The sequence below is a fragment of the Solea senegalensis genome, linkage group LG3, assembly GCF_019176455.1.
Source record: "Solea senegalensis isolate Sse05_10M linkage group LG3, IFAPA_SoseM_1, whole genome shotgun sequence".
NCBI lineage: Eukaryota > Metazoa > Chordata > Actinopteri > Pleuronectiformes > Soleidae > Solea > Solea senegalensis.
The window spans coordinates 32,657,397-32,779,292 of record NC_058023.1 but is presented as its reverse complement, the minus strand read 5'-3'; the positions used below and the strand labels follow the sequence as shown (position 1 = coordinate 32,779,292).

Below are 121,896 nucleotides of genomic sequence, written 5' to 3'. Positions count from 1 at the left end.
AAAGGTTAACAGTGAGGTTGTTGGGTCACTGCACCGTCTGAACACATTCGTCCACACTTCCTGCACACATGTCCCCCACGTCCTCGCGCCACAGCTGCATTTCACTCTCATTTTCTATACATTGATGGTGCTGACCTTCATTGACCTCTTCCATTCACTGCCCAATCGCTTCCTTCATGACACATTTTCAGTTTAAATCCACTGTCTGAAGCTGCTTTAAACTCAGATCACAGAGCAGTTTGACCTCGAAATGGCGACAGGTTTCCACATCGTTAACTTTCTCATTACTTTTGCAATTTCAAGCTAAAAACGTCAATTTTTTTCATCCGCGTTGTCTTTTTTTCTTTTATTGCATATTAACAGGGTATACTGTAGTTGGTGTAGTTGGAGTATGTTCACGTTTGTAAAGCACTCACTCTCCCACACCAAACCCCATAGAGAAAATCAGTGATTTTAACATCACAGCACACAGGAGCTGTTGATCCACTGCTGCCTCCATCACTAAGTTCAAATGTCTTATTTTGAGAATTCGGCTTTACAAATCCTTTGTTTAGGTTTACCTCAGTGACATAAAGTGACCACACGAGGCAGCAGTAGACCAGTAGCTACTGTGTCTCCGTGAGCTAAAATCACTGATTTTCTCTATGGGGTTTGGTGTGGGTTCTTTGGAGTGAAGAAATGCAGATTTTAGCCACTTAACAGAAGACTAAAATGCAAATCTACGTCACTTTAGATATCTTAGATATCTTAAGATAAGATCCTTAATACCCTATTTACTAATGGGCTACTTATATTGTTCATCCACTGTATATAAACCAGACAGAGTGGAAAATGACTAATGTTGGCTTTAATGTTAATGTACATGCTGTAACTTTGTATATAAAGACACATTTTAATGATTAAACCACTAATCTGATCAAAACCACTTATTATCTGATTAAACCACTTATTATCTTATGATCGTGATCAACAACAAAATCAAACAAAACATCCCACAAGTGTTCATTTTCAAGACCAAAACAACTCAAAGTTCTGAAGTCTCTGAGCAAAGTCTCTGATTTTCGTCTCTCTTTAGCTTTAGCAATTCTGTTATCTCTTAACGTTTCTATAACCCTGATTTAAGAAACCAAATATTGGCATGTTCTCTAAATTCAGCTTTGCTCTTTTCTGCATCAGAAATAATGGCGTTCGATTACTCACAGCTTCAGTTCTCTGCATTGTCCCTTTAAGTGTCTTCATGTGCTCTGATCCTCTGTCACACAAACCTTCACTGGTAACATCTTCACTGCGTGATGATCGTCTTTATCAGCAGTGTTAAAGTATGGAAACATGGTGTGTGTGAAAGTGTGTGTGTGTGTGTGTATGAGTGTGTTAGTATCAGGATCAGAGAAGGACAGTTGTCCTCTGTCCCAGTCCAGACTCACTCTGATCTTCTGGATCTTCCTCCTTAGCTGGAGAACAGAGTTTTTACCTGGTGACGATTCAGAGTATTTATCTTCATAGAACCTTATCCTCCATGATCCAGACAGCATGTCTTTCCCTTTCCTCTGGTCAGACTCTGAAACTCCCACTGTCCACTGTTTATTGTCTCCAACCTGGACGTCCCAGCTGTGAGTCCCTGAGTTCAAGCCCTCAGAGCCCAGGACACTGCAATAATAATCAAACCTCTCTGGATTATCAGGAACCTTCTGTCTGGCTCCTCGTCTCACACTGGTCAGATCTTCAGACAGGAATAGTCTTGGATGAGCAGTGTTTGGGTCCAGAACCACAGGGCTGTAGGAGACCACGTCCTTCATCTTGTACCAGATGTTGTAGGCCAGGTTGCCCAGGTGAGTGGCCTCGTCGATCAGAGCTCCTGAGTGCAGTTGTGGAGGCTCCAGCAGGGGGCGCTGCTGCTCTCTGTAGTTGAGCAGGAAGGCGACGTCTTCAGTGCTCAGCTCGTCCTCTGTGGCTCTGATTGTATCTGATATTGCTTTTGTCTTTCTGCTCAGAACCGCCATCTTCTCCTTCATCATGTGACTCTTCTGCTGCTCTTCCTCCCTCAGTTCAGCCATCCTGGTCTCCTCTTCCTCTTCTAGAAACTGATGAAGCTTCTTAAACTGCTCCTTCATCCGTGTCTCTGTGCGTCGGGCCTGGACTTTAATGTGTTCTGCTGTTTGATCAAACTTCACCTGAACTTCTTCCAGACTCTCTAAGTTCTTCTTGAAGGTCTCCAGAGTTTCCTGAAGTTGCTCCTTGTGTTCTTGTGCAGCTTCATCGATGGGTCTGAACTTGTGGCCGATGTGTTTTTCTGAATCTCTGCAGACCAGACACAATGGCTGCTGATGGTCCAGACAGAAGAGTCTGAGTTTCTCAGAGTGCTGACTGCAGAGAACCTCTGAAGACCTCGGACCTTGCTCCTGTAAGAAGGTCTCACACGTGTTCTTTAAAACCAGGTTACACGGTGGGTCCGTTGGAGACCTTTTCTTACAAACAGGACAGTCAGGTGTTGGTCTGTCTCTCCACCATGTCTTCACACAGTCTTTACAGAAGCTGTGGCTACAGGGCAGAAGGACAGGATCTCTGAAGACTTCATGACAGATGGGACAGCAGAGATCCTCCTCTAATCTAGAGGCCATTTTGTCTGTGAGAGAAGCTGAAAACAGAGCAGACATAGAGAGGTCAGTCACATGCAGGACTGGACTACCGGCCCACCGTGATGTAAGACCTTCTACGACTCACTAGTGGCATCAGCCATCTTTTTTTTATGGAGTGGTATCTCATCTGAGGACAGCTCTGTCCTTGGATGTCCCCGTCCCAGCTGTTACGCTGTACAGCTAACACTTAACCAGGCTCCTCCCTCCTCCCTCCCAAGTGCAATATACTATATTTGTTTAATTTCCCATGTTCAACCTTTGTTTATTTATACTGTAAATATCAATTCCATACTGTGTATATTCTGCAAACTACTCTATAATGTACATTCTACACTCTAATTTTAACTATTTTTTTATAATCTTAGTGTTAATATCTTTATATATATTGTATTGGAAGGTTTGGCGGATTCAAAACGGCGCGGCCACGGCAACCCTCGCCATTTTTGGCTACAAAACAGGAAGTGCCCGATGACTTAGGCATACACTTACTTCCACAGAATTTCCTGAAACTTGGTGGGAAGATGTTTTAGACCAAGACAAACAAAAAAGTCGACCGCAACCGTGGCCTCAACTCGACCTTTTACCAATGCTTGCGTTCATTTTGCTCGTTTGCACCCGACGTAAACGAGTTACACACATCAGAGGCGGAAACGTGTCCAAAGGTTTTACGGATTCAAAAGTGAGTTCAGGGAACGGCTGCACTCCCTGACTTGTGTGGGGACGCTTGCATCTGGTGCGAGGGCCCTGTCCTAGTTATCTTTATCTTTACTGTCTCTGCTGCTGTAACATTGTACCTTTCCCCACTGCGGGACAAATAAAGGACTATCTTATGGCAAGCTAAAATTACACTGGACACCAAGTCTACTCATAGCATTATTTGAAACACACACACACACACAGAGCTTTCATTGGATTAGTCCAATGTCTTTCAAGAAAATCTACCAATGTGCCTGTCTCGTGTCTCAAATCCCATCGTGGTCGATAAAAATAATAATTTATAATATGCGGCCCAAAAATGTGATGGCCAGTCCATGTCTGGTCACATGGTCAGTCACATGGTCAGTCGGGACTCCCTCGTCCTCTGACTGTACTGAAGTTCATTTGAGTGCAGGTTTCTGTCAAACTCACCTTCAGTGTGTGGACGCGTGTCTTCTGCAGCTGGACTCAGTCAGAGGACAGAGTCTGGTCTTGGGTCTGCGTCTCTTCACTCACTGACGGCGACTGACTGTTTTCCTGGTCCATGTCGAGTGAGTCAAGTGAAGGGGGCGGAGCCTGGGACACAGGTTGGGTTTTATTCCAAAAGTTTTGATTCATCATCAGAAATGTTGATGGAATCCGATTGTGTGTGTGTGTGTGCGTACACTTTGTCCCACAGGAAGTGGACAAAGTACACACATGCTCATATAAATCTTATGGCGTCAAAGTCCAGGTGTAGGTGTGTGTGTGTGTGTTAGGGGTGGAACGGTTCATAAAATCCTCGGTTCGTTTCATTTCGTGGTTTTGGGTCACGGTTTGTGGTTTGGTTGTTTTTTTTTCTATTTTTTTACACTCATACAAACCATGTATCAGATCTGTAGCCTAATAATTCAAATTTTTTTTTATCAGATATTCTTAAGGACGATAAACTGAAATAATGAAGCATCTTGATCAGGGGTTAAACACGTCATTGTAACAATCCAGAGATTTAGAAACAAGAGAGTAACAGGAATTACTGGTCTACAGCTGCCTAAATAAGACATGTGAACTGAGTGATGGAGGCAGCAGTGGATCAACAACTCGTGTGTGTGCGTGTGTGATGTTAACATCACTGATTTTCTCTATGAGGTTTGGTGTTCGAGAGTGAGTGCTTTACAAACTTCAGTTTCCTGTTTGAAAAGTCTAACAGTGAGTCAATAAATGTTCACTTAACAGATATTAATCATCTTCTCGTGTGTGTGTGTCCTTCATTCATTGGGACTCATGAGGGTGTAATTTGAGATGAAATTAATCAGAGTGAGCGGACGACAGACTGTGGGAGTTTGTGTTATTAACACGGTGACAGTTGAGTTTACGGAGGCGGGAGATGACGAGCGAGAAGAACCGCGACAAAACACTGGAAAGGAACAGGTTCACGCTGCAGCACCAGCAGCAGCAGCAGCATCAGCACCAGCACCAGCAGCACCAGCAGCAGCTTCAGCAGTAGCAGCAGCTTCAGCAGCTTCAGCAGCTTCAGCAGCTTCAGCAGCAGCAGCATCAGCACCAGCACCAGCACCAGCAGCAGCAGCAGCAGCTTCAGCAGCAGCTTACGTTTCATTTGAACGGACAACCCACCGTTTACAAGTCCACTTCCTGTCCTCTTGTCCACGGGTTGTCCTCATGTTCACCTCAGTATATTCAAGCCTAAATCCTAAATTTCCCGGTTTTCCACAGAAACTTAAAGGAGAGCTCTTTGTGCTGTTGTCTCTCTCCTGTTGTGTTTTTGAATGTGTGTGGTGGTTTTTGTGCGTTTCAGAGTCCGTCTGTGTCTCGTGCTTGTTGTTTTTGTCAATCGTGAATTATGATTGTGTTTTTCTGCTTCTTCTGCTTCTTGTTCTCCTGAACCAGGAGGATTCCTGACCCTGGAGGTCAAGGACCATCAGGAACCGCGAGGAACCATCTGGACCTGGAGCTTCTTCAGTCATCCGTCATGACAGAGACGTGATTTAACACCTGTGTCTGGTTTGTGTTTCATCTCTTTCATTCTTTTTTGTTGTTTCAGCTCTTTATGGCTTTTTTTCCCCTACATTTGTGTCATTTTTCTCTTGACTTCTCAGTCGTTGTTTCACGTCTTCTGTGTAATCTGAGCCTGTGATAAATGTCGTGAATCTGTGAGATCAGTGAAGTTCCCGGGAAACTCAGAGACTGTGACGCTGTGTTTATGTCTTAAAACGTTTTAAAACTCACTCCTCACGGTGAGGACGAGGTGTTTTTCCTCTGCTGCGTCCGTGTGCTGAGACTCAGGGTTCGAGGGTCACAGCGGGGTCACGTCCTGTTCTTCAGAGGTCAGACTCCTCTCAGCGTAAATCTGTCACACTCTGATTCACTTTGACCTTTTCACCAGCTGATCCTGCCCGTTTACACACACACACACAAGGGGAAAGTGGTTTAAAGATGGAGGACGCAGTTGTCTCGCTTTCCTTTTTGTACGACACAGACGACATGACGTTTTTTTAAGCCAGATTATTTGATATTTACTTATTATTTTGTATAAGACTCATTCATTTCTATATGAGCATTGTTTCAATCGATTTTATGTGCACACGACACAGAATCAGAATCGTGTGTGTGTCAGTTCTCTCTCTGCTCTCTGTGTTTGTTTGAGTGGAGCTGTGATAATCTGTGATAATCTGTCACAGCTCAGGTTTGTTTGATGAGTCACATAAACAAACACAACACTGTTATCACCTCACGACAGAGAGAAACTGCTCCACATTTAGCTGATCTTCACCTGAAAAACTGTCTGTAGTCGTGTTGAGTCTCTGTCCAGTTGTTTTGTGTCTCTGTGCAGTTTTGTGTCTCTTTGTGTCTCTGTGCAGTTGTTTTGTGTCTCTTTGTGTCTCTGTGCAGTTGTTTGTGTCTCTGTTTGTGTCTCTTGTGTCAGTTGTTTTGCTCTGTGCAGTTGTTTTGTGTCTCTTTGTGTCTCTGTGCAGTTGTTTTGTCTGTGCAGTTGTTTTGTCTCTTTGTGTCTCTGTGCAGTTGTTTTGTGTCTCTTTGTGTCTCTGTGCAGTTGTTTTGTGTCTCTTTCTCTGTGCAGTTGTTTTGTGTTGTGTCTCTGTGCAGTTGTTTTGTGTCTCTGTGCAGTTGTTTTGTGTCTCTTTGGGTCTCTGTGCAGTTGTTTTGTGTCTGTGTGTGTGGAAATGGAAACTAACACACACACGCGTGTAACAAAAACCTCACGTTAACTCACAGCTGTTACAGTTTTTCTTGAAGGTCAAAGGTGAAACTTGTGCTGGATGACAAACACATTCACTCACTGTGACAGTGTGAACACATGATTCTCCTGCTGCTCTCTCCTGATTGGCTGACGCTCCAGTGTCGTTACCAAGGGCAACCGTAGAGTTTGAAACGTACATTTATAATAAAGATGAAGGAACGGTTAATTCATCAGTGACTGTTGTAATTTTCTGGTGAGATGAATGAGTGAATGAATGAGTGAATGATCTCCTCCCTCTCACTCTGTTTCCTGCTGACTTTAACGATCGTTTACGCTGATCTCGTTCATCCATTAACGTAATGATGTGTTTACTTTCCTTCATTATCGTCTCAGTCGCTAATGACTGACATCATTTATTCTTCTCCACTCATTAATGCTGCGTCACGTCGTCTTCACCACACACACTCACTGTGACTTGTGTGTTGTGTGTCTCTGCAGTTGTTTTGTGTCTCTGTGCCTGTTGTTTTGTGTCTCTTTGCAGTTGTTTTGTGTCTCTCTACAGTTGGTTTGTCTCTCTTTACATTGTTTTGTGTCTCTGCAGTTGTTTTGTGTCTCTACGGTTGTTTTGTGTCTTTCTGGTTGTTTTGTGTCTCTGCAGTTGTTTTGTGTCTCTCTGCAGTTGTTTTGTGTCTCTTTGCAGTTGTTTTGTGTCTCTCTGCAGTTGTTTTGTGTCTCTGCAGTTGTTTGTGTCTCTGTGCAGTTGTTTTGTGTCTCTGTGCAGTTGTTTGTGCCTCTTTACAGTTGTTTTGTGTCTCTACCAGTTGTTTTGTGTCTCTGCAGTTGTTTTGTTGTCTCTCTGAAGTTGTTTTGTGTCTCTTTGCAGTTGTTTGTGTCTCTCTGCAGTTGTTTTGTGTGTCTTTGCAGTTGTTTGTCTCTGTAATTGTTTTGTGTCTCTTTGTTGTTTTGTGTCTCTGCAGTTGTTTTGTGTGTCTTTGCAGTTGTTTGTGTGTCTGTAATTGTTTTGTGTCTCTTTGCAGTTGTTTTGTGTCTCTCTACAGTTGTTTTGTGTCTCTACAGTTGTTTTGTGTCTCTGCAGTTGTTTTGTCTCTGAAGTTGTTTGTGTCTCTTTGCAGTTGTTTTGTGTCTCTCTGCAGTTGTTTTGTGTGTCTTTACGTTGTTTTGTGTCTCTGTAATTGTTTTGTGTCTCTTCTGGTTGTTTGTGTCTCTCTGCAGTTGTTTTGTGTGTCTTGCAGGTTGTTTGTCTGTAATTGTTTTGTGTCTCTTTGCAGTTGTTTTGTGTCTCTCTGCAGTTGTTTTGTGTCTCTTTGCAGTTGTTTTGTGTCTCTCTGCAGTTGTTTTGTGTGTCTTTGCAGTTGTTTTGTGTCTCTGTAGTTTTGTGTCTCTCTGCAGTTTCCATGATCACCAGTAGGAGGCAGCGTCTCCATCTCTGGTTGTTTTGGACCGTGTTAAAGTGTCTTTTCCTGCCTGGAGGCCTCAGCGTCTCAGCGTCAGAGCTGTTAGAGCCTCTGTAATAAAACAGGGATCAGACGCTGATCACTTCAGATCAGATAATCTGTCTACTCAGAGCTGCTGACAATCCATCAGTGTAATCCTGCACTTCCTGCAGAGAGGACATTAAACACTTCATCATCGTCAACACACACACACACGCTCTCCCTGTGTGTGTGTGTGTATGTGTGTGTGTGTGTGTGTGTGTGTGTTATGTGACGTTGTAACGTTTCACCAGAAACAGAGAAGATGTAAACATTAAAGATATTATTATAATAATAATAATAATAATAATAAGGGAAAACAATCAGTAAACGAGGTCAGAAATAAACATTTCACACCTGACTGACGTCAACTTTGCATGAATATTTATAAGGTGACATCGAATGCTTGTATCGCACATAAATGTGAGTTATGGAGGTCTACTTACATATATTAACTTGTTTTCACGGTCACATATATATGTTAGTTATGGAGGTCTACTTACATATATTAACTTGTTTTCATGGTCACATATATATATTGGATTGGAGGATTTACCCACATATATTAACTTGTTTTCATGGTCACATATATGTTATGATCTACTTACATATAATAACTTGTTTTCATGGTCACGTATATGTTAGTTATGGAGGTCTACTTACATATATTAACTTGTTTTCATGGTCACATATATGTTAGTTATGGAGGTCTACTTACATATATTAACTTGTTTTCATGCTCACATATATATGTTAGTTATGGAGGTCTACTTACATATATTAAATTGTTTTCACGGTCACACATATATGTGAGTTTGGAGGTCTACTTACATATATTAACTTGTTTTCATGGTCACATATATGTTAGTTATGGAGGTCTACTTACATATATTAACTTGTTTTCATGGTCACATATATATGTTAGTTATGAGGTCTACTTACATATATTAACTTGTTTTCATGGTCACATATATGTTAGTTATGGAGGTCTACTTACATATATTAACTTGTTTTCACGGTCACATATATGTTAGTTATGGAGGTCTACTTACATATATTAACTTGTTTTCATGGTCACATATATATGTTAGTTATGGTCTACTTACATATATTGACTTGTTTTCATGGTCACATTATGTTAGTTACGGTCTACTTACATATATTACTTGTTTTCATGGTCACATATATGTTAGTTATGGAGGTCTACTTACATATATTAACTTGTTTTCATGGTCACATATATGTTAGTTATGGAGGTCTACTTACATATATTAACTTGTTTTCATGGTCACACATATATGTTAGTTATGGAGGTCTACTTACATATATTAACTTGTTTTCATGGTCACATATATGTTAGTTATGGAGGTCTACTTACATATATTAACTTGTTTTCACGGTCACACATATATTTATTTTTTATGCTATTTGTGAGTCTTTCGGTTATTTTGTGCCTTGTTGCAGTAGTTTTGCATCTTTCTGTGGTCATTTTGAGTCTATTCCTGGTCTGTTTCTGTCTCTTTGTGGTTATTTAGAGTCTTTTCAGTCACATTTCTCATCTCTTTTTGATCATTTTCTGTCTCTTTGTGGTTGCCGGTCACTCAGAGACTCAGACACACACACACCCACACACACAGGCGTGTGTATCACAGTAAATCGTGTCTTGGTTGAATTCTCCTATAACTCGTAGCAGACAGAGTTTTGTACTGTGTGTGTGTGAGAGTTAGTGGGAACATCCCTGTTAAAGCTCACATGTAATTTTAAAGAATGAAGTCACAGCAGTCTAATTTCTCTGTTTACACGTCTTTCATTCTTGCCCATTTATGGATGTGATGGACGTGGAGGTCAGCAGCAGGAATGTCTCCTCATCTTCTCGCCTTCAGCTGCTGCTGAATATACAGAATGTGTAGATTCAGCTGCTTTATTAACAACAGCTTTACACTCAAATTACTCTTGATCCTCCTGAACTTGAGCCAGGACAAGAACCTGGACACGAGCCAGGACAAGAACCTGAACTCGAGCCAGGACAAGAACCAAGACACGAACCTGAAGACAAGCCAAGACAAGAACCTGGTCTGGGTTTTTGGTTGGTTAGTTAGTTCACTGTTGCTGGTTGTTTAAATGTTGGTTGGTAGCTTAACTGTTTCTGTTTGATTCATTTTACAGTGGTTAGTTTGTTGGTGTTTTTTGTATTTTTTTGATTGGTTGAGTCATTGTTGCTGGTTGGTTGGTTGAATCACTGTTGTTGGTCGGTTGAGTCACTGTTGTTGGTTTTGGTTGAGTCACGGTTGGTTGGTTGAATCACTGTTGTTGGTTGGTTGAGTCACTGTTGTTGGTTATGGTTGTTGGTTGGTTGGTTGGTTGAGTCTCTGTTCTTGGATTTGGTTGGTTGAGTCACGGTTGGTTGAGTCTCTGTTGTTGATTGATTGGTTGGTTGGTTGAGTCACTGTTGTTGATTGGTTGGTTGGTTGAGTCGCTGTTGTTGGTTGGTTGGAGTCTCTGTTGTTGGTTGATTGGTTTGGTTGGTTGAGTCACTGTTGTTGATTGGTTTGGTTGGTTGATCGCTATTTGTTGGTTGGTTGAGTCTCTGTTGTTGGTTGATTGGTTGGTTGGTTGAGTCACTGTTGTTGATTGGTTGGTTGAGTCACTGTTGTTGGTTGGTTGATGGTTGAATTAAAGAAACCAGGATTAAAGATCTGATTCAGATTAAATTTTAAATTAAGCTTTTCTTAGTTTAGCTTAGCACAAACACAATCAAATAAAATGTACAATCGTCTTTAATTTGTTCCTCATATTTAATTTGTTTAAAAAACAACAGCTGAAAATCACAGTTTTCACGAAGGACAGAGAATTGATAGGAATATAATGAAATATTAATGTTAATATTTAAGGATTTAACCTTCAGCAGCAGCAGAAGCAGCTTCTTCTCTGGCTTCAGTCCCAGCTCTGATCTCAAACATGAGCTTTATTTAATGTCATAAATGTGGAGCTTTCCGAGCTCACGGGTGAATTACGGTGATGATTCTGGTTCTAAAGTTTCAGTGAAAACAGGTTTGAACAGTGATGAATAAACGACGGTGGCTCTGAGCTGTTTGTGCTGTAGCATCATTATGACACAAACACCTGCATGAGGTCGTTTCATTCTCTGAGAAATAACAAAGAAATTCTTCTTCTTCTCTGTCCTTGACGTCTTTCTCTCTGTGAATCTCAGCAGCTCAGACTTCCTTTAAAATCTTACTGAACGTATTTCAAGTCATGAAAGTTTTTCAAAGAGATACAGTAATGAGTGGGCTGAGGTCAAAGGTCATGGACGGGGACTGTGGAGGAGGACTCTTTTTTTGTCTCCTTGTCCTTTTGAATGTCTTTGTAGTCACTTTAGTTCCGTTTGTTCTCGTTTCTGTCTTGTTGTCATCCCCCTGGTTCTCTTTGTAGTTATTGTGCGTGCGTCATTATGTTGTTACCCTCCCTGAAAATGATGCAGAATTAACACAAAACAGTGTGTGTTCACGTTTCAGCCACAAACGGCGAGAAAAGTCTCTCCGTGAAACTGTGACACCAAGGACAAGCTGAAAATGTGAAGAATCTCACTGAGAGTTCTGTGCTGATGACGATGATGTCATGATGTCATCAGGAAGTGTCCGTCACTCTGAATGAGCTAAACTGGTGTTGACATTTATTTGCAAATCAAATAATCGCAAATTAAATCTAATTTCCTCCTCATCACAATCATTGATTTCTCCTCGACATTTTTATCGTAAATTTATGAATCTGCTCCCCCCCCCCGTCTCCCATAGCAACCACATACAGTAGGCGGAGGGGGACATCATGTCCTCCTCAAAGACTGGAGGTCCAAACAGAGTCCAGATCTCAGGAACCAACGAGCGGAAGCAATTAAGCAAATCTGTGTCCATGAACACGTTAATGTACCGTGACCGACACGTTACATACGTGTCCTGACCTGATAGCATCAGCTGCTCTGTTTTTCTCAGGCTGTGGATACGCGACGTCATCTTCAACGGGAGGAAAAAACAAAATGGGATTTTGTTTACAGTCACCATGGAGACCAATAAACACCACGTTTAAATCAAGATTTAAATATTCTTTATTCTGTACTGACACAAAACAACCACAGGGAAGCGCTGGAGGTGTCACAAACTCACCTGTTTCAGTTTAAAATGACGGTAGTTCAACGTAAAGGTTGTGGGTTTGATTCCCGGCTCCGCTCGTCTATGTGCCGAGGTGTCATAACACAGTGAGTGAATGAATGAATGAATGGGTGAAAACTGCGGTGTAAAGCAGCTTTGAGAGGTCATCAAGACAAGAAACATTAACCTCATGGGCTCCCATGGGTCCTTGACAAACCTTGAAAGTTTGGGAGAAACACTTAATATAATATAATATAATAATAATAATAACATAATAATTTGACCAAACAACGCAGTCGTCATTCACTTATGTAGTTATTTCAGGGTTCCCACAGGTGCCTTGAAATCCTTGAAAGTTTGTGAATTTGGAAAAAAATTCAAGGCCCTTGAAAGTTTTTCAAAATGGCCCCAAATAGACAGGGGTAATTGAAAGTGCTTGAATTTTTTGCAAGAAAGAGGTGAAGTTGATATTTAGGTAAATGTCTCCCGCTGCAGATGCACCATTCAGGGTTTCCATAGGTCCTTGAAATCCTTGAAAGTTTGTGAATTTGATTTTTTTTCCAAGGCCCTTGAAAGTTTTTCCCAAGGGTCCTTGATAGTTTGTGAATTTGATTTTTTTTTCGAGCCCTTAAAATATTTTCCCAGGGGTCCTTGAAGTCCTTGAAAGTTTGTGAATTCGATAAAAAATATTTTCAAGGCCCTTGAAAGTTTTGAAAATAGCCCTAAATAATGGCCCCTTGAACTCTGCTGATGAACTTAGTGTGTGAGCAGAGGAGCTCTGCTGCCACCTGGTGGCCACAAAACAGCCTCAATCACTACAGACATCAGATTATCATCAAATCAATACGGAGGAGGATTGGGACACATGAAAAAAAATATATTAAAACAGCCTGAATTCTGGGGGAAATCTGGATTATAGTCATAATTTTGAGGGGCAAAATCTAGATTATAGTCATAATTTTTAGGGGGAAAATCTAGATTATAGTCATAATTTTGAGGGGCAAAATCTAGATTATAGTCATAACTCTGAGGGGGAAATCTAGATTGAAGTCATAATTCTGAGGGGGAAATCTAGATTAAAGTCATAAATCATAATTTTGCCCCTTTAAAAAAAAAAAGGTGTCCCTAATCCCATTCAGATTATCATCTGCTACGGTTGATCATCTGTAAATTTCCCTTATTTGAATCAAAATAAGTCCTTTGTCCTTTTTCTGTTTATTTCTTGAGTTTCTCGAGTTGAGCTCGATCTGTGACGTGGTGAATAATCCAGCAGGTGGAGACAAATATTCACTCATACATAAACAGTGTATATGTTTAATAATCTGTGTGTTTGTGTGTGTGAGTGAACCTTCATGTTTGTTTCTGTTAAACTGCAAAATAACAACTAATCAATCATAAATGTAATCATTTATTATTCAAATTTAAATGTTTAAACATTTCAGAATAAAATCTCACAAACGTTAAACATTAGATTCATTTAAATGCTGCATAATCCAGATAATTAAGTGGACAAATATAAGCTGACTAAGAATAAATAAGAAAATAATAAATTCTGTTAAAACTCAATCAATAAATCGATTAATCGTCATGTCGTCATGTATAGTAACAGATTGTTGATCTCACAGATTCATTCATTCACTCACTCACTCACTGGTCACAGCTGCTGTCAATCACGTCCGCCTTTATTTCCGCCCCTCCCGCGCGGACACACCCATTTTCAGACCGGCTTCCTCTCGCGTTTTTTTTTTCTCTTCAATGAATTATTTTAAATTTCCTGCTGATTACGTCCACGCGCACGGAAGCTACTCCGCGTGCACGCGCGTCTGCACCTGTGAGAGGTGTCGGCAGGGTGACTGTGTGTGTGTGTGAGTGAGCTGTACCTAGTGGGCGTGGCCCACTGCTCCCTCCCTGCAGACCGGTGCACGTGCACGCGCTGCTGCTGCAGCACGAGATAATTGTGCTTTTTTTTCTTTCGTTTTTTAAAAAAAATAATCTGCTGATTTTTTTTAATTGACTCTTTTTTCATGATGATGATGATGATGATGATGTCATGTGATGCAGCAGAAGCAGCAACGGTCACGAGTGGGTAATTTCTCACTGAGTGTGTGTGTGAGGGAGAGAGAGAGTTTGTGTGTGTGTGTGTGTGAGAGAGAGAGAGCCTCCTCCTCCTCTTCTTCATCCTCAGTGTGGACTCAGTGATGAAGGCGCGCGGCTGCTGCTGCAGTGTGTGTGTGAGTGTGTGTGAGTGTGAGTGAGAGCAGCATGTTCTTACCGGTGTGGGTGAAGCTTTGGGCGGCGCGCGCGGACGGAAGTGATTAATTATCTGCAGGTGTCTTATTTTTAATTTTTAATTTTTTGTACCTGTGTGCGTGTGCGCGCGCGCGCGCGTCACCTGCGACATGAACAACATGAACAACTCGAACAAGAGCAAGAAGGACAAAGAAATCCTGGCGGAGTATGAGAGTCAGGTGAAAGGTAAGCGTGCGTGCGTGCGTGTGTGTGTGTGTGTGCGCGCGCGCGTGCGTGCTGACACCTCACCATCAGACGTCAGGATGATCCGGGTTCATCGTGAGTGCTGCATGACGCCTGAGGAAGAGGAGGAGGAGGAGGAAGGGGAGTGCATGTGTGTTGTGTGTGTGTGTGTGTGTGTGTGATCCTAATCATCTATGTCCATCTATCTGTGTGTTTGTGTGTGCGTGCGCGCGCTTATAAATGTGTGTGTGCTGACCTTGTCAGTACTAGTAGAGTCCTCATGAAGACCAAAACCTGGTCCCAGAAGCTCATATCTGCAGCTCCACATACCTGTGTGTGTGTCTGAGTGAGAGAGAGAGTCTTGATTGTCCATTTCTCATCTGTGTGTGTGTGTGTGTCAGGTGTGTACATACGTGCCTTTTTAGAACCAGCTAGAATCCTCATGGAGACGAGAAAACCTGGTCCTAGTGAGGCTGAACCTCATTTGTGCTGCTCCACATACCTCACTGCATGTGTGTGTGTGAAAGAGAGAGGGAGAGTCTTGATCTTCCATTACTCAAGTGTGTGTGTGTTTTACACACACCTGAGGTGTGTACGTGTTCCTGTTTTTGATGCCTCTTCGGGACCAGCGTAGTCCTCCTGGAGACAAGAAACCTCAGTGCAGAGTCCTCACAATTACAGATGTACTAACCTTTGTGTGTATTTCACACTCAGATTGGAGTATTGATATTATTGTGTGTGTGTGTGTGTGTGTGTGTGTGTATGTGTTCCATTGGCATTCCTCTAAGGCTGTGACTGCAGGTGTGTGTGTGTACCTGACCTGCTGTTAGGGACATGTTCAGGTGTCAATGATGATGATGATGATGATGATAATCAGTCCTGAAATAGTGGTGGTTGCCATGACGGTGGGACAGCCCCAGTCTCTCTCTCTCCCTCCTCTTCCTCGTATCCATGGTAACACTGTGGCGTGCGATGGATCAAGTCAAATGACCTTTTCTCAAACTCTGACGCTCCGATCCAGAACAGACACCATTTTAAAATGTCCACCCTCAGACGCTCGTCGTCGTCAGTACTCAGATTCATCAGATTAATCAGATTAATCAATCCTGATCCATAACCCCGAGTTATCACACTGACGCTGATCTCAGACGCATTCATGTTCCTGACGTGTGGTTACAAAATATTTTGTTCCAAACCTTTAACTGATGTTAAAGAACATCAAATATTGTAATGTCACAGGTGTTACTTATTTCAAAAAAGTTGCCTAAAATAATGTTAAAAAAAATTATGAGCAAAAAACATTTTACAAAATTTAGCTTGATGTAAAAAAAACATGTTAGTGATTTTACAAAATACTTGGATGTAACAAAAGAGAAACACAATTGTAATGTCACAGAAATATGCTCTCAATGTAAAAATCCTGAAAAACTACAAAATATTTGCCAAAAATGTTCCTGATATTTAAAAAAAAAACAATATACAAACAAAATATTGTGATGAAAATAACGTATGTAACTAAATTACAAACATGTTACTGATGTTACGAACTAAAAATGATGTCGCATTATTTGCTCTTGATGTAAAACATCCTGACTTATTATCACAAGAAATGACAAAATATTTGAATGTTGTAAAACTTTACGATTTTTACCAAAAAAATATGCATAGAAAATATTCTGATGAAGAAAATAACGCACGTTCAAACGCTTATGTTATCAAAGTCAATGTTTTAAAACTAATGTTACGAAACATAATTGACATCATTGAAAAAGTATATGTAATAATGTCATAATGTAACGTTATAAAACGTGAAGTCATGACATAAAAAAATCACGTTATGTAAAATGTTACGAAAAAAACATTTCACAAAAAAGAGTTCACAAAAAAATTCTAAAAACATGGAAACATTTTAACACGTTTTTGAACTTTTTACAAGAATATTTGACGTATGTTGCAAAAGAGTACAGACAGAAAGCTCCGCCCACTTTTCTAAACATTCTAACACATGTATGTCAGAGGATTTTTTTGTTCCGTATCACAAAGAAAAAACTGTATCACACTTATTCTACTCTGGATTATCGTGTGTGTGTGTGTTCTTGTATGTGTTACCTCTCTAGGACCTTGTCAGGACCAGTAGTCCTCATGGAGACCAAAACCTGGTTGTAGTGAGACAGAACCTTTTTTGTGGAACTGGTTAAGATTTGAAGTGTGGTTATGGTTAAGGTTAGTGATAATAAGGATTGATGCAGAGTCCTCACAAGTACAGCTGTACAAAGACAGGGATGTCCTGCCCTCTCTCTCTCTTTCTGTCTCTCTCTCTCTCTCTCTCTCCCTCCCTCCCTCTCTCCCTCTCTGTCTCTCTGTCTCTCTCTCCCTCTCTCCCCCCTCTCTAATGTATAGATGTATAGATCTGCTCCTGTAACCATGTGCTCTCCAAGTCTGCCTCCTGTTCTGGCTCCTGATTGGTTGACACAGGAATGTACACACGCACACACACACACATAGAGTCCCTCTCTCTCTCAGGAGGAGGCGGGGCCTGCTCGCTCGCCCGCTGAGGTCAGGTGATCTTGTAGAAAGGTAGAGCTGTGGGTTCATATGTTTGATGATGATGATGAAGCTGTGGTTTAAAGTGCAGTGGTGTCTCCACGTCATGTGACGACGGTCTTAATGAGAATATGCAAATGAGGAGGAGGAGGAGGAGCTCTGCAGGGAGCTGAGAGCGGGAGGAAGATGTTCCTGAGTGTTTCTGCGTGTGTGAGCACACAGGTGATTAGTGACCTCACATCTGTCCACCTACAGGACACACACACAGAGGGACAGACAGACACAGAGAGGAGGGAGGGAGTGACTCTTCACTGAGTCAGTGTTCTGCGATGATCTCGTGAACGCGTGTGTGTGTGTGTGTGTGTGTGTTCTCTCGCCGATGATCCAGCAGCTCTGTGCCCTCTGTGTCCTTGAACCTGGTTGTCATGGTAACGGCCAGCTTCCTGTCCATGTGACATCAAGCCCACACGCAGTGAATCCGTTTCAAATAAACGTTTGTGTGTGTTAACGTATGATGGTGGGCGTGGCGTTTCTGAAGTTAGCAGAGCGAGGTGTCGTGGACGCGGACTCTGTCCTCGGAAGTGTCAACATTCACATCTGCAACCAGGTTCCTACTGGACCAGGCTTCTGCTTCTGGTCTTCATCAGTCCACCTGTTGGATCCCTGTGTTGCTCAGTGCTGCCCTCCACAGTTCAAAGCTCTCATGTGTCTCTCGTGTCTCCTCTGGTTTCCCATGTCTCCTGTGTCTCCCATGTCTTCTGTGTCTCCCGTGTCTTCTGTGTCTCTCATGTTTCCAGTGTCTCGCGTGGTTTCTGTGTCTCTTGCGTCTCTCGTGTTTCCCGTGTCTCTTGTGTTTCCTGTGTCTCTCGTGTTTCCAGTGTCTCTCGTCTCCTGTGTCTCGTGTCTTCTGTGTCTCTCGTGGTTCCTGTGTCTCTTGCGTCTCTCGTGTTTCCTGTGTCTCCTGTGTCTCTCTTGTTTCCTGTGTCTCCTGTGTCTCTTGTGTCTCTCTTGTTTCCCGCGTCTCTCGCGTCTTCTGTGTCTCTCGTGTTTCCCGTGTCTTCTGTGTTTCCCGTGTCTCTCTTGATCAAAGACGAGGTAAACGCAGCGAGCAGCGTCTCCGACTTCAAACGTCGTCATCTTTCACTTTTCATTGTCTGAGATCTGAGACTGAGATTTTCGTTGACATGAAAACTCACGCTGACACGTGACGTTCAACACGTCTGAAACAGCGTCTGAAACCTGTTCCTCAGCTGTCGTCTCCCCCTGAACTGTTTAGATTTAGCTCTGAGGTCAAAGGTCGAGGTCAGTGCGGCCTCTTGGACAAGTTTGTGTGAAATAAGCCTGAATGATGAGATGTGACGTTCAGGGAGCAGAGGACTTTTCTAAAATTCTTCCTCCACGCGCAGGAACACGATCTCTGAAGAACTTTCTATAAATTTGGCTGAAATCTGCACTTGAACTGTTTTAGATTGAGGTCAAAGGTAAAGGTCACTGTGTCCTCATGGACATTAACTTCCTTGTTTATGTTAAATCTGACTCAAACTGTTGTGCAGCAGGGAGTTTTTTCAGAAGCAGATGTTATGTTGCTGTTAAATGACCGTGTGTAAGATGAAGTTTGAGTTTTATCTCTGTCATAAATTAGTTTACAGGCTGTAAATCCTTTTTTTAGATCACGTTTTTAGTTGTTCTGCAGTGTTGCATGTTTCCACTGAGACTTGATGATGAATTCATGATTACGCTGCAATCACGAGGTGACGACGTTTAATTCTGATGACGTGATGGAATCATGGGTTTAAATGACCCGATGTCATAACTGGAGGATATAAGGGAGACGAGTAACCACACACACCATCCCCAAAAAAAACCCTGCACTGCTCCTTTAATCATCACCCTGCGTGAAGCATCAGTGCCGTTGCCGCGGTTACCGACAGCTCTAACGAGGCTCAGCCTTTCATTTGGAAGGCGTGATGAGACGGAGGGGAAACCTGAAGCCGCTGCGCGTGTTTGGGACGTCCTGTTTCGGCCAATCAGAGGCGAGCATCTGCTGCCGCCGTGGGTCACGTGATCGCAGGCGTGAACACATACACACACACACACAGTGAAGGAGGAGTGGCAGCCATTTTAAACCAGTCTGATAACACGCGCAAAAGAAGCCACAACACACACACACACTGTCACACACACACACTCAGCAGTATGGTTTTATTGACTTGTGGGGACCAAAGGCCGAGGCAATTTTCTGTTTTCTGAGATCTATGAAGCATGTCCTGCGTGTGCGTGTGCGTGTGCGTGTGCGTGTGGCAGATCCCAGCTCTTGTCTTCACCTTCCTCGTCACATGGTTCACAGACACAGTGTGTGGTTGCCAAGACAACAGGTAGTGGAGTGGATAGAGCCCCAAGGGATTGGTGTGTGTGTGTGTGTGTGTGTGTGTGTGTGTGTGTGTGTGTGAGAGAGAGAGAGAGAGAGAGAGGGAGGTGGGGTTATCATTGTGTATTCTGTTCTCGCTCGCTCTCTCTCCTGCTGCAGACACATTCAGCTCGACCGGTGAGCGAGTGAATCCAGGCACTACCATGCTGACTGTACCTGTGTGTGTGTGTGTGTGTGTGTGTGTGTGTGTGTGTGTGTGTGTGTGTGTGTCTGTTCTTGTCATAAACACTGACTTTGTCAGGACCAGTATAGTCCTCACGGAGACCAAAACCTGGTCCTCATAGTGAGCAAGGAAGAACCTTATTTCTGAGTTTAGGACTAAGATTTGAGTCATGGTTCTAGTTCATGTTAGGGTTAGTCATTAACTGGTTATGTTTACTGGGTTATAGTATATACATATATATATATATATTTATATGTTCAAATGAATGGAAGTCAATGCAGAGTCCTGAGAGGAATAGCTGTGTGTGTGTGTGTGTGTGTGTGTGGTCCAAGGTGACTCCTCCTCAGACAAATGTTTCCATCAGCAGTTTTCAAAGAATGAAGAGTGAAGTGAGTGAACTGACGTCATATTTAACTAATGTAATGTATCGATTTATCAAACGTTCTTTAAGGGAAAATCATTTTTATAACGTTACCTTAAAAAAGCAAGTTAAGTGATGTTCGGTGTTTTTACCACTGACATAAGTGGCAGCCAACCTGGAAACCTCTACTTGATTTTTTGAGGTGGCGCTAATTTAGACCGCTATATGGTCTAGCGGCTATCCTAACCGCTAGACCATATAGGATTCTAATAATCATAGCTCGTTAGATCAGCTCCACCCAGTCAGCTGATTGGGCGACAGAATAACGGTATGAAGTTGTGCTACGCAGCCATTGTGCACAGCGCATCCCCTGCCGACCAATAAAGGCACTGTTCTCAGGCCTTTACCGTTTCAAACCGTGCTGTACTTGCAATGCCACAAGTTGATGTTGCTCCAACTTGGAACGAAAAGAAAAATGACACTTTAAGTTGCTTTTTCTTAAAAGAACTTGGAAATCATGACTGCTGACTACAAATGGAATTTATGGGTGTAACATAAGGATGTGCATTCCCATACCGGGAGTTGAACCCGGGCCGCCTGGGTGAAAACCAGGAATCCTGACCGCTAGACCATATGGGATATTGATGAAAGGAAGATGCGAGCATTCCCAGTGGATCTTCTACCTGAGACCTAACCATTTTTGATGGACCCAGATAAACGTGACGACGAATCTGGCGTCTTTGAGAACGCATGATCCCAATCCCAAAAAATATTCCAGGTGTAAATCCAGACATCTGCGTGTGTTTGTGTTTGTGTTTGTGTAGATGTGCGGACGCAGTTGGTGGAGCAGCAGCGCTGCCTGGAGCAGCAGACGGAGATGCGGGTCCAGCTGCTTCAGGACCTGCAGGACTTCTTCAGGAAGAAGGCAGAGATCGAGACGGAATATTCCAGAAACCTGGAGAAACTCGCCGAGAGGTTCATGGCCAAAACTCGCAGCACGAAAGACCATCAACAGTACAAGTAAGACTCTTCTTCACATGCATGTGTTCATGTTCCAGACTTGTTTCCTTTTAACAGCGTTGATTTCTCTGTTTCTTCTCCAGAAAAGACCAGAACCTTCTCTCTCCGGTCAACTGCTGGTACCTGCTGCTGAACCAGGTGAGTTTGACCTGTTTCTGTGTTTGTGTGAAACTCTGTAAGATCTTCAGATGTTCCTTCACACTTCACTGGGTCCATGTCTTCCAGGTGAGGAGGGAGAGCAAAGACCACGCCACCCTCAGTGACCTCTACCTGAACAACGTCATCTCCCGCCTCACGCACATCAGCGAGGACTCGGCGCGTCTGCTGAAGAGGGTGAGCTGAAATAATCCGATGAGGATTCATTCACAGCAGAAAGTAGTCCCAAACAAATGCACCGAATCCCTCTGCATGGATCCTGTAAATCCTGTTTGGTCTCCACCACCTCCTCAGGCTGTTCAGCCGCTAAAAGCTGCGCTACCTTCACAGGAAGGAGCTTTTTTTTTGAGGCTTTTACTCTGAAAATCAGCTTCCAGTCAGACATGAATTATTTTTCATGGCTTCACAAAAATTCCATCCCCGAGCAACAAAGAATCCAGGAGACTGATCTTTTTCAGATCCACATAGACCAGGATATATCCCAGGATTCCTTGTGGTTTCAAATGATGAGATTAAAACGTTCAAAGCAGCACTTTTAAAAAACAAGACGGCGTCAAATATAGAACTTGGGTGAAAATGTTCACCACCACAGCTGCCACAAGGGGGAGCCAGTGTGTTTCCAGTGATTCTATGACCTCATGATTAATTACGATCATATTTAAGATTCTGTTTTTTCACGTTTACTAAACGTTAGCTTGTTTTTCATCATATTCTGTATCAGATTTTTGAAAAAAAAAAAAGTTTCTCATGTAATTTTTTTTTGCTGAGATTTAAGTCAGAATTCTGACTTCACGCGTATCACTTCCGTATCCTGTCTTTGCAATCTTTCAGAAAATGTGCAAAAATAAGGACGTACGTGCTAATTTATGCTTAAGAATCTAAATAACACATATTAAAGTTAGGGGTATTCTATATAAGGATATATTTGTGTAATTATTATAAGATTTTTTTCAAAATGTTGTCACTCTGTGACCGTTTCCAACAAAGAATCTTAAAAACAAACTATATAAAAGCATATTTTATACAATAAGATAAGATAAAATAGAGCTTCATTAATCCTGTGCCACATTAGAAAAGACAGAAAAGATAAAGGTGATAAATGAGCATTTACACACAAAATATTAACAATGAGACGATAAAATAGAAGGTTCAGACAAATAGAATGTGTATAATATTGTGAATATAATTTCCATATCCTGTCTGACTTAAAAGACACACACGGCTGAGTTCATTTTAGTAAAAAGTTAAAAATTCCCTGGAGCTTCTCTGCTGCCGCTGCTCCGTCACAGATTAGCAGATTAAACGCACGAGTACGTGCGGTGGGCGCCGCCTCCTCCGCCGTCTTCATAATTCATCGCTGGCTCCTCCTCGTCTTTTATTCATGGAGACTTAAATGCGGCGGCGGCCGCAGCTATAAACGGAAACTGTGCTGTGAGCAACGACAACAGGAGGAGGAGGATTCATCCATCCATCCATCCATCCATCCATCCATCCTCTGACTCCTCAATCATTTTAGCTTAATATAATATTAATGCCACATAACTCCTGCCTCCCTCCTCGCCATCTGTTTAATGCATGAGACACAAATTCATTTGTGAACGCAGGCACTTGTGTGTGTGTGTGTGTGTGTGTGTGTGATGCTGTGTTCAGGTACCTGATTGATGGTCAGTGTTTCTTCAGCGCTTCACTCACACACTCTTGACTTTAAGTGGCAGTAAAATCATTTTAAATGAGTAAAAGTCAAATCTGCAGCTTTGAAACTGTAAAATGTCCTGAAAGGGATAATTTAAGGGGTTTTAAGCACTTAACAAAAGACTTCTCAAATAAAATCTACGTCAGTTTAAGTCTACGACATCTTTAAGAACGTGTTTCACATCTTTATCTCACTGTGAGACACACTTTTCCAACAGGAAGCTGAAGTTTGTGAAGCACTCACTCTCCCACACCAAAGCCCATAGAGAAAAGCAGTGATTTTAACATCACAGCACACAGGAGTTGTTGATCCACTGCTGCCTCTGTCACTAACTTCAAATGACTTATTTAAATAAATTTGGCTTTTAAAATCCTTTGTTCAGATATACATCAGTATATCAGACACAAAGTGACCACACGAGGCAGCAGAGGACCAGCAGCTCCTGTGTCCGCGCCAGCTTAAATAACTGATTTTCTCTGTGGGGTTTGGTGTGGGAGAGTGAGTGCTTTACAAACGTCTGTCTCACGGTGAGATAAAGACGTGGACATGTTCTTAAAGATGTCGTAGAAACTTAAACGGATGCTGAGGCAGAAACAAGCTTAACCTGCTGCTTTTATTCCTCTCTTCTTTTGTCAGAGTAAAGAAATCATCTTTCAGCTTCAGGAAGATCTCATGAAGCTTCTGAACGAGCTCTACACCGTGAGTGGATCCAAACATTCACGTAAAACACGCCTTAAACTCCGTTTACGACGAGAAACTGACTGTGTTGTCGTTCACTAAGGTGATGAAGACGTACCACATGTACCACGTCGAGATGATCAACGCCGAGACCAAGCTGCGCGAGGCGGAGCGCCAGGAGGGCCGCGTGAAGGGCGTGTCCGGGACGAGCGGAGGGGTGGAGCCTGTGTTCGGCCTGCGGATAGAAGAACGCCACCAGAGACGCAACGCTGCCCGCAAGATGGAGAAGATGAGAGAGAAGGTATGAGACGCTTCCTCCTCCCCCCGGGGGGCGGGGCTTGTGTGCTCCACCTGTTAGTCGGAGATCGCGATTTCCAGTTCTCCAAAGTAAAGAGTCTCTGAAAATGAATTTACGTGACAAATCGGAAACCCCCTGGAAGAAGTGGGTGTGTGTTCGCCTGTGTCTCATTTGCATATAAAGGGAGCACGCACAAAACCGAGCGTTCTGAAAGGGGCGGGTTTAACAGGGTTATTGAACTGCTATGATGCTTCATCCTTATGGTATTCTGACCAAAGCATGTCACTGACATGTTCATTAGGACACCAGGGAACTAATAATATGTCCCCTTTAAGAATTTATTTTCAGAAAAGTCCTGTGAGTGCTTTTGTCCATTTTTCCAGAGGAACGTTATTTACAGTTTAATGTGTGTTAAAATAGTGTTAACAATTAAAATGATGAAAAACATACACACCAGATTGTGTCGTCTGCGATATGCTCGGGGTCAAAGGGTTAAACCAGTTTCCATGGTTCCGATGTGTTCATGGTTGTTTGGGCCTGATCACTTTTACACTCTCCGTCTTTTTTTTCTCCATCAGAGGAAGGCAAAGTACTCTGAGAACAAACTGAAGGTTCTTAAATCCAGGAACGAGTATCTGCTGACGCTGGAGGCCACCAACGCCTCTGTGTTCAAATACTACATCCACGACCTGCCCGACATCATCGACGTGAGTAAAACCTCTCATCACACGTCGTCGTCGCTGTCGCCGCCGACGACAAACACAAACGTCTCCGTCTTCTCTGGCGTCCTCAGTGTTGTGACCTAGGGTACCACTCCAGTCTGAGCCGCGCCCTGAGGACCTACCTGTCGGCAGAACTCAGCCTCGAGGCCTCCAGGAGGGCGGGGCTGGAGGTGCTGGAGGGCGCCGTGGAGGGCCTGGACCCCGCCCGAGACCGTCAGCGTCTGCTGGGCCTCTACCCCACCGCCTTCTGCCCGCCGCAGCGCTTCAACTTCCAGGCCCACATGGGCGACGAAGTCAGTTCTTCTTCCTGTTTGTTTACCATCACAGTTTGTTTTTTTTATCTGTTCATCCGTCCATGTCACCTCCAGGGCGCCGTAGTTTTCCTCTAAAAGTGACGATCATTTATAAAGTGAATTACTGAACCAGAGCTGAAACTATGATTCTAAAAACTCAAGGATAAATGCACCTGTGGGAATATTAATGTAAACTTTTATTATTGACCCAGACAGACTCTCACATGCTCTGAATCTTCAGGTTCTGATCCTTTTCTCTTCATGGTTTCTCATCAGGTGGCTCAGATCGCCTCTCAGCCTCAGGTCCAGTCTGAGCTCAACCTCCGCCTCACGCAGCTCCAGACTCGCCTGGCGTCGCTGAAGATCGAGAACGAGGAGGTGAAAGTCATTGATATCATGAAAAACCTTCACGGAAATAACTTGAGAGAATGTCTGCTGCTCCATCTCACTGTGAGACAGACAGGAAACTCAAGTTTGTAAAGCACAGAGAAAATCAGTCATTTAAGGTCGTGGGGACACAGGAGCTGCTGGTCCTCTGCTGCCTCGTGTGGTCACTTTGTGTCACTGAGGTCAATCTGGGTGAAGAGTTCAAACGCCAAATTTATAAAAGAAGACATTTGAACTCAGTGATGGAGGCAGCAGTGGATCAACAACTCCTGTGTGCTGTGATGTTAAAATCACTGGTTTTCTCTATGGGCTTTGGTGCGGGAGAGTGAGTGGTTCACAAACCTCAGCTTCCTGTTGGAAACGTCTGTCTCACAGTGAGATAAAGACGTGAACGTGTTCTTAAAGATAAGGCAGCCATGTTTTACACAGTCCACAAACTCACTGTCGTCATGCAAATGTAATCATTTTTAATGGCTGGACGATAACGTAACAGATGTAGCTTCCTAAAATATCTGCGTGTCCCGTCTGAGCTGAGAGCGGTGCCGCAGCCTCACTGTGCACACACACACACACACACACACACACACACACACACACACACAGACGTTCACTGAAGCCTGAAGGACATAAAAACGCTGAAGGAGTGAGGATTAATGAGCTGCGTCTGCACGTGTCAGCAAATACACACACACACACACACACACACACTCGACGTCAGGCCTGCAACAATCACACTTTCATAACGAATAACTCGTGACCCATGAAGCCGAGCTCTCAGATCAGTGTTGTTTCCATGGAACTAAAGGTGCAGTGACACTAATCTAACCTCACAGTCTTTCTTCACGTGTCCCACGCAGGTGAAGAAGACGTGGGGCGCGACGCTGTCCACCCTGCAGGACATGACAGTGCTGGACGACTACGACGTGTCGCAGAGCTTCACCCACAGTCCGTCGTCCGAGTCGGTGAAGTCGAGCGTGTCGGACGGCTACCTGAACAAACCCAGTCTGGCCAAGAGACGAGCCAATCAGCAGGAGACGGAGCTTTTCTACTTCAACGTGAGCGAAATATCCTGCTCTAATGAGGGAGTAACGTAAAATACAAGGATAATATTTGCAGAAAGTTGGATTCAAAATGTAATTTGGATTTAAATGACATTTTAAAAATGTGAAAGGGGAAAGAAAAAGTTTAAAAACATGTCAATTTAAGTTATAAGTTTGAAGTCGTTTAAAGTCGTATGCATTGAAAAAAAATTACAAATATATAAAAAGAAACTGTAGAAGGAGGAAAACACAGTGACCAGGAAGTTTGAAGTCGTATTTAATGTATATAAATTGAATAGAAATTGTATTCAAACAAGTAAATGTGTTAGGCAGAGGAAAATAAATGTGTTTTTATTTTATTGTGTCGCTAAAAAACGTTTAAAAAAAGCACCTAAATAAACAAAAAATCCTCTTAAAGTCATATTTTTGAATTTCTTTTCTTTCTCTTCGTTTATTGACATTCATATATTCATTTTTCAGCATGGAATAAAAAATAAAGTAAAAAAGGCTTTAAAAACTTAAATGTCATCATAAACCTCTAATATTTGGCATTTTTGTCCAGAAATTCCGTGAGTATCTGGAGGGAAGCATCCTCATCGCCAAACTCCAGGCCAAACACGACATCCTGAAAAAAGCCTTAGCTGAAGGTGAGACGCGTGAAAACAAACGACATCATTCGCATTTACGACGTTTTAAAGCTTCTTCTCTTGTCGCAGGTTATAAAGCCGAGCTGCTAACGACCAGGTAAACTCCTCATTTCCTCATTTCCTCATTCACTCAGTGACTTCATCTGTTTTCTCATAAAAATCGAAATCTTTTCTTTTTGTTTCATTTCTGTTCGTCAAAGTCGTGGGAGGAAAAATTCCCACAGCAAACACCAGGTACAGATTAATTTAAAAAATCCCAGAGTGCACCAGTGTGAGATTAACTGTCAGTCTGACACGACTGCACTTGTTTGTTTGTGCAGGATTCAACCAAAGCCATACCGTTACTGGTGGAGAGCTGCGTCCGCTACATCAACCTGCACGGTGAGTTTCAGCTACAGATTATTTCATGTTTTCACAGTTAACACTTTCATAGTTAAAGCAAATCGTTAGCAGAAAGTAACGTCTAATGTCATTTTTCACAAGAGACCAGGGAAAAATCTAAATTTAATTAAATGTGTGCTTAAATAGTGATTAAAAAGTTTGCCAAAAATGCACCAAAAAAAATCTCCCGCGACCCATCTCAGGGTCCCGACCCAGGCTTTGGGAACCACTGGACCAGACAAACAGAATAATACAAAGTAAATAAAGTATTCTGATCCTTATTGTAAAGCAAATAAATACTCAAACTTTAGTAAAAAATAAGTAGAAAATGAACACTGTAAAAATATTAAAAACCTGAAAGTATAATGTTAAAAAACGTACAAAACTGTAAATGTAGAGAAGAAATATAAAAACTATCCTAAAAGCTGGTGAAAATGTTTAATTCTAAAGCACGAGCTCCTGTACAATTGATTACAGTTATTTTCACACGTTTGTTTTTGTCCTGATGAAACAAACTTTGAAACTTTTGGCTAGCTGTTTCTCTCTGTATCCAGAGTGTGCTAAGCTAAGCTAAGTGGCTATATTGTTCTAGTTATAAACATTATCATCTCTTACTTTTTTAACAAGTATTTCCTAGTTTTAATTACTTTGTTCCCCTTTTCTCTACTTTTTAAAGTGTCTGAACATGCTAGCATGCTTCAGTCATAGCACAGATGCTAATAATGATGCTAATACATAATTATATTTTCCTCAAACTATTATAAAAACAGGACCTTGAAGAAAACCGTTGTATTTGTTGTTTTTAAATTAATGTAAATGAAAGCGGTCCCAGTGTGGAGCCATTACATTACATTACATTACATTACATTACATCACATTACATCACATTACATGTCATTTAACAGACGCTTTTATCCAAAGCCACTTACAATAAGTGCATTTAAACATTTGGGTACAAATAAGAGCTAGAAGTAAGCCAGAGCTTCAAGTAAGACAAACTATGAAGTGCTAGTCATAAGTGCGATGTATAAGCAAGTTTTGTTTTTTCTGTCGTCGTCTTAGTCGAGGTAAAGTCGGAGGAAATGTGTTTTTTGTCGGCGGCGGAAGATGTGGAGGTTTTCCACTGTCCGGATGTCGATGGAGAGATTGTTCCACCATTTGGGAGCGAGGACAGTGAACAGTCTGGAGTTCTGTGAACGCCTCTGTGATCCTCTCAGTGAGGGGGCAGTGAGAGCAGAGTGGGCGGGCTGGGGTGTAGGTTTTGATCATGTCCTGGATGTAGGCTGGGCCGGATCCGTTTGTAGCACTAGAGTCTTGAAGCGGATGCGAGCAGCTACAGGAAGCCAGTGAAGGAGCGGAGGAGCGGTGTAGTGTGGGAGAACTTTGGTAAGTTGAAGACCAGTCGAGCTGCTGCATTCTGGATGAGTTGCAGAGGTCGTATGGCACATGCAGGGAGACCAGCCAGGAGGGAGGTGCAGTCATCCAAGCGTGAGGTGACAAGAGCCTGGACCAGAACCTGTGCCGCCTTCTGGGTTAGAAGAGGCCGTATCTTTCTGATGTTGTGCAACATGTATCTGCAAGATGGAGCTGTTGCAGCAATGTTGGCAGTGAGGGAGAGATGGTCATCAAGGGTCACACCCAGGTTCCTGCAGTATGGAGCCTTGAGGAACACCACAGAACAGCACAGAACACCACAAGTAACAAGAACTGTGCCGTTTATTTCACAGGTCTCCAGCATCAAGGAATATTCCGGGTGTCGGGATCGCAGGTGGAGGTCAACGATATCAAGAACTCCTTCGAAAGAGGTCAGGGGTCGACTTAAAAAAACGGGGAAAGCTGAAAGGAAAAACAGCATGTGGACGATTAATCATGTTTTTAACTGTGGCTCAGGTAACGACCCGCTGATCGACGAGGAGAGCAACCACGACATCAACTCTGTGGCCGGAGTGTTGAAGCTCTACTTCAGGGGTCTGGAGAACCCGTTGTTCCCCAAAGAGCGATTTAATGACCTCATTTCCTGCGTCCGTGAGTATCAGTGTCTGTTTACTGCACGTGGTCTTTGCACGAGTCCACACCAGAGGATGAGAACCTGTTAAAACTTGTCACTTTGTAAACACACAATTTTAGTCAGTTATCGTTTTTATTTTTATTTCAGTTAACGAAAAACGTTTTTTTCAATTTTAGTTTTAGTTATTCCGTTATTTTTTGTTAACTATGATAACCTTGGTTTTTATCGACCACTTTCGCTAACAGTGGCTAATAACGGCTAGCCCAGGATACGTTTGTGAGACTTCCGACTTCTGATGTTAAGTGTGTTACAGTTTCTGTAGAACTTCAGTTTAGGTTGTTTAGACGTTAGACATTTAGAAAGTTAGTATCAACGCTAGGTTAGCTTGCTAAGAAAAGATCGCAGTTTTTTTATTTCCTGTTGAGAAAAGATCGCAGAACCAGAACCAGGACTGTGTCTGTCTGAAAACACTCGCAGACGTCGACTCGTGATCTTCTGTCTTGTTGTTTTTTTTCTTGCAGGAATAGAGAATCTGTACGATCGAGCTCAGTGCGTGCGTAAGATCCTGCTCGGCGTCCCGAGGGCGATGCTGGTGGTGATGCGTTACCTGTTCGCCTTCCTCAACCAGTGAGTAACCACTTCCTCAACACACAGGGTTTGTAAACGATCACAGAGACGATGGACACAGATCAGCAGCAGCAGCAGTGATGAAGAGGCGTGGAGTGTGAGAGTGTGACCTGCAGGTGTGAAGTCACTGTTCACATCACGTCTGTGAAGATTCAGCCTCGACCACAGATCCAGGTCCAGGATCAAAAAAAAAAAACGACCACAGTTATTGAATTTTTAATTTAAATCACGTATTACTGTTGTGACATGTTTCTGTCTATTAAGTGTTTAAAATATAGTGTTTCTCTGTGGAGAAGACACTAAAAAAATAATAATGATATTATTTTTCAGCTTCTTAAATGTGAATATTTGCTTCGTAAACAAAGAAATCATTAAAATAATAATATTTGTCCTCAGTTTGTCTCAGTACAGCGATGAGAACATGATGGACGCGGGGAACCTGGCCATCGTGTTTGGCCCCACCCTCCTGCCCACGCCAGACTCTCTGGACCAGGTCGCGTGTCAGGCTCACGTGAACGAGGTGGTGAAAACCGTGATCCTGCATCACGACAACATCTTCCCCGACACCAAGGAGCTGCCGGGACCTGTGTACGAGAAGTGTATGACGGGAGAGCAGTACTGGTGAGAAAAGATCGCACTTTTTTATGTACTGGTGAGAAAAGATCGCACTTTTTTATGTACTGGTGAGAAAAGATCGCACTTTTATGTACTGGTGAGAAAAGATTGCACTTTTCTGTACTGATGAGAAAAGATTGTACACTTTTTATGTACTCGCAATTTTTATGTACTGAGAAAAGATCGCAATGTACTTTTTTATGTACTGGTGAAGATTGCACTTTTTTTATGTACTGGTGAGAAAAGATCGCAATTTTTTATGTACTGATGAGAAAAGATCGCAATTTTTTATGTACTGGTGAGAAAAGATCGCACTTTTTTATGTACTGGTGAGAAAAGATTGCAATTTTTTATGTACTGGTGAGAAAAGATCGCACTTTTTTATTTTATTTTATTATTATTTTATTTATTTCCTGTAATCGCAGTCATTTAATCAGAACGTCATTATTATAATCATAATTATGCTGAAGTTAATTATATTCAGTTTTAATCAGGATAATTAAAAATATAAATAGAAAAACAACTGTGTTTAAAAACAGAAAAGCTATATATCATAACATCATAAAATATACACTATAATGTGTGATATGTTCATAATAATTCAGTGTGTAAATCCAGTGTTTTTCTCTAAATAAAAGTTAAATTAAATAAACGTACGTCTAATCTGAATAAACTTCTTTAAGTTAAATTAAATAAACGTACAGTACGTGTAATCTGAATAAACTTCTTTAAGTTAAATTAAATAAACGTACAGTACGTCTAATCTGAATAAACTTCTTTAAGTTAAATTAAATAAACGTACAGTACGTCTAATCTGAATAAACTTCTTTAAGTTAAATTAAATAAACGCATAGCACGCCTAATCTGAATAAAGTTCTTTAAGTTAAATTAAATAAACGTACAGTACGTCTAATCTGAATTTACTTCTTTTAGTTAAATTAAATAAACGTACAGTACGTGTAATCTGAATAAACTTCTTTAAGTTAAATTAAATAAACGTACAGTACGTCTAATCTGAATAAACCTTGATCAAACAGAACCTCCTCGTGAATCATGATATTTTTCACGTTTTCTTGCGTCTCACAGAAACACAGTGATAATGACGTGTTGGTGCACAGGTGCACTGCAGACTGCAGGTGACATCCCATAATAATTCTGCATCATTTCTTCAACAAATTCGGCGCTAAATTATCACACTGACAAAAAAATATCACCAGACCCTGACGAATGTGTGAGGAAATGTGTGAGAGACTCAAACACTGAATGAATGAATGAATCTCACTCTGTCCCCCCACCCCCGCGGCAGTGAGAGTCCGTTCAGCGAGCCCGGAGCATTGGAGGAGGCGGAGCCTGACGCTGGCACTGAAACCCAGACCAGCGAGGAGGGTACGTTTGACCTCTGACCTTCACACAAACGCCCACGCTGCCATCCTGCTGTCTCCTGGTGGAGAGAGGTTGCTATGGCAACTGCAGCTCTGGAGGCACACACACACACACACACACACCTCCTCCTCTCCTTCTGTCATCTGAGTTTTTGTGATTGGTGGAGCTGTGGGCGGAGCTGTGCCTCGGAGAAACCGCTGACTGACCTCTGTGGTCTCTCTCTCTCTGTCCCCAGAGGGCGAGGCGGTGGAGGCGGTGGCGAGGTTTGACTACGCGGGTCGCTCGGGCCGTGAGCTCTCCTTCAAGAAGGGGGCGTCGCTGCAGCTGTTCCAGCGGGCGTCACATGACTGGTGGGAGGGGCGGCACAACGGGAACCGCGGCCTGGTGCCGCACCAGTACATCATGGTGAAGGACAGACGCGGGCAGAGCCGCGACGATATGTACGAACACAAACCTTTTATACGCTTAACAACTAAAACTGTGTTTCACGTCTTTATCTCACTGTGAGACAGAAGTCTGTAACTCACTCACTCTCCCACACCAAACCCCAGAGAGAAAATCAGTGATTTTAACGTCACACACACAGGAGTTGTTGATCCACTGCTGCCTCTATCACTGAGTTCTAATGTCTTATTTTGTTACTTTGGCTTTTGAAATCCTGCATTTGGATTCACTTTATTGACACAAAGTGACCACACGAGGCAGCAGTAGACCAGCAGCTCCTGTGTCCCCGCCAGCTTAAATCACTGATTTTCTCTATGAGGTTTGGTGTGGGAGAGCGAGCGGTTTACAAACTCTGCTGCTCGGGTCGCGTCACTCGCCTCGTGTTCATCGACGGTCTTTGTCCCCCTGCGTCCTCAGGACTGACTCCATGTCGGACACGCTCAGTCAGAAGGCGGACAGCGACGGCGGCGGCAGCAGCAGCACCGACGACAAGCGCTCGAGGAGTGAGCTGAGCTCGCCCACGGACATCAGACCTCCAGAGACCTACAACAGGTCTGTCATGTAAGAGACAGAAAGAAAACACTTTCTTCTTCTTTTCTCGCCTCTGAAATGAGTGACACAGGTGTTTCCCATGTGACTGCAGACACTTCCTGTTTTAGATTCACAGTCTGACACACACACACGGTCAGAACTTCATCATCTGATTCTGATCTCTGTACATCAGTGAGACGTTATTATGTAGAAATGTATTTATTATAAATAAGAATAAAAAGATGAAGAATGTCACAGATAGCGACTAAAATAGTACAAAGTAATAAGATATAAAGCTACAACCCGCCAAAATAATGTTGGAAGATATTTATATTATAATATTATTAACAATAATAAAGAAAACGGTATTTCTGAATAATGAAATGACAAATACCAACTCATTTGTAGAGTTTTTATAAGAAAGTTTACATAAAAATTGTAAGCACATTCGTACTTATTTTAATCGTTATAAACGTCTAAAAAAAAATATGTCGTTATGCAATAAATTATGGGTGGAACAAAATATTGATGCGGTGTAAATCATCATGCTATCTCCCGATGAGTCGTTACGATGTTCAGTATCGGGATTTGTTGTAACCATTGGATCAGATATCAGAAACAAAGTGTTTTAAAATGTATCGGACTGATAACAGTACAGAGTCAGAGGTGGAAACATCGTAAACGAATCATCTGTAATCCCGTGAAACTCGTGAGATACAAATATGTAAACACTGACGCCAAATATCGATAATTCAGTTTAAAAATAAACAGATTTTACTCACAGCGTCACTACCTCATTACTCCTGATGGTGGCACTGTTCACTGCCATGAGGTTAACATGAACTGGCTGAAGAAGAAGAAGAAGAACACTGTGTTCATTCTGTGTAATAAAACACCCTTTCAAAATAAAAGTCTTATTATTATCCTGGTCTCAGTCACAGGAGGAAGCGGACCGACGGTTTGTTCCGCCGCCCGCTCGGCCGCTCCAACGACAACCACGGCAACGGTGGCGTGATGGAGCGCAGCTCGCCGCCTGTCACCGGACACTTCAGCCCCAGGGAGCTGCTGCTGGGGCGGGGTCAGGGCCTGACTCCGCCCCTCGACAGCCCGGAGCGCCGCCGCCGATCCGCCGCCGCCGTGACAATGACGGTGAGCCGGCACGACTCGCTGCGGCGGCCGGAGGACACGCCCATCCGACGCTCGAGCAGCGGGCAGCACGGCTTCAGCGACTCGCTGCGATCCAGAGCGCTGGATCCTGACTCGCTGGCACAGGTACGTTCAAACACTGCAATGTTTACCGGGCTCGCGTTGTATCTGCGACATCGTAAGAAGAAAGTTTCCGATGTATTACCTTTTCCGAGGTTTTTACGATCTTTGCTGACGTTTTCAAAAACAGCCTCACCGAAGTAAATGTTTGCGATTTAACGTCAGGAATTCTTATGACAAGGATGGCGCACTTTCGACTACTTTTGTTTGATCGTGAGCAAAATAAGTAACTAAAAACGTTTTAAGGACGTATTTTGGAGGTCAGATTTAGCCAAAGGAAGAAAAGACTTAATCTTAGCGCCGGTCTGAATTGTTAACGTTGCGAGATACGTGGTTCTTGGCTCTCTTTACTTCTTCCTTCCCCCGTCCAGGTTCTCGTTCTGTCCAGAACCTCCACTTTGTCGTAACGGTTTGGAAAGAAGTAAAAACGTTTGGGGACCAGGAGTTCAGGTTCTGATGTTCGATGCAAACACGGCAGTTTTGTTTCAGGACCTGGAACTGTGTGAAAGTGTTTCTCGCTGTTTGTCTTTCACTAACGTCGCGGTCCTGCCGCAGGACATCGAGGAGTCGGTGACTGTGGCCCTCGGCGAGCTGAGGCAGCTGGAGCGTCAGGGCTGTCGGCCGGCACCCGACGTGGTGCTGGACACTCTGGAGCAGATGAAGAACGGCCCGGCCACCGCCTGCTCCTCCGAGTCTCCCAGCCCCCACAGCACCCCCAGCACCCCGGGCACCCCGGGGACTCCCGGGACCCCCGGGACCCCCGGCACCCCGAGCCCCCTCAGTCCTCTGAGCCCCATCAGCCCGCTACCCGGACCTCCGCCCGGACCGCCCAGACCCGCCAATCCTTCCCCCGACGCTCTGGGCTCCTTCAAGCCTGTGGCGGCCGCTCGCATCGGGGCCCCACTGAGGCCCCCGGCCCTCAGACCCAAACCCGTGGTCCCTCCTAAGAGCAGCACCCCGCCTCTGCCCCCACCGCTGGACAAATCCTGCACCATGTGAGCCAAACCAGGCCGATACCAGGCCAAATCAGGCCTACCCGGGCCAAAACTGGGCCAGAAGAGGAGATCAGGGTTAATGTTTATAATCAGCAAACATGAGGGTAGAAACGTTAGCAAAGAGGAAAGAGGTTTTAATGTAGTAATAAAAATATAATCTATGACATGACCTATGATATGATATGCCATGATATTTATGTGTCGTCAGGTGGGTGTGGTCTCTGTAGGTGTGTAGGCGTTTACTTTCTCCATGTATCCAAGCATTTATCAAAGGTTTACTGCGGAGGAAGAGGCGGAGCTTCCCGTCCCGGAGGGCGGGGCAAGTGTAGTGCAGCTCCAGTGAAAAAAATGTAGTTTCAGTGACGTGAATGTTGTCATGACGATAGGGGGAGGAGCCTGTCAGCGATGAGGAATATAAAAAAAAGGCTGTTTTTTTCGTAGAAAGTGTCGCAATCATCGGCTGCTGCTGTTTCTATGATGACGAAGGACGCGACATCGGAGTGAAGGAAAAACTGGTTCAACAACGTTTTCTGTGACTCATTTATTTAATTTTTTTTACGTTTTTTAACTCAGTTCAGCTGCTACGTTCACATTCACCTCAAACCACGGAAAAAAAAAGAGAAGAAGACGACAAACGAAGACGACGCCTCCCGAGGTCGTCAGTGACACCAAACCACGCCCAGCTTCTCAACGAATGTTTCCACTCTTTTACGACTGTTCAGCCATTTATTGAATGTTCGGTGAGGCGAGGCCGAGGCCGCCGCCCACCACACTTTTTTAAAAGCCTTCTTATGTTTGTCGTCGGGGAAACCCGAGTAAAACAAAAAAGAGAAAAAAACTAAACGTGCCGGGACCGGAGCTTCAAACAGGGTGTGACTGTTGATGGCGGAGGGAGCGACGGAGCGCGACGCGGTCGTGCGATTTCTCCTTTGTTTGTGTGCGAGTGTGTTTTTCAGACAGGAAGTACGAGATCGTCCTCACGACCGCACGAGAACGTCCGGAGCGCAGAGATGAAGGATTATCGCGGTGGGTTTTTCCCCAAAGTTCAAGGTACGATCACACCAGACACACGCAATTACAGTCGGTCGGTTTTTCCTGAAGTTACGCGGTCGCTCGACTTCGGTGCTCGTGTTTTGCCCCGCCCACTCGCTCTCGTGTCTGAAACAGAGGCAGGACATCGGAAGAATCCAAACACAAATTGCCTTCGCAAATTTACGTCGTACGAAAACTCCAGTGACTGAAGGCGAACAACGTAAATGTAGCATTTTAGTTGGATTTGCGTTGCTGGCGTTCGGGTTTACGCGTTTTCTTTATCGGCAGAAGAAGAAAAAGTCCGTTCGACTTTTTTGCGTTTGCACTCGTTTGTGCGTTTGTGCCAAAGACGTCGGTTGAAAAAAAAAAATGCTGCTCTTCCACTTTAACTGGAGCTAAGTCACGTGTTGCCAAACAGCCGCCGATCAAATCTTGCTTACGTAAAAAGTAATCCAGCTCAGGTGCTAGCCAATCAAATCACATTTATTTACCGTACGTCGTCTAAAACTGAGCTCCGGAACTCTCTGTTTACACTTTTGTTGGATGGACGACAACATTTTAGCAACATCGCAACAAGCTGAGTCGAACATTATCCGAAGTTTTGCCCACAGAGCTAGCAGCAGAAGTTCTGTAAAACATCAGGGTTGACTTTAGCGTTCTCACACAAGCTCAGTCGAACAGTTTTGACGCGAGAGCTAGCAGTCGAAGTTCTAGGATTAATGTTCGTGGACATTCTCTAACGCGGCGTCTCTGGGCGATCTCCGTGGAATTGTCCGAATTCCAGTTCCTGTCTGAAAACTGTGTGTGTGTGTGTGTGTCCTCAGTGATAGATGATAGATTATTCATGTCTACCTGAGCACCGGGAGACGCAGGTGTGAGCGAGCGAGTGTCAAACAAAGCATGCTAACGTACGCTCGTGTGTGTGTGTGTGTGTGTGTGTTGACCTGCTTGTTCCACTAAAGTCACGCGTTAACCTTAAGTTCACAATAAGCTAACAGGGTGGGGCCGTGTGTGTAAACGCCCAAACAAACAAAAACACTTGAACAGCACAGTGAATGTGGCTCTGTCTGTCCGTCTGTCCGGGCTGGAGACTGATGAGTGTGTGTGTGTGTGTGTGTGTGTGTGAAAGTGCCTTTTTTTTTAAAGCCGTTGTGAATCCACTCACGCATGTCCCTGAGCGCGGAGCAGCAGCACTCCCAATGAAAGTGTTTTCCCCCCGTAGATTTTACCGACTCATACAAACTCTTAGCATTAACCCATTGTGACATTGCACTTTGATGTATAGGACTGTGTACGTTGGCATGTAGCATCATAACATGTTGGTGCATTTTTAAAACGCGACGCGGCGGAGGTTCCATTCGTCTGAATGTGTTTGATGATGAAGGAGATGTTTCCCCGTTTGTTTTTCCCTCTTTTGTCCGTCAGTGTTGCCGTGTTTGAAAAAAAACGAGCTCATATTAGCCAAACTGGATTGTATCAATGTGTTTATGTATTTATATTATAAATAAACCTGAATAAATTTAGCGTTGGGAGTCGTCAGCTGACAGAAAGCAAGCGAAGTGTCTGATTGTTTCTGTTCCAAACTCAATTAAAAAAAAACTTGTGTGTTCTGCACAACGGCGAGATTCTGATCGTGAACTCGAATTAAATCCACGATATGTTAAATCTACGTCCACGTCTTTATCTCATTGTGAGACAGACTTTTGTAAACCGCTCACTCTCTCACACCAAACCCCAGAGAGAAAACCAGTGATTTTAACATCACACACACACACACACACACACACACACACACACACACACACACACACACACACACACACACACACACACACACACACACAGGAGCTGTTGATCCACTGCTGCCTCCATCACTAACTTCAAATGTCTTATTCTGTCACTTTGACAAAGACGTGGACGCGTTTTTAAAGACGTCAAATCGATGTTAACAAATGAAAGTCAGGTTTTTGGAAAATGAGGCAATGATGAGAAAACTTTATTTTAATCACAAATAAACTTTTTAAAATTAAGACGTTAACATGTTAAAACAGTAGTTAGTGCAAAAAAAAAAAAAAGAATTAAAAACTGAAATGAATTTAAAATAAAGGCTCTAACATGCTGATGAAATAAAATCACTTTGGTCTGGAACACATTTGGCAAAGTCGATCAGCTGGAAAGAAATAATTCACAATCTCCAGATTCTGGTCTCAGCCCTTTGACCCCGGCTTGAGCGTGCTGAAGGGTTTGGAGTTCCGCAGCGAGCCTGAAATCTCCTGCAGGAACCCGGTGATGTGCAGGTCCTTCTCCGACTTCTTGCCGTCGAAGATGACGACCAGCGTGAAGTGCGGCTCCGGCCGCGTCAGGTAGTACGTGCTCTGGACTTTGTCGTCGTAGAAGTGCACCACCTTGTCCAGGGTGTTGAGCTCGGCGCCGCGGTCTCCCATCATCATGATGACGTTGGGCCAGTGCGTGAGCGGCCGCTCCCCGGACGGCAGCGACACCACGGCGGGGAACTGCTCCACGCCCTTCGGCGCCTCGCGGTACAGGTGCGGGTGGTGGTAGCCGTGGCCCTGGAAACTCTCCGAGCCGCGGTTGTCGAACACCAGCGACACGTTGTTGGCGTCGTGTTTGCGTATGAAGGAGCAGATCTTGCCGTGGTAGTCCGGCGCGGTGCGCGCCGTCAGGGCCTTCATGTCGGCCGGCGCCGTCTGTCGACTCAGGGCCTCGTGGAAGTAGAAGCTGAACTTGGCGAGCAGCGCCGCCTGGAAACGCTGCAGCCACACGTACAGGTGCGGCGGCTGCACGGCCTTCTGGGACTGACCTCCGAACAGATTCTTGCGCATCTCTTTCTGCCGCTGGAAGAGTTGACCCCACGCCGCCAGCTTGGTGTTGGCGCCGTGGAGGCTGAGCAGCGCCGACAGGAAGTGCCACTCGGACACCTGAGCCTGGCAGCGCAGCAACTGAGTGACCACGTCCACTTCGGTCTGGAAACTTTCCTCCACACGGCCCAGGATCGGATGATGGAACCTGAAGAAGCCACAGAGACCAGGTGAGTGGTTAAAGACATAGTTCATAGTTCAGGTCTTCTTTGATTATTCACGTCTTTATGTCACTGTGAGGAAACTGAAGTTTGTAAACCGCTCACTCTCTCACACCAAACCCCACAGAGAAAACCAGAGATTTTAGCTGCTGGTCCTCTGCTGCCTCGTGTGGTCACTTTGTGTCACTAAAGTAAATCCAAACGTAGGATTCTAATTAGAACTTAGTGATAGATCAACAACTCCTGTGTGTGTGAGATGTTAAAATCACTGGTTTTCTCTCTGGGGTTTGGTGTGGGAGAGTGAGTGGTTTACTAAAGTCTGTCTCACAGTGACATAAAGACATGAACATGTTCTTAAAGATATCGCAGACCTAAAGGGACGGAGATTTTATCAGGCGAGTCTTTCGTTAAGTGGCTAAAATCAGTTTTTTCCAGGCAGACAAAAGCAGAGCCGGTGAATGACCTACTTTATAAAGACACACACACACACACATAGAGCCTCTGTGGCGTGGACAGTTACATCAGTGACGTGTGTTCTGCTGCAGTTCAGTCAAACACACTCGTGTTCTCGTTGGTGCTGGAGCAGCAGGACTCGCCTCAGTTTCGCTGACGCGTCTCTGGGGGAAACTTGGAGTCGTGGATTTGCTGCATGAAGCAGAAAATGTTCTTCCTCTAACCTCAAAGTGTCACTCGCTCCTTTACTTTTGTTTTATCTCACTATTGTTTCCTTTTTATGATCCACATTTAAGAGACTTTATCACCTAAAGCTGCTTCTAAAGCTGCAGTGAAACTGTCCACAGAGACACTGACGTCTCTGGAGACTCCAGAAACAGCTTCAACTATTTATCAAATTATCAGCTCTAAAACTCTTTAAACTCAAGTTTCTTCTTCACATTTAAGTCGGATTTTTTAGTTTTTGTGCTGGCGGACATTTTGGAAAAACGTGTTGGGGATTGGCGAGTTTGCTCCGAGATGGAAATCCGAGTATTAACTCCACGTTAACTGATGTCGGACTGCGGTGAAAACGAGGAAACTCTTCACATTTTTTTTTATTGTCATTTTGTTTTTTTCACTTACATTAAAAACATCGCAATGTATCGTAATATATCAATTATCGCAGAATCGTGATATACTGTGGAAACTCAGTATATAGAAGTTCACCGCACTCCAGTTAAGAGGTCGGAAAACATCGTAGCAACGCGTCTACGGTTAGGAATTAAACAGTTCTATGTTTGCGACTTATTTACTGTGAAACTAATACGATATATCGGTGAAGTCGTCAGAATCCCACGCTGTGGTTAGTAAAGCAGCTCCGAGTTTAAAATCCAAAATCATGACCTCAGAATTTCCGAGTTCCAACTGTAAATGGAACGCACCGTTACTTCCCGATTCCCTCCCCTGCTAATGAATTAATAAATAAGTAAATCAATAAACTGACTTGGAGCTGTACTTCTGCAGCACGGCCTCCAGGGCGGCGATCAGCTCGTCCGAGTTGACGTTCTTCTGGCTCCCCAGCGAGTGCATCTTCTCGTACAGGTCGGCCATCTCCATGCGCGCCTGCGTGAAGTGGCACAGCTGCTCCGACAGGTGCGACAGCAGGTCCTCCAGGTACGAGGAGGCGGAGCCTGGCTGGCTGTGGCGTCCCGCGGTCGCCACCTTCCGCAGCTCGTTGTAGAGGGAGGTGTAGATGGTGCGGATGGAGTCTTTACGGCTGAAGAAGGACTGACCTCCTGCACACAAGCGCGCACACACACACGCTGCATTCAGGTGCGACACTGACATCTGCTGGACACAACGCTGTACTTCACGTCACTTTATTAGGTACAGAAATCAGTCAAACAGCAGCAGCGAAGAAATCAATGTTTTTAATCTGATTTTAAATGTGAATATTTTCTAGTTTCTGTGATTGTTCAGCTTCTTAAATGTGAATATGTTCTGCTCTCTTTGCTCCATAAAACAAAGAAATCATTAAAAGCTAACCATGTTTGGTTTGTGGACAAAAACAAGACACTGATTACTCGTTTATGAAAATAATCGTTAGCTGCAGTCTTAACATATTGCGGGGTAAATTGTCTGGTGAGAACCTGACTTTATATCACCTGAAATCGTACAAACGTATTAAAATCGTTACCCATCTTCTGTCCCAGGAAGGTCATGTGGTGATACGCCTTCTCTGCGGCGGACAGGTGAGCCAGAGCGGCCAGCAGCGCGGCCCACATCGCCCCGGCACTTTTACTGTTGTCCTTCTCCTTCTCCACATAATCTTTCGCGCGGTCGAACGAGAACAGACCGACCTGAGTGAAGAAACTCTCCAGGATGGCTCTCTCCCGGGGAACCGGCCGCAGCTCCTCCGCCTCCGTCATGACTCACCGGGGCTCCGGCGGAGCTAACGAGCTAACTGTCAGCGTTAGCGCCGGCAAAGAAACACGCCCCGGTAATAAAACATCACTATTTCAACCCAAACTGACTGAGACTATTTATAAACTCCACCAGATCACATCAACTAATGTAATCATGTGAATAAAAAGACAATATTTATTAAAAACTCGCCTATATCATGCTAAGTGGCTAACCGCCTGACGCCATGTTTTACTCTGCAGAATGTACACAATACGGCGAGCCGTGAGGGACAAAATAAATGCGTTTGACAAACGGTTTTTATTATTATTGAGGGATTTTAAGACGTAAATGTGTGTAAATGATTATTTCTATGCTATCGATAATAATGGTACATTTTATTGTCATGAACATAAAAAAATATCTTTATTATTATAATAATAATAATGATGATACCTTATTATGTATCAGGTTCAACATTAATTATGTACATGTAGTCTTATCTAGTGTTTTAATTAAGTTATCAAGGGTTATTATTGATTTAATTATTGATTCTATTTTATTTCCATCTGTTTTGATCATTTTTGCATCATGCACTCTTATTTTGAAAAGCCTTTATTTTCCCAGATTGTTGGACTTTGTTTTATACTGATAGCGCCCCCTCCTGACCACACTAGAAGTGTGTTGACCCCAGGTCATTTGATTTTAAGGCCCGTCTCAAACCAATAATCATAAACAGTAAAGCACAGTGTGAAATGTAGGTCAAACTTAATGACTATACTTCCCATGAGTCTTTGCTACATTCATGTAGCAAAGACTATCTGTCTGTCTCTCTCTCTTTCTCTTCTGGGTGGAGCTTTGCTTCCTTTAAAGAGTCTCAACAGCCTCAGATGAACACAAACCAGATTCACTGTCATCCTCCAGACCAGAACCAGAATCTGTTTCCCTCCTCTGCTTGGTAGGTGGCGCCATCATTCTGTCTGTGCGTGTGTGTGTTTTAGGACATTTTTTCTGTCAAAAACTGACCTTAACAGGACCAGTCGTCCTCATGGAGACTAAAACCTGGTCCTAATGAGGCAGAACCTTGTTTCTGAGGAATTGGTTAAAGTTTAGGACTAAGATTTAAATTGTGGTTATATTAAGCTTTGGGTTAGTCATTAACTGGTTATGGTTAAGGTTAGTGATAAGGCTGTGTTTAGTTGAAAGTCAATGCAGAGTCCTGAGAAGAATACCTATACACAGTCTATGCATTAACTGCTAAACGGATTAGATTAGACTCAATTCGATAACATCACACTATATTATTATTATATCACATAAGAGTAGATTAGATTAGGCTACATAATATTATATTACATTCCATAACAAAATAAGATTAGATTAGATTCGGGTTTTTTTCAGTTGTTAAATGTAATTTTAAACGTTGGATTTTTAACCAGTGACAATCAAAAGAAATAATTTATGAACAAAATCTGCAAAATTATAATCTTATCACTTTTTTTTTTTACAATGTTTTGACAAAACGATGATCAATATTGTGAATTGTGTGGTTAAATAAATCTAACAATGACATAAACCACAATAAAAGTATGGATTATGTGGTGTTTAACGTTTAAAAATGAATAAAACCAGAAATTTAAATCAAATCTAATCTGAACATGTCTCTTTAAGAATCGTGGGCGTTTTCTTTGCGGAAGTCGGTCCGTCGGTGAAACGCGTCATTTGTATTGTTAGCTTAGCAGCGAGTTTACGTCGTAAACGTGTTTGTTGTGCTCTGGACAAGTAAATAACTCGGTTTAGTGTCGTTTTTTTCTCAAAGACACGAACATTAGTGCGGGATAAAGTAGCTTAGTTTCGCCGTTGAAGCGCATTTAATAAATAAATGGGAGTGGATCGTGACGATGGCTGCGGTGAAAAGAGGTGAGTTCGTTTATTTCGTCATTAACCAGTTGAGATTTTTTATTTAAATTGAAATAAAAACCAACAACTTTTCACACTTGTTATATATATATATATATATATAAACTCGTTTATTTTATTTAGTTTGTCTTTTTCACGAGTGTCGTCTATTTACGCACATTCTTAGTTTTACTTCTTTATTTTCATCAACGAGAAGCAACGAAAGTAAACAAAAACAAATCCAACATGTTTGTAAATGAAAACAATTAAATGTGCTTAAAAAAATAAAACGGAAACACAGAGTCTGCTCACATAGCAACATTCTTGCAATCTTGAAGCAAATTCACTTCTGAAACCGGCTCGTGCCGAATATCGTCGAATTAATCATGAACATACGGTTTTGCTCTGAGAGACTTTTATAAATGTTGCTAAATGAATAAAATGAAGTTGTAATTCTTCAACCAGTCATGTATTTATTTATTTATCTGATCATCGTGTTTGTATTTTTGTATAGAAGTAAGTCGAGTAAAATGAAATAGTGCCGTACACCAGGTCTGAACGATTTTGAATAAATATCTAATTGCGATTATTTTGATATTAATTGTGATATCGGAGGGAAATGGTCCTTTTTACATCATTATTGTCATTTTCATTAGAAAACCATATTTAAAATGATGACTGAAAAACAGAGATTCTCTTCAGTCTGTAGAATATTTTGACACATGCTGGCTGTGAATGTGTGTCGTCTGTGTTGGCCATATTGTGATTTAGCAAAAATTTATTAATTTCTACGTGTTTTTCTTTGTGGAACGTCTGACAGTCACTGAACGTGGTCGTGTTTGTGCTAAATCCACCACAGACTCCTCTGTTCAATATGGACATTTTACACATTTGCTTTGCTAAATGTTGCAGATGAATGCTTTTGTTTTTTAGGATTTTAAGTCATTTGAACTTTGATCTACAGTTGGACGTTGTTTTGATTCTTGTGTCAGACGTCACGCTCCTGACTCTTCAGTGACGACACTCTCTATGTCGTCCAAAAATGTTCAAAAATGTCATAGTATAGCAACAGTGTGTGTGTGTGTGTGTAAAATAGTGAAAACAAGGGGGGGGTGTTCTCTGTTGGAGTAAAATCACTTGATCAAGCCTATTCTTGACTCTGACCTCCTGTTGTTTCAGCTTCAGTTTCCCTTGCGCGTCGTCATGGAGTGTGATCGTCACCTGCTGATGAAGGAGTACGTGAAGATGATGACGGACATGATCGTGCTGTGCGTCACGCTGGCGCTGTCGCTCTTCTTCTGGGTCGTGTCTCTCGTCATCAGCAGCTACTACGGTGAGCCGGAGGAACACGTTGCTGTTGTTGTTTTTGTTTGTGTGTCCAAACAGAATCATGTGCTCTGCCCTGAATTCTTTCCCCTTCACGCCGCGTTACTTTAATCTCTGTCGTCGCACTTTACACAAAATCCTCCAGTGTGTCATATTTGCATTCTGTGGAGAAACTGTTTCCTGTTTGTAAATTCTTCTTCTTCCACACACTTTTGAACTCTGTGTTTTATATAAAAGCCTCTTTAATGTTCCACTTGGTCTGTCTGTCTGTTCGTCCGTCTGTCTGTCAGTCAACGCTAATGTCCTGTTGTGTTTCCACAGGTTCACTGCAGCCTGTGTCGCCATGGCGATGGTTGTTCTCCATCCTGATTCCCCTCGTGTTGACGGCGAGAGCGTTGAAGAGACGCAGCCTGGATCGTACAGGAGCACTGGCAGGTGTGTGTGCGCGAATGTGTTTGTGTGTCTGTCTGTGTGTGTGTCTGAGTGTGTGTGTGTGTGAGTGAGTGAGTGTCTGTGTGTGTGTGTGTGTGTGTGTGTGTGTGTGTGTGTGTGTGTATGTGTTTGTGTGTCTGTGTGTGTGTGTGTGCGTGTGCGCGTGAATGTGTGCGTGTGCGTGAATGTGTGAAATAAACGAAATATTCTATATAGTGATTAAAAATACAGTATTTATGTATTTGAAGCCTAATTACATGTGTTAAAGCAGCATTTGACCATATTTCTAGTCACACTGTGATTTCAACTGCATATCTATTCAGATGACACACGGTGATGTCATCTGAATATATCCTCTAGAATTATGTGACCGTGCCCACTGAAATAATCTGATTATCAGTGCTAAAATAATTGGATTATACAAAAATGTGACACCAGTGAATTAATCTGATGATGTAAAGGAAGATAATCTGATTGCACCCACAGACATAGTCTGATCTGAACTGCTGCAGTAATCAGTTTATCTAAAATGATGTGGTTATGTATGCTAAAATAAGTGGATTACATACACTCACATAATCTGATTAAAACCCCTGAATTAATTGGATCTGATTCCGTCTGATAGCACTGGAGCTGTCACGATTCTCCAGATTGTGATTATGTTTGTTAGCATGATCAGATTAATTCGATGGTTTTAATCGGATTATGTGAGTGTGTGTAATCCAGTTATTTTAGCATACATAATCAGTTTATTCTCGAGGATGTAATCAGATTACATCTGCAGTTAAAACCATTCAGTATGGTCAAACTGTGCTTGAACACAAAGAATGAAAGAAGTGAAGCGTTTTAAATGTAATGTTGTTGATTCCATGTGTTTGTTAATCGTTATTTCTAATATTTATGTCAATAAATGTAATGATTGTAAATGTGACGCCCTTGAAACAATGAATCTCACGTCATGTGACCTCATGCGGATGATGATGATGATAATAATGATGTATCGGTCTCGTGTTGTCAGCTCTGTTGGTGGGTTTCGTGCTGACGATGGCGAACCTCAGCTTCTTCTCGTCTCTGATGGCGTTTTTCATCACATCCTCTAAACTCACGCGTTGGGGCGGAGCCAAGAAGAGGAAGATGGACGCCGAGTACAAAGAAGGTACGAGAACGAGTCGCAGGGAGCGCGTTTGTTTTGAAAGGTTTAAATCAAATGAAAGTGATGTTGACGTTGTGTGTGTGTGTGTGTGTGTGTGTGTGTGTGTGTGTGTGTGTCTCAGGGGGTCAGAGGAACTGGGTCCAGGTCTTCTGTAACGGTGGAGTTCCTACAGAACTGGCTCTGCTCTACATGATCGAGGTCTGAACCTGAACTCTGTGTAAGTGGATCTGGTTTCCCGGTTGTTTCACTAACGACGGCCTCTGTGTCGCAGGTCGGTCCCGGCGAGATCCCCGTCGACTTCGGGAAACAGTACTCGGCCTCGTGGATGTGTCTGTCACTAGTGGGCGCTCTTGCCTGCAGCGCTGGCGACACCTGGGCGGCGGAGGTGGGGCCTGTGCTCAGCCAATCACAGCCCAGACTCATCACCACCTGGAAGGAAGTCCCGGCAGGTGAGAGTGTTTGGGTTTTGTCTGAATTAACTAGTCCTAAGTTTGTTTTTATGTACGTCCAGTTTTACAGAATCCAACGCTTTAAAAACCAAAATAACAAAAAATACAATCAAAACTACTAAAACCAAAAATTGTCGAAAATTTGTTTTTAAAACAATGTAATTTCAAAGGTCTTTAAAAAACATATTTCACAGTAAAAACACCAAATTGGTATGAAGGCATATGAAAGACTTAAAATGACACTTAAGTAGAACTCTGAACTAAAGGGAAATGTGATAATTCTATTATATAATATCTAATATAATTATATTTCAGGCTGCAGTCGCTCATTTAAATGTTCAAATCTTAGTTTCAGATATTTTTACAGCCATTATTGAGGAAGGTGACATTTTCTGAGGATTAGTAGTCATGGTTGTTGTTGTTGTTGTTTTTTGTTGTCTCACATTATGAAGTTAACACAATGTCAGAGTGATCTAAAATGCTGCTCCTAATTCAAGGATGGGTCAAATGCAGAGGAATACTTTCCCTAAGGGGATAAATAAAAACTAACTAACTAAATGTGTTAATTTAAGTCTAATAACTAAATCTATCTGAAATCTGCACTGTCTCTTTAAGACGTGAGACCTTTGAAATAATGGACCATAATATTGTATGAAGTGTTGTTAAGAATGTTATTTGTCTATTTGTCTCAGTCGCCCCAAAAAGTTCATATAGTAGCTCTTTAGTTAGTGAACGAGTGATTTGTGTGTAGTGTTTGATATTTGAAACTCTATTCTTCTTTTTCTCATGGAGTTGGAGTTTCTGTCCAAACGTCTCACTTTACAGTTCAAAAAGATCTTTGTAGGGCGGGGCGATATCTCCATAGTTATTAATATTGATGAAGTCTTTTTTATGACTGTATATTATTGTCATGCAGGAAAGAGATGAGTTTCTGATTTTTAATCCAGTGACCTCTGACATTTGACTTAAACCTAAAACGCTGTGATGGTTTCCGGGGAAACGCCAATGACATCAGAGATAATCTGCAGATACTTGTCGAGTATCGTCATTCAGCTCCAAAATATCCACATATGACTTTCAGTCGGTGCCGTCCAGCCCTAAGTTCACCGTGTTTACGCTCAGTCAACGGTTTGTCAGACAGAAGGTCAAAGTTCATGTCACCTCGAGGTTCAGAATCAGCCCTAAAGTCAAAAGAAGTGTTGAGTCTGTGGATGAACTTTAGCTCAGATAAAGCTTCTGTACGTTCATTCACACAGCGGCTCTGCGTGTGTGTGTGTGTGTGTGTGTGTCTCTCTCTCTGTGTGTGTGGCTCATGTCGGGCGCGTGTGTTTTCTTTCCCCCCAGGAACTAATGGCGGGGTCACGCTTGTCGGTTTGATCGCCAGCCTCCTGGGCGGGCTCACGGTGGGCGTGGCTTTCTTTGTGACACAGCTGCTGACGGTGAGTGACCTGCACATGGCCAACCCTCAGTGGCCAATCATGGTGTACGGGGGCGTGGCCGGCTTGCTGGGCTCAATGGTGGACTCTTTTCTGGGCGCTCACATGCAGTATTCAGGTCAGTGTGTGTTTACTGTTGCGTAATTGATTGATCTGTGGCTTATTGTCTCGATTGGTCCCTAAAATCTCATAGTTGTGGGTTCATTGAGTAATGGATGACTAGTTTTTTTGAGCGATCGTGTCCTCTCTGTCCTCAGGCTTCGACGCGAGCATCGGGAAAGTGGTGAGTCACGAGTCTGCGACCACGCGGCGGATCTGTGGGAAAGCCATCCTGGACAACAACGCCGTCAACCTGTTCTCCTCCGTCCTCGTGGCCCTCCTCCTGCCCGGGCTGGCGTGGGGACTGTGGCCGCAGTCAGAGTAGCAAGGCGGCGAAGACCTCGTGTGAATGGCTGCTTGTAATGTGGGAGGAGCCAGTGTGTCTCCCAGCTGTCCCGGGGAGAGAGAAGCAGACGGACGACAGGAAACAGATGACAGGAGCGCGCTGAGGTATCACCGTTTTTATTTCAGAGTGTCTGAGAGAGAAAAGGCACTAAACCAAAGTGAGAGAGCGACATGGACTTGGAGAGAGAGAGTGAGTGAGAGAGTGGTGCACACACATGCACACACACACACACACACACACGAGTGTTGAAAGGACAAATCCCCTCAGTTTGTAAAAAGAACCGCAAAACAGCAGAAATAATGGAGAATGTGTATATTTTGTCTGTTGAAGATTGTGACGTTGTTGTCTGTGGAATGTGATTATCTTAGCATTGAAGTGTACATGTTGTTTAAATTAAAAATGAAGCTGAAGAGACGGAAGCGTCTTTGTGGGTAACTGACAGGAAGTGTCGTTGCTGTTTGCCCTTGTTTGGGTTGGTCATCACCAGGTCGGGGTTAGGCCTGATTGGCCACGGGGGCGTGGCCCACACAGGTGGCAGCGAGCAGCGAGCGAGCATAAGAAGCAGGGCAGGCGGTGAGGCGGCAGCCGAAGCGGCGGACGAAGACAGGACAAAGACAGAGGAGTCATGCAGGAGTCGCGCAGAGGAGCGCTGGCTGGCCTGGCCTCTCCACGGACGACACACCACTTGCTCCTTTGACCTTCCTCTACGGACCCCGTGCTGACAGAGCCACAACATGGAGGACGAGCTGCTTTCCTCTCTTTTCTTTAGCTTCATTGCAGTCAAACTTAGTTCCTTTCTTTCAAGCTGAAATTCAATCCTTCTTCTCCCACCTCCTCATGTCACCAAACACTCCTTCTTCTCGTTAACTCATCTCTATCATCTGGTTGCTTTCCTGACTCGTAAAGAGGCCGCAGTGACCTTCACAACACCTGTGGCACTATCTTGCCCTCCAACTTCTGGGGTCCCTCAGGGTTCTGCCCTGGGCCTTCTCCATCTCGACACCCACTTTCTTTTTCTTCCAGGAGAGGGCGTGTGTTTGGCTGAGCTTGCTTACTTACTGACTTCTACCTCTTGTTGGGACCCAAACGTTCAAATGCACTTGCTGTAATTTGCTTCCGATAAAGCGACGGCTAAATGTCACAGAGTTCAGTCAACAGATTTACTTTCACCTTCTTCTTATTATTCACTTCACTGTAAGTGACACATTACACACAGAGCCGCCGTAAAACAAACTACGACAGAGGAAATATTTAGGCTTCTTTACATAATAGATTTTACGTTTATTCTTAAAATATTTACATTTCTTGTTCAATTCCCACATGTAATTAAGTTTTCCTTACTTCATATAATAAGAACAATAACAATGGATTCTGAAGCTCTTCACTTGGTTTTAAAGCCGACAAACATCCAATTCAATCGTTGTGTTTATTTTCATGCTGGAGTGTTTTCCGGTTTCAATAAAGTGATTACGACAAACCAACGTGTTTGTGATGATTGTAAATAAATTCTTCTTCTGTCTCTCTCACACACACACACACACTCACTCAGGAGGGGAGGGAGGGAGGCGTTCCTGACACGACCAGGTGAGAGTGGGCGGGTGCAGTGCTGTGATTGGCAGGTGCTGCTGTCGTCACAGCTGATCTTTGTAGTAGCCCAATTTGGCGACGGACATTTCCCTGCGGAGCTGCGTCACCTCCCAGAACATCTGCTCCGCTGAAGACACACGGTCACATGACGGTCACATGATACGCCAGGAAGTTTACGTTCAACACACAGACTTTAGTAACATGTGATTAACTGTTTGGTCCATCAAATGTCAAAGTGTCGTCTCTTACCGTCCTGTTGCTTGACCAGTCCCTGGTGAATGTAGCGAATGTAGGTGAAGAAGTTACACACAGCTGTGATCTAACACACACACAAACACATTAGTAAACACACACTATAGGACAATTAAAATTATGTTCCATCATAACATAATGTGTGTGTGTGTACTCACTCTGTAGCGACAGTAAGGAGAAACATAGTAATAATTGGACGAGTCTCCAAACTTGATTCTGTGCTTACAGGTTTTGGTCTGACCGCTGAGCGCACATTTTCTGTCACACACACACGCAGAGAGAGAGAGAGAGAGAGAAAACGCTGAGTCATTGTTTTTGTCGACACAAATAAGAAAAAACGCTACACAAGAGTAGAGGAACCAAGGAGGGAGGAAAGAAGTAAAGGAGGAGAGAAGGCAACACTGATCAAAGGTTACTTTCATCAGGATCTCTAATAAACCTGCACACACGTCAACTTATGTTAAGTCAGCAGAGGAAGAGGAGGAGTCAGGCAGCGAGGGGGAGGGGCAAGAGAGATGGAAACAAAAAAACAGAAAGAGAGGGAGGAGACTTACGTGACGAGCTCGGCTCTGCGTCCACTAGAAGAGGAAATTAAGGACAGATGAAGAGATGACGATGATGATGATGAAAGAGTGAAAGATGATGAAGAGGTGTGTGTGTGTGTGTGTGTGTGTCTCCTCACTTTGGTCCTCCGCACTCCACGGCCGAGGCTTTGACCACAGGAAGTGGCTGAAAACCCACCGGCTCCACACTGAGCGTGTTCTGCTCCACGGCTTCTAAGATGGCCGATCCCAGCTGAGGAGGAAGAGGAGGAGACACACGGAGGTCAGATCTATCTCACAACACAGTGTGAACACAGCATGAACACAGTGTGAACACAGTGTGAACACAGAGTGAACACAGCGTGAACACAGCGTGAACACAGCGTGAACACAGAGTGAACACAGCGTGAACACAGCGTGAACACAGCGTGAACACAGCGTGAACACAGCGTGAACACAGAGTGAACACAGCGTGAACACAGCGTGAACACAGAGTGAACACAGTGATTCTTCAGTTTAAACTGTTACTACACTATTTTAACATTTTCTGGAGCTTTAATGGTTCAAAGAAGCAAAAAAAAAAAGGTCCACTTTTTTTAAGCGTTGAGAGGAGAAACCTGGTCTGGTGTGGTCTACGTACCTCACTCCTGTTGAAGGTGAGACACGGGTAAATGTCCTCGCGGTAAACTCTGTCCAGAAAGCTGCAGCTGCGCTCCAGCGTCGGCTCCTCCCTCCACGTCTTGAACTCAGTGAACAGCTGAGTGTCCACCTGCGTCCACAACGACAACAGTTAGCATGAAAACTGCATCGGGACGTGTCCCGTCCCTCGTGTTGTCCTCTGTGTGGATGTCCGTACCTCTCTACACTCTCGGACGATGGGTTGTGTGGCAGACGGGTCGGGTTGTGTCCCCAGGATGGCAGAGGACGTGCTCTTGTTTCTGCTGTGACCTTTCCTGAACGGCGTCTTCACGCCAGCAGGAGGAAGTTCGCCCACAGGAGACGTCGGCGAGGACAGGACGAGCGTCTTCAGAGCCTGGACCTCGGCCTGGAGGACATCGATCTGGAGAAGAAGACGATGAGGACGAGGACGAAGAACATGATGAACTGTTAGAAAAGAATGAAACTGAAACGGCAACTTCTACTGTGTTAAAATAACTCAGTGAAGGAAACTCATGATTTACTTCAGCTTCTTGTTCAGCCTCGCGTTTAGCTTCTTCTTTAGCCTCGTGTTTAGCTTCTTCTTCAGCCTCGTGTTTAGCTTCTTCTATAGCCTCGCGTTTAGCTTCTTCTTTAGCCTCGTGTTTAGCTTCTTCTTTAGCCTCTTGTATATAGTAAATGTAAACAGCATCGCTCCCATAGCCGCATCTCCCTCTGTGACTCTCGTCAGTCTTCACTGTTATGATGAACACAGACGGTGAAGAGACGACTTGTCTGACGTTCTGTCTACTGTACACGTCTATGCGATGAACCACGTTGGTTCCTGTCTGGGGGGCGTGTCGTGGGTGTGTCGGGGGTGTGGCATGGTTGTGTGACATACACATTCAGAGCTCTATCTCTAAGCTTCTCTGTCTTTGACTCCTGATTCAGATTCTTCATGAACGCTCAAAGAAATCTGTGTGTGTGTGTGTGTGTGTGTGTGTGTGTGTGTACCTTGCCCAGAGCTTCTCTCAGTTGTTTTTCTGCCGTCGCCTGTTTGACGTTTGCTTCTCTCACCATTTTGTGAGCTTCCTACAAAAACACAGTTTCATAGTTTTCATCATTTCTTTTGAACGTGTTATAAAAAGGAACAGTTCTCTGCCACACACACACACACACACACACACACACACACCTCTGATGAGGAAAAGGAAACAAGAGAACAGAGGAAAAGGAAGGACGGTGGAAACCAGGTTTGACTCAGTCCAGATCGTCAGCAGCCGTCGTGTCTCTGAGCAGGAGCGTCAAACACAATCTCTCTCCAAATACACAGGAAAACATCAATTTCTCTACTTTAATGTCCCATTGAAAAAAATACAGGGAATCATTTAGTGAAGGAAGAAAAAAAAGTGAGATTGAAATCGTCACACAGACGTCACAAAGCACCAAAGCAGCAGAAAACAAAGACTAATCATCCGGTTTGTGTCTGCCCACAGCGTCAGGAGGAAGTGGGAAAAAAAACAGGAAACAGGAAGCAGAGGAAGACACGGAGGAAGCGGTGGAGAGGTGATGGACACCGACCTGGAAGAGACTGGCGGTGAGTTCCTCCAGCTCCTGGCCGAGCTGATCTCTGACTTTAGACAATCTCTCACACTCCTCATCCTTCAACAGCAGATCCTTACACACACACACACACACACACACACACACACACACACACACAGCAACAACACAACAAAAACAAACGCAAAATAATCACATGAGTGTAAAAAAAATCAAAGCACGGCAACAAACAAAAGAAAATGAAGAAATAAAAATGAGTGAAATATGTTTGAAATCCCTTTTTTACACAAACTAACGATCACTTTTATTATCAATTACTTAAGTGTTTTTGGTTTGAAAATGTCCAAACTTTACTTCTACAGAAAAATATTCTGGAGAAGAGAATTTACTGTGAAAAAGATGAAGTTTATTAAAGTGACGTCGAGATGAAAACGTCTGGAAAACACTGAGTTACTAAATAATTAGAGTTTTAACAAATGCATTCAAATGAAATATGGAAACATTTATGAGTATGAACCTCACACACGCACACACACACTCACTCACATTCACCTCTGTGTCTCTGTCTCTGTGTGTGTGTGTCTCTCAGTGTCTGTGTGTGTGTGTGTGTGTGTCTCGGTGTGCGTGCGTGTGTGTGTGCGTGCGTGCGTGCGTGTTACTCTGAGCGGCTGACTCACTCCTTCAACCTCTGTTATGTAGGTGTATTGTGTCCTGTATTGTGTGTGTCTCTGTAGGTAATTCCCCCTCTGAGCCTTAGCTGACTCCTCCCTTCAGCTACCTCTCGTGATGTAGGTGTGTGTGTGTGTCCTAATGTGTGTCTCTGTGTGTGTGTTACCCTCTAGGCAACCAGGCCCGAGAACTCCTCCTTCAACCCCTCTAAGTATGTAGTATTGTCTCTGTGTCTGTGTGTGTGTGTACATGTGTGTGTGTGTGTGTGTCTCTGTGTGTCTGTCTGTGTGTGTGTGTGCATGTGTGTGTGCATGTGTGCGTGTGTATGTGTGTCCCCCTGTGTGTGTCTCTGTGGGCGTGTGTGTTACCCTCTGAGCCTTGGCGAGCTCCTCCTTCAGCCTCTCGTATCCCTTCTCTCTGACCTCCATCACAGACGGACTCCTCAGCCTCGACAGGCTGTCGCTCAGAGCGCTGCACTCCTCCACTTCCTCCCCGGACAGGAAGTTGCCGTCGGAGGACTCGGACTCCAGACCTGGCACGCTGCGAGTCGTCACCGGGGGAAACGGCAGAGGTCAAACACACGCGACAGAATAATCCCGTGTTAATCCAAAGGATTAAGCGTCTCTCGTACCTTCCATTGTGACTGTGTCTGGGCGTGGAGTAAACCGGCTGAGTGGGCAGCTGGTCCGCCCGCAGTGAGGTGCGGAGGCCAGGAGGGGGCGCTCCCAGAGAGTGGGTGCGGTACAGAGCTGTGGGCGGGGCGCTGTGACGAGGAGGCGGGCGCTGCTCCGCTTGATTCTTCAGAGAAAAAAAACACACAGTGATTTCATGATTTCATCAGACGAGTCGAGTCGTCTCTGGAACTTTAGATTAAAACAGAAATCTCATTATTTCTTAATGACTTTTTTCACAGAAACACAAACAAAAACATTGTAAACAAACTCACGTTTCCTGCTTGTGATGAGTTTTCTGATGATTATGATTCAGAATATGACAATAAACAGCTTTAAACTCTTTCACTTTTACATTTTCTGAACAACATCTTTTTCTTCCACATTCACGTTCAAAATGATAACATTACAAAAACATTCTAAATAAAAAGAACCGTTTTTTTTTAGGATTCTATGGGCGGAGCTTTGAACAGAAACTCTGGCTCCCTCTTGTGGCACTTCCAAATAAATCACTACAACTGTATGTTGGCGAGTTTAAAAACATTTTGAAAGTCTTGGTATTTTCTCCACGTCGTTTTAAAACAAACACACTGAACGTGCTCGCGTGCCGCGTTGACCTCTGACCTTACCTGAAGGTCAGGTGTGGTGGGCGAGGCCAAGTTCACCTCATGAAAGCCCTCCAGAGTCTCGGCGTTGGTCTGACGGCTGCTGCACGCCATCGCAGCGGCTCTCTGACATCATACAGTCTGTGGACACACACACACACACACACACACACATCAGTGAAGCTCTGTGATCTGTGTGTGTGTGTGTGTGTGTGTGTGTGTGTTGTACCATGGTGCAGCAGCAGGTGGAGCTGTTTTCAGGATCACTGAAGGTTCCACAGTCAGTCAGAAAATCATCAGCGTGAAAACCAGGTCAGTTTAGAATGACTCAGCAAAACACAGCTTTACCTGTGTGTGTGTGTGAGAGAGAGAGAGACAGACAGAGAGACAGAGAAAGACAGACAGAGAGAGAGACAGAGAGAGACATTATTATTATTCATTTTATAAAACGAAAGAAGAATCAAAACAACATTTTGACCATAAACTGTAATAAAATGGACAACTTCCCCCTGATGACAAACAGGAAGTGAAAATATACCAACTATCCACCAGGGGGCGTGTCTGCTGTTTCTTCTTCTTCTTCTTGTCACTTGATTTGTGACATCAGTGAACAGGTCTGAAGAGGATCAATAGTTCCAATCGGATTTATTACATTACATTTAGGGCTGGGCGATACGGACCAAAACTGATATCGCGATATTTTTTGTTCTAATGGTGATATGCGATATTATAAAGATATTTTGAATAAAACGGGTTAGCTCGCCTTACTGGTCGGCCGTTCAGCTGACAGCTGAAACCCGGCATCCGGAGACCAGAAACCCGGAAACAGGAGACCAGAATCCCGGAGACAGGAGACCAGAATCCCGGAGAAAAGAGACCAGAAACCCGGAGACCAGAGCCTCGGTGTTGGAGATGGTAAACAATGAGCCGCTGATGTGTTTTAAGTCCACTTGGAGCCGAAATCTGCGGCTAACAGCTGGAAGGCAACTTTTATTTTGTAGTAAAAAAGAAGGTTCAGAAAAATGTATCAGAGTTTAAATTTCATGTCAAAACTTTTCGTCGACTATTTTGTTAATCTGTGAATATTTTCAGTTTCTTTGCTCCATAAACCACAAAAAATACATTTTATTGTGGCAATGAATGAATGCAATCATTGATAAAATAATGTTGTTGTGTTAATAATAATCTCCTCAGCAGAGAATTTTAATCTTAATCTGAGAAGTGAAATTCTTAGAAATCATATATGAAGACGCGTCTTTGTTCGGGAAGTTTTCAGGAAAACGAGGAACAGACTGGAATCTCACACGTCCACGCTCAGATAATGTATGCTTTCATGTTCTTGTTCCCGTTGATGAATGAACACATGAACTGTGAACGGTCTTTGAGTGTGAAGAGAAAATTCTTAGAAAACATAAATGAACGCATGTTTGTGCGGCGAGAGAAAACAGCTGCGGGGTTTGAACACGACCACAGTGGACGACTTCACGTTCACAAGAAATCCACTTTCCAAAAATACCGGGACTCCACAAAATCACATGTCCACAATTTTCAGCCGGATTATTCGTGTTCAAGTGACGACGTCAAACAAATGTAAGTAAATGTATGTAAATGCAACAAAGACACTTCCTGCTGCTTTAATGGCGACAACAAAACACTGAACAACACTGAGCGACAACAGCACACAAGCCTTCGTCATCATCATCATCATCATCATTAAAATAACCTCGGACTCTGAGCTTCTTCTCTTTTGTTTCCTTCACAGTGACTTTGTACGGCTCACCTGCTCTGTGTGTGTGTGTGTGAGAGAGGGTGTGTCTGAACTGTGTGTAAATATACTAAAGACAAATTCTCCTTTAAGAAAACAAATAAAGATGGTGTGACTGAGAAAAGATGACATCATCACCTCAGGTTATTCCTGTCCAGAAACTAGATCTGTGTGTGTGTGTGTGTGTGTGTGTCAGTACTGTTACAAAGTTCCATCTCGCTCTCTCTCTCTCTCTGTGTGTTAATAAGTGTCCTCGCACGCGTCAATAAAAAAACAAGTTTCAATCAATAAAATGTGATTACAGCTTTAGCTCCGCCCCCTCCGAGTTTCAGTTACACAATGTTTATTATCATTCATTATCCATGATATTATTAATCTATAGCAACTAACATGTGACACGTGTAAACCCGTTCAAATTATTATTGATTCAACTTTAACACTTAAAAGAAATACAGCCATTAAAAATAAGGATTATTATATAAATATATATATATACATAAAAGTAACTTTTGTTGATATTTAAAAATGACATTACCAGATTATTTCGGAGCCACTGAACTAATCTGATTGCATTTACAAAAACAGTCCAATTGTGCCCGCTGGAATAATCTGATTTTAACGGCCTCAATAATCTGAATAGATTCACCCGCCGTAATAATCTGAGAATTATTGATTTTTTAAAAATGATATTAACTGATTATTTTGAAGTTTTGGAGAAAAAAACCCAGCAAATTGTCACTATATTATCAAACATTCTCAGATATTTAGCCTATTTTTTTACATCTGATAAAATATAAAAGTTTAGTAATAATAATAATAATAAGAATGATGATTTTTGAACTCATTATTATTGGAATTACACAGAATTATTTTCGATAGAGACAGAGACGTCGGTCAAACTTTGACGAGCGCTCGTCTCTCCGCCTCTGAGCGTCGCCATGGAAACCAGTCCTGCAGAGCCCGGAGTAACCGGACACTCGGAGAGAAGCCGAGTGTGGATCCAGTTACTCTGAGCGTCAAACGCGGCCTCGCGTCATCGTCTGAACACGTGAAACTTTTGAAATTATGATGATGATACGACCAAGAGACGCTGATACTGCAACTTTTGTGACGTTGAAGAAAATAAATTATTAATGTTATAAGACAGACTGCACCTTTAAAGGATGAAAATTAAGAAACACATTTTTGGACTAATTCTCACTCAAATTAAAAGAAAAAAAATGTAAAAAAAAAAAAAGGAGTTAAAAAAGAAAATATTCCATCACAATTATTACTGGTTTTGACTTCTTTTGGGACTAATTTACTGTTTTACTCAAAGTGTGTAATTAATAAACAACTATTTCAACACAACGCTGTAAATTAAACTTGATGGTGTTTGAATTCTTGACAAATATGTGATTCATCACTGACACTAGGACTATTTTTTTACTCTTGTTTTGTTAAATATTTTCCTCCTGCATCATTAAATGGGACTGATTTTGGAGATGATGATGAGGATAATTATTGTGTGTGGAGGAAGTGGAAGAACCAGACCTTGAATGCATCGCTGAGCGTTTAACGTGTGGATGGAGGTGAAACCTGAACCTCAGACTCATATAAGCTGCAGCATCAGCTGTAAACATTCACTGACGCTTTGTTCATTCACACGAGTCAACTCACACACCTGTTTACTAAGTGTTTACACCCTTCTGTGTGTGTGTGTGTGTGTGTGTGAGACCACGATATTTTAGATTCCGCTTTCTACAACTCTTAGAATTTAATCCTGTGAAGATCAGTCTGGACAAGAATTAAGTGAAAAGAGAAAAAAACGAGTTGTAAACTGCTATTTCAGCTCCTCCCCCTGCTCATTTTACTCAGTCATACATGTACAACTAAATTAAGGGATGTCCTGCGTTTACATGTGTTATTTTATAGCTATCTGGAATGTATATTAATGTGTATTTATCTCTGAAACTGTCGTAAAACGCTGTGTTCCAATTGTTCCAACGATATTTTTAAACTCTAACACTGCTACTTTCACCGTTAATAGCACTTTTGTCGTATTAGTTTTGCGGTGCAGTGTGACGTTTTATCCGTAGACTTGTTGCTACGCTGTTCGTGTGACAAACACATACTGCTAACAACAGTTAGCCCGAGATAACGTTTGCATTTCTGACTTGGAAAGCCGAGTATGCAGAGTTCCGACTTCGACATAAATGGAACGCAGCGAAGTGAGCGCGGCACTGTTTCATTTCAACATGATAGTTAACGGTTGTGACGCCGTCGCCACCGCGTAGAAACAGCGTTAAAGTAACATGCTAAGTTTGTAGACTATAATGAAAACAGAATTCTTTGAATGAAATGTCAAAAAAATAGTAAAGATAATTAAGAAAATATGAAAATATTTGATTGGAATTGTTTACTCAGCATTCCCAACTATTTAAAATGTTACAGACATAATAATCTACTTACCCTTGACTGTAAAATAAGACTTAATTGAGGGTCACTAATAAATATATAACTAAATAAACACTGGGCTGGGTGTTAAAGTTCCAGGTGACAGCTAGGTCACGTTAGCACCGGGTTAGCCGCGGCTAGCAATATGTGACACGACAATGCTATCAGATACAGTTCGCTGTGGATGCTAACAGATACAGTTAGCTGTGGGGGCGTGTAAAAACGCCAACGGTTGTCACGGTGTCCGCGTGAAAGACACACGTCAGCAGCGTCTCTTCGTGTTTCTGACGCTACATCGCTCGAGCTAACGTCCTTTTAAAAATGGGAGCTGGCGCTAGCCAGCCGAGCTAACAGCTTCATTCTGCAGCTGTGACAGTCACGTGACAGGAGGCACGAGAGTAAACAGACTCGTGAAAAAACACAACAACAACAACAACAACAGAAACACACAAATAACGTTTTTCTCTTCTTATTGAAAATGAATGCGTTACTGGCTTTGCAATGGTTACTAATGAGTGTCTGATTCCATTATCGGCCACTGCACAGAGCCCGGAGGCGGCTGAGCGGAATTCACTAAATGACCGAAAACACGCGGTGATTTGTATGGATAATATCCCGCGGTACAGTTAAATACACCCGTGTTAGACGGTGTGTGACGGTGCAGCAGCAAGTGACGGCAGACACACAGCGGGAGAACCGGAGGAGCTGACGGCTCAGAGTCCGATAATGGAAGCACACACCTCTCTGCAATGGTGCGTTTGCGTGCAGCCTATGAAGCTAGCTTTAGCAATTTAGCCCCTTAGCGAGTTACAGTGAAGAGTGACGTTTGTAAGACGAACTCACCGGTGTCTGCGTGAACGTGGACAGCAGCCGATCCGAACCCACGGAAAAAAAAACAAATTAATAAATTAACAAATAAATAAACAAACAAAGTGAAGCGCAGGCTGAGTGAGCAGCGGATCCGCTGTTGACGCAGACCGGAGCGGGTGAGACAGGAGGTGCGTTCAAGGACCGCTGGGAAACGACACGATTCTACGTTTTGTTTTCATAAAACCTCTTTTTAATCCGAATAAAAGTTTGCTCTTGTTTTTTTCAAATTTCAGTTAATGATTGATAAAGTATATTAATGTACTGGCTTATTTCAGAAGTTTTCCTTCCGTATTTATACATAAATACACACACACACATATATATGTGTGTATATATATATATGTATATATATTATTCGTTGTAGTCTTTATATATTCATAAAAGATAAAATATGTTTCCACAAGATTTTAAACTTATAAAAAGACAAAAACAAAACAGACAGTATCATAATCGATCTATCTCTTTAGATAGATAGAACACTGCCCTCTAGTGTGGACAGTTATTTCAGCAGCAGTGAACACGATCATCTGTATTTATTGATTCGCTCCACAAATAAACTATTATTACAATTAAAAATATAAAAGACTGTTTTGCATCACATGGATGTGTGTGTGCATGTGTGAATATGCTGATGACGTCACTTTTGTTTCTTTAAAAAGTGAATTTATTGTGAACTGACCTCACACAAAATGAGAAACATGATTAATGTTATTTAATAAGTCACAAGTAATAATTTCAACGCGTGTTTCACGTGTGTTTGTTTTGATTTTCAGCATCAATGAAGGAGGCATGAGACTCCAGGCTGCAGCCGGCAGGGGGCGCACAAAACAAACACATCCTGAGCTTTATGAATTCTCTGACGTTTTTTTTTTGTCCTAATTCTGTGGTTTAAGTGCATTTATTACCGTACATATTCATGTCTATAGTTGATTTATTTTAATCTAAATCTCAATTCTATCATTCTATAATACAAGTAAATAATAAAAAAAAACATTATAAGAATGATAAAGTCTAAAGGAGTGTTTACTTTTAAGGTTCAGTAAAAACCTGAAAGTCTCACAGTTCCTGAATCTGTCAGAGGAAGGTGTGTGAATGACGTCACACACAGAGTGGGTGGAGCCTCCTCGCGCTTTATAACAAGCTGGTACGTAAACAGCGCAGCTCACTTACGCAGACGGAGCAGCAGCAGCGCAAACCCTGGACTCTCCTCTGACTCACGTTTGTGTTTTTATTTCACTGAAAGAAGAAAAAATTAAAAAGTAAAATAAATAAATTCTCACCTCGTGTTTGTGATGAGATGATGACGCGCGCGTGGAGCCGTTAAAGGGTGAGTACGCAATAAAACAGTCACAGGAAAAAAACTTCTTATCTTCTTTCACTCTTAGAAATGCTGCAGGTTTTCATGTCACGGTGAAAATGTGAATGGATGAATGTGATATGACACCATTACAGTGTATATGGATACAGCAACCAGTGATTGGAGTCTATATTTATAACATTTAAAAAAAATCATATAAATGAGATGATTGAACATTTATTAACTTAGTTTTGTCCTCTCTTAACTTTTCTGTGTATATCTGACATATTTACACACATAATAATAATAATAATTATGTTTAGTGTAAAAGTTGAAATAATTGTCCGTTTTATCTACTAAAAAAAAAAAATAAAATCAGGTGAAAATTCCTCTGTGACCCCGAAACCACGATAAAGTAAATATGCTTTACTTTGATGCACTGTTGTGATTGACGTCGTCATGGTGACAGATTGATTCTCTTTGTGTCACTGCAGCTTTATCTTATCAGTGGCGTCTTATTGTCGTTCAAATAATCCACGTTTCCTGGTGTCGCCACTGTCTGCTTTCGCTTTTGGCTTTAAAATCTCAACGCGACAACGTTGAGATTTGATTTTTGTTGCCACAGCAGCGTTTCACAAGAATTTCTTCACACAGATATAAATAAATATGTACATATAGAGACTCCAGGATCCTGTTTTTCAGCTTGTCGAGTTCCCGGTGAACTGGTCCTTCAGGTGTGTGCCTCTGCACCGGCTCACTTACTTTTTATTTCACTCGTTTCATCTTCAAATTGTTCTCTTTAAAAACTTCACTGCTTTGATTTTTTACAAGAAACGATTGAAAAACACTTTTAAATACAGAACATCATTCAAGATTAAAACCTCCTTAATAAACTTTTGTCAGTTTGTGTTTCACAGTTTCGTTCATACTTAAGAAAACTTAAAGAAAAACTTGAATAAACAAACTTAATTCAAACTAAAACGAGCAGATTATTTGAAATCTTACTGCTGAAACTTTTTTTTTCATTTTTTAAAAATAATTTCCTTCACCTTGACACTTTGACCTTGAGTGACCTCTGACATTAACGAGACCCCCCCCCACCACCTGCAGATCATGTGACTCGTCGCCGTGGGAACAGATGTAAATCCACTTTCTCAAGCAACGTCGGAACCTCACGGAGATTTCCGGATGCCTAGTGACCTCTGACCCTCGCAACATGGACGCCCGTCTGCAGGCAAACCCTCAGCTCCAGGTCAACGGTGGAGCGGCGAGGAATTCACGACTCAGCGTACGTGTCTGAAAAAAACACATCGTCATCATTGTTATTATTATCATTGTACTAATCATAATGATGTAAAGACAGTGACCTATAGCCACGCACGTGTTTAACATTAGAAAGCTGAATTTTCAGAATTTTAAAGTCAAAATTCTAAGATTAAACTAAACATTTGGAGGGCAAAAAAGGTAATAATTCTGGCTTTAATGCGAGAACTTTAAGGAAAAAGTCAGAATTCTGAGATTTAAATCAATTTCTGAGGAAAAAAGTAAGGATTCTTTACGAGAGTAAATTCAGAGTTCCGAGAAAACAGTCATAATTCTGAGATTGAAATTAAAATATGACTTGTTCCGCCCTCTTTTAAATATCAATCAAAACCATGTCAGTAAGTTTGATTGACAGGTTTTTCATAAATGTGCAGGTCGTAATTATTACAAACTCTCTTTGAACTCAAAGACTAAAGCCCTTCTAAAGAAGGTGGAGTAATTACACAAGAGGGTGGAGCTAATTATCACTAATGATGAAATCATAAGAGATTCATGACGTCACAAACATTCAGAGCGTAACCGTGAGTGCTATCCCTTTCATTAGTAGTTTTAAGAACGGAACAAGCCCAAAACAAATACAGACGAGGGTTGAAACAATAAAGTTATTTTTGAATATCGTTGTTCTACGAAGCGGTCGCATGAAATTAAGTTGAACAGTTAAGGCAACGGTTCAGATGAAGGGGTTAGCTGTTCCATGTTTCATGGTGCGTTCCAGTTGTCGTCCACGCAGAACGTTTTAGTGCCGCGAATGATAAACACGGTCTACGTTAATGGAACTAGCTAGCTAACACTTTCACACAATGTTTCTGACTGTAACAGGAAAGACAAACCCGCATTAAAACTAATCATATTTACAAACCTGCTAATCCAGATTTAAGTGTCTTCTAGTGACAGTAAGTCGGATATTTGGCGGTTAATTAGCATTAGCTAGATCTGCTAAATAGAAAGCTAATCTAGACGCAGTGAGACGCACACTCAAATATTAAATTGGACGCGGTAGAAAAAAAATAAAAGACTTTGTTCTCAGAGCAGCCATTTTGAATTGTGAAATCAGGTTAATAAAAACGTAACTGGGTAATTACGACAGGTGGAGCGCACTAGCTCGTTAATTTCTAAGCAAGAAACAACAAATAAGTGTGGTTAGTAAATGATACGATTATTTTTTCCCTTAATCGCGATTTATTACCAACGTACAATCGCTAATTGTGATTAATCACATTTTAATCAGATTAAAAACATTTATTAAATTCTTATTAACATTTGTTGACTCCTAATTATTGACTCATGAGGTTGAATTCTCTTGTTTTAAAGGAGTAGAAATGACTGCGCGCTCGTTGTCGTCAGTCCATTATTGTCTAAACAAAAGGACAGTTCCCATGTGAACATCAGATGAACGGCTGATTGTTCATCCTTCACCTTCACCGCGTCTCCGTTTACACACAAAGCAGCCGAGCGTCGCATCAACACAGAAAACACACCTGAGAGAAAACACACCCCTGACAGACGACTTAATCCTCCCGCCGCCTCGAGGACGACGGTCCCCGATCAGCGGAGGACAGAAGAACCGGTCGAGCTGCAGTTTTTAAAATCCTGAGCTCAGTGAGAAACCGGCGCAGCAGGTGTTTCTGTGCAGCCGGTTTCAGTCGGGTGTTGCTGCAGGTGTTTTGTGTCAGATTATTGAAATAATCTCCGGACTGAGTTGCTGACCCTAAAAATCAACATTTAAACCTTTTCACTCCAACTTTTTCTCCAGATTTTGACAGAAATAATCTTAAATCTGCGTTAACAGCACAAGTCAGTTCTGCTTCTTAGATCTTTAATCTTGTGCTGCTCAATTTCAGCTCCGTTAAACTGCAGCAGGGGTTTACTTTAAACAATTGGACTTGATCTTTATCAGGCCTGAGAGTGAGTTTGTGAGAGGACGGAGCTTTGTGTTGTCTTTCAGTGGCAGCTCTGTCTGTGTGTGTGTGTGTGTGAGAGAGGCAGGACAGGTGAGAGGGTGGGGGAGAGAGAGAGGGGCATTAGAGCTAAATATAGTGTGGGAAAGCACTTTTTTAGAGGCTGACGATCCAGAAACAAACAGACCAGTGTTCACTCTGCACACAAACTTTCCTCAAATCCTTAAACTGTCATGAACCAAACGACAGAACAAACTTGTGCATAAGTTACAGCCACATCTGTTCAACCTGATATTATTTCAAATGGGTTAGAACTTCATTTCATGCAAAATAATTAAAAAAATATTCACATCAATCTTAAATAAAAAGGTTCAATGAAAATTCTGCCAAAAAATATCCACCATGACCCACATGTGGGTCCCAGCACAGTGTTTGGGAACCACTATTTTAGTACATCGCAGGGCGTTTGACTACATTTTATTTATAGCAATAAATAAATAAATAAATAACGGATCCTTGAAGATTCAAGGAATTCAAGAAGGAACTGGATCCTGACATGGGGAGCGGGTTCCTCTAAAGCAGTTTCCCGAACTTTATATACAGTATGTGGACCCACGTCGTAAGGACAGCAAACTATTTTGACCCAAATCACAATTTCAATCTTGACAAATTTACAGTCACAATTTTCAAATCAACAAATAATTTCAGAGACATGTGAAGTAAATTAACAAAAAATCTGAAAATTTGTTTGGAAACCCCAAAAAATCCTGTTTGGTATCTATGTTCTGAAGGTTCTCAACATAACGCTACCTCTATCCTCACAAATGTTCTTTGAGGATAAATTCAACCAAAAATCCTCTCACCAAGTTATTTACATCAGATTGAATTCCTGTATCGGGGACTATAAAATACTCGGATTCTCACCGTGTTTCTTTTGTCCTTCGTCCTCCACAGAAAGATGAAGCACTGCAGTTCCTGAGTCAGGAGGAGCAGGAGTGCATCCAGTTCTTTGAGGACACCATCGACTCACTGGACGAGACCATACACGAGGACGACCGCAGTACCAGGCACGTGATGTCCGCCACCAACTACACCCCCAACCGCAGACCTGTGGACAACAGTGATGTCCCCCTCACCTCCAGTCCACATCACGAGATACCTACGTCTTCTGTCCTGGCCAGACCTCTCAGTCCTAAAGATCAGGATATCATAGACCTGGTACGCCCAGGACCAGACTTAGTGCAGACCAAAGAGCCAATCTTCAATCCCTCCTGTCCAGGTAGTGTGCAGTTTGTAATTCTATGCAGGAAGTTCATGACTCAAAGTATCCTCCAACAACTCACCAATAATTTTTCATTTTTCTCGACAGATTTCCAGAGTATGGCAGTGGTCCCTGAAAGTCACATTGATGCGAGGCCGAGGCGTGACAGCTTACCATCTGAGTACAACCCGCCACTCCCAAGTGGTAGCTATGGGCCATCAGACAGCCACCACTCCTACCATCCACCAGGGTGCATCCCCACCCCAGTCCTGATAGCCCAGAAGATAGCAGAGACCCAGTCCAACACTCTTCCCTCCTCACTCCACCGTAACAGCATGGAGTCAGAAAAGCCACTACACTACAGCACAGACCACACCATGAAACATGGACCTCCTACCTCTGCTAAGCCGACACGGTTCCCTCCTAACATCAGCATCATCCTGGGCAACAAAGAGCACCAGAGCCAGTCTTTGGCTAATGTGAGCATCGAGGAGAGACGGGCACAGATGCTGGCAAACCTCACGGGAACTTCACATCCTCTGCTGCAGGAAGATCCTCAACAGACCGCAGAGCGGGCCAGAAATGTTCCCACTCGCAGCGTTTCCTTCAGGGACCCGACTCCAAACAAATCCAGGATGGAGGCCCTGTCTAAGCTGGGTCTTAACAGGAACCGAGCCATGTCTGGGGGTACAACACTCCCTTCTATTACTACCTTTCCAGATCCTCCCGCAGGCCCAGAGACCAGTGCCAAGCCTCCAGAGGTCAGTGTTTCCCCAACAACAGAAAACACAACCAAACTACCAGAAGCCAAAGTTCCATCACCACAGATCCAGAGGCATTATGACAGAAAAACGGAGATCCAACCGAGTCCAACAAATTACCGCCGGAATTGGGAAGAAAGACATCCCCAGCCAAGCCCCTCCCCTCCTGCAGTCACACAAAGAAGTTTCTCTCCACCTCCTTTGGAGAACAAGGCACCTGTCCTCCCTCCACCTGAGGTCACCTCGCTGGAATTTAACAGCTATGGAGGGAAATCCATCATAGTGCACCCTTCTGTTTCCTCCAAGAGTGAACCTGTACCCTCTCCAATGAGCCCTGAACCAAGATACCTCCCCCCTGCACTGGCTAACCCCAGCGAGTTCAACAGTTTTGGGGGAAAGACCAAAGTCATGCATACCGGTCCCGTAGTCATGACCAGGAACGACCTTCCCGACATCCTCAGCTCGCACATTAACAAGAGTCAAACTCTTCCTGCCAAACCAGAGCCACCTCCCATTGAGCTCAACAGTTATGGGGGAAAGAGTCGAACCTTCAACCCCTCTGCCGGGTTAAGCCGCTCTTCAGAAAGCCAGACAAGGAGCGTCAAACCTCCAGCCCCGACCCCGGCCCCGAGACCCCCAAGACACTCGTACCACGGCGTTACTCAGAAGCCGTCACAGCGCGAAGTCCTGCCCCCCGACCACAAGCGCAGATCTGGCTCCATGTTTCGTCCCCAGGGTATCACCGTGCAGTTCGGCGGAAGCGGGACTTCGGATGAATCGCGCAAGGAGGCGCTGAAGAAATTGGGTCTGCTGAAAGAGTCAGGATAAACTGGAGAGAGTTTCTGTTTCCTGGTGTGAACCTGCTGGTGGAGGTGATTCGCTACAAGCTTCTCCATGTGCTGGAGGTGTGGTTTGAAAATACTTCGACAGAGGAATAAAACTGGATCCTACGCTGAACCTGCACAGCCTGTTCCATTGCTAACACAAAAAAAAACACTGAGAAACGAGTTCAGCTGTGCAGCAACTGCAGAGTCCCCGCTGGTTCAGTGACACGTGAACTGAAAACTGCAAAATTCTGCCTCACAACTTTTCCAGAGACAAATATCAAATATTGTTTAGTCATTTATTCTCCAGTCTCACGTTTCTTTGACGCTAATGAGGCTAATTATGAAGTCAAGAACAGAACAGAAGCACAAGGAAACTGAGGCAATCAGTGAATCAGTGAAGTCTGGGTCCAAAAGTTGCAGATGAAACTTCGTCTTCAAGGGGTGTGGCAACAAAATCCGACAGCGTCCACGATAAGGCAAAAATAAAAAATAAAAATGCTCCAACCATGCACAATCCAACCATTAAAGGTCTCCCATGACGGAGACTATCAGACCTCACCAATTCTTTAAAAGCACCTTACAAACGTAAACATTAACTTAATCAAATCATAGCCGGGAAAATAAATGTGTAAATAAACGAGAGGGAAACAAAGCATTTGTGAGGAACTATTTTAACACACGTTTGATGCTGCACAGACGATTTCAAACAGCTTTTACTTTTTATTTTTGTTGAAAAATAACGTGGTGTCATCAGCAAAATGGCGGATTTCAGTTTTTTTATCATTATGTTAACGTTTACTGACGCGACTTAATGTGAGAATTGACATACCTACAAAAACTAAAGGGGGGCGTGGGTTCATTTAGCCCTGACCTCCGATCTGTTTAGCACGGCCCTGAAGAAATTCTGATGTATGAAATATTTTTGAATTACAGTTCATTTAAGACACATGCTTATTATGCATAAGTGCAATCTCTCACCCAACTCCATTTATATTGTATGTTTTTTTTTAGATTTTTTTAACGTAGACTGTGAAGTCTTTTCTGTTCATTTTACTCAGCGGTTTTCTTTGTTTAAATGTTATTTTCTGGGCTTTTCGGGCAAGAACAAAGTTAAAAAGCACTTTTTTCTGGAACTTTATTTTGTAAGAACAGGAACCAAACGACTGTTGTTGTCGTGAACTTAAAGTGGAAAAAAAGGAGCAGGGATTGAAAAGAAGACTCAAGCAGAGCTGGAGGTTTATTTTTACTCGCCGGACAAAAACCTCCCACGTTAAACCGCAGACTGTGAAGTTTTTGGTTTTTTTGTGGGCGGGACTTTTACTTTTACACTTTTACACGTCTCTCTCTCGAAGAAGAAGGAGTGCCCCCACATGGTTGTTGTAGAAAAACACCAGCATTAAAAAAACACAGCCTCTAGAAATACACACTGGTTTACTCATGTGTGTGTTTTCATTCCTGTCCAGCTGTGTGTTATTTAACTGTTGTAGTGGCACTAGCATGAATGTGTGTGTGTGTGTGTGTTAAATCCAGACTCCGCCCCCTGTAGTTTCTCCTACAGTAACTTTTGAAGTAGATCATTATTTGTAATAATGATGTTGTTGTTGTTTACAGACTCCGGTTCTTGCTGTCGTTCATCTACAGTTATTTTTGAAGTATCTCATGGTGCCTATATACAGTTTATATATACACATATATGTATTTAGTATATAACTACACGTGTGTTTTTTTCAAACATCCGTGTGTGTGTGTGGGTGTGTGTGTGTTGATGTAAAGTTGCTGCTATGATTCAAATCCTGTTCTACTTTCTGACTTTGTCAAATGTCCACATTATATAAATATATATATATATAATTGTATGGTAACTCTTTACAATAAAGCCCACATTAAAAATGCCATTTTAAGCTTTTACTAACACTTTATTATATATGTTTTACAGCATAATTACAGGAGAGGACAAATTAGGGCAAATGTTGAATGTCAGAATTCAAATTTTTAAGGGTTAATAAAGGGTAGCGTATTTTTAAATTGCGCTTAATTATGATTACGTAGACTCTGAAAAGAATTTTTTAGAATATTTATTAACCATTAATCATCATTACTTAATTATGATTAAGCATACGTTATCTTAACTATTGTTTAATCATCATGACCTAACTATAATTAAACATCATTTACCTTTATTAAGTCTCTGTGAGCCTTTTTGTAAAGGATAAAATGTCATAAATGTATGGGAGTACAGAATTAAATACAGAATGTCAATAAATGATAATTAAGCATTTATTAAACATTTTCTTACACTTTATTTATGTTCCTACACATACATCCTTGAATAAAGTAAGAATTAATACCTTACTTAACCTGAATAACATCAAATATATACATTTATGCATATATATATGTCGTATGGTGTCAATGATTAAACAGTAAACGAGTGTCAACGACGTCTTTTGTGTCGTAAACTATGGGATGTAAAGAATGTAAAGAATGAGCAGGTGCTGATCAATGATTGGCTAAAATCTTCCACCTGAGTGGAAACTTTTATACAACAGAACCAAGCCACGCGCACTTACTTAAACTCACTTAAATGAACAAAAGACGCGTTTTTACAAGTTTTTAGTGCATCATTAATCAGCTCATGATCAAATAATAAACAAAAACATGAGTTAAAACTTACAAAGACATGTTTGGAGGTACTATAAGAAGATGTTTCTTTGATTTTCCGCTTCTTAAATGTGAATATTTTGGGTTTGTGGACAAAACAAATGTGAATAATTTAATATAAAGAAAATTTACCTGCAAAACGGAAGCGAGAGAAATTCACATTCTTCCTGTTTTCACAGCGTTTGTTTTGTTTGAACTGCTCCTTTGACCTTTGACCTGATGGAACAGGTAAAAAAAAAACATTTTTCACAGACAGAAACTTGTGTGTGTGTGTGAAACCACTGCACAACACAACACAACACGCTGCTTATATAACACACACAGAGCCTGTTTGTGTATGTGAGAGGATGAGGTGAAAAAATGTGTCGTCATCTACTTTCCCCACGTTACATAATAATTTGTTTTTCAAAATAAAATAAAATAAAATAAAATACTTCATTCATTTCATCAGTGACACACGGCGGCCATTTTGTCTCATGTGTGTTTTGGTCAAATCTTCGTCCAAAAACTGAAATTAACGTTTTAGTTTTTTTTAATGACGTTATATAAACTTTCTTTTTGAGATTCTATGTTGGAATGTTACTAAATATGACTAATGTATGTAAATACTTTATATTTAACACTTTTAATACTTTGTTATAAATACCACAGTCTTAGTAACGCAACAGAAAAGTACTTAAATTGCCAAAGAATCAAAACATTTAGATAAAAATGATGAAAAGTTTTCTTGCTACAAAAAATGATGTATGTAAAATGGAAAATGTGACTGAAAACAAAATATAAAATACATTTTATTAATTCCCTTACATTGACTTGTTAGCTTCTTGTTGCGGAAAAAAAAAAGTTCAAAATATAAAAATAAAAAAATTACAAAATAAAGATTTCCCTAAATTTCAAACCTTTAAATTTATTTTTTTTGATTTGCCTATTTATATATTTCCATGAGATAAAGTCATTTTTTTGGTGTATTTTATTTGTTTAAACGTATTTGTTTTGTGATGTAGATACGGCCCTGTTGTTTTTACAGCAGCGAGTGAACACAGGACGTGAGGAAATACTTACATTTGCTGCCTTGTAATTAAACCTGGACAAACGACCACGCCCTCCTCACACACACACACACACACAGATTCAGAGTGGTGAAAATCATCTCCGTGCTTTTATTGTGGTGGTTTCTGTCTCCGCCGTGAGTCGGGACACAAAGCCGTGATTTTCTTTTCTTCTGCAGGAAAAAGAAATGAGAAAAAAGCAACAAAAACACACAGCGTGGCAGCAGAAAAAACAACGTATACATTTCAACGTATATTTATCTATAATTACCACAGATAAAAACGGATACAGATAACAAAAACAAACTAAAGTGTCACCACGTCACACGACACTGACCCAAAACAAACTCACTTTCACTGAGCTGCGTTCCGGCTGTTGAAGGAACTCGGAATTTCCAAGGTCACGCTGCGTTCCATTCACAGCGCAAAAAAACCTATCTCGGGTTAGCCACCATTAGCGACGTTCCACATGGTATATTTCGCACACAAAAACATCGTAGCAACGTTAAAAATAAAATGGTACGACTGATTTACCATGAAACAAATGCGAGAAAAGTGCTTTAAGAGTTAAAAGTAGGAGTGCTTGTACGAGCGGCAGCCATCTTAGAATCCTCTTAAATTCCTGTATCACCTGAACTTGGTAATTCCGAGTTCGGAGTACAAATGGAATGCTTACACGAGAACAAACACCTTCATTTCGCAGTAAAATACAGATCATTTTTTAACTGTATTTACGCGTTGCTTTTTGGGGTGGGAATCACCGCAGAGACGCCACAATGCGATATTATCACATTATTGCGATATACTGGGCATTTGCTAAATCATATATTTTGATATACTCCACAATCTACTGGACTGAAACGTTTTTAAGATACTTGGGGTCTCAAATGCGATATAACATCACCACACAAAAGATTGCGATATTTCACTGTACTGAATTTTCCCGAGATACGTTTGTATCCACATTTTTCCCCCCCAACTTCTCAACTGGAATGCAGTGAACTCGGAGGGGACAACTTCCAATGTAAAGGAACGCAGCATAAATATTCAGTCTCAAACATGTGGTCCGTGGGCCACACGCGCCCACCCGATCAATCTCATGAGGCCCTAGAATGTTGTTCTTTGTCACTCCACAACAAAATAAACACTTTTATTAGGAAAATCTGAGAGTTATTGTTATAATATGCAACATCATGATGGAATATTGTGATATAATATCGCTCACTCCTTGTTTTCACTTGACCCGCCCCCTCCTGACCACAGAGAGCATGCACCCCCTCCTGACCACAGAGAGCATGCGCCCACTCCTGACCACAGGAGGCCGCGTTGGCCCCTGGGTCATGTGACTTTGAGACCCCTGGTTTAAATACCTCTTCAGTAACGTCCACTCAGTAAACTGAATCCTGCTGATTCAGAGTTATCGTGAGTAAGCGCCGTGCGTCGCTCACGACCCACTGCTCCAATTCTGTCTGGAGGCAAGCGCGACATTAGCTTAGCTTAGCATAACACAGAAAAAGGTGTGAATAGATACATTTTCATGCCGTCGTCTTTATAAAGATGGATCGTATATATCTGAGCAAATTAGCATATCCCATGATCCTCTGCTACCTTATGTTGTATATCTTCTCAAAAAAAGGGCAAATTATGAAAGTATAGGCAAATACATCTACAGGAAAATAAACGCCCTCTAAAATGAACAAATGTGTCTGTGCTAGCGGCCATTTGGAGACACGGACGTTCACAGTGACAAAATGGCCGCCATGCGGGACCTAAGAAAGGACAGACTTTGGTCACTTAACAAAAAACTTAGCTGATAATGTGTTGTCTTTATCTCTCTGCTGCCTCCATCACTAAGTTCAAATGTCTTATTTTGTAAAATTCTGGGTTTGAAATCCTTCGTTTGGAGTGTCCTCAGTGACACAAAGTGACCACACGAGGCAGCAGAGGACCAGCAGCTCCTGTGTCCCCACGAGCTAAAATCACTGATTTTCTCTATGTGGTTTGGTGTGGGAGAGTGAGTGGTTTACAAACTTCAGTTTCCTGTTGGAAAAGTCTGTCTCACAGTGAGATAAAGACGTGAACGTGTGACGTAGATATCGTAGAAGTCTTTTGTCAAGTTGCCTAAATCCGCTTTTTCTTACGTCCCTGCTGGCGGCCATATTGTCATTTAACGAGAAAGCCCACGCGTCTCAAAGTGGCCGCCAGGGCAGAGGGGTGCAGTTTCGATCACGTGTAAATCACTCAAACGCGTCTTCTCTCGTCTGACATTTTCCATCAATAATGAAAATAACCTCTAGGTGGCGCTGCAGTTAACAGACCACTCTGAATCAACACGTGTCTCCAGAACAGAATCGCCACGGCCATGTCTCAGACGTCAGCGTCTTCCTGCGCATCCCCGTGTGACGAGTCCGTAAAAATGTCATGTCTCCGCTGCAGCGCCCCCCTCTGTTCACACGTGACCGCACTCGCATGTTCCCAAGTCCAGAACACTAAGAGGAAAAGAAGAAATCTCTCGTTTGTCTCATGTTATCGTCGTTACTATTATTTTACTCCTGTTTTTTCTCCAACTGTTGTCACAGCGGGAGTTTGATCCGCTGACCCCGCCTACTTCCTGTCGCCATCAGTCTGCCGGTCAGGTGTTCAGTCGTCGTCGTAGTTGGTCCGAACAGTTGTTGTGGGTTTTTTTTTTGTGTCATCTCAGACAACAGACAAAAAAAAAAGGAAAAGAGAGCCGTCTTTCTGACCCTTGACCTCTGACCCCAGACTCCTGGTCGCGTCTCGTCCTCAGTGGCTTCGGCCGGGTCAGTGTGTGTGTTTTCTCTGTCCTGACATCTGGACTCGCTCCCTGGTTCAGACCGGTCTCCCCTCCGATCGTCTCTTCTCTCGCTCTTCTTCTTTCTCATTGGTTCAGTCGCTCGCTCTATTGCTCGCTCAACCCGGGACCCAGACTCCCATCAGCGTCTCCTGGAGGACAGAGCAGACATTTACTGTAGCAGCAGTAAAAGCAGCAGCAGCGCCGAGCCGAGTCCGTCCTAACAGCGCCATCCCAGCCGGCGGCAGACGACACCACACACAACTATTTACGATGTCACTGCGAATATCGGAAAAATACACCTGGAAATACTGGATAATTGTTAACGTAAACAATGTTAATATTCTCACAAAATTTTAAAACCCAAAAATGTAATGAAAAACAGGTCACAAACAATACAAAAAAATGAAAGAAATGTTACTTTACCAAAACAAAAACGTCACTTTGATAAATGTATTTATTTTTTGCTATCGTCACAAACAAAGTTACAAAAAAATGTTACAAAACGTTACAAAAAACCAACAACAAAACCAAACAAAAACCTGAAACAGGCTCCCAAACTGATTTTTATCGCCATGTGTGATCACGTGGTGTTTTGTCTGGTGACGGGATGCAAACCTTGAATCACGCGACGAATCACAGAAACATTTCCACCGCCCTGAAAAGTCTGTTCCGATATTTCAAAACCTGGTCTGGGACGTGAAATCTCGGCAACACGACGTAAACGTTTCTTTGTGTTTGTTGTGAACGCAGAATGTAGAAGAAACGCTACATCGCTGTGGATAACATCGCTGGAGCGACGCCAACTCCTTCAAACTTTATTTACAACTGCTTGTCGAGCTTTTAAAGAAAAATAACGACAAAAACTGAAAATAATAACAAGTTTATTAAAAGTGCAAAGCGGAAAAAAACACGATGGCGTTTCAGCGACTCAGTCGTCATCGTCTCGTTTCTCTGAATCTCTTCACTTTCATTTCCTCACTTTTCCTTTTTGTTTAAAGTAAGGATGGAATGATTTATCCATTATTTATCAATGACTAAATTAACTGTCAACAATTTAGACAAATGATTAATTGTGTTAGTGGGTTTCTTTTAACAATTAAAACAAGATTGTCTAATTTTTCAGCTTCTTAAATGTGAATATTTCCTGGTTTCTTTGCTCCATAAAACAAAGAAATCATTCAAACTGAATATTTTTGGGTTTGTGGACAAAAACAAGACGCTTGAGAACATCATCATTTACAGTTTTGATCAACATTTTACAACATTATCTGACATTTTCTGGACCAAAAGACATCAATTAATCGTGGAAATAACAGATGAATTTATTGTCGTTCAGTTTAAAGGTCGAGTGGACGGTGGGTCATGTGATCTCACCTTCCTCCGGTCTTGAAGATGAGGTCGGCGTTGGGAGCACCTTTGGGATGCTGGTATCGAGGCCGACGTTCCCGGTTGGTGTTGGCGGGAGCGGGACGCTGAGCGAGGGACTGCATCATCTCTGAGAAAACACACACACACACACACACAGATAAATGAACAAACGTGTCCATTGTGTGTTGTCAGACCCTCCTCGGTGGGTGTGTCCTACCCTGATAATCCTCTTGCTCCTGCCTCTCGTTGATGTCCAGTGTGAGTTTCTTCATCCTCATGCGCTCCTCCTGCTCCGCCTGCTGCTGGTTGAAGTGGTTTGCGGCCAAGTGAGACGACAGCGGCACGTTCAGGATTTTATACTGAGTCAATGATAACAGACACAACACAAGGTTTTGATTGGTCTCATATTATTTCTATTAGAAAAATAGAAATAAACAATATTTGCATATCCCATGTTCAAAAAAATATCACTGATTCTGACGTTTCCCTGCTGGCAGCCATGATCAGATCTTAGCCACTTAACAAAAGACTAACTGAATAAAATTTAGTCTACGATATCTTAAAAACATGTTCACGTCTTTATCTCACTGTTAGACACACTTTTCCAACAGGAAACTGAACTGAAACCACTCACTCTCCCACACCAAAGCCCATAGAGAAAATCAGTGATTTTAGCTCACGGGGACACAGGAGCTGCTGGTCTACTGCTGCCTCATGTGGTCACTTTGTGTCACTGGAGTAAAACTGAATGTAGGTTTTCAAAGGCCGAACTCGCATATTAACACATTTGAAATAACTGATGGAGGCAGCAGTGGATCAACAACTTCTGTGTGCTGTGATGTTAAAATCACTGTTTTTCTCTATGGGGTTTGGTGTGGGAGAGTGAGTGGTTTACAAAGTGACAAACCCAGTTTCCAGTGTCAGAACCTCATTCAGACACACTTTAAGGAACCTAAACTATTGATAATGATTTTATACTGTACAAAAGTCTCTAGAAAATATTCACACCTGATTATTTTTTTAATTTTTAAAAAGGCAAAACTGAGTAAGTAATTACAGCCCTGGGGCCTCAATCCAGCCCTGAGTCCAAGAACGTCCAACACTGTCACTAACACACACACACACACACGATGCTTTCATTCACAGCAGCATTGAATGCTTTGACAGCGCGTGTGTGTGTTTACAGAGAGAAAGGTCATTTCCCATCCACACACACACATACAAAGATGTTCTGTGTTTCTCTCCTGAATTCAGATGAATGTAGGAGTTTCCTTTTTTTTGGCAGCTGTCCTTTAAACAGAGAGAGAGCGCGAGGACGTGTGGACAGAAAACCTCAGAGCCCGCGCACACAGACGGACACACCCTACAGTACAAGAACCAGCCTCTGCCCTCTGACCACACATTCCACCACTCACTGTATGTACACACATACACACCCTTCTATGTTTCTGTGGACCCTTGTTAACATTGTGAATGTTCTCCAACAAAAAATCTGAAGTTTGTAGACCACTCACTCTCCCACACCAAACCCCATAGAGAAAATCAGTGATTTTAACATCACACACACACACACACACACACACACACACACAGACACAGACACACACAGACACACACACACACGAGTTGTTGATCCACTGCTGCCTCCATCACTAAGTTCAAATGTCTTATTTTGTCACTTCGGCATTTAAAATCCTACATTTGGATTAACTTTATTGACACAAAGTGACCCACAAGGCAGCAGTAGAGCAGCAGCTCCTGTGTTCCCGGAGGCTAAAATCACAGATTTTCTCTATGGGCTTTGGTGTGGGAGAGTGAGTGGTTTACAAACTTCAGTTTCCTGTTGGAAAAGTCTGTCTCACAGTGAAGTGGGCAGAGACGAGGAATTCGTAAATTCCGACTTCTGACGACAACTGGAACACACGCAAGTGTCAGTGTTGCATACAACCACACTTGTAAAAAAAACAAACCCTGAACTGTTCTTTTAACCTTTTAATAGGTCTTTCGAAGCAGAATGGACGTGCATGCACGTGCACACACGCATGTGCGTGCATGTGCGTGCATGCACGCGCACACACACACATACACACACACACACACACACACACACAGACACAGACAGAGAGAGCAGAGTCAATATTATTGCTGGGCTCCGTGTGTCAGATCATGTTTGCTCTCATTCACTCAGCAGAAAAATCAAACTACACTCTCTGTGTCTGTGTGTGTGTGCACTGATGTTTATTTCTGTGTGTGAACAAACGTCTGTGTTGTCTGAAGAACAGAGTCCGCGTCTCCATGGTGATGATCATGTCACCCTGACATGATCAGATCCGTCTGCTCGTGTGAGATTAGCTCGTTAACTTTTTACCTGCTGCTTGTTTCCTTTGCGCGTCAACATGACAAACTGCATGGTCTCGGAAATGTCCGACTCTGCGTCACCGAGGCATGACTGCCCTCCTCCTCCTCCTCCTCCTCCTCCTCCTCCTCTCTTCAGCTGACTCTTCAGCTGCAGAGGAATGGCCACGTCCAGCTGGTGAACCTTCACCGGCTCACCACTACGCTGCTGTACACACAGACACACATCAGTTTTGTGTAGTTTCTGTCATTTTTTTTAGCTTTTAAATGTAAATATTTTCTACTTTCTGTCATTTCTCAGCTTAAGTTTAATAACTGAAGCGTTTACTGGAGCCGCTTGTTTGTGCGTGTTCTATTTTTTCCGGATTACGAGGGCGACAGGAAGTCAGACACTCTTACAATATTAAAAGTGTTATTTTACAGAATAAAAGTTTGCTTCGGTCATCGTTTGGAGCCGCGATCGTAACTGAGACACAAACAGACTGTTGACATTTAAAGTTAGATTCCGCACAAACACTGTGTGGACTTTGGTCCCCAAGAAAGCGAGTGGACAAGAATGGGTGTGTGCGGTGTCCCCAGCATCTCAGAGCAGTGAAGTTGACATGAATTTTTAAACACAGAGCAGCATTTTTTTAATCATTTAAATCTGGTGACATGGTGAATGAGACATTCTCCTGTAATGAAGGGATGAATCCTGTCAGTGTTTGTACCTGCAGATTCTCCAGCATCATCTTATCCAGAGCCTGAATGAAGTCCTCGTCCTCGGCACAGGCCACGTGTTTCAGTCCACCGCCGCGGATCGTCACCTCCTGCACGCCAACACACACGTTTACACACACACACACACACACACAGCTCCTGCTCATTAAAGCAGTGTTTTTATTTAAAAAAAACAACTCACATTGTTCTCGTCATCGGTCTCGTTCTCTTTGTTGGAGTCGGTCAGATAGTCCGTGTTCTCCTCTTCCTCTTCCTCTCTCTCCTCTTCCTCGTTCTCTGAGCCCTCCTGGAGCAGAAAAACAAAAACAAAAACAAAAACATGACTCAGCTTTTTTTTTAAACCAACCTGAGATTAAAGATTAAACTAGTTTCATATCAAAAACATCTTCATTTATGAAAATAATCGTTATATAATCTTTATTTCCTCTTCTCCGTCGCAAACAACAACGTGGTGCAGCGTCCGCTGATCACGTGACGGACAGGCGGGGGGCACCGCATGAGGGGGAAGTTTTGCGGAGCGAGGTCGGCACAAACAAAAACAGAAACAGGAAGTCGACTCACGTCCTCTTCCTGCTCGTTCATCTCGCTCTCGTTGCCCGACTGCTCCTCGGTCTCGGCGCCGCCCTCCTCGTCGTCGTCGTCCTCCTCCTCGTCCATCGCCTCGCCTTCGCTCATGGCGCTGGAGCGTCCGTCCCTCTCCATCGCCATCCCTTCACAGAGAAAAACAAACAAAAACAAAACAGGTGAACAATGATGACGTCATCGTACAGTAAAAACATCTCTGAAACAAAAGCTTTAAATAACGTCGTCGTGTCATGACTGTGTTTGTGTCTCATCATCATCATCATCATCATCATCGAAACCAATCATGAAACATGATTATGTAAATGAGGCGGGGCGGGGCTTAGAGTTGACGATCAGGCTGAGTGTGTGACTCAGCGACTGAGGAATGAACTGATCCCGGTCAAACAATGACTCGACTGTTTGACTCTGAGCAACTCGTCCATCACTGTCGCCAATCACTCTCTCCTCTGCGCACACGCACACAGTGTGGAAAATAACTGAGCGCTGCACTAACACACAGTTGAAGTACTTGTACTCCAGTTTACTGCTTTATGATTCTGCTCTACTTCACTTACAGGGCTGTGGAGTTAATGACTTAGGAGACATCAGTATCTGTTTATACTCGAGTTTGTGATATTATTACCTGTTAACAGTCAAGTTTGTGATATTATTACCTGAAAATACTCGAGTTTGTGATATTATTACCTGTAAATACTCAGGTTTGTGATATTATTACCTGTAAATATTCAAGTTTGTGATATTATTACCTGTAAACAGTCAAGTTTGTGATATTATTACCTGTAAATACTCGAGTTTGTGATATTATTACCTGTAAATATTCAAGTTTGTGATATTATTACCTGTAAATATTCAAGTTTGTGATATTATTACCTGAAAATACTCAAGTTTGTGATATTATTACCTGTAAACAGTCAAGTTTGTGATATTATTACCTGTAAATACTCGATATTACCTGTAAATATTCAAGTTTGTGATATTATTACCTGTAAATATTCAAGTTTGTGATATTATTACCTGTAAATACTCAAGTTTGTGATATTATTACCTGTAAACAGTCAAGTTTGTGATATTATTACCTGTAAATACTCGAATTTGTGATATTATTACCTGTAAATATTCAAGTTTGTGATATTATTACCCGTTTATGATATTATTACATGTACATACACAACAGAGTTTTTTTTGTCATATCTCATACTCTATCTTTGCGTTTTTGTCCACTTCTTCCATTTTTATATCCAATGTTAAAATCTTAAAATCCAATATTTATCAAACAACACTTTTTAAGAAGCAAATAAATATCGATTTAATCATTTAAAACTATTTTATCATTTGAAAATACTCTTGTTCTTGGTGCCGTGGTTTTGTTGCTTGAGGGCGGGGCCTCAGGAAGCTGCCTACTGATCGGCTACTGAGTTTTGGACCAGAAGTCGTCACAGACTTGGAACTCGTTCCCCGACTTTTCCCCGTCGACATCCGACAAAATCACTGTAAACGTAAATATCTAACGTTACCACGTATCTGACAAACGTTAGATATTTGATTTGACATGTGATGTCAGGACGCGAAACACGATGACTGATTTGTGACGATGATGATTAGAGATCTAGAGCTGCAACTAACGATTATTTTCATAATCGATTTATCTGTAGATTATTTCCTTGATTAATCAATTTCATTGTTTGGTCCATGAAATATCAGAAAACCTTAAAAAATGTTGATTGGTGTTTGTCAAACTTGGAAATGATGATGTTCTCAAATGACTTGTTTTGTCCACAAACCAAAAATGATTCACTTTTAATGGTTTCTTTGAGCAAAGAAATGAAGAAAATACTCACATTTAAGAAGCTTAAACAATCGGAAATCTTGTTTTAATTATGAAAATAAGCTTCAAACGATTATATATCGATGATCAAAATAGTTGTTGATTAATTTAGTAATCGGTTAATAATTCATTAATAATTTAGTAATCGATCAATTGTTTCAGCTCTACAGATATCAAATAACAGCGTTTATGTCGCAACACAAGGACAAAAACTGCAGAACTAATTATATTATAGTTTGACATTTTTTATCTCATAACTGTGACTTCTTAGCTCATCTCTTGGACTTCTTCTTTAGACTGTTTCACTTCATAAGTATAACTTTTTGCTCCTATTTCAATGTTTTAATCCTTTGTTATTACATATTTTGACTTTGTAATGTCGTATGTAAATTATTTTACCTTATAATCGTGGCATTTTAGATCATATTTTGACATATAAGATCAAATGTTGTGCTCTTTAATTACAAATTCTCGACTTTTTACCTCAAGTGTGACTTTTTTTTATCTCATATCTTAAGACTTTTGACGTTTTAGCTTCTTTGACTTTTCAAGCTCAAGTTTTGGATTTTATCTCACGTTTTGAAATTCTATCTCATCCTTTCAACTTTTTTTTTTTATCTCTGATGTTGTGACTTTTAATCTTATTTTGACTTTATCTCATACATTTTCATTCAATGGCAGATCTTCCAAAGAACAAAAAACAACATTTCTGATCTGAATCTAAAATTACACACAAAGAAATAATCCACGCCCTCTGTGATGATGTGTGTGTGTGTGTGTGTGTTTAGAAAGAGACAAAAACCTGTCAGACAGATAAAACAGAGACGAGTGATGCAGCGCAGTCGTCCACCTACACCGTCAGGAATGTCACTCAGCCGGGACGACGGACTCGGAGCAGGTGGACTGGAGAGACAGGCTGCTGCTGCTGCTGCTGCTGCTCACTCACTTCCTCCAAACGGGGAGGTTATTATGTGTCACACACGCAGTGGCGTGCACAGACTTTTTGAAGGGCGGGGGCGAAGACTGTCACTGAAGACCGAAGACTCGGCACTAAGCTCTGCATGTTCTTGAGGGCACTTTCGACGATGTTTATATGTTATACAAATGGCACATCATATAGCCTTAAAACTGACTCACGAGGCAGACTACTCAAGTTAGTTTGTAGTTAGGATCAGCATCCACGAGAACTGTGAAGATGCAAGTATTCATATACAAAGGAAATAAAACCCTGGGGGGTCTGGTGCTCCTCTCCCAGAACATTTGCAATTAAGTGGATTCTAGTGCATTTTAACACCATATTAGCACCAGATAATCCTGGTTCTGTGAGATAGAGGTTTATAGTATTTCTTTGTCTTAATCATCTTCTGGAGTTTAGTGTGGGTTTTTATCACCCAAGAGGGCAGTTTAGTGTGTTTGGCCAATGAGGAGGGCAGTTAAACACACCTTTTTGCCACCCAACCAAGAGGACACTTTAGCACACATTTTTGCCTCCCAAGAGGGCACTTTAGCACGCATTTTTGCATGGGGGCAGTTTAGTGTGTTTTGCCAACCAAGAGGGGACTTCAGCGCACATTTTCCAACAATTGCCCCCCCTCCGTGCACACACACACACACACTGGAAGAGGAGGAGTGTGTGCGTGTGTGTGCGTGTGGTTCTTACCCAGCTTGACGAGCAGCTCCCTCTCCAGGTCGGTGACCTGCCTCGTGGCCTCGTCCAGGGAGCAGCACAGCCTCATTTTGGGCCGCAGCAGCTCCAGAGTGTCGCTGATCATGTAGTCGATGTCGATGGGGAACGGGTGATCTTTGGTCCACACGTCCACGCTCTTCTTCCACCAGATGTAACGCTGCGTACACACGTGCACACACACACACATGCACACACACAGCACACACACACACACACACACACACACATCCGTGAGCCAAACGACAGCAACGAGGCCATCACTGCTGCACAAATACATCAATAAATCAACTCACAGAGCCATAAAAAAAACTATTTGGCAGCTCTTATGATACTTAAAATACTGCTTGATTCATCATTAAGGAAAGAAAATGCTCTTGCTAGTTTCAGGAGTGCAACAATTTGATTATTTTCTATCATTTTTCTCTTTTTTACACAATAATTAACTGAATATCACACACGAGGACCTGAGACAAGACAAACAATTGATTATTTGTGTAAGTAAGACAAACTACTTGATTGTGAAATCAATTACAGAGTTAGAGACCAAAGAGGCATAAAAGAGAGTAAGGAGAACATATAAAGTTAGCAGCAAAATAAATAAATGCATAAATCTCTGTCTGGGTAACAAGAAGCATCACAATATAAAAAGTATTTGTTTACTTAATTTATCAACTGATTTTTCCTTTCTGGATTAAGACGTTATTTAAAATATTATTTATCCTTAAATCTGACACAGTTTTCCCACTGAAAAAAAATCAATATCAACAACAACCAGTTCATCAAAACACAACAGCCATGCAACGTCGCCCCCCTGCAGGCGCACATTAACATGCTGTTTCTGCTTCTTTTTCCCCTTATTATTATCTTTCAGTAATATCCTCATTTTCTTTCATTCCCTGTCATTTTATGCACCAAACAAGAAAATAATCACCGGATGAACAGACGGTGAACACAGCTGGATGCAGTGATGATGGTGTGTGTGTGTGTGTGTGTGTGTGAGCGGGACAGACCTGGAAGTAAATGAGGAAACAGTCAAGCTTCCTCTTGCTGGAGCCGCGGTCAAAGTACTGCCCACAGGTGTCGAGCAGCGTGCAGACCAGGCGGAGGCGGAACAGGTGCTCCGGCGGGTCCAGGGGACTCGGGCTGCCGTCCTGGTTCACGCCGAACGAGATGAAGGAGAAGAGGGTGCGGAAGATGACGGCCGACTCCACCATGCGGTAGTTGTAGAGCTCGCCCAGGAACTTGGCGCTGCTGATGCGCCGTTGGTTGAACTTGGGCTGATTTACCTGAGGACGGAGGAAACAGTGACGTTCAGCGATGAGGGAATTATTCCTGACTGTAAAATGTAGTTTTTTTGGTTTTTTTGGATTAAAGGCAAAGTTCAGGTTTTATGAAGTGTGTTTGTACGAGGTGCCGACATTTGACTGAAAAAATCTGTCAGTTTAAGTCTATGATAATGTTAAGAACGTGTTTCCAACAGGACACTGAAGTTTGTAAACCACTCACTCGCCCACACCAAACCCCATAGAGAAAATCAGTCTGTAAAAGTGTGTCTCACAGTGAGATAAAGACGTGAACACGTTCTTAAAGACATCGCACAGTTAAACTAACAGGTTAGTCTTTGTGCTGAGCTGCTGGAACCTGTTTTTCGCTTGTATCTCCATGTGTCAGTCTCTCATCAACAAAGCTGAACTATAATCCTCACCTCCATGCCCAGCCGGATGTCCTCCAGGACCCCGTCCACCACGTGGATGCCCACGTCCTCCTGGTAGGCCACCAGGCCGGCCAGCAGGTTGGCCACGCAGTGGATGCTGTTGTACTTGACATTCCAGATGTTGACCATGCAGCAGATGAGGTAGCCCTTGACCTCGGGGTCCTGCCATGGCAGCTTCCTCATTTGCCTCAGCACCTTCTCCGTGGTGACCTTGGACAGGTCCTTGTAGAGGAGCTTGCGGATGTATTCCTGCAGCGGCGGCCGCCTCTTCCTCACCGTCTTCTCCATGGGCGGAGGGTTGCAGTAGTAGTAGGCGTTCTCCACCATGGTCACGTAGCGGGCGTCCAGATGCTGCGCCTGCTTTTTGCGCATCATTTGCTCCTGAAACGCAAAATAACTTTTTACTTCATAAGTATGACTATTTATGACAATTGTTTTTAAAAAAGCACAGTTATCTTTTTATGCAACATGGTGACTTTTGTTTGTGTGTGCGTGTGTGAGGCGTTCACTGACCAGCAGGACGCTGGTTCTCAGGTGAGAGTCGGGGGATCTGAAGAGGAAGCGGCCGCAGGTTTCCAGCAGAGTGCAGGCCATCTCTATGTGGTGGTGAGTGAAGTCAGAGAGCAGCATCTGTTCACACACACAGAGTTATGATCAGCTCGTAAACTCACGCCGCCTCAGATCAGCTGACTGTCTCTCTCTCTCTCTCACCTTCAGACAGTGAAGCGTGTCTGTTTTGGAGAACATCTTGAACTTGGCCAGTTCCCCGATGAATCGGACCGTTTTGTTTTTGGTCTCGATGTTGATCTGATCTTTCTTACGGATCTAAAAAAAAAACACAAACACGGAGGATTCAGATATGGAACTCTCAAACTCACACAGTCAAGAGACCATCTTCATTATGTTATTACTTTTGATTTCTACTATTTTTTTTTCTAGATTAAATGTAAAAAAAAACCTGATTCTCTGATTATTTTCGTACATATTGACTTATTTCTTAGTTTTCTCCTTTACTTTGTCTCTTTCTTTAAAGGCGGGATACAAGCCGATACATTTCACACATTTTGTTTTGTGTGTTTTACCACTTTTTTAAAGTCTTTTCATGAAACTCTCGTCTTTTATTCATAACCAGGACGTGAGTTCTTCTACATATTCAGTCCCCAAAATATAGAGGACGTAAAAATCAACACTAAACCAGGGATCACGAGAATATTCAACAATAAACCGCGACTGAGTAAAACCAAGGACGTCCGTTTTTAGCTTAATTTCCAGCTGTGAGGAGAATTCTGACCACATAATGTTCAAATGTTGGGATTTTTGGTGTCAGTTTATTACTATTAATATTATTATTATTATTATTATTATTATAATAATTCATCAAACCCGACAGCAGGGGGCGTACATGAAACCTGAAGTCTCCCTTCAGCATGGAGCAAAGGTCCTCAGCCACATCCGACATGCACGGATGAAGAGTCGCCACCAGGCGAGAGTAGAAGGGAAGGAGATCCAACCTGATAGGAAAGGGAAGATGAAGAGTCACACCATCAACAACACTGACAGCGCCACCTGCTGGTGTTTGGGGGTCATGTTTTGAACCAGAAAAAAACAAGAAAGGGAGCAAAACAACTTTCTGGACTATTTTGTCCTCCATAGGTGGTTCACTGGAGATTTAACAACACCGGGGACATAAAGACAGACCTTTCACCTCATCACAACCATTTCATCAATTCAAATATTGATTAATGCTGCTGTAACAATGACTAAGAGGCCTTTCACACACAGACATGATCGTAAAACAGGTGCGGCTGGAGCTGAGCTGCACCTACGACAGCAAATATCAGCCGGAATCAGTATGTTGCTGGTCAAATGTAAAAATGATTTGATTCATGGCCATAAAAAAAGTAAGGATTGGAGTCGTGAAGTCACACAAGTCGGAATATTTTAACTTTTAATGCAACAACATGTCGCTGAGTGCAAGAAAAGAAAAACTATTTCTCAGTGTAATCAACTCTAAAGCGCTTTTCTGTCCCTGTTTACAGCAGCGGAGCTTTACCTCTGCCGGGGCACGGTGAAAAGTGCTCGCACCAGCTTCCTCCTGTTGGACTTGGTGTTCATGTTCATGCAGAAGTCCATGGCTGCCTGTGGGAGGACGCACGGGAACTCAGAGACATCGCAAAATACACAGACATCAGGTGAAAGGTCATGTGTTTTTTGTCCTCACCTTGTCGATAAGGTCTCTGTTGACACAGTTGGGGAGCTGCTGGATGAACGCGTCCACGATGAGCTTCAGGTGGGATGTCGTGTTTGTCTCCTCCTCCTCTTGTTCTGCTAACACACAAACGTGACGTAAGGTACGCACTTGAACGCCAACTCTTTAGGCGGGCGTTCATTTTCAGGGATTACGTCGCGTACCTTGCTCGTCCAGCAGTTTCTTGGCCAGCTCTTCGTTCTCCACCTCGTCCGCTCCCTCCAGCTCCAGAGGCTCGTCTGTGATGTCCAGAGCTTCCAGCTCCAGCTCCAGCTCCTCCGCGGTGCTGCTCGTTTCCTTCCCTTCTTTACCGTCTGGACCAGACAGAGACAGCAGCTCAGTCACAGTCAACCTTCAGCACTTCTCCATCCGTGTGTGGACCGGTTTGCGGTCTTACCTTTGGCGTCATCCTTCTCTTTGCCCTGGCCGCTCTTCTCGTTGTCCTTGAAGAGGATGGCCGGGACGAAGGCCTTCAAGTCCACCATGTTTTCGTAGAAGTTGCGAGCGTCCTCGTCCTCCCAGATCCCTCCTTCCAGGTCGTACTCGCCGGGTTTACCGGGAGTGAAGATGTCGATGCCGGGGCCGTGTTCTGTGAGAGCAGAGGGAAAAAAAAATCTCCATTAAAAGAGCGTTTTCATTTAAGTCATATAATAAAAAGAAGAGGAGACACACCCTCCTGCACAGTCTTGTCCTGAGGCAGCTCCGGCATGTTTTCATCCAGCAGATCAGCCAGAGACTGAGTGTTTGCCAACAGCTTCTGATAAGAAGTGGCAAACTCTTCATACTGTTTGTGTCGATCCTCACTCAGCTCTCCTTTAGAGTGAAGGATACGCCTGGAGACGAGAAATGTTATGAAGTACAGGTCCTTACATATCGACAGCTGTGTTTTGTTGGTATGAAAAGTGCTTTATAAATAAAGATTTCATTGATTGATTAATCAAAACCAGCGGAATTTATGTAAGTTTAAGTCATCACAGCTGAGTTAAGTGTCAGTACCTACAGTCACGACTTCACAACAACACAAAAAACCCCTTTAAGAGGTTGTTTTGAACAGTGACGATGATCCTGACCTCTGTGTGTGGTCAGGATGAACTCACCTGTTCTGCCTCTCGATGTTCTGCAGCTCTCTGTGGTCCTTCTTCAGGTGTTTGGTGAGGGAGGTGAAATACTCCCTCAGAAGGTTCTGGAAGGGCTGCTGCTTCTCGCTGCTGATGATCTCGCTCGGGGGGAACGTCAGGCCGAACTTCTCTGCGGCCACTTTGACCCTGCGCGGCACCAGCCCGGCAATGTCATCCCCACAGTGTTTGCAGAAGCTGATCACCACCGACACGTGCGTGTGCGTCTCGCGGTCCGTGTTGATGATGTTCTTCAGCTGCTCGTAAATGAGCGACAGACCCTCTTTGTCCGTGAAGAGGCCGACGATAGTGAGCTCCGCGATGAAGCGCAGGTCCGTGCGCAGTTTGCTCACGTTGGGCGCTTTCTCCTCCTTCCTGGCCTCAAAGTGCTTCTTCCAGGCCTGCAACAGCAGCGGGGCGAACTCGGCGTAGCGCTGGTGGAAGAGCGAGCACAGGTGGACGGCGCAGCCCACGTCGGAGATCTTCAGCTTGGCCTCCACCACGGAGCTGACGGCCTCGCCGATGTACTTGCTGAGGTTGAGCGAGGAGAAGTCGTTGGAGAGCGAGTCGCGCTGCTGCTCGGTGAGCGTCCGCAGCTTCTTGACAAAGGCGGTGTTCTTCTTCAGGCTGGAGTCCAGGCGGCTGAAGAAGGCCTCCTCGGGCCGGGCCTCGTGGGCGTTCTGGTTCTTGCTGCGGAGCTCCTTCCTGCCGTGATGACGCTCCCAGGCTTCCTGGTGCAGCTGATGCCCCTCCTCCTTCTCCCTGAAGACGTGAGGCGAAATAAAGAAAGAAACATGATCACAAACTCGAGCATCTGCAGATAATGACATGTTTATTGATTATTAAGAAAACATCAAAGTTCAGCATCACTCACTTGAGAAGAGCCGCCTCCTCCTCACGTTGCCTTTTGGCCTCATCCTCTTGAAGTTTCCTCTCCTGCTCCTCCTGCAGCCTCTTCTCCTCCTCCTCCTTCTTCTTCTGCTCCTCCTCGGCTTTCTGTTTTTCCTCCTCCTTCTTCCTGCGCTCTTTCTCCTCTTTCTTCTTCTTCTCCTCCTCCAGTCTCTTCCTCTTTTCCTCCTTACTGCTGCTGCCATCTTTTTTGCTCATCTTGGCCTCGTCTTTGCTTTTGTCCCGGGCGGACGCCACTCTTCTCTCGCCGTCTCTGTCCTTGTCTTTCTCCTTGTTGCTGAAGGAGCCAACTTCTTTTTCGTCCATGTTTACTGAGCGCTTGCGTTCAGCAGGCATTCTGAAAATGGTGAAATACACCAAATATTATACATTACATATAGTGAATACAGAAAATACATGGAATACACAAAATTAGATGTATGAAAGTCACTTTGTTTTAATGTTATTTTGCCAGGTGCAAGATTCTAAAAAGTCATCATAATAAAAAAGTATTAAAAAAAACAGCAAAAGATACTGTTTGACAGGAGAGTTCATATTTTATATCTAATGTTGCAGAGCGACCTCTCAGTGGCTCTTCACTGATTTAATCAAAATTGATGATGATGATGATATTTCCAGAATCCTGTGCACATTTATCTGTCTATAACTTAAAGAATTGTGTCGTTCAACTACATTTTAACCCTTAAAAACACCACTTTATCCGTTAACTGCCACTAAAATCCAAAACTAACCACATAATATAAATAGTGAATTTTAAATTAGACTTTTTGTCCACTGTGAACATCAGTTTGACAAACCCACGCAGCAGCGACAGCTCGTTAGCCACATAGCTTAGTCCAGCTACCTTGTTTAGCAACGAAACGTTACCTTTTTCACAATATCAGTGACATTTCTGACGTTAAACGTTTGCTTTAGCAGTTAAACGACCCGTGTGACTCGACATTACAACACTTAAATGTTTTAAATGTGTCAAAAAACAACAACACGTTAGCCTTAGCAAACTAACGCCTTTAGCTCAGGCCACTTGAATGGACGCTGTGAAAAATACGATGTAAACAAACGTTTCAGCGGCGTCAAACTCACAATTAGCGGGGAAATAATCATGGAAATATAAAACATAAGTTACATTTTTTATAATATGTGTGTATAATACTTTAATTTTTAATTTTAAGTTAAACGGGAAAAATCTTTACCTGCTGCAGCTAACTGTCGCAAAACAAACATCGGTCACTGTCGTCGGTTTCCGTGAAGCGAACAAGGACCCGTGCATGGCGCCAAATACGACGCCTGACTAAAAAAACAACTATTATAGTTTCAATAGGTGCAATAAATAAAATCTAATAAAAACAAATCTTATTTTACACATAAAGTTAAGAATTATTTTTAACTTATTTTTATTATTCTAAATTTAGTTTATTTGCAGACTTTGCCTTTATGTGACTTCCTTTTATCTTTAATGTTTTCATTTGCTTTTACTTTCTATTTTTGAAAAGTAGTGTTCTCGATAATAAAAAAATAATAACTATTTGAATAAGAACAGGCATATTCTTGAAAAAACAGTGATAAAAATAGCATTTAATAAATGTAAATCATGCAAAATAAGCCTACTATAATGATATGTAAGTATTTGTGGAGGCGGAAGGATCTCTTTCCCAGGACAGACAGACTGAGGTACTGTGGAATGTACCTTTAAATCAAATATGTACATACTGTACATATCTAAATAGACCTGGTTTATTAACGTGAAAACTAAAGAAACAGAAATGAAAACGGTCAGAACCAGAGGAGAAACAACAGTCTGTGTGTGAGTGCAGCTCACACTCACACTCACACACACACACACACACACTCACACACACAGAGCCACACTTGTTCGGCTCAGGAAAACATTTCCCACTCACAGGTGAATGAATGAGTGAATGGAATCCACGTACTGCAGCTTAACTGATCACCTTTCACATTAAGTCAGAAAGTTTCCTCCAATTTTTTTTATTATTATTATTATGTAATAATAATAATTATATAATAATAAAAAAATGTTTCTTCTGTGTTTTTTTGTGTATATATATATATATATATATACACATATATATGTGTGTATATATATATATATATATGTATATATACACACACATATATGCATATTTCTTTGATTACTGTTGTTAATTAAAAAAGAAAAAGAAAAAAAGACAGCAGAGCTCAGTTTGGATTTTTAATCGTCTTCGTACCGAACTTTGACCTCAGTCATGATCACAACTGAAGGTTTTAATGTGAAATATTTTACAAAAAGAAATCATGTAAAAAACCAAAACAAAAATCATTGTAATCTACGACTTTTTCATCTTTCGAAAATAAAAACGATGATTAAATACTGAGAGAAACAGAGACTGTGAACGTTCAGCGATGATTCAACAAAAATCACAGAAGAAATATTCTGCTGAAAAAATAACGACTAAATTAACTCATGAAAAACAATTATTGTTAAATAGTTTCCATGGCAATAGCAGCGACGACTTTAACCTGCGTCCTTTTGATCTTTAATTTATAACACAGTAATATTAATACTACACTGAAGCTGGACTGAAAAACTATTGCGTGTACACATATATATATATACATATATATACACACACACACACGTGTGTAAGTACACATTTTAATATATACATATATATGTTGTAAATGAAATGGTAATGGTCTATTTTCTCTGATCTTGTTCAGCCTGAGTTTGACGCTTTAATCGATGACGCATGTTTCAGTCGTTTAACCTCGTCATCGTCATCTCCTTGACGACAGCAGCAGCAGCAGTGCATTCTGGGAAAATGAAGTTCAACATTTTTAACACTTCTCTGAACTCTTCTGTAAAAATACTCATTGTAAAATTATACATATACTTTTATATGTATATATATATATCTATCTGCGTGAGTGTATAAAATGGGCGTGTGCTGCTGCCAGTTATTCACACTGTGAACAGCCAATGGCAGGAGTCCATGTACTTGATTGACAGGTGCACGCGAGTCGATCTACGGCTTCTGAGCCAGGCGACTTTTTCCCTCGTCCTGTTCAACCAGTTTGAAGTGAGTGTAGAGGAGAATCCCAGACAGAGTGCAGAGGATTCCCAGAGCCTGAGGGTGAGGGGATGAGAGGGTGAGACGGGAGAGAACAGAGGGTGAGGAGACATAAAAACATCAGAGAAATCCATCTTCATAAATTCAATGAACTCCTGTCTGTTCATCTCACAATTGACCACCAGGTCACATGACAGGTATCAAACATGTCATGTGACTCCCTGCGGTCAGTGGCGTGCTCAGTGTCGACTTTAATGTCGCTGAACGAGAAGCTTCTCCCGTCTCTCACACACACAGATGATAAATGGAGACAGACTCCGCCCCTCACCTTCGACCTGTATGCGGGTTACCGTGGCAACCGTGGCACTAAAGTACACATACTTCAATGCTCTTTGTTACAACAGCGTTCAAGACTGACTTTGTTTGGATAAGAAACATGAGGAAGCAGGTTCACACCTCTGTGTGTGCAGCCTGAAGAAGAACAAACAGCAGAAGAAGAAGAAGATGGAGAAGAAATAGAAGTAGCAGGAGAAGAAGGAGGAGGAGAAGAAGCAAGACTCACCTGGTTGAGTGACAGCGGGTCATGGAAGAGCAGGTAACCTCCAACCAGAGTGATGCAGAATTTAAAATGACCAAACATGTTGTAGCTGTGAACGAGATTCAGGAAAACCACAACAAAGACTGTTCCTGTGAACTGTCCCACAAACCACAACCAAAAGCTACCTTCACAAAACTCTTTATTCTGGTTTAAAGAGACCAGAAAAAAAGGCCCTAAAAGCTCCTGAAGACCAAGGTCCTCTTCAAGAGGATCAAGAAAGTTCTCATGGTCTCCTACAACCAAAGACACCTGAGACCTCCTCACATTCTCCACCCAAGAAATCCTTCTTGAAACTCTCTAAACACTGTTTCATCTCTTCTTACAAAGTTCTGAATGACCAAAGAAATCATGAAGAAGTCCCCAACACCTAGAAGAGACCTGAAATCTCCCCCCCCATCCCAGTCCTTAAATCTGAAATCAATACCATAGAAATGACCTGGACTGAAGTAGAAGTCTGATAAATGCTCCAAACCTTTTTAGGTCGACATTATTTAAGGATACGTAACAGCTGAGGTGTTTCCGATGATCCAGTAGATGGACAGGTTGACCAGGAATGCCACCACACCTGAGAAAAACACGGCCATCTGAAGAAGAAGAAGAAGATAAAACCATTACCCCAGCAACATCAAGTGTCTGTGATTTGAGTCTGAGTCGTCGAGTCTCACCAGAGCAGGAATGGACCAGGGTCCAAATATTCCTCCGTCTCCACTCAGTGGCTCAAACAGAGGGACGATACAGAGCAGGAAGCCTGAGGACAGAGGAGCCTGAAGAGAAGAACTAGAGTCGGTTTACCTGATCCGTCTTATCACGTGTGAAAAAGATCAGGTCTCAAATCAAGCAGGTCAAAATCAACAAGACAAATCAAGGGGAACAAGTCTGTGATCAAGTCCCAGGTACACACCAACAAGTCAAGCACAAGTCCTTAACAAAAGGTAAACAATTCAAGACCCCGGTCAAAACCAAAAAGTTCCAAATGAAAGGGATCAAGAGTCCTTGATCAAGTCAAATGAGTTTTAAGATCCAGATCAAGTTCTGTGGTGAATCCATAAAGTCGGGTCAACAAGAACAAGTCACGTCCCCAATAAATTTGTCCAAACTGAAGGGAAACAAGTTCTCAGTCAAGTCCCACCTCCAAACCAACAAGTCTAGCCAAAGTCCTATGACAAATGTCCCCTGAAAATTCTAACCGGTCACAAATGAATCAAGCTGAACAAGTCCAAAATGGTTCTAAATCAAGTCCCAAGTCAAGGCCAACAAGTCCAGAATTAAGTAAGAACTGGTTCCCCCCAGACATTTACAGTATCATCACAGGACAGTTCTGTATTTGGTGTGAAGTTATACCTGATAGTACAGAAGCTGCATCGAGTTCACCTGGAGCTCGTGTTGTTTGGCCCCCACCCACTGAAAAATAAACAAACAAACAAGTTAGAGGAGTACAAAGTCTGTCTTTTTTTTTACGTTGAATTTCAGTCGATGGATTTCACTCACGACTTGGTAAAGCGACGTCACCAGAACGCCCAAGGTCGCAAACACCGTCCCAAGCAGGTTGAACCGAACATCGTAATACGAGTTCAGTAACACACCTAACGTGATGGGCACCTGGAGAGAGGGAGGGAGGGAGGAAGAGAGAGAACCTTCAGAACCCCTTCAAGAATCTTTGAAGCTGCAGTTTGGAGACGGGCAGCAGCCATTTTCTTTTCCACAATCCTTCTTTTACCTTCTTTGTTTTTGATGAATACCACAATTGCACAACCCACCCACCAGCCTTTGGAAATATTTAGCATTTAGCGCTAATTAGCGAATGTTAGCGTGCTACTGCTAACAAGTTGAAGATGGTGGACATGGCAAAACCATCCCTGACAAAACTGAGACATCGCATGGATGCAGCATTAGTTTTGTTTCCAGTCACAAACCTGAAACCAGACAAGAACCCACCAAGGCTGAACCTAAGCTGAACTTTTTACCCATAATCCTCTTCAATTATAAACAATTTCCTTACCAGAGTTAAGTAAAACACCAGCTACTCTCTGTCTCTTTACCTTTTGTTCCACATGTATGAACCTCATGGACGACAAATGCAACAAAACCCAAACCTGATTCTTTGTCAGGATCCATCAGAGCAAGTACAAGGAGATTGAGGGAGATTGAGAGATTGAACGTTCCTCACCAGAGTCAGTTTGATCTTTGTGGAGAAGGTCTTCCTGTAGTACGTGGTCTGGATGAGGATGATGACGGGCGTGGTCATGGCCTTCGCCAGCTGGTACGTTCCTATCGAGTTGTTCTGCAGTGAGAGATTGGTGAAGGCCACGAAGCCGCAGAAGCTCAGAGCCAGCCACACTATCCTGCGGACCGGCAGGCTTTTGGGGCAGAAAATGTCCATCTTCTGGCAGATGAAGAGTCCGAACCAGGTGACCACAAAGTGGACCAGGGTCAGGGTCATGTTGGGGAAACCGTAGTGGACGTAGATCCACTTGTTGAGGAAGACGATGCAGATGGAGGAGAAGAGGTTGACCAGCAGGCCGGCGATGATGCGCCGGTTGGCTGAAAAACTAAACCGCTTGTCCACCATTGTTACGTGCAGGTTTTTTTTGTCTTAGTTTGAGATTTGTTTTTGACTTCGCTGAATGAAAATTGTTCAAACTGCAAAAAAGACAAAAAAACAATACGTTATCTAAAAGTTTCTGTAGACTCAGCGAGCTACGGTCCTGTCAATCATCTCCAGGTGTTAAATGCTAACATTTTGCGATCTCAGCTCTCTGTCCTAAGCTCCTCCCACAAGATGAGCACGAAAAGAGGAACATCTGTCACGAACAGATCCAAACCTGATTTATTCTACACATGTGCAAACCGTGGCAACTTCCAGTAGAAGCTCTTCGTAAGTTCGGAGGAGGATGAACTGCAGTTATTAACTGTGGGGGGCAGCATTGCACTTCTCGGTGTACAACCTGCCGTACATTATTAGAATAAAAGTAGCAGCCGTGTCTAACATTGGGTTTCTGGGATGAATCATGCAGCCAGGATACGTAACAATCTCTGAGAGGCTCCGCCCACACTGACATCCTTTATATTGCATGTATTATATTTGAATTTGTCCAACAATCTTGTGCGGTGCATTCAAAGCAAAACACTGGCAAAACAAGAAGTTTTACCTGAGAACGCAAACTGCACAAATCCCACAGGAGGAGAAATTAGTTTATTTCTAAGAAACTCGAAAAATGCCACCAACAGACCCCACCCCCAAAAAACATGTCTTATTATTTTCAAAAATTATAATTTTACGCACTTTCTAACTTTGTATGAACAAAGTTACTTAGAAGTACGCTGAACACTAAAAATGAATAAATAAAATATAGACAGATTTTTTAAACCTGGTTTAACGTTCAAATGTGTTTTTCCGCCTCTTTTGCGTTTAATAAATGTTGTTTTTATTCCTTTCACCTCTTTTTTTAACACTTTTCTCACTGAGTGCAGGGACAAAGTCCTCACTGTTTCTGTCTCTACTGACATGTAGTGGAGTGACGTCGATTCTCGCATTAAAATGTAACAGTACAGCAGAGTAAACGTACCATAAATGTTGATTTAATCACAAAACTTGAGCAACCGAATTTAAATATATTGCATCACAGTTGTTTTTTCAGTAAAACAAATGACACGGACGAGATTAAATGTTGCAGATTGTAGTTTAACTGTAAAAGTACAGTTTTTTAAATGGAGTCTGGTGTCGCTTCACTTTAATAAGAAGAAACTTACAATAATCCGTTTTTACAGTGAATTACAGATGAAATGTCAGTCTGTCTGTGTGTCAGTCAGTCTGTCTGTGATCCTGCCACGCATGAAGAAAAAAGTTTACCTGTTCTCTCCATCTCCCTCTCCGTCACTGAATTCAAACCTCCGGGGCTTCACCGGACCGAGTCTCGTCCTCACGCCGGCACACAGCGATCCACTCCCGGCCTTCTCAGGGAAGACTGTCCGCTGCAGTGCTGGAGGATTTTCTCTTCCTCGCTCCTGCAGCTGTGAATTATTTCTTCAGCTAAAAGTGAATCATGAACCGCCTCATTTCTGTCTTCCTGTTTCCTCTTCACTTATCCGTTTAACGGCACGTGGTGAGAAACAGCGGCTCCTGGCGGACAGGAGGACTCACTCCTCACTGAAAACGGTGCAGGCTGGAAAAACAACGGAATCCTCATCATTACAAGATAATTATACGAAGTTTACTACGAAGTTTACAAACAGTAAACTTCGTATTCTAACTTAATAATAATGTTAAACCTTATTTTACAAATGGATCCTACTTTTGTGTAGATTTGCATTTCTACTCTTATTTATAACATTTTAACGTTATATTTTACTCGAAATAGACCCGTTAATCTGAAAGGAAAAATTAAATGGACTGATATTTGCTTCTTTTTTTTGAAATAATTGTCAATGCCAATTATATAAAAGGAAATCACACCTTTTTTGTTCTCAAAGACATAATAAACATCACTAAAACCTCATTTTTTTCCTTCCAACATTTAATTTTTAATTTTTCTTATTTAGTTTAAAACACTCGTGCATTTAGTGCCTTTGTTTGTCAGTCAGTCATCATCTACCGCTTTATCCTCCACCAGAGGGTCGCGGGGGGTGCTGTGCCAATCTCAGCTACATCGGGCGATAGGCGGGGTACACCCTGGACAGTTCGCCAGTCCATCGCAGGGCCACACACAACTAGAGACAAACAACCATTCACTCTCACACTCACTCCTATGGTCAATTTAGAGTGTCCAATTCACCTAATCCCCACATTGCATGTTTTTGGACTGTGGGAGGAAGCCGGAGAACCCGGAGAGAACCCACGCACACACGGGGAGAACATGCAAACTCCAAGCAGAAAGGCCCTTGTTCCAACCGGGGTCTTCTCGCTGCAAGGGGAGAGTGCTAACCACTAAACCACCGTGTGAACCCGCATTTGTTTGTATTATTTGTTATCATTTAACTTTTAAAAACCTAAACATGATATATGAAAACAAATCTGCATTATCAGCTGCAAAAATCAGCATGGCCAGAGAACTTTGTCAATGGGTAAAGACGGATCTAAACACTGGAAGCCGTTATGTAAATATATACAAGTTTATATATAAAATAAATAATGTTTTATATATATGTATATATGTACACACGTATATATATATATATATATACACACACATACATATCTTTAAGTTAAAATACATAAAATTGAGGGTATTAAAAACTGTAACAAAATAAACAATAATTATTATAGAACTATTGATCAATGACACCATAAACTTTCGGTATGGATTCACATTTTGTTGATTAAATTCAGCCGTGATTCAAATAAAATCAGCCCTGAATTCAGTTCAAGAAACAGGTTTTTATTTACCAAAAAGACATGAGGAGAATTCAAAATGACAGACACTGTGTGTGTGTGTGCGTGCGTGTGTGTGTGCGTGCGTGCGTGGTCACGGCTGCAGCTCGTAGCCCAGTGGGTCGAGTCCTCGGTCCAACAGAGCGAGTGACGACTCTCTCAGTTTCAGCAGGAACCTCCTCAGCTCGTCTTTAGAGAAAACCTAAGTTTGTTTAAAGAGAAAAAAAAAACGATAAAATCTGTGACGTCGCAGTCACTCATCGATGATGTCATCATAGTGTGCGTGTGTGTGCGCAGTGACCTGGTAGAGGCGATGCTGGTCAGATGAGATGATGTCAGCGAGCCGCAGCGCCTCCTGGTGTCTGGACGAGTTCTGCAGCACGCTGAGCAACAGGAAGCTTAGGCGAGGCAGACACAGGGAACGCAGCGCTGCCATCTGATGGCTACGATCGGAATCCTGCTCGGAATCCTGGAAAACAACCACACAAGATTGCGAGATTTCGTAAATGTTTTTCGGCGGTATTACGAAAGTAAAATTTTTTATTTTCTCTTAAATAAAATAAATTACGGAAATTTACTTTATGAAGAAACTTGTGATTATTACATTAAACACACAAGGAACGCAAAGTGATTTTTCGAGTTGTGTTACTTGAATGTGCGTTTATTCCCGTTCAATTTTACATTTTATTTCTTTTACTCACCTGAGGCTAATGCTAAGCTAACGACCTTCAGTGTAGGGCTGAAAACATAAATGTCAGTTAGTTAAAGATTAAGTTTCGCTACTGAGTGAAAGTTAAAGAAAACAATGAAGTAGAGTTTTAAATGTCGCAGCAAATTTAAGTCAAAACATTACCATGATTTTATGTTTAATTTGATATTAAAGAAAATGATGTCGCGACCCATATTGTTATCAAATTATTGTTCTGCGTGGTTGGCGGTTAAGGCAGAAAATTCACATCTAATTGCGACTTTGTCGATAAACTTTTTACACAGAAAGTTTGTGTCGTGGTCAGTTTGTATGCGTCGTTAAGTTTCTTTGGTAAAAATTTCGCAAACGTCAACATTAGCGTGTCGAACCTGTCTGTTGTCGACCATCCAACCTCCGTCTACGAACAACAGCACATTGTAGATTCTCTCTTTCACGTCTTCGGTCAGGACGTCCAGACGACATGACCACGCCCCCAGAGACACCTGACACACACACACACACACACTTAATCAACACTGTAAATCATTCAAAAACATAAATGTAAAAATAATTTAAACATTTAAAATACCTGGTATTCCTTCTCTCTCATCTCATTGGCTACTCTCTCTGTGAATTTGGCCTCGGGGGCGGGCGGCGGCTTCTGGGGGGCGGAGCTACTGTGGCTGAACCAGTCAGTGAATGCCTCATGAGCTTCCTGTGTGTTTGTGTGTGAACATTTATATCAATGGTAACATAACAACACTGTGAGGATGATTTACGAATGATTAATGTTGCGTGAGAACAGACCAGGTAAGCTCTGATGCACAGGTGTTCTCTGATGGCGTTCTCGTCCTCGGCAGGTAAAGTGTGCTGACCGACGCCCGCCCACTGACAACAAACCTCCTTCATGGAATCTTCTGGAACTTTAGAGAACACGGCCTTCGCCGCGTCATGTTTCTGTAAAGCTGCGGGGGAAAAAAACAAACGCCAGAAATAAACAAACTGTTTGAAAACAAAAAAAAAGATTTAAAAAATGAGAAGAACAGAGAAAAATACCCAGAAACTTCCTCATGATGGCGTTAGACTGCTTCAGGGCCTCGGCGCGGTGGGCGGGGTCAAAGAGCAGCCAGTCGATGATATCGATCTTCTTCTGGTCGTCCTGTCAAAGCACAGCATCACTGTGACTCCGCTCACAACAAACAACGTTTACCTGAGCTAACAGCGTTACCAGCTACTGCATTCTCAGTCCACTCTTGTCCAATCACAAGGCTCATTGTCCCAGGCTCCTCCCCCTTTATAAACACCAGACGGTCTCTTGAATTGTTGTGCTTACCGGTGTCGTCGCCGTCTCCAGCGTGTGGTTGTGGTGAGTGAACTCCGGGTCGTCTCGCTCTCTCACCGTCTCCACCACCAGCTTTGTTATCGCAGCCACATCCAGACCTACACACACACACTTCAGTTTATCTGGACTGACCATAATCACCGTGTGTGTGTGTGTGTGGGGTGGGGCCTCTCACCGGCTTCCGTGGCGAGCTGCAGGCAGTGTGGGCGGAGCTCCGTCTGAGTGACCGTCTCCAGAAAAGTGGCGTACTGAGCCGTGGACACTTCAGACGGTAACTGACCCACGTAACTGGCCACCAGGTCGGTCTGCTGGTCCCGGACCAGGAGGGAGACGTAGGACTTTAACACGTCCACACACACGTCCTCCTGAAACAGAGGTCAGAGGTCAGCGTCTCAAACCACAAACAAAAAACTCTCATTTAAAATCTAACTTTAATTTAATCCTCATTCTTTATAATCTAATCTGAATCTCAATCTTTGTTTCATCCTCATATTTTCCTTAATCTTATATCTAATTTATCTAATCTGAAGCCTATTCTTTAGGCTTTTAACACTCATCCCTATAATCTAATCTGAAACCTCATGTTATTACTCATCTTTATCATTGTCTTTTATAATTTATCTGCAATATTATTCCCATATTTACCTCAAATCTTGACCCGTACTTTAAATTTATCCTTGTTTTATAATCTAATCTTAATTTTATAATCTTTAATCTTACTTATTCTAACCCAATCTTAATACTAAAATGGACTTAATTCTCATCTTTATCATAGTATTTTTTATAATCTAATTTTAACCCCAATATTTATTTCTCATAATCTAATCTTAATTCGAGTCATAATCTTAACTTCATTCACACCTTAAATGTATCCTTATGTTTCATGATCTAATCTTAATCCTAATCCTAATCTCCTCTCAATCACACACACACGGTCAGATTTACCTTCAGAGCAAAACCCAAAGATCTAAAAAACAGAACCAGGTGAGTCATGAAGCGCAGCAGGTGAGAGGGGAGGGGCTTAGAGGCCTTCAGCCAATCACAGAACTCCTCCATCAGACCTGACAGAGAGAACGAAATCAAGGGTCAGAGGTCAGACGATGACGTGGTGTTAGAGAAAGAAAAATGAGATGCAAGGAGAGTTTTTACCGTCCAGGTCTCCAAGAACGATGAACTTCTGGATGACGTGGTAATGTTCTCTGGTCTCCTCCAACACTCTCTGCACACACACGCACACGTCTTCAGTCATGTGACTGTCAGGGTCACATGACTGCATTGTTGTTGTTGTTCTTGTCTCACCTTAGATTCTGAAGCTTGAAGCTCCTCAAACACTTTCTCCATCGTCCAACTGAAGACAATGAAGACAACAGAGAAGATCGTTAGTGTCGACCTCGACAACAAACAGCCCTCGTGATTTAAGTGTGTGTGTGTGTGTGTGTGTGTCGTACTTGGCCTCCAGGTATTCTCTCGGCAGCGTCTCCACCTCCTGGTGGGTCATCCCCGACGACATCAGATCCTTTTCCACCAGCGAGTCGACCATGACCCTGAAATAAGCCCACACACTGTCCTCCCACGACTCACACACTGCCAGCAGCTGACACACACACACACACACACACACTAGTTAGTCTACACACTAACACTCAGCTGTTTCTTCAGTATCAGAGTGAGCAGTTACCGGTTTGATGTTCCCACTCAGGCTGGCGTAGATCGCTCTCTCATATCTGTTCAACTGCTCCTGAAAAAACACGACAAACGCAGCACGTCAACACACTTGTTTGGGTTTGTGTTGAGTCAGAAGAAGTGTTTGAATCATAATATCACCACAGAAAACTGTGAACAACCGTGTGAACGGTACTTTAAGAAACAGCAGAACAAGACGATCGTGCTATTATTTTGTTAAAAAGAATGATCATGCTTTATTCTATGTAATCTGCTCTTATTCTGAAGTTGATGATGCTAGCATGCACCTCCTCAGCCATTCTCCAGCAGCAGGCTTTCCAGATGCCTCTCTGAGGGTTTCCCTCCACAGGTTGCAGCTCTAAACTGCCTGCACACACAGACACGGTGGGAGGTCAGAGGTCAACGACGAAAAAAAATACACAGATGTGAATTCAGTAAATGAACGTGTTCTCAGCTTCGACAGGATGAAGGATTTCTTCTCTGCTATACCTTCATTTCTATGAGAACATTTTTATTTTATATTCATTTTATGATTTTCTTCACCATTGTTACTGAAAACGCTTTCAAACACCTCGCCGCTTACGTTTAAAAAGTGGGAGGTTACCTGAGTTCATGTTGGGATCATGGTACAGTTTCCATCCTTCCAGAGTGGCAGCTCTCCAGGCCTGACCACAGCGTTTACACAGTCTCTGAGCCTGACCACACACACACACATTTATAAGAACAAACAGAATGCAGCTTCTCATTTCTGGTGTAATGACCCTTTAAATCCTCTCTACCTCCTCAGTCATTCCTGCTCTGATCAGTGTGAACAGATTCTTCAGCAGCCGTGCGTCGTCCTCTCTGTCCAGGTCAGCCAGGGGGCGCTGCTGCCGCAGAGGAGCATCCGGGTCCTACACACACACACACACACACACACATTATGTATGTTTTCATTAAGACTAGAGGTGAAGAGGTGTGTGTGTGTCGTCATAAAAACAGGCCTCACCAGTTCAGTGACCAGAGGGACAGTGAAGGCAGTTCCGCTCTTCCTCCTCATCTTCAGAGCATGAAGTGTGTTCTCCCTGAAACACACACACACTTAACTTTGTAACACACACATTTTACACACACACACACACCCAGTTGTGGACGTGTGAACTCACCAGCAGACGTTTTTGGCGTAATATTCTATGTTGTCAGAAAAATCTGCTATATGATCCTTGGCGATGCACTCCAGCCAATCAACGACCAGCTGTGACACATTAACGGGACAATAATTGATCGATCAGGAAATAGAAAAAAAGCAGTCAATGCAGTTAAGTGTGTGCGTTGTGGTCACCTGACTCTGTCGAATGACGGCATCACGCTGAAAAAGCTGCTCCACCACGACCTTCTCACTCTCACTTGGAACCTGAAAACACACACTCTTCAGTTAGTACAGTGAATATGAGCTGATCACATACAGAATCAGTCACATATTGATCCAAATCAGCTAGAAAAACAAGAAGAAAGATCTATAAAATAATCTAAATATCACAAAATATGCAGTAATTCAATAAGCTGAGGACGTGATGGCTGCATGCACTCCTGCTCGCTTATTTAGTTTTGTTTCTGTCACTCACAGTCAAGTCTGCCATGATGTCATCTTCCAACGCCAACTGGACCCGGTCCCTGCAGAGATAAACATGTGATCAATCAGAGACGAGGACAGAGAGACAGACATTTTTGACGCACATGCAGACACTCACCTGTAAAGGGAGGTGATGAGTCTCCAGGTGTTGTTCTCCTGCTGCAGCAGCCAGCGAACCCCTGCTGTCTTACTGTTCTGACCTGCTCTGAGGACGACAGACTGCAGCACGTCCACCTGAGGGACAGCGGTTCAGCCGTTTAACAGATACCTCAGACTTACACCGATGGATTAAATGTAGGAAAAAAATATGTATTAAAACCTTGTCCTGACACAGAGTCTGAAAATCCTCCAGCAGTTCAAACACCGCGGAGGACGCATGCTTCAGGAAAGACGCCAGGAACTCTGGGAAGAGACTGGCAGCCGCTGAAGAGACGGGGAACACAGACACACAGCGTTAAAAAAAAAAGCACAAGTGATGTAAAGGGGAAGAGGGGTTGCGTTTGTTTCACTCACCAGCTTCTCCTGGATCGTCCTCCTTCAGCAGAGCTGAGCTCAGGTTGGTGATGTCATCGGTGAAGAAGCTGGTGTTTTCCACTCCAGACAGAGGAGACGGGTACAAGCTGTTAGTCCAGTCGCTGTCGTCCAGATTCTACACAAATACACACACGCAACAATAAGTCGTCAATTTTTCATCACAAACACCCCCCCCCCCAGTCATAGTCTGTTTACATTTTTATTATACAGTATCTATGATCTGGTGTCAGATTTTGGATATCGTCATATCATGTTCTTGTTCTTACCAAACTGCCGGCTGCATTCCTGGGTGTGTGTGTGTATCGAGGTGTTCGACCTCCTGGAGGCAAAATGGCGGAAACATCAGGAACTCTGGGAGTGACTGAGACAGAGACCACACCATATTTCAACGATTGTCTTAAATGTGAATATTTTCTGGTTTCTTTGCTCCATAAAACAAGAAATCATTAACACGCAACCATTTTGACAACATCATCATTCCAAGTTTGACAATTTTCAACATTTTATGACATCTCCTGAACCAAACAACTAATTGATGATGAAAACAAGCACGAGCATCTGTGTGTGTGTGTCATACCAGCCTGTCTGAACAGTGAAGCAGGAGTGGCCCTCAGCAGAGGGCGGGCTGGTGTTACCGTAGAAACAGGACTACCACTGCCCAGTGATGGGACTGAGAGCAGTGGTCAAGAAAAACACAGAGAGTGTTCTGACATTTTTGATAAACACTAATGATGACGCAGCATTTGTAACAGAGTGAACACAACAGGGACACAGTGAAAAAGATACAGGCCACCTTCTTTCTCCTCCTGCGGGCGGCAACTGTCACCTCGTCATCTCGAACCACAGGAGACGGCAGCTCACTGTGACCCCTGGACGACCAAAAATATCATATGTCATCTACCACAGTTACACACAGTCACTGATACAGGTGACAGGTTTTTACTGTGTTACTAGTTTTACAGCTCCTACTGATTAAAATTAAATTGAATCAAATAAAGGGTTATTTTTCTGTATTTTCAACACCTTGAACAAATCTGGACTACTTTATCACAGATTCTTTCAAACACAGTTTCTGATTTGTAAAAGCTATTTGTTAAAATCAAATAAAAGGAAGATTTCACTCCATTTCCCACACAATGTTCTTTTTTACTGTCTGCCTTTTATTATTTTCACATAAATGAAAATGTGAAAATGAACAGAGACTTAGCACACTCACACATATTAAATTATATATAATACTGAATAATATCAGTACTAATGAAATTTTGGACTTTCACCTTGTTGTATAAACAGCTGATCAAATTGAATTTCAATAAACAGATATTTAAAATGTATTAGACTGTATTAGTTTTGAGACGTGTAGTTTACAATCACCTGTGTGTTTAACGTGAGACAGTTCAAACCTTTACTGTTTACATATTTTAATACAATTTGAAGCTTTTTTTCTTCCAAAAACGTGAGTATTTGACGGTGTGGAACTGTTACTTTTACTAAATTACATCTTCATTGACTATGAACGGGAGCGTTAGCCGTGTTAGCACCGTTAGCTCCGGCTAGCGCAGTGGACTAACCCGGCACGGAACAGCCAGTTTATACCGTCAGACAAACGAAAGAGCCGCGGTTTGAATACAGAACTGATAACGCATCGGAGTGAACTATTATTTAAGTTTTAAATATAAAAATGTAAATGTTACCAGTCCATGTTAGTGAGCTGTCAATTCCCGCTTCACGAGGTTCAACAGCCGCTTTCTACTTCGTGTGTTTTCGGTGCTTTTCTCCTTCTTCTTTTCAATATCGGGGCAAATCCCGGGCGCCTGCTCACGCATTGCTGCCCCCTACAGTTGATACGTACGTTGGCTTAGCGGTCATCAGCAAGTTATATCTTCAAATATCAAATTCAGTTTCAGTTTCAATACAAAAGAGAGTATATATGAATTAATATAAATATAACGAATAATCATATATCATCATAATATTGATGTAGATCCTAAAAAAAAGTTTTTATGACGTTTTATGAACATTTATCACAAAATATGATGCATTATTAATGTGTTGTATGTACATTTTAATGTACTTTTTGCAGCAATTGATAAAAAAGGGGACGTTTATAGAGCAGTGTTCATGTTTGCCCAGCAGGGGGCGCTACGCAAACTCGTCCTCACAACTTAACAGTCAACAGAGGAACTATTAGCAGCATCAGTCTGATAAACTGGTGGATACAGACGACGCTGTTTGGTATTATATTTTCTGCAAGAGCAACTGGAAACGTACGTAAGTAACATTTGAACTTAACTGACCCAGGGTTTGGTGTTTTTCACTAGAGCAGTAGCGCTCGTTAGCAGGTGGTTAGCAACATGCTAACAGGCCGCAAAGCCTCGGGCTTTCCTCGCGGAGAACAACCCGGACTGAGACACAGCAACAATGCCGCCGTTTGTTTGGCTCGGCCTCCCTGCTAGATTCATGCAGCCACATGAGTCAGTGATAAAACTGGAAAATGACTTATACGTTGCTGTACATATAAGTCATTTGTTTTTTAAGATGTGATGTCTCTGCTTGTTTACTAACTTGTAGTTGTTTTGCTATAACAACTCGTGTTTTAATTCACTAAATGTGAAAACATTCAATGTTTATTCGTAAGTTTTGTGCAGCAGAATTTAGGTTTAATTTACTGTGTAAACATGGAGTTATGTGTTTAAATGATGCTGTGGACAACTCTCTGTCTCTGTGGGCGTGTGTGTGTGTGTATGAGTGAAGCGGGACAAGTCCAGACATATTTCACTGAGTGAGTGAGTGAGTGAGTGAGAGAGAGAGAGAGAGACGGTTAAAAGGAGACAAATGTGTCCAGACACATTCACAGTTAAAGGCCAAACGGAGCCGAACGGTGCTGACCTGTCCGGACTTATCCAGGGGAAGATTTAATGTTCAGGCTTATCCAGGAAAACTTGGATGTTGTTTGTTGTTTTCCACATTTTGTCTGGAAAATCTATATCCATGATGCAGCTGACTTTTATTTTATATTTGCATTATTTTTTATTATTCTGCCAGTTAACAATACTATTTTAACAATATTATAAATAAAGGACAGTTTAGTTCAATATTTCTACCCTCAAGTAGACCAGCCTAAATGTTTGTAGCATTTTTTAATATACCATTTGATATTTGTAATGTTGCCTCCCTTGTGTGTTATTGTTTTACGCCTAAGGCACATTTCCATGTTATGTGAATTTAATGGACAATAAGTCTGATGTAAGTGAAGTCAGATGTTAGAAATAATGAGGAAAACATTTTGAGGAAAACAAACTTCACCAAACTTGTCTTTTATTGATATTTCGTTTCATACATCATTTTAATTACACAATTCTAAGTTTATTGTTTTGTAATATTGTTTTTACTTTTTATGCAGAGAAAAACAAAATAAATCAAGTTGCTGCTCTTTTATTAAACGTGGAGCTAGAACCCAATCAAAGTCAAAACTATTTATAATCTCCTATTTCATATATTTGATGAAGTTAAAAGCTACTAATAACTAATATTTCATCACACAAGAGAGGCTTTGACTCACTGAGGGTTGATGTATTTGATCAAATATTCAATTGATTTATGGATAATTGTTAATTTCTTGTCATGCAGTACAATTTCTGACATTAAACTTTCTTGCAGTCAAATCCATTTGCTGCCAAATAGAAAAAATATTACTTTAAATTAAAAATACTGTTTGGTTTGGTGTCAGTTGAAATGGATGCTGACATAAATTTCACATCATTTTCATTTGTTGCCCTGCTTAAATGCAGATTACCATGGAAACCAGCCTGCAGTGGTTAAAGTTAGCCTGGTTAGTGGTCAGTGGTCATGTAAAGGTGATGAGTCATAGTAGACTAGTCTCGGCATGTCTACACACACACACACACACACACACACACAGTTGTGTGATTGAATCAGCTGGTACAGCCAGTTAACAAACACTGTGACACAGCTGCTGACTCAGAGTGTGTGTGAGAGACTTGGGCCTCAGTTTCAGACCAGGACTCAGACTCTGGTCTAGTCCTGACATGTTTCAGCTGCTCTATAATAAGAGCGTGTGTCGCTCTGCTCTGTTTCACTCTGACTGCACTTTATCTGCGTTTACTTTGCACAGGATGAGGAGCTGCTGCTGCTGACACTTTCTCTCTGTTTATACTGGTAAGACTTTTATTTTCTATCATTTAAAACAATGAAAAGCCTGTGAACAAAAGTTATAAATATCTGTATGGTTTATTCTCACCTGACAGCTGTTGATTAGCACAAAAAACATATTAACAGTACTGTAAATAACAGTTGTATTATTATTTTATGAGTAAAGGCAATTTTTGGCTAAATGTGTTGTTATGATTGTCATGTCACCAGTATCATCAATGTTCAAGGAAATGTTTGACGAAACATTCATTAAAATATTAACTTTGGGCTGAACTATTTATTCAGTGAATCATCAAATATTAATTGGTTAGAGTTTTTTTGTTTTTCGAGCTTCTTAAATGTGAATATTTTCTAGTTTCTTTGGTTTTTCTGTGCTGTTGTCAGAGTAAATGCATGTAATCAACAGTGTGTGTGTGTGTGTGTGTGTGTGTGTGCGCACGTGCGTGTGTCAGGACAGTCTGTTCTCAGTGGATAAAATAGATGTTCACTGAACGGTCATGTGGAAACAGAGCTGAAAGCCAGCCGATTGTTTGTCATCTCATAGTGCTGTTTTTAAAGGTCCAGTGATTTCAATTGTTTTTATTTAGCAGAACCGTTTATTTAATTTATTTCTAATTAGTGTACAATCAACTGATTGTATAAATTGTTATCTTTAATTACCCAAGAATGAGCCTTTAATATTGATATCAGCAGCAGGCCACACCATTTTGGACCATCGTGTTTTTAGTCGCCTTTAATGGACAAAACTATAAGTTTTGAGTTGTTGTTTATTACACAGGTTCAACAACACACTTTTAAGAGAAGCGTTAAGTGAGGGATACATGAGTTCATTTAGTAATTGATTAATAATCTGGTTTCTTTAAAGTTTCAGAGGTGAGTTGAAGCGACCGGTGGTGAGGTTTTTTTGTTTAGTGCTTGTTTTTTTGTGTAATTGTTTATTTGTTTGGTTTTTATCTGGTCATGTGATCATTGTTTATGCACAATTTTTTTAACCCTGTTGTTGTCATGTTTTATTGAAACAATAAGTCCATCTCCTGATATGATGACATAACGGTGATTGTTATTGATAAACTATGTACTTATAGATCACTCGTCTCTGTGCAGGAATAAATCAGCGTCATGATGTCGGCCGACGAGGAGCTCATCACCGACTCTGCTGACGAAAACAAACTGGTGAGAGACTCGTCTGTTTACTGGCTGTTTACTCACTGTTTACTGGCTGTTTACTCACTGTTTAAGGGGTGACTTGACATTAAACTGTGTGTTTTCTGTGTTCAGGTGAGACCAAAGCTTGAGTTTCAGTCCCTGCTACAACTTGCAGGAGCCACTAAAGATGTTTTCACCATGAAGGAGGTAACGACACGTCTCCAGTTACTGTTGTCAGTTTCAAGGACGTCCTACCCCAAAATAATAATGACGTATTTTAAAGTTTCAACGTGATTTCCTAACGTAGGGAACACAAACATCCATCCACCGTCACATAAATACCACTAATAATAGTTATGTATGGCTGTGATTAAGTCTTATGGTGTTTGGGTTGGGAGTGGTCTGGTAGAATTATAGAAAATAAGCATCAACATGTTGTTGTTTATGTTGTTTTAAATCTGCGTCTGTGGAAACCAGAGAAAATGACAGTTTCCTGTGTGTGTGTGTGTGTGTGTGTGTGTTACTTACTGCTGGCTTTAAATCAGGTGATGTTCTACCTCGGTCAGTACATCATCCAGAAGCAACTGTACGACCACAAGCAGCAGCACATCGTCCACTGCTCCCAGGATGCACTGGGTCGGCTGCTGGGTGTCGACAGCTTCTCTGTCAAAGAGCCACGGTGAGTCGCGTGGAGAGAGTGAAGTGTTAAAACATATGAAATGATAAAATAGTGCAGTGTTTTCCACAGAAATAATACAAATCTGTGACGGCAGCTGCAGTAAAAAAACACACAGAACAGAACAGAGTGATGTTCAGAGTAAAGCTGCAGCACTGAAACTACATTTACATGTCATTTTCTGGTTTATTATGAAACGGTGGAAGGAGAAGTTAGAATACGGCAGACTGCAGACAGATAAATAATGATGATGTTTTGTTTTCAGGGCTTTGTTTGCAATGATCACAAAGAATCTGGAGACTGTGAAGAGTCGAGGTAAGAAGTTTCAACCATGTTAAAAATCTATTATTTTTACATCTCAGCAAACAAAATATTAACTTTCTGTACTTAAAAACAGGAAATTTGAAACTGTTCATTTAATTAATGGATGAGATTTCCTGCATGAATACATGCGTAATTATGGACGTTTGGTTTAACGTTGTGAAGTATTTAAGTATTGAACCAGTCTGTAAACAAACCTTTTCTTTCTCTGTGTGTAGAGTCACCACCGAGTGTGAGTGAAGAGCACAGCAACAGTCAGACAGACAGAGGGACAGAGGTGAGGACTGTGGTCAGCTCAGGCTTCGCTTATGTCATTTAACTCAGAGTTAATGTTTCTGTGACTAAATATTTATCACTGAATTTACAAGAAAACACGACTGAGTGTCTTAACAGAACTTTATATCAGTGCAGAAATTAAAGGAAAATAAAAAAGCACTCATTTTTAAAATGGAATTAAATAAAGGTTTTGTTTTTTTAAGTTATAAACTATAATTTAAAAGATTATATTGTTTGTGTTCCCAGGAGGTGGAGTCAGAAAGTCGCTCTTCATCACCAGACAGGAGGAGGAGGAGACAGAGGAGGAGGAGGAGGAGAAGGAGGAGCTGCAGGAGCAGTGACCCCGGTCAGTGACCCCCTCACCTCATCAGTGCTCGTCAGGAAACTGTTGTGTTGTCTTGGGTTGTGATTAAACCCCACCCTCCCTCTCTCAGGCCCCTCCCACAGCTTAGAGAACAACGAAGAGGAGGAAGAATCAGAAGAGGAGGAAGAAGACGGGAGGAAGAGGAGGAGGTCTGACAGCTACTCCCTGACCTTCGACGACAGTCTGTCCTGGTGTGTGATTAGTGGCTTGGGAAGTGGGCGGGACAGACACAGCAGCCAATCATCGGACTCGCACAGCACCGTGAGTCTCTCTCTCTCACACACACACACACACACAGTCGTTTTTTTAACACTGACTGTGTTTCAGTCGACGAGGTCAGAGGTCGCGGTCCCACTCACGACGCCAGACTCGGACAGCGACAACTTCAGCGTGGAGTTTGAAGTAGAGTCCGTCGATTCTGACGATTATAACGAAGACGACGCCTCCGTGTCAGCTGACGACCAGGTAAACAACAACAAACATCACATGACCTGGTTTGTTTACACCGCCACGTTAGCAGGAAAAGCTGTGAGTGTACACTGTGACTTTAAATCCAGGAAAGTACCATTGAGACTTTTCTCCAATGACCCAACTATGGGTCCCGACCAGTGTTTGAGAACCACTGCTCCATGCGCTCTTTCTCCTGCCAAAATGTCGGCGTTGTTTTGTGAGCTCTGGCAGTAAATGCCGACAATCAATAACATAAAAATAACATTTGTTAAAGTCGTACCTCTGTGTGTTTGTCGGCGTTCAGGTGTACGAAGTCACCATCTTTGAGGAAGACGACGACGACGACGACTCCTTCGATGAAGACACAGAGATCACGGAAGCCGTGAGTCGACGCACAGCTGAAAACACACAGAAAACGACACACACAGTCATTACAGGGTTCACACAGGTGCTTCAACGGTGAATAAAGTAACTGTTATTAATGCGACGCATCTGACGCAACAGTTAGCTTGTTAGACAAAGAGTCTTGGGATGTGCGATATTTTTGGACGACATCGGGAAATCTTGGGCCGATATATGTACGTACTTTTCTCTGCGTCCGACTCTTTTGACGTAAAATTAACTCAATAGTTTTACATGCATACATACGTACATTTTCTTCATTTTACAGAACTAATAAATATAAGAAATGATACCTGTAGAGGGCGCTAGCACAGAAGTCAATATCGTTCATCTCACGAAATATCATCTCTGTTAATGTAATAAAAAGTATAAATATGTGATTTACTGCAGTATTTAAGTTGCTGGAAAATTGACCTTGCTGTGTGTGTGTGTGTCTCCAGGATTACTGGCAGTGTGTGGAGTGCGAGGAGTTCAACCCTCCTCTCCCCAGACACTGTCGCTTCTGCTGGACTCTGCATGAGGGCTGGCTGCCCGACGAGTCGGGCAACATCATTAACTCCTCCCCCTCCTGCCCTAAAGCCCTGCCCACAAAGCCAATCAGCCAATCAGCTACCAAAGAAGCAACAGGTACTTTTTTAGTCTCAAATGAGTGGTTCTCTGAAGAGTCACTACTCTGGTGAGACACTGCCCCATGTGGCAGCAGAGTGTATTACACTCTCTTGTTTCCAACATCCATTGATGGATTTTTCTTCTCTTGAAGGTTCTGACGTGGAGGAAAATGACGGCGTAGACGTTCCAGATGGAAAAAGAGCAAAAACTCCTCTTCCCGTGTCACAGTGTCTGTCTGACTCCACCCCTTCTGCTCCTGACTCCGCCTCCTCGGCGCCCAGCTCCCAGGATCTCCTCTGCTCCTCCCAGCCTTCCTCCTCCTTCGACTCGCAGGAGCTTCTCCGGTCGCCCCGAGTCCCCGAGTTGGAGCGCAGCTCGTCGGCAGAGTGGCGTCTGCCGGAGTCGTGTCTGGACCCGTGTCTCATCTGTCAGTCCCGGCCCAAGAACGGCTGCATCGTCCACGGACGGACAGGACACCTTATGTCCTGCTACATCTGCGCCAGGAAGCTGAAGAAGAGGAACAAGCTGTGTCCGGTCTGCAGGCTGCCCATCCAGTCTGTCGTCCTCACCTACCTCAGCTGAGACTCTGTCCCCTGTCCCTATGTCCTCAACTACCTCAGCTGAGACTCTGTCCCCCGTCTGTCTGTCTGTCAGTCCGTCTTCACATTTAGGTTTTTTTTTCCCACTTCAGGCACTTAGTGACACTCACATTAGCAACAGTTCCGATTTTCTTTGTATGAATTCTGACAAACAGTGAACTATAATAAACTATAATAACATCTACGTCAGTTTAAGTGGATTCACTCACTCTCCCACACCAAAGCCCATAGAGAAAATCAGTGATTTTAACATCACACACACAGCTGTGTGTTTTGATCCACTGCTGCCTCCATCACAAGTTCTAATGTCTTATTTAGTCACTTCGGCTTTTGAAATCCTACATTTGGATTAACTTCAGTGACACAAAGTGACCACACGAGGCAGCAGAGGACCAGCAGCTCCTGTGTCCCCGCCAGCTAAAATCACTGATGTTCTCTACGGGCTTTGGTGTGGGAGAGTGAGTGGTTCACAAACTTCAGTTTCCTGTTGGAAAAGTGTGTCTCACAGTGAGATAAAGACGTGAACATGATCTTAAAGATATCGTAGACTTAAAATGACGTAGATTTCTGACGCACAGTCTTTTGGTACGTGGCTAAAGTTAGTATCTCGTGCAACCACAGCAAAAAAAAAGATATTTCTTTAAATTTAGCCTCTTCATCATATATGACTGTAAAGGGCGTAAATGATCACATATGAAGGACTGATGGTCAATAAATAAAACACCTGGATACGTGATGAATTAAATTTAGAATTGAATTTAATGCTGTGGTTGACGTTGTTACATCCCGGTTAGTCAAATGTATAAATTACATTAGATAAATGGACTAAACCTCAAATTACTATGTCATTAAGTTCCTTAAATGGAAAAAAAAAACATGAAAGATTTCCATTTTTTGTTTTAAAAACCCAAAGAAATTCCATTTACAAGTTTTTTTAATAATTGTCGTTAATCATTAATTTGCTGGAAACATTTATTCAGTGATTTAATCGATTTAAAAAAATACATTATTCAGTCCAAATATGAAAAATAGCCATAAGTTATAAAACTAGTTGCTGTTTGCGTAACAAAGAAGTGAATTTAACTGGTAAATAAAACCATAACTGATGACAATGACAATATTAGACTATATTTGTAGTTTCATGGTTGGTTTTTGGATTTATCAAACTTTAACTAAAACATTTGTGATTTAATAGTTTTTGGGTTTTTTTCGACTATCATTTATGACACGATTAATATCTGCTTTGTTTGTTTGTTTCGTCAAACCAGGCAATATTTTCACTGGTCTATAATTTAATGTAAAGAATTCTATAAATTCAGAGGAAATGTGCAGACAGATTATTATTATTATTATTGTTGTTGGCAGATTAAACAGATCAACTGACACTGAAACAATCTTCACTTTGTCACAGCAGCTATTTTTATATTAGTATTCAAAATCTCAATGACATCAAATATATACAAGTATAAAATGGACCAATTGAATAAATGTGTGCTCTTTATTTTAATCTGAATGCCCTATAATCTCCTCATACTCAAATTCAAAGTTTCTTGGAAAGAAAATATGAAGTTTGATCTTTGGAGATTTAATTATTTGAATTTTACTCGTGACGCCACGCACTGACTTTTCCACGCGTTTGTGAAACGTCTTTATTTTCTGTTTCGTTCGTAGAGAGAGAAAAAAAAACCTGTTTCTTTCCAGGAAACTTTGTGAAGAATTGCAATGATGTGGCTCCGCCTCCGTGTGTGATACAAATACATCCTGAATATTTATTTGTTTATTTAAGATGCTTGGACGTTTATTTACACCGACACTTTACTATTAGCTCTTTAAATAAGAAAATAAATCTATGAGTGACGTGTTTAATTTCCTGTGTGTGAATAAAGTTTAACGTGTTTTATCACCAGACTCTTGTTTCTTGGACTCGGCGTCGACGAACACTGCCTTCGTAAGAACTTGTGTACTTTTGTTACCGGTGAAGGTTTTATTTTGACATTTAAACAGTAAATTAGTGAGAATGCTGTAGCGAGCATTTTATAATACATGATATAATAAAGAGCGGAAGACAAAGAAAACGTGACCAACTGATTCAACAGCTCTGAAAATGGTCTTGTTTGTAAGATTTGCAGTAACATATAAGTATCTTAAACATCTTTTAAGTTCTCATCTGTGTTTTGAGTGATTGTTTTTGAATCTTTAACAGTAAATATTGAACTAAGTCTGACATAAAAACAGCACAGAATCTGTCCAAACAAATCATTCAGCTTTTTTGTCTGAAATTACAATATATTAATGCAACATTCGCTAAAAATAAACAAAAAAAAAACATAAATATTCTTGAAATATTTTTTTCAAAACAGTAAATTTGCTGAGTCACTGCTTGTGGTTGTGACTCAGGAAGTTTCAGCAGCTTTTCTTTCATGATGTCAGAAATGCGACATAAGTGAGGAGAATTTAAATAAATTAATGTATGAAACACTTACAATGCGACACACCCTTCTCCCGGGTTAGCTAGCTATGCTAGTTAGCAGCTAACTGACAGTTTTCCTGACTTTTAACGGGTGTTTCATGCTAATGATGCCGTGTTTTAACTAACTTCTGTCCTTTGCTACTGCTTTAGAAACGATTATATGACGTTTTTTACCCATGTTTCCGTTTTCTGTGACAGGATTGGTATGTTAATGCTAACTAGCAATCTACCGAGCGCTTTATTTGCCTTAAAAAGACAGAGAAACTAAACACCACATTAGCAGCTAGCGCGCTAACGGTGACAACATGCTAACAAGATCGAGGTCACGATGTATTTGTCTTACAAAACTGGATTTTATCAGGTTTTTCCATGAGATAAATGACAATGTATTACATGTTAACACAGTTAGGGGTAAATATCATAAAATAAAAAGTTCTTACCACAGAGTTTAAGGGGACGTCGCAGGTCAAAAGAATCTGTACAAAGTTTTTATACAGAAATTTGACCTGTAAAATTAGCTACCATTTTCAATTTGGTGAGAATTCATACTTAAACTCTGCTTTTTCAATGATTTTTAACAGATTTTCTAAAATGTACACAAACCAGAAACAAGTCGACAGTTGTACATAGCTTATATGTAATGTGTAATTCTTTAATACAACCACAGGGAGGCAGTGTGGTCATATATTCGTCTCCATTAAGTGGATTGCATTGATGAGGTTTTGTCAACAGATTGTTGTCAATTAATCCAAACTGAACACACAGTTAATGGTAAATATCATTAAATAAAACGTTCTTACCAAAGTCTGAGGAGACGTCACAGGTCAAACATGTTCGTCAGAATCTGTAGAAGAAAAACAAGAATTAAACAGTGTTTTTATACAGGAAAATAAATACAGACATTTTACCTGATTCTGTCGTTTCACCTGTAAAATGATTCACTCATTTTGGTGAGAATTCATTTTCAAAACAGATTTTATGATATTTACACAAACCAGAAACAAGTCAACAGTTCAGCACATGTAATATGTAGTTCTTGATTACGACCACAAGGAGGCAGTGTGGTCATATGTTTGTTTTAGCAACTTTTATTACAAGCTGTAGTCTGTAATTATTGATTCATTAATTAATTGATTTATGGACACAAAAACTCAAGAATAATGACATTTTTGACAATATTATGTTTCAGGCATTTTCAATGCAGTTTCAGTGGAGGAAGATCTGTGATTCATTAATTAATTTTTTTAAGCAAATATGTCCTTAATGAGCCAGACATCGTCTGAAATGATGCAGAATAATGCAAAAAAATTTCATAAAGACAAATATTTAAATTTAAACCTAAATTTTAATGTAGTTCTCAGTTAATTAGCCATCGATCTTGAAAATCATGAAACATATGTTATGATTGGAAAAACCTAACAAATATATTCTTAAAATTTTAATTTTCTGGCTTCAAGGCACTGAAAAAAACATCAAAAACAGCACAAGACAAATCTCCATGTGTATAAAGATATTTTATTATTATATATTGGGACATAGATCTGGATTCTCTGCCATGTCGCTGATGTGAACTCCAGTCCAGTTCAGTCCAGGTCCTCCATGTTGCGTCGTCAGAGTTCAGCTTGTTAAATTTAACTTCTGTCTGAACTGTAAACACTAACCACAAATGTGTAGTTTCCATTTTGACCACATGAAATATTTCTCTTATATTAAAAATACTTATACTAATATTATTTATAATGTTATCATATGTTTATAATATAATGTCTGGCTTCTTCGTGTTGCACAAAAATCATGTTTTCATTGTTTTTTAGTTCCGTGACTGTGAAGAAAATTAAAACGGTTGAAGGAAAACTTTAAGCATGTCTGGAGTTGGAATCGACCAAATGAATGAAGTACTTTTAAGTACTTTTAATTATCTTCATTGGTTTGGATAACACTCATTTGAGTCATTCTTAAGTTTGTATATAGCATGTACATATATGTACTTATACTACATGGGCTGTTTTCCAGCTAAAACATGAACACTGTAAAAAAAAAAAGAACGGTTGGATTTAGAACTTAAAAAAGTGACTTCACTTATTGACACAATTAAATTGATTCAAACTAAAATATATGAACTTACAACTCATTAACTTTAGCTTGAATTAACTTAATCACTTTATTTCTAGCCATTTGTTTTTATTAGTGCAGTAAATGTACTTTAAGTGCTTCTTAAAGATGTATTTTTTCTCCTTAAATCTTCTCACTGGAGCAGAAAGTCAAAAATAAACTAGTTTAAAGCGATAAAACTGCGTAAAATATGAATCTGACGTCTTTCAAATGTTAACATTCATAGACTATATTTGTGAATGGAAACAGTTTCAGGTCAAACAACGAACAACAGATCGATACGTGGGCGACAAAAAGCTGCAGTACGTAACTTTTTTATGAACTTTATCTCAACATCGTCATCACATACATTTTTCTCTTTGTCTTTTTTATAGAAAAGTACCACCAGGTTATTTTGATTTGACCCCAACTCTGTCGACACGCGTCAAACATACAAATAAAGTTTTTTCAGAAAAATCACACACAGAACAAGACCAACCACAGATTTGGCACCAAAGAGACTTTTTTTAAGTTTTTTTTTTTTTTTTTATGAAAACTTGGGAGAGAAAACGTCCAGAAAAACAAGACAAAAGTGTGTATTTTCAGTCTTTGAGTGAGTGTGTGTGATGACAGAACGTGAACACAAGGTGGCAGCACCTGCCGTGAGCTCGTATTGCTTCAGAATGTAAAAGGTGCAGTTTATGAGATTCTGAATCCACAAAAAATAACAACCCAAAAATCATGTTCTTACCCAGAAGGCACTGGGGTTTTTATCGTTTTTTAACAAACTGCACATTTGACCTTTGACCTTCGACACAAAGCACATGTTTGGGCTCAGAAGGCAAAGAATAAAGCACATTTACGTCGATTCTGTGGAAACAAGTTCATTCTGACACTCAACGATGTTTTACGACGTTGAACGACGTTGAACGACGTTGAACGACGTTTGTGGATGAAAATTTGACTTTTTCTTCAAAATAAAATTAATTGTTGACAAAAGTTTCAAAAACGCAGATTTTCCCAAAAAAATGAAGTAACTTCATTTGATTAAACTGAACATTTAACATAAAACACAGAATTCAATCATCGCGTCGTTACAGGTGAATATTTTTGTAGAAAAATCAAAAAAACTCTAAAATTTTGTCACATGATGTTGTTACTGGTGAAAACTTATGAAATATAAAAATAAATTCAACATGAAACATATTTTCTCTTTATGTATGAAATTAAAAGTCAAAAATATTGAAGAAAAATGCCACATTAAAACATTTTTTATATTTCTTGAATTTTCTTTCCTTGACTTAATTTTTCACTTCATTGAAGAACAAAAGTTTTTTGGGGGAGAATTTAAAATTGTGTTGAAAAAAACAATAAAAGAATAAACAAAAGTTAAAAATGATAAAAGCATATTTTTTGTAACCGCATGATAAAAAAACTTATTCTGTCACAAAAGTTTTTGTGACAATAAAAACAGAGATCACGTGATCAGGCAGTCAGGATTCTTCACAGGAAGTAAAAAAATGATGAAACGAAGGCGACAACAAAACCCGATAAACTTAAAACTTTTCCGACTTAAAAATGAAAAAAGTGGCACGATATCAGTCGCTAAAATGAAGAATTCTTTATGTCGTACGTGGAAATGCGAAGCTTCCGTTTAAAGCTTTTACACAAAGAACAGCCACAACGTCGCCGTGGAGACACCGAACTCTCCCGCGAAACTGAGACAGAAGAAGAAGAAAAAGAACAGTTTGTTTTTTTGTATTTGGGTTTAACTTAAATCATCGTACCCTGAATTCACTTTTGTCAGTGGTGTGTACCGTAGTGGGTTTTCATTGGCCAAAGTGATGCTGCTGATAAAAATTAAAAGGTAGAAGTTTGTCGTCAGATCAGCAGCGAATTCGATCAGTGGAGAAAAGATCGCAAAACGTCCCGAAAAATGTGCAAATGCGACTTTAAAAAGAGCGAAAATAGAAAAAAAGAGTAAATACTTAACGATGTGACGTTTTCTTTACTTCAATAATTTCTTCAATTTTCCCCTAAAAATCTTCAATCTTCGTTCTTCTTTCGTCCGTCTACGAACTCTACGATGTTTTCGGCAACGTCGCAGTCGCTTCTTTGTTGGGCGACACCCAGAGGAAATAACTGCAGGAGATTTTCTGCTCTTCACTTTCCACCACTTTTTAAAAAATCTTTTTACTTGAATGTTTGAGTCCCGTAGCTCCTCCCCCTTCAGTACTAATATGGTCAGCAGCTTTTCCCGTGGCTCCACTCAGCTCCTCCCACTGCAGTCGTCACACGGTCGGTCCACAGGCTCCGTCTCTTTAGAGTCTTTTTTTTTTTAAGGATAACATCGTCCTGTGATTTAGTGGCAAATTAACACCACCACCCTGACCCCGCCTCTGTCAGGTCAGGGGTCAAAGGTCAGTGACCTTGTTCTCCAGGGCGGCGGCGATTTGTTGGAGGCGGAGCGTCAGCTGTTTGTTCTGAGCGGCAGGATCTTCATCCAGAGACTGAATGATCTGAAGAAAACATTTAAATATTCTCTTACAGGAAGCAAAGGTCTTTTATTTTGAAGGACAGTCAAATAAAAGTAAAGTCAATGTAAACGCGTAAAAAATGCGACTTTTCTCACCACGTCGTAGTATTTGCTGGCAAACTGGTAAAGTTGATGTAAGGCCACCTGCGTGTTCAGCTTCTCTGTGTGTTGCTATGGAAACACAGGAAAACTCTTCAATCATCCATCCATTCATTCATTCATTCATTCATTCGTCCATATTCATAAAACAGAGACTCACATTTTTCAATGATTTTAAGGTAAATTTCATAAAAACTCAGATGATTTTAACAACGTTTTAAAAACTTTTGTGTGACACACACACACAGTGACACACACAGTGACACACACACAGTGACACACAGTGACACACAGAGTGACACACACAGAGTGACACACACACAGAGTGACACACACAGTGACACACACACACAGAGTGACACACACACACACAGAGTGACACACACAGAGTGACACACACACACACACAGAGTGACACAGTACCCTGGACACCTCGGCCAGGTGTGTGTTCATGTCTTGGTCACTGACTGAAATCATTTGTCTGATTCCTTTGTAATAACTGAAGAAAAAAAACAGAACAAATCATCGTTTTATCATAAATCAATGAAATGAAATATAAACACTTTACATATTGTTTATATATATATGTATATATATATATATATATATATATAATTATTATTCTGCTTTAATGTTCACCAGTCAAACAAACATTCATGTGTTCATATTTCAAACTCACTCGTCCACCATCTTCTTGTACGTGGAAATCTCTTTTGCATAGAGCAGCTTGTTGCTAGGAGACTCCTGTAAACAAACAACAATAATGTTGAAACATGCTGCCGTTAATGTTTTAAAGCTTTGATAAAAAAACTTTCATGAACTATTACAGTTTAGTCATTATTAAACATTTACAGCTAACACATTCTAGCAACTAGCAACCTTGAGTTAGCATTCCAAAATGGCTGCCACTCACACAAACTCTGCTTCTTTTATCGTTAACTTCCCTTGTGTCGCGTTTATTTCACATTAAAACGTAAACACAGAAACATTTAATTCATAACCACAGACATGAAGCTATATTGTTAAGCACTAGTATAGCTTACTGTGGCTAACTTGGGATATGTTTAGCTAAAGCTAAGTGGCTAACTCTGACATCTCTCACTATGATGTCACTCTGAGCTGTGACCTCTGAGTTATATGGAATGTAGCATAAGTGTAGCATAACCTAGCTAGCTGCCAGAAGAACAAAACACAAAAACACCCACGAAGTTTACTTTTGATCGGCTTTTCTGTCGCGAACTCAAGTTTTTTCCTCACAACTTTGACGCCCCCTTGCGGCAAAACTGTGTCACATTAAGCTTTTAATCCTAATCTTGTCCAGAGTGACTTCACCAAGTAAGAAGTTGATTGCAGTGAAGGTGTAGGAGGAGCTTATCCAAACACCACACGTGCAAAATCGCCAAAATGGCCGCCTTCCTGTTGGACTTTTTTTCAAGATCTCATCTCGAAAAACATGCGTGCCAACTTTCATAGGGAGGATGATGTCACCACAGGAGGAGGAGCCTGTCTTCCACAAAAGGGTTCCGAGAAACAGACTCCGCCCTTTACATGACGATGTTTATTCCCGTACAGTTTCTGATGTGTGACAAAGTCGCTAACTCCGAAGGTTAACGGTCACTAAATCCTGGATTAAATCCAGATTAAATCCAGATTTAGTCCAGATTAAATACATTTTTCTAATTCAGTGAAACGGCACAGGGGGCGCTGTTGCTGTGTGTGTGTTACTGTAGAAACTGACTCTGCTGAGTTTGTGCTCCGTCTTGGTGCAGGCGTCCATGAACGTCTGCGAGATGACGTGAAGAGACGCGTCCACCACCTCAGTCACGTGGACGTCGAAGATGAAGTGAGGGTTTCTCAAGATGTTCACCCAGAAACGCATCAGCAAACTGACACACACACACACACAC

The 121,896-nt window shown here is 42.0% G+C and overlaps 11 protein-coding genes and 1 non-coding gene across 22 annotated transcripts in view; 4 read left to right on the top strand and 8 right to left on the bottom strand.

Moving 5' to 3' along the window:
• Positions 1 to 614: 614 nt before the first annotated feature.
• trim35-14 (tripartite motif containing 35-14) lies at positions 615 to 3,978 on the bottom strand. The gene is made up of 2 exons (XM_044020591.1): positions 3,765 to 3,978; positions 615 to 2,635 (listed from the first exon to the last, which is right to left on the bottom strand). The coding sequence occupies exon 2, from the start codon at positions 2,616 to 2,618 to the stop codon at positions 1,236 to 1,238; it is 1,383 nt and encodes a 460-aa protein (XP_043876526.1). The 5' UTR covers positions 2,619 to 2,635; positions 3,765 to 3,978; the 3' UTR covers positions 615 to 1,235.
• Positions 3,979 to 5,219: 1,241 nt separating this feature from the next.
• On the top strand, positions 5,220 to 37,904 carry LOC122766013 (SLIT-ROBO Rho GTPase-activating protein 1-like). 3 transcript variants are annotated; one of them, XM_044020590.1, is made up of 23 exons: positions 5,220 to 5,333; positions 20,959 to 21,154; positions 21,238 to 21,292; positions 21,380 to 21,487; positions 23,640 to 23,702; positions 23,785 to 23,982; positions 24,558 to 24,686; positions 24,773 to 24,994; positions 25,271 to 25,372; positions 26,239 to 26,436; positions 26,984 to 27,068; positions 27,138 to 27,165; positions 27,269 to 27,302; positions 27,389 to 27,449; positions 29,177 to 29,254; positions 29,340 to 29,474; positions 29,979 to 30,084; positions 30,481 to 30,705; positions 32,006 to 32,085; positions 32,318 to 32,522; positions 32,944 to 33,087; positions 33,993 to 34,329; positions 34,879 to 37,904. In XM_044020590.1, exons 2-23 carry the CDS (start codon positions 21,012 to 21,014, stop codon positions 35,320 to 35,322), a joined length of 3,180 nt encoding a protein of 1,059 aa, XP_043876525.1. In that variant the 5' UTR covers positions 5,220 to 5,333; positions 20,959 to 21,011; the 3' UTR covers positions 35,323 to 37,904. The 3 variants fall into 3 exon arrangements, with proteins under 3 accessions (XP_043876525.1, XP_043876524.1, XP_043876523.1); XM_044020589.1 differs by lacking the exon at positions 5,220 to 5,333 and adding an exon at positions 14,329 to 14,641 and having other exon boundaries at positions 32,944 to 33,078; XM_044020588.1 differs by lacking the exon at positions 5,220 to 5,333 and adding an exon at positions 14,329 to 14,641.
• On the bottom strand, positions 20,702 to 20,773 carry trnae-uuc. Its single transcript has one exon. It is a non-coding gene; the product is annotated as a tRNA-Glu (tRNA).
• A 422-nt stretch (positions 37,905 to 38,326) lies between the features above and the next one.
• Positions 38,327 to 42,002, bottom strand: kics2 (KICSTOR subunit 2). The gene is made up of 3 exons (XM_044020592.1): positions 41,522 to 42,002; positions 40,829 to 41,120; positions 38,327 to 39,377 (listed from the first exon to the last, which is right to left on the bottom strand). Exons 1-3 carry the CDS (start codon positions 41,751 to 41,753, stop codon positions 38,558 to 38,560), a joined length of 1,344 nt encoding a protein of 447 aa, XP_043876527.1. The 5' UTR covers positions 41,754 to 42,002; the 3' UTR covers positions 38,327 to 38,557.
• A 604-nt stretch (positions 42,003 to 42,606) lies between these two features.
• tmem19 (transmembrane protein 19) lies at positions 42,607 to 49,281 on the top strand. Of its 2 annotated transcripts, none has more exons than XM_044021679.1 (8): positions 42,607 to 42,685; positions 44,806 to 44,959; positions 45,274 to 45,387; positions 46,403 to 46,540; positions 46,659 to 46,735; positions 46,809 to 46,986; positions 48,331 to 48,540; positions 48,680 to 49,281. In XM_044021679.1, exons 2-8 carry the CDS (start codon positions 44,830 to 44,832, stop codon positions 48,844 to 48,846), a joined length of 1,014 nt encoding a protein of 337 aa, XP_043877614.1. In that variant the 5' UTR covers positions 42,607 to 42,685; positions 44,806 to 44,829; the 3' UTR covers positions 48,847 to 49,281. The 2 variants fall into 2 exon arrangements, with proteins under 2 accessions (XP_043877614.1, XP_043877613.1); XM_044021678.1 differs by lacking the exon at positions 42,607 to 42,685 and adding an exon at positions 43,424 to 43,647.
• On the bottom strand, positions 48,968 to 60,590 carry LOC122766641 (RAB3A interacting protein (rabin3)). 3 transcript variants are annotated; one of them, XM_044021675.1, is made up of 14 exons: positions 60,437 to 60,590; positions 55,622 to 55,740; positions 55,417 to 55,533; positions 54,748 to 54,914; positions 54,485 to 54,656; positions 53,466 to 53,561; positions 52,899 to 52,976; positions 52,105 to 52,308; positions 51,889 to 52,017; positions 51,389 to 51,501; positions 51,261 to 51,284; positions 50,865 to 50,964; positions 50,704 to 50,773; positions 48,968 to 50,581 (listed from the first exon to the last, which is right to left on the bottom strand). In XM_044021675.1, exons 3-14 carry the CDS (start codon positions 55,504 to 55,506, stop codon positions 50,499 to 50,501), a joined length of 1,326 nt encoding a protein of 441 aa, XP_043877610.1. In that variant the 5' UTR covers positions 55,507 to 55,533; positions 55,622 to 55,740; positions 60,437 to 60,590; the 3' UTR covers positions 48,968 to 50,498. The 3 variants fall into 3 exon arrangements, with proteins under 3 accessions (XP_043877610.1, XP_043877611.1, XP_043877612.1); XM_044021676.1 differs by lacking the exon at positions 51,261 to 51,284; XM_044021677.1 differs by lacking the exon at positions 53,466 to 53,561.
• Positions 60,591 to 61,638: 1,048 nt separating this feature from the next.
• LOC122766640 (proline and serine-rich protein 2) lies at positions 61,639 to 70,115 on the top strand. Its single transcript, XM_044021674.1, has 4 exons — positions 61,639 to 61,790; positions 62,871 to 63,048; positions 65,936 to 66,260; positions 66,351 to 70,115. Exons 2-4 carry the CDS (start codon positions 62,977 to 62,979, stop codon positions 67,829 to 67,831), a joined length of 1,878 nt encoding a protein of 625 aa, XP_043877609.1. The 5' UTR covers positions 61,639 to 61,790; positions 62,871 to 62,976; the 3' UTR covers positions 67,832 to 70,115.
• A 1,506-nt stretch (positions 70,116 to 71,621) lies between these two features.
• On the bottom strand, positions 71,622 to 90,124 carry upf2 (UPF2 regulator of nonsense mediated mRNA decay). Of its 6 annotated transcripts, none has more exons than XM_044021668.1 (21): positions 90,075 to 90,124; positions 88,847 to 89,218; positions 87,955 to 88,734; positions 87,530 to 87,690; positions 87,255 to 87,446; positions 87,022 to 87,171; positions 86,831 to 86,937; positions 86,663 to 86,748; positions 86,012 to 86,120; positions 85,321 to 85,434; positions 85,123 to 85,239; positions 84,601 to 84,990; positions 83,906 to 84,181; positions 82,869 to 83,052; positions 79,360 to 79,508; positions 78,980 to 79,084; positions 78,789 to 78,887; positions 78,092 to 78,286; positions 75,941 to 76,082; positions 75,730 to 75,850; positions 71,622 to 74,504 (listed from the first exon to the last, which is right to left on the bottom strand). In XM_044021668.1, the coding sequence occupies exons 2-21, from the start codon at positions 89,215 to 89,217 to the stop codon at positions 74,495 to 74,497; spliced, it is 3,858 nt and encodes a 1,285-aa protein (XP_043877603.1). In that variant the 5' UTR covers position 89,218; positions 90,075 to 90,124; the 3' UTR covers positions 71,622 to 74,494. The 6 variants fall into 6 exon arrangements, with proteins under 6 accessions (XP_043877603.1, XP_043877605.1, XP_043877606.1 ...); XM_044021670.1 differs by having other exon boundaries at positions 71,622 to 74,501; XM_044021671.1 differs by having other exon boundaries at positions 78,092 to 78,283.
• A 956-nt stretch (positions 90,125 to 91,080) lies between these two features.
• On the bottom strand, positions 91,081 to 96,621 carry slc35e3 (solute carrier family 35 member E3). Its single transcript, XM_044021448.1, has 8 exons — positions 96,401 to 96,621; positions 94,718 to 95,190; positions 94,039 to 94,149; positions 93,892 to 93,951; positions 93,216 to 93,314; positions 93,052 to 93,134; positions 92,515 to 92,599; positions 91,081 to 92,009 (listed from the first exon to the last, which is right to left on the bottom strand). Exons 2-8 carry the CDS (start codon positions 95,117 to 95,119, stop codon positions 91,908 to 91,910), a joined length of 942 nt encoding a protein of 313 aa, XP_043877383.1. The 5' UTR covers positions 95,120 to 95,190; positions 96,401 to 96,621; the 3' UTR covers positions 91,081 to 91,907.
• Positions 96,622 to 97,904: 1,283 nt separating this feature from the next.
• nup107 (nucleoporin 107) lies at positions 97,905 to 105,561 on the bottom strand. The gene is made up of 27 exons (XM_044021445.1): positions 105,472 to 105,561; positions 104,564 to 104,646; positions 104,355 to 104,447; positions 104,044 to 104,138; positions 103,757 to 103,892; positions 103,563 to 103,666; positions 103,362 to 103,477; positions 103,236 to 103,284; positions 102,953 to 103,024; positions 102,777 to 102,865; positions 102,620 to 102,695; positions 102,411 to 102,524; positions 102,236 to 102,326; positions 101,919 to 101,998; positions 101,627 to 101,686; positions 101,397 to 101,542; positions 101,248 to 101,296; positions 101,098 to 101,167; positions 100,894 to 101,009; positions 100,124 to 100,313; positions 99,940 to 100,046; positions 99,663 to 99,765; positions 99,414 to 99,571; positions 99,196 to 99,321; positions 98,996 to 99,109; positions 98,220 to 98,387; positions 97,905 to 98,120 (listed from the first exon to the last, which is right to left on the bottom strand). Exons 1-27 carry the CDS (start codon positions 105,477 to 105,479, stop codon positions 98,013 to 98,015), a joined length of 2,721 nt encoding a protein of 906 aa, XP_043877380.1. The 5' UTR covers positions 105,480 to 105,561; the 3' UTR covers positions 97,905 to 98,012.
• A 1,038-nt stretch (positions 105,562 to 106,599) lies between these two features.
• mdm2 (MDM2 proto-oncogene) lies at positions 106,600 to 113,008 on the top strand. The gene is made up of 12 exons (XM_044021446.1): positions 106,600 to 107,956; positions 109,055 to 109,123; positions 109,229 to 109,303; positions 109,642 to 109,775; positions 110,038 to 110,087; positions 110,312 to 110,370; positions 110,616 to 110,715; positions 110,804 to 110,994; positions 111,061 to 111,198; positions 111,488 to 111,565; positions 112,026 to 112,212; positions 112,346 to 113,008. The coding sequence occupies exons 2-12, from the start codon at positions 109,070 to 109,072 to the stop codon at positions 112,774 to 112,776; spliced, it is 1,497 nt and encodes a 498-aa protein (XP_043877381.1). The 5' UTR covers positions 106,600 to 107,956; positions 109,055 to 109,069; the 3' UTR covers positions 112,777 to 113,008.
• Positions 113,009 to 118,093: 5,085 nt separating this feature from the next.
• Positions 118,094 to 121,896, bottom strand: part of plxnb2a.1 (plexin b2a, tandem duplicate 1) — a 57,825-nt gene continuing 54,022 nt past the window's right edge. Inside the window, exons 37-41 of the mRNA XM_044021444.1 lie at positions 121,728 to 121,875; positions 120,669 to 120,733; positions 120,413 to 120,488; positions 119,987 to 120,061; positions 118,094 to 119,873 (exon numbers count right to left, since the gene is read on the bottom strand). Coding sequence (XP_043877379.1) covers positions 119,769 to 119,873; positions 119,987 to 120,061; positions 120,413 to 120,488; positions 120,669 to 120,733; positions 121,728 to 121,875 — 469 coding nt within the window. The 3' untranslated portion in view covers positions 118,094 to 119,768. The remainder of the gene's footprint in view (positions 119,874 to 119,986; positions 120,062 to 120,412; positions 120,489 to 120,668; positions 120,734 to 121,727; positions 121,876 to 121,896) is intronic.

Bases quoted from the DNA above. Each gene is read 5' to 3' on its own strand.
- trim35-14 (XM_044020591.1), bottom strand. From the start codon at position 2,618: ATGGCCTCTAGATTAGAGGAGGATCTCTGCTGTCCCATCTGTCATGAA.
- LOC122766013 (XM_044020588.1), top strand. From the start codon at position 14,566: ATGAACAACATGAACAACTCGAACAAGAGCAAGAAGGACAAAGAAATC. The intron at 26,437-26,983 runs GTGAGCGAAATA...ATTTTTGTCCAG, and splicing joins CGGAGCTTTTCTACTTCAAC to AAATTCCGTGAGTATCTGGA. The intron at 30,085-30,480 runs GTGAGTAACCAC...ATTTGTCCTCAG, and splicing joins CTGTTCGCCTTCCTCAACCA to TTTGTCTCAGTACAGCGATG.
- kics2 (XM_044020592.1), bottom strand. From the start codon at position 41,753: ATGACGGAGGCGGAGGAGCTGCGGCCGGTTCCCCGGGAGAGAGCCATC. The intron at 41,121-41,521 runs GTAACGATTTTA...GCTTGTGTGCAG, and splicing joins CTTCCTGGGACAGAAGATGG to GAGGTCAGTCCTTCTTCAGC. The intron at 39,378-40,828 runs GTCAGTTTATTG...TGGCTTCTTCAG, and splicing joins CTGCAGAAGTACAGCTCCAA to GTTCCATCATCCGATCCTGG.
- tmem19 (XM_044021679.1), top strand. From the start codon at position 44,830: ATGGAGTGTGATCGTCACCTGCTGATGAAGGAGTACGTGAAGATGATG. The intron at 45,388-46,402 runs GTGTGTGTGCGC...TCGTGTTGTCAG, and splicing joins TCGTACAGGAGCACTGGCAG to CTCTGTTGGTGGGTTTCGTG. The intron at 48,541-48,679 runs GTCAGTGTGTGT...CTCTGTCCTCAG, and splicing joins CGCTCACATGCAGTATTCAG to GCTTCGACGCGAGCATCGGG.
- LOC122766641 (XM_044021675.1), bottom strand. From the start codon at position 55,506: ATGGCGTGCAGCAGCCGTCAGACCAACGCCGAGACTCTGGAGGGCTTT. The intron at 52,309-52,898 runs GTACACACACAC...CTTCTTCTCCAG, and splicing joins TGAGAGAAGCTCTGGGCAAG to ATCGATGTCCTCCAGGCCGA. The intron at 51,502-51,888 runs GTACGTAGACCA...CTTCCTCCTCAG, and splicing joins TCACCTTCAACAGGAGTGAG to CTGGGATCGGCCATCTTAGA.
- LOC122766640 (XM_044021674.1), top strand. From the start codon at position 62,977: ATGGACGCCCGTCTGCAGGCAAACCCTCAGCTCCAGGTCAACGGTGGA. The intron at 63,049-65,935 runs GTACGTGTCTGA...CGTCCTCCACAG, and splicing joins CGAGGAATTCACGACTCAGC to AAAGATGAAGCACTGCAGTT. The intron at 66,261-66,350 runs GTAGTGTGCAGT...TTTTCTCGACAG, and splicing joins CTTCAATCCCTCCTGTCCAG to ATTTCCAGAGTATGGCAGTG.
- upf2 (XM_044021668.1), bottom strand. From the start codon at position 89,217: ATGCCTGCTGAACGCAAGCGCTCAGTAAACATGGACGAAAAAGAAGTT. The intron at 88,735-88,846 runs GTGAGTGATGCT...TCACGTCTTCAG, and splicing joins GAGGAGGCGGCTCTTCTCAA to GGAGAAGGAGGAGGGGCATC. The intron at 83,053-83,905 runs GTCTGTCCCGCT...GTGTGTACGCAG, and splicing joins GTTTCCTCATTTACTTCCAG to CGTTACATCTGGTGGAAGAA.
- slc35e3 (XM_044021448.1), bottom strand. From the start codon at position 95,119: ATGGTGGACAAGCGGTTTAGTTTTTCAGCCAACCGGCGCATCATCGCC. The intron at 93,135-93,215 runs GTGAGACTCGAC...CTTCTTCTTCAG, and splicing joins CCTGGTCCATTCCTGCTCTG to ATGGCCGTGTTTTTCTCAGG. The intron at 92,010-92,514 runs GTGAGTCTTGCT...CCTCACCCTCAG, and splicing joins ACCCGCTGTCACTCAACCAG to GCTCTGGGAATCCTCTGCAC.
- nup107 (XM_044021445.1), bottom strand. The intron at 104,448-104,563 runs GTATCTTTTTCA...CACTGCTCTCAG, and splicing joins GAGGAGAAAGAAGGTGGCCT to TCCCATCACTGGGCAGTGGT. The intron at 103,667-103,756 runs GTGAGTGAAACA...CCGTCTCTTCAG, and splicing joins GGACGATCCAGGAGAAGCTG to CGGCTGCCAGTCTCTTCCCA.
- mdm2 (XM_044021446.1), top strand. From the start codon at position 109,070: ATGATGTCGGCCGACGAGGAGCTCATCACCGACTCTGCTGACGAAAAC. The intron at 109,124-109,228 runs GTGAGAGACTCG...TTCTGTGTTCAG, and splicing joins CTGCTGACGAAAACAAACTG to GTGAGACCAAAGCTTGAGTT. The intron at 110,716-110,803 runs GTCAGTGACCCC...TCCCTCTCTCAG, and splicing joins CTGCAGGAGCAGTGACCCCG to GCCCCTCCCACAGCTTAGAG.